Source organism: Myotis daubentonii, chromosome 9, assembly GCF_963259705.1.
Source record: "Myotis daubentonii chromosome 9, mMyoDau2.1, whole genome shotgun sequence".
In the NCBI taxonomy this organism is placed as follows: Eukaryota; Metazoa; Chordata; class Mammalia; order Chiroptera; family Vespertilionidae; genus Myotis; species Myotis daubentonii.
The window spans coordinates 79,069,745-79,191,640 of record NC_081848.1 but is presented as its reverse complement, the minus strand read 5'-3'; the positions used below and the strand labels follow the sequence as shown (position 1 = coordinate 79,191,640).

Genomic DNA, 121,896 nt, shown 5'->3' with positions numbered 1-121,896 from the left:
CCTGCACTGCTAGGGCTACACCCCAGAGACCTGACAAGGGTGTTCAAACAAAATGTGCACCCGGACCTTCACGGCGGCATCATCACAACCGCCAAAAGGTGGGAACGCCCCAAGTGCCCTCCCAGGTGGACGGACAAGCACACAGGGTCCTTCCGTCGAAGACAGCGCCCTTCGGCCGGAAGAGGGGGGGCAGCTCTCACACACGGGGGAGCCCCGACCGCACTCTCTGCTCCAAGAAGGGAGCCGGACACAGGAGGCCACGCGTGCGCGAGTCCAAGAAATGCCCAGGCTGGGCCAGCAGAACAGACGCCCCTCAGCCCTCAGAAGATTCCAGAATCGAGGCGATGCTTTCCTGCTGTTTAAGCCCCCTGGCTTGTGGTACTTTTTAACAGCAGCCCAGCAAACGCTTGAAGGTTTGCTGGCAGCGGCCAGGGTTTGGGGCTAAGGGCACGTGGGCTCTGCAGGGGCTGTGGTCGTTGGAAGGAGCTGGAACAGCCACACCTGGTTCCGCGGTCCTCACGGCTCACTCTCCATCTCACCTGCGCCCGGAAGGTGTCTGCGTGAGGAGGCCTTCCCACCCCAGGACGCTGGGAACCGGGCGCGTGTCCGGACGAGGGGAGGTCCGCTGGCCAGGCGCCGGCCGTGGAGCTGTGCTGGCCGTAGCGGAAGGAGCGCGGCGGCCCTCCGCTGGAAAGGCCGCTGAGACGCGCAGGTGGAAGCGACGAGTCAGACATCACATGGCAACATGCATTTTGCTTTTTTAAATTGCATGTATGACCACAGTGAACACGGAAATACCGGGAGGAGAACACACGTGCCCGGGGCAGAGGCTCCTCGAGAAGCAGGGGTACAGCGCTTGCATTTCTGATTTTAAAAACTTAAAAAGTGATATGATTATGGGTGAATTTTACTCTGTCTGACGCTGTTCTGGTTTGCTTTTACAAATATTACAGCTTTGACAATAAGCACTTAAGGTAACTCGATACCAAGACTGCAGTGGGCCTTCAAGAGACAGGGGTCTGGCAAGGCCCCCCTCCACCACCAGCCTCCCCCGCTCCCTGCAGGACGATCCCACCCTGGGAAGTTGGGGAGTCGGGAGTGCACGGGGGCGGGGGGGGGGGAGCACGGCGAGGGCAGGAGGCCCGGGGAGGGCTGCTGACAGATCCTGCCACCCGGGGATGCAGGGCCGGGTTGGAAGCCGCTGCCAGGCGCCTTTCCCAGCGACGCCAGGTTTCTTTTGTTCTCCCCAAACTACCTGCGACAGAGGAGTGGATGAAGCAGGTGGGGGCGTGAGCTCTTCCCGACAGGACAGCCGGCTCTCAGGGATGTGAACCAATAGCCATGGCTGTGCCCACTGCCTTCTAAGTGACTCAACTCCGTCCACACCGAGCTGGCCACACGCCAGACACCGTCCCCTCTGACAGGCTCTGGCCGGCTGACTCAGGCCGGCGCCCGGGGTCAGTGGTTCCAGAGCCCGAAGCCACATGGAGGCTCAGACACCTGGGAGGAGGAAGCAGACACTAAAGAGAAACGCAGGACCCGACATTCAGCCATGCAGCCGGGCCAGCACTCACGGTGCACCTTTCGTATGTGGGTTCTCCTACTAAAGGGCTGCGAATGCTCATTGTCTCCCAAGTCCTCTGAGGATCCGGCCCTGAGAGGCGGGCGCCTTTCTGCAGAGCCCAGGCCCCAGGCGCAACACCCCCTCGCTTCCGACAGCACCCCTCCCTTTTGCCCCCCTCCCCCCCCCAGCCACCTGCCCTCTCCCTCCGCATCCACATCCCGTTAGCCAGATGGGCTCCCACATGGTCCCGGGGGGGCTGCCGTGGGCCTGACTCAGGGCCAGGAAACAGGTGCAACTGCCCAGGGCCTGCAGCTGAGTCACCAGGTCCCAGCACCCCGGCCGCAGGGCATCGCTCTGCCCTCCTCCAGCCCCAGCCACCAGGAAAACCCCACCTGGTGAGTCACCCGGCACAGGTGGATTCCCGACTCCAGGCAGAGCCTGTGACCAGCAGCAATGCCCCCTGGGAAGCTGGTTTGAATGGACTCACCACTGGGGGGGTGCATGTTGGCACGGAGGTGGGAGGGGCAGGGCTAGAGGCCGGTGGGAGGGCAGGCTGGGAAGTTGGGACTTCCTGGTGGAGCCCAGGGCCAGGGAGGGAGGGGGCAGCAGGGGAGGAAGGGGCTCCACATGGGGAGGAAGGAGGGCTCAGCCAGAGCCCAGGACACGTTAGAGGACCATCCAGAGCCAGGTCCCCCCACCCCACTCACCGAGAACCTCCTGGGAGAGTTGAGTTTGCAGAGTGTGTGCTCGGGGCAGTTGGTGTGGGGCTGTGGGCTCAGGGAGAGGCCTGATGGCTCCAGGACAGCCAGCGACTCTCCTTCGGGGACCTGGGCTTCGTTCACCCACCTCCCTGTGAGGTGACAGCATTCAGGGCCGAGCCAGCAACTCTGCAGGGCACGTTCGGCCACCTGTCCTGAGGTGGGCACTGTGGGCGGGGGGGGGGGGGGGGGCGGGCAGCAGCACTTGGCCCTGAACCAGCCCACAAAGCACAGAGGCCAAGCATCCTCAACTCAGCTCCTCCCAGGAGAACCTGATGTGCTGGCAGCCTCCCCACCGGCAGCCCCCCCACCGTGGCGCGAGGGCGGCTGTGGCGCGAGGGCGGCCGTGGCACGAGGAAGAGATGGGGAAGCTCTGGGTCTGGACAAACTGTGCTCACGGCTTATCTCAAAGTTTACAAACTGCAACCATGAAAACAGCCTTGGGGCCCGGCCGGAGGCAGCCTGCGAAGGGCCTGCACCAGCCTCCAACCGAACTTCTTCTGGACCCAGACCCTGATGTTAGTGAGTGCTGCCAGGCCCGTCCATTAAAAAGACCCCATTTGCAGCTGGACGCGTCTCTGACCAGAAAGATGGTCAAAGAAGTGGGCGGAGGGGTCTCCCCAAAAGCTGCCTAACGGGAGGAGGGGATCCCTCACCAAACGACTAACCCCTCCTGTTCGCCTGCCTCCCCCTCCTCCTCAGCTGGCACCCCCAGTAACAGCCCCAGCTGCTTCTGTGGGCAAAGCAAGCAAGTCTTCATGCGCCTCCTGCACCCTGAGGAACGAATGCTCAAACCCACGCCAAGAGTTCAAGCAACACCAGCACATTTCCACGAGGACTGTGTTACTGGAGTGGGGTTGGGTAGGGGTGGGGTTAGCAGCTAGAAGTCATGGAAGGGGAGGTTCAAGGACACACACCTGTCAGCAGGGTCAAATAAAAGCCAGCATTAGCCCAGCTGGCATGGCTCAGTGGTTGAGCATTGACCTATGAACCCAGAGGTCACACATGGCTCAATTCCTGGTCAGGGCACATGCCCGGGTTGCAGGCTTGATCCCCATTGTGGGGCGTGCAGGAGGCAGCCTCCCCAGCCCGTGGCTGAGCTCCGGTGCGGGCACAGCCCGGGTTTCCCCGCACCCTTGCGCTTCCTGCTCGGCAGACCCGGTTGGTTTCTTGATGGTGGTGAACAGGACTTCTAAGGGAAGATGGGCCAGCTCACGACGCAAGGATGAAATTATGCTTTCTGCGTAGTTCCATTACTGTAATGGTGCCCCATTTTGTCCGCCACACGCTGGCCTGTCTGCAGGATGACAGGTTAACAGTGACACTCACTGGGTTGTCGCTGAGCACACGGACCCATTAGAGTGTGGCCGCGGTGCCAGCTCAGCCTGTGCCAGACGCAGACGCTGCCCCAACGTGACGTGCACTGCCCTCCTGGTCTGATGCATCCGTGGCGGAAATCACTGCGCCTCCGCTCCTGCCTGGCTCGGTCTGGGTCCTCCCGCACCCGCCTAACTCTTCCCGGCCCAGACCCAGGAGAAGCAGCACTGTGTGTCCCCACGTGGGGTCCTGGTGAGAGACCTAGGAACTTGGGGGCGGCTTGGTTTTTGTTAAATGGATTCATGATACCCGAGAAGATGGCTGATGATTTTCCATGAGACACGTGGGGAAAGTGGCCAGAGGGCACGTTCTTGTTCTCTAGTCTGCGTGCCAACGCCCCTCGGTCCATGCCAGCACCCTCGCCGGCTCCCGGGCCGCCCGGGGCCCTGCACTCAGGAGGGTCCTGCTTCCAGGAAGGGCTGGGCTTTTCGGACACAATGCTGACACCCACCTGCGTGCATCACTTGACCAGGTGGCCGGGCGGCCTCCCCATGTGAGACCTGAATGCTGGCTCCGGGGCCGGGCGTTCTGGGCCCAAGTTTTCAGCTGAGAATCTTTGCCTCTTCAGACCGAGAGGCTCCTTGACAAAGTGAGTCAAGAGCAGAGGGTCCTCAGGCTCTCGCCGGCGGCAAGAGGCACCTATCTAACCTGGGCCACAGGAGAGGGTGGCGCTGTCCCAGATGCACCGTGCACGGGGCACTTGTGTTCTCAGAAGAAGAGGGAGTACTCAGAGCGATGGCAGGACACCCCCTCCCCCCCCCCCACACACAGAAACCAGCAGTTCTCAGAGGCCGGGGGTACCACTCCCCAACACGGCCTACATACAAGGGCACAGGGCATGACAGGGCGTCACCATCACTCCTGTGATGAGTCACAGAAAACTCTGCTCTCCCGCTCTCAGCTGTCCCTGTCCCCAATCCCGCTGCCCTCCCAGGGGAAATGTGCCCTCGGAACCACCGTGGCTTCAGAAACCAGTTTGTGCGTCCTGGTCAGGCCCCCTGCCCCTTGCTGTCCTCCCACCCCAGCTGCCGGAAATAGGAGTAATGGGAGTCAGACCGTGACCTTGAGAACAACCCTGTCAGCCCGTCACAGCCGGGAGTCTGTTCCCAAGACCCCTCTCCACGCCTCGTCTCCCTGCCAGCACCCTCCTCGCCCTCTGGCAAACCAGGGCAGCGCTCGGCACCCAGGCGAGGACCCTGCTGCCTCCTGGCCACCCGCTGGCCTTGACCCAAGTCCTCAAGCGCCGGGGTCCTTTGTCATCCGAGCAGAGGCAAATGGCTCTCCCCTGGAGCTGTCTGCACAAAAGGCTCATAAAAGTGAGATGTAGGCTAGATGGAGGCCAGCATCACTGTTATTGCCCTTTGTCCTGAATCCTGCTCACTCCAGGCCCCTGGTGACATCGGTCCATCTGACCTTCAGCTGGGCGGGTGGGGCGAGGGCTGCGCCTCCCAGTGACGGGGTGGAGGCCGGCGGCGCCACCTGCCGGCAGGGGCTGCCTCTGTGCGCCATGCTGACTTCCGTGGCCAGGGAGGAGGGGCTCAGGCAAATTTTTGCCTGCCAGCCTCATCCCTCGTTAGAAGTCTGGAGGAGCCCGTGTGCCCGGTGTCTGTGAGCCAGGGAGGAACCCACTGGGCCTGGCCCGAGCTCAGGAGGTATTCCTGGAGCAAGTAGAGGAGGGCCCATTCCTGCCTGATTCCTGTGCCACCTGCCACAGCCTCTTGCTACTGCCCTGCCCACCTGCCATCTCTGGGAGCCTGGGCTGGTGTCCGCTCCAGACCCCCCAGGTCCCCGAGGGCTTGACCACTACCTGATCCCGCTCAAAGCAGCTGTGTCCTGAGCCCGGGAGTCAGCAGCAGAACATTGGCAGGGACCCGTCCTAAGCCAGCAGTGCGCATGGGAAGTGGGGGGCACCCACAGCTCCGGGTGGGAATGGACCCCTGGGGCCCACAGCCCAACAGCCCTGGCTGATGTGCCCCCTTTTAGCAAAGTATGGGCACCCAGAGGGGAAGAGCTGGGTGCCAGTCAGCAGACAGGGTGCCCCGGGCTGTCCAGCTGGGACTGAGGGGTGGTCCCAGGGTGTCTGGCGGAGTTTAGCGGCGTTCCCGCAGGGGGCGCTGTGCTGGGAGGGGGGCTTCGCTCTCCCCAGGACCAGGATCCCGGGTATGGGGGTGGGCTCTCCCCCACAGTAATGACCCGGGTGTTTGTGGGAGCTGCTCGGGCTCTTCATTCACGGTGATGGGGTCTCTCCGCGGCCTCACTCCTCCCTCATGCAGACCACTGCGCCCCCCCCCCCATGAAGACCACTGCGCGCCCTCCCTCATGCAGACCACTGCGCGCCTCCCCCATGCAGACCACTGCGCCCCCCCCCGCCCCCAATCAGACCACTGCGCGCCCCCCCATGAAGACCACTGCGCGCCTCCCCCAATCAGACCACTGCGCGCCCCCGCCCCCAATCAGACCACTGCGCACCCCCCGCCCCCAATCAGACCACTGCGCGCCCCCCATGAAGACCACTGCGCGCCTCCCCCAATCAGACCACTGCGCGCCCCCCGCCCCCAATCAGACCACTGCGCGCCTCCCCCAATCAGACCACTGCGCGCCCCCGCCCCATGCAGACCACTGCGCGCCCTCCCGCGAAGCGTGGAGCCCCCTAAGGAGCCGAGTTGCGGTCTCTTCCGCCCCCTCGGGATTCGGCGAGGGGGCGGGACCCGAGCTCCGTGACGTGGCGCGGGACCAGCCGCATAAATAGCGGGGCAGCGGCGGCTCTGGGCACGGACACGTCGGGGGAACCCAGCCGCGCACGCTCCTCCTTCGCATCCCGGGGCCGTGCCATGCGGTGAGCGCCCCGGCCCGACCCGACCCGACCCAACCCGACCCGACCCAACCGGGCGCCCGGACCCGCCGACACCCCGCCGGAAACTGACACCCCGGGACCCGCCGCTGCTCAAGGTACCGCGTGCATCGGAGGCCCGGGGGGAGGCGCCCCTTTCCCCGAGTTCCGGCTGCGAGCGCCGCCTGCCGGAGGGTCAGCGCGGCGCCTCTGCCCCGTCCTTTGTCCCTTGTCCGGGGGCGCAAACCACTGGGTCCTCGGTCCCCTTCACCCTCCGTCCGGCCGGGTAGGGGTCCGAGCTCCGCCCCGACGTGCGCGGCGCCCGCCGCCCCTTCCCTTGCAGATGCCCAGAGGCCGCGCCCTCCTGCTCGCCGCGCTGCTCCTCGCCGCCCTGTCGGCCACCCTCGGGTCCCCGGTAAGTGCGCGGTCATCCCTCCGGGCAGAGGGCGGAGTGTGGGCGCTGATGCCGGGAGCGGGGTGGGGGGTGGGGGGCGGGGGGCGGAGGGCTGGAGCGGGGGCCGGCGGGGGCGCTCCCCCCTCGGGCCCTCCCGCCATCGCTCCTCCCCGGTGTGCGCGGGTGCGAGGACAGCCTGCTGGGAGCCAGTGAGCGTGGACTGGACGCCCGAGCGCAGCTTCACCCGCAGAGGGTCGGTCACTGGAGCCGTCCCGGAGAAGCGAGCGGTGCGGGTGAGGCTGGTCTCTGGCTTGTCCCATGCGCGCACCGGCCCTGCCATATCTGGCCTTTCACCCCGGAAAGCGGGCCTCTTCCCTGAACGGTCTGCGCCGGCTCGTTATGTGACGGTGACCGGCGGCCTGTGTGACCGGGCTGTGGCGGTGAGTCCAACCGCCCGCCACGCGGCCCCACACAGGCCGCTGGGCCAGGCAGGTCCTGGCCATCTGACCCCCTTCTCCCGTCTCAGGTGAAGGAGAAGAGGGGCTGGACCCTGAACAGTGCTGGCTACCTTCTGGGTCCAAGTAAGTGACCAAGAACCCGAACCCGCAGGCGCTGCACCTGCCGCTGCGGCAGCCATTCGTGTTAATCCTGCCATTCTGAGCTGTTGGGCGTCACTCTGACCCGAGGCCGGTCCAGTGTTAAAGGGCAGGGGCGCTTCCTGAGGCTTGGAGGATGGGGTCCCCTCAGGTTAATGGCATTTGCCACGTCTCTAGGTGGCACATCGCCCTCCCTGAAGCCACACCCCCACCCCCCTCCTGTAGGGCCTAGAGGGACTCAGTCCCCCGCCCTGACCCCACCTGCCCTCTCCCCCAGCCTCAAGGTGCCTGACTCTGCCTTGAACCCTGACCGCCCTGCGGCCCTTGTCACCCTGTCTCCTGCCTTCTCGCTTTTTGCCCACATTCCTCAGGGCTGCCTCCACCCGTTTAAACTGCCCGGGAGCTGTCTTAGTCCTTAATCCTGGAGTTTAAGTACATACTTTCTCCTGCTCAGACGGGTTATCCATCGCCTGGGGGTCCTTCAGAGCCCAGCACTGATGGCAAACACTAGGGGGCCCAGGCAGGACCCACGGGCGCTTGGAAGGGGTGCACGCTCCCCTGCACCCTTTGTACCCCTGAGCTCTCTCCCTCAGAGAGCACCTCATCTCTGGGTGCTCCTGGCCCCCGAAACAGGAGGAACCGTCAGCAAAAATGTCACTTTGGAATGTTGACAGCATGTCAGGGAGACTTTTCACCCTGAGTTGGGAAACACCCTTTTCCACTGTGAAGTTTTAAGTCTCTGTTGAGTTGGAGCCCCGGGAGCTGGCATGCAGACAGCTCTTTGTGGGAAGTCCTTACAGCCTGATGGTTTGCCCTTGAACTCCACCACCCACATGACCTCCACCGCCCACGTGACCTCCACCGCCCGCGTCACCTCCACCGCCCGCGTCACCTCCACCGCCCGCGTCACCTCCACCGCCCGCGTGGAAACAGCGCTGGGAGAACGCGTTTGCAGGGAACACCCAGCCGCCCACTGGATCAGCCCACTTACCGCCTTTCTCAGTCTTGTGCCAGGGGCTCTGTCCTGGGAAAACGAGTTAATTTTCATTCATCCGGCTTGTGGATGACACAGCCCACCAGGCCCAGCGGCCAGAAACTCTGAGCCGTCCTCGCCCTCGTCCCCTCTCCTCCTTTATCTCCTAAGTGGCCCCAAATCCAGCCCCCTCTCCTCATCCCGGGCCACTTGGTATAGAGCCCTCATTCTTTCTTCCAATAGTTTCCTAAGGGAGCTCTCAAGAAGCACACCACCCAATGCACACATAGTCACCCAGCCTACCCCACCCCAAGCATGTCTGTCTGTCTGTCTGTCTCTCTCCCCGCCGCCCCACCCCCCTCTCTCCCTGGCTCCGGTCCATCTCCCACACAGTTGCCAGAGTGATCTTTGAAAAATGGAAATATTTCGGTACCTCCCTTGTTTTCAGAAACAAGGCCCCGAGCCCCGGTCGCCTGCCAGCACCCCTGGGAGCCTGTGCTCCCTCCTGCGCCAGGCCTGTGGGCTCTGGGCCCTGGTCCTGTGGAGTCCCGGCACCGGGTGACGAACTGGGCCCCGGGTCCACGCTGTCCTCCCTCTCCTGTGGTTCCCACACTGGGCTCAGTGGCAGTCGGGTCCTTTGGGCGGGGGAGGGTACAGTAACGACACTGAGGGGCTGTCTGCTCTGCTCTGCAAACAGATGCTGTTGACAACCACCGGTCATTCCATGACAAGCACGGCCTTGCTGGCAAGCGGGACCTGCAGCCTGAAGACGGCGCGAGGGCAGGTGAGGGGACGGGTCCCGGGGCTCCGAGGCCCTCCACTGTCCACCTCTGGGTGCACAGGGCAGTGGTCCGAGCCGGGCCCAGCCACATCGGTCCACTGCTAGCAACAGAAGCAACGACAGTGGGAGTAAGATGCTGGGCAGCGCAGGGACGGCAGAGAGCCCTCTAGACTTGGGGCCTCCAGGAGAGGGGTCCCCAAGATGGGTGACAGAGATGCTGGGGTTCATGACCTCGGGGTGCCCGGAGCACCTGTGTAAGTCGTAAATGTCAATCCTTTTGGTTTCTAGGCGACTCTGACCGGCTGCTGCCCTGGAACGATGATGTTGTGCGCAAGATAATGGAATTTCTGACTTTCTTGCATCTCAAAGGTTAGTGAAATGTGGCCGATTTACATTTCCACCTCCTAGAACCTGGCACTTAAAACGGAAAGGGTTCCCTAGACTTCTGCAGTGACTGATCTCCACGCCTGCTGGTTGGCGTTACAGCCCGGGAACTGGAACTAGCTAAAGCAGGGCTGGGCTTGCTGCCGGCCCCACACCGTCCCTGGAAAGGGTCATCTGACCTACTGTTCCGAGAGAGAGAGAGAGAGAGAGAGAGAGAGAGAGAGAGAGAGAGAGAGCGCCTCAGGGTTCCGTTCTCTCTGTGCACTACTGATGTGGCAACAACCGCTGTCCCTGTCCGGCCGCAGTGCCCCACCGCCCAGCTCCTCACAGGCGTCTGAGACCAGGTCTCGTCAGCACTGCAGCTGAACAGGAGCCCATCCGTCAGGTGCCGGCTTTCCTTGCGGGGGGGGGGGGGGGGGGGGGAGGCTGCGTTTAAAGGCACGGCCCTCGGCTCTGGGCCTCCTGCAGATGCTGCCCCTTTCAGCCCTGGCTTTGCCGTCTGTGCTTCGTGCTTGTCATTCATTCACCAGTGAGGGTCTGGCCTTTGCCAGATAAGCTCACAGGTCAAGCCGCCGTGGGAGGCCTGCGCTCTGAGAGTTAGCCGTGCAGGTGGGGGCGGGGGCCGGGGAGATGGACGCTGTGATGCTCACGAGACACAGCTGGTTGTCGTTTCACACGTCACGATTTCGTGTGAGTTTGAGAGTCCAGGCTGATTCTGTTCTGTCTGGACCCTGTGAGGTGAGCTGGGGCTGTGATGTCCTCCGTGCGGACAGCAGGGGCTCATCACCCAGAGTCCGTCTCTTTGCAGAGGCCGGGGCCCTGGTGCCCATGCTCCCCTCGGCGGCGTCCTGGGAAGACACAGAGCAGTCAGCCCTGAGGGAGCCGGGCAAGGCCCTCCCGTCCCAGGAAGTCAGATTCTGAGACGATGGGTCAGCTTGTGCCAACTCCCCGAGTCAGCCAGCCCCTCCTCTCCTTTGAAGCTGTGTGGTTATCATTTAAGATTTCCCCTTTGGTAATTATTCTCGTGGCAAAATAAAAACCAGCAAGTGTTTCCGTGTCTTCCTACCTTGTGCCTGTCTGTCACCACCACCGGAGTGCTTTACGACAAGCTGGAGCCCTGGCCAGGTGGCCCAGTGGTTGGAGTGTCCTCCTGTACACCAAAAGGTGGCGGGTTCAAATCCCAGTCAGGGCACATACCCAGGTTTCAGGTTCAGTCCCTGGTCAGGGTGCCTACGGGAGGCAACCAATCAATGTTTCTCTCTCTCCCTGTCTCTAAAAAAAAATCAATAAAAAACATATCCTCGGTGAGGATTTAAAAAGATAAAAATACGGCTGGATTGTAATCACGTGCATTAGATCAGTGCACATCGGGAACAAAGGCATGTGCACACTAAGCCGAGTCACACACAGTTATGAGGGTGAGTGTTACTGAGGCAGAAACAAAACAGACGCCCCTGCTGTCCTGGGGCCAGCAGGGGGTGGGGCCAGCAGGGGGTGGGGACCCACAGGGCAGGGAATTAAAATTTGTGTGGTCCAGGTAGAAAGGTGATTGTCCTGAAAACTTCAAGCGCTTCATAGCTGAGGAGATGTGTGCCCTGTCCGGGTGCGGGACCAGCGGTGATGGTGCATCCCGAGGGGGAGGCAGTCACACCTGAAGACCCAGAGGAATGCGGCGAGGGGGTGGGGATGGGGGAGAGCATTCTCTTAGGTCACGTGACGATGCGGGGCCTCTTGGCTTTGGGAGCAGGTCTTTGGCTGCATCACATGACTATATGCACCTGCACGTGGCTGTTACTTCTCACACTGGCTTTCCTAAAAGCTGTGCTGACTTGATAACCCTCCCCCTTGAGCAACCCACAGGGGTCACGCCTTCCAGTGGCCTGTCCCTGGCTTTTAGGCTTCAGCTCAGCACACCTGGCTGCAGCGCTGGGTCCCCACCCCAGGGTGCAGGTGGGCTCCCCTGCTGTGCTGGATCCTGGCTGCCTCTGGGCTCTGCAGGTCAGAATGGGCTGGGGGACCTGTTCCCTCCCCTCCACACCTGACCCTCAGACTCCCAGCACTTGCCCTGGGCCTGGTGTGGACTAAGATGGTGGTGAGTGCGAAACACTCACTGGATGTTAGGATTGGTGCACGAAGAACGTGAAACGGAGCAACCACTTTTATTTTGGTTTCATATAGGAATGATAGTGTTTTGGATATGTTGGTTAAATAAAATCATTAAATTGGCCTGGCTGGTGTGGCTCAGTGGTTGAGCATTGACCTATGAACCAGGAGGTCACTGTTCGATTCCCGGTCAGGTCACATGCCAGGGTTGCAGGCTCGATCCCCAGTGTGGGGCATGAAGGAGGCAGCGGATCTATGATTCTCTCTCATCATTTATGTTTCTATCTCTCCTCTCCCTTCCTCTTTGAAATCAATAAAAATATGTTTTTAAAAAAGAATTTCTCCTGTTCCTTTTCACTTTTTTAAAATGTGGTGACTAGAAATTTTAAAACTACCTGTGTGGCCGGCAGGTACTGCCATTTGCCCTGCTGAGAAGGAAGGCAGCCTCAGGAGGAGTCACAGAGCCCCATCGCGGCCCCCTTCCGCCCGAGGGTGCGGGGGGGGGGGGGTAGGTGACCCTTGGCCGCAGTGTCCCTGCTCTGCCCCAGCTCTGCTCCCGAGAACTCACAGCTCTGCCTCTAACTCGAGCTTTCACCTCAGAGACTGGATCCGGGTGGGAGACAAGGGGGTTTAAACAGAGAAATGAAGTGTCAGGAGGCTGTTCCAAATATCGCTGTGCTGGCCTGCTCCAGCTCCTGCTCCCCAGTGTGCCAGAGGCCCCAGCCCAGGGGTGGGCAAACTTTTTGACTGAGGGCCACAATGGGTTCTTAAACTGGACCGGAGGGCCGGAACAAAAGCATGGATGGAGTGTTTGTGTGAACTAATATAAATTCAAAGTAAACATCATTACATAAAAGGGTACGGTCTTTTTTTTTTAGTTTTATTCATTTCAAACGGGCCGGATCCGGCCCGCGGGCCGTAGTTTGCCCACGGCTGCCCCAGCCACACTGCCCGCTTCCGAAGGTTGGCTGGGGGGCCAGTACCATCCACACACAGAAACATGACGAAGTGTATTTTCAGTCACCAAGCTAATTACAGCCACAGGAAACAGCTGAAATTTTTATTCTTTGCTTTTACAATAGAACCAAAGGAGTCAACTTAACAGCTAATATTACCTGCTACTTTCTGCAAACTAGTCAGTTTAACCATACTCTACCAACAACAATAGCTTCACAGTAATCACGGAGAAGTTATTGGACACTAGAGCTTTTCCACAATCAAACAGAAACACCTAAGAAACTAGATACATTTCCGTCCCACAACTCAAGACGCTACGATGAAAGCGCGGCCTGTGCGCCCGTTGCCTCTCGGTGTCTGGGCGTCAGCCGGGCTGGTAAGCCCTGGGCCCTGGGACACGCCCGCCCTCGATTCCTGGGGTGTTCAGGTCTCTCTAGAGATCTCAGGTTGCATCTCAGCAGCCCAGCGGAGACGTTATTTCTAAGAATTGGGGAAATCCGAAGGCTGTTATGCAGAGCAGCCCCCAGAGGAGACTCCCCAAGGGGATGAGGTCAATAGGGTGACTCTTCCCTCTCCCACCCCGTGTCCACCCACCAGCACTGGGTGTGGGTGCAGAGGTCCCAGGCTCACGGGAGCCCACGCTCCCTCCTGGCCCCGCCATGTCGTCAGTCACGCCCTTCCTCAAACAGGGGCTGTGGATGCCAAACCCTCCCAGACTAAGCCCCCTGGGTCCCCTGGTGCAGAGGGAGCGCCCACCTCGATGGTGCAGCTGTGGACACAGACCGGCCTCGTGTTCCTTAAAGCAGCCTCTCCTCCATGGGCCCCCGGAACCCCGAGCGCAGACCCGCGGCTCCTCTCTCCTCCCACCTTCTCCTCTCCCACGGGGCGGGAGAGGGGAGAGTCACCCTATTGACCTCATCCCCTTGGGGAGTCTCCTCTGGGGGCTTCTCTGCATAACAGCCTTCAGATTTCTCCTCTACTCCATCTTCAACCCTTTGGACTTAAACTCCATGTAGAGAATCTGGGACAGGCACCTCCCGAACTCCTCCAGGACCATCTGCTGGGCCAGGCCCTCCGAGCAGCGCCCCTTCTCCGCCTCCTCGCCCTGAGCCAGCAGACAGGCGCACGCGGCTTCCACCACCTCCCAGGAGATGCACGAGGACCGCCTGCAGGGACACACCAGTCAAGGCCATGGTCAGAGTTCCGGCTGCTCTTAAAGGCAGGCGCGTTCAAGGGGGCGGGCTTGTCATGCATTTCAGGGACTCACTGGCAAAACCAAATGCTGTCTTCCTGATACTGAAAGCTGTTCACTAGAATAGCATCAAGGACTGCTTTTAGAAGGAAATATAGAGGAAGGTGAATCTGTCAGCTTCTTGACATCCCTCTCATGGTCGATTCTAAGTTTCTCAAAATTAGATCCTCACAAACCCAGAGGCCTGGGCTCCGGTCAAGCCCGCGGCTGGGCAGGAGCAGCAGCAGGAACCTTAGGCCAGACCAGTCCCTGCGGACAAGCAGCCTGGGTCCCAGCGTCATGCAGGGCTGTGCCGCCCTCCTGGGTGCCCGCTCCCCCACAGGTGTGCATGGGGCTGGGGAACCCCAGGGGCTCTGAGGACTCCCTCGTCTGTCACCCCTGGGGTGCGCTTGCTCTGACTGCCCAATGGGCCCTGAACAAGGACCTGCAAGACGCTGTGCTGAGTCCTGCAGGGGCAGCCAAGTCCCCAGGAGATCGGGACAGCGTGGCTCAGCTCAAGGCCGCTCACACTGAACACTTTAGGAAAACTCTATTAAAAAGTGTTGGGTTATGAAAATAGAGATAGGTGCTGGGACTGGTTAAAACCTCCCACAGCCCTGGCCGTTTGGCTCAGTGGATGAGCCTTGGCCTGCAGACTGAAGGGCCCCAGGCTCGATTCCGATCAAGGGCACATAGTCGGGTTGTAGGTTCAATCCCCAGTGGGGGCGTGCAGAAGGCAGCCAATCAATTATTCTCTCTCCCTCTCCCTTCCCCTCTCTGAAATCAATAAAAATATATTAATAAAGTAACACACTTAAAAAAACACCTCTCCACCAAGGTAACACGCAAGAACTGAGTTGAAGGTGAGAGGACAGGGCTGCCCGGGGCGGAGCTATCACATTGAGACCAGAGTCCACGGCTTGGAGCCCTCGTCACACTCCATTGACACGTGGTCCCGGGGGAGGCGGCCACACTGCCCCTGCAGTTTCCCAGAGGACTGGGCCACGCCTGGTCAGCGTCCACCACACAGCCCTCTGCAGGCCACAGTGAGGCCACCTCTGACGTCTCTAAGCAAAGGAGCATGAACGTGGCTGTTCAACAACATTAATGACGTGTGAACGCAAAGGCGGTTTTTAAAAGGATAAATCTAGTCCAATATAAAGTTATTACTCAATCTCTGAGCTCCGAGGACCACCACATGGCCGCAGGCTAATGAATGGGAAAATACCCAGCTGCAGGGGTTCACCGCGCTGGGGAGGACCAGCCTGTGTCCCGAGCATCTCTGCGCTACCACCACACGGTGCCGGTGCCGGTGACGGGCGGCTCAGAGGGTTGCTGTCTGGAAGCCACACCCCGCAGCCCGAGGCCAGTGGCCTGCTGGTGGCTCCTGCGCGGAGGACACCCAGGACAAAGCAGCGGGGCCTCTGGGGACAGTGTGGGTCCAGGGTGAGTCCGGAAGGGGGGACGGCACCTCGTCCGGTCGCTGGCGCCCGCCCTGCAGACAGGCCCGCCCCTTCCAGTGTGTGCATGAGCCCGTTCCCCATCAGGAGGTCAGTTCCGAGCACCTACCTCTCCTTCCTGAATTTGGGGAGTCCTGACACGTAATGGCTGCCTTCAAAACTGCCAGCTTCCATGTAGTTTGGCACGGCCATGAGTGTTTTTTGTTCGGGGCTTTCTTCATAATGTTTGCAGCCAATGCATTTGCAGATAGAGGAGCACATGATTTTGGCCTGGAGATAGAGAATTGTCCTACAATCACCCAGAAGAACAAATTCTGTTTGGACCTTCAATAGCTTTATGGTGTACACATAACCAGCAATTTTCAGACCAAAAGAGCAGGAGTGAGAGGAGCCCATGGCGGTGATGTGAGGAGCGCGAGGGGCACGTGCCCAGGTGCCGCTGTAGAGGGGACACAGTGGGGTGCTGACAAGGGGGTGGGGAGGGGCTTTGGGAGGCTGGGTGAGTGTGGGTGAGTCCCCAGGGGGCGCTAACTCTGATTTTGAATGCAGCTGCGTAGCTGGTTACACAATCCCAGCTTGGGTTCACCTTGGCCAGCAGTTGAGGGCACCTCGGGCTCCCACTGCGGCAGAAGATGAGGGGGTGGAGGAGTCTGAACCTGCCGGCTGGCCTGTGCTCGGTGTTCTGGGCAGGCCTACCTGCCTCCCAGTGGGTGGACTTTTTTCCTTGTTTCATGGCAGTGTTGCACCTAGGGGGCAGCGAGGGGGTACCGGCTGAGTCCAGCAAGCCTGGGTCCAAGCCCTCGCCTGTGCCGGCCCTGGGCACGGCCTGCAAGCTGGCCCTGGGACACTGGAGTTTCTAGCGTCCTCTCTGCCCAACCCCTGCCACTTCCCTCTGCTCCTTCCAGCTCAAAGGTGCCTGGCGTGCTTTATTCTGCACCTCTGGGTGTTTTGAACGGAGGTTTCTTGGGATTTCTAGTTCCTCTATAATGCCAGGGGCTACAGGTCCCCTGCACCTCACATGGCCGTGGCTGGGCAGAGGCACGTGGCTGACACGGCGTCACCCGGCAGCCAGCGGGCGCCGTGAGGAGCAGGGACGCCATAGCGCCTGGGGCTGCGCTCACTTTTAGGGTTCGCCATCTCTGCACCAGTTCTGACTGTATTTTCAGGATCTGCACGGGGGTAACGGAGGGGGGATAGATGGCTAGGTCTGCTTGCCCGACCTTTCAGCGCCCATCTGCAGAATCATGAGGCCTTTCTTACATCTGAGCCTCTATGACAACTTTTTAAAAATGAAGCTCGCAGCCCTGGCCGATGTGCTCAGTGGTTGGAGCGTCAGCCCATGCACCGAAGGGTCGAGGGTTCGATTCCCTGTCAAGGTCATGTATGTGGGTTGGGGGTTCCCTCCCAGCCCCAGGTCAGCTTTGCCTGTCACTTGCTCTCACTGTTCCCTGGAGGAGCCACAGTGACCGGCCCCGTCATCAGTGAGAAATGCACCGCCGGTCCGTTCACTCCGCTCACACGCTTGCCATTTCCTGCAGCCAGTCTCTCAGGCTCCCCGCCCCCCACCCCCTCCCCCCCAGCTTCAGCGTCATATATGTTTGCTGGGTTTTTGCTGTAGAAAACGAACGGTTGGCAAAGATGCCGAGGAAATGGCTGTGTCTGTGGACGCGTCTCCTCCAGGGTTTCTTGTTGCTTTTCCTAGGACAGCGGGACCCGGGGCTCTGCCGTTGGCTCACCACTGCCCACGCGCCGCGTTCCGGCATCTTCCCGCGGGACCGACGCAGCCAGGTGGGGCGTGTGAACGCCTGCTGCCCTGGTCTTACAGACGCAGAAACTGGGGTGCTGGAGGTTGCATAGCGACGGCAAGTGATGGAATCGACTCCAAGGCCCACCGAGCCTGGGTCTGGGCCGCTGAGCTTGCTGTTCTCATGCAACTCAGCTGCCTTTTATCCGGCTTGTTCACATGTCTTATCCATCTACCTACCTTCCCTGGACACACACGTGCACATGTTCTTAACAACAGTGTGACTCGGTGCTCTTCATAAACAGACACGCATCACCGCGCAGTCCCGTCCGCAGGCTGGCGGCTGGGACCTGGGCCACGTGCTGCGGGACGAGGTCAGGACTCTGAGCAGGCTGTGCCCCGTGTGCCCCAGTCAGTCAAGTTCGACGGCCCCGCCCCAGAGACTCCGGATGACACCTGCCCATCGGCACCCCCAGGGGAACCTGTTTGGACTTGGGGGCTTCGTTCCGCCTCTGCTGGAACCTCACGCAGGCGGCATCACGCAGCGTGTACCCTTTCCGCCTGGCTTCCTCCAGCAGCGCCCGCCCGGAGATCCTCCCGCAGCTGCACAGCTCTCCTCCTTCCTGCCCCTCTGACGGCCAGCCCGCACAGGCTCATCGCCCTACCTAGACGGCCACCCGGGTCGGGTCCGGTTTGCGGCCACTATGAGTAAAGCTGTTGAGAGCATTCTTGTAAAGGCTCTGGCGGACATGTCTACTGGCTGTGTGTTAGAAGTAAGATGAAACTGCGGGGTGATAGTACATGCAAGGGTTAGCTGTAGTAGTTGGTGCCAAACAACTCCCTAAAATGGTTGTACCAGTTTATATTCCTACCAGCAGTGCACGGGAATGCCACCACTTTTTAAATTAAGAGTTGTACACTGCAGACAGTACCGTTTGCCCTAAAGAAAGTGCTACTATACTGAAGTTATGTGTGTCATCAATTTCAACAAATTTATCTCTAATTCAAGAGGGGAGTTAGATTACTGTAGGAACAAGGAACTGACCAGCCATGGCGCATGGTGATCTCCGGTCCACGGTGATGGCCTCACTGTCCTGTGCAAACTAGGCCCCCGGCCCCAGCCTAACTGTCCTCCCTGCTCTGGGCACCTTGTGTGTCCACAGAAGAGGCGCTGCAAGCTCCCGCAGGTAGCCGTTAGCAAGCGGCCTGCAGGGCGGCAGCCTTGAAGGGAGCCCAGGTTCTCCCGTCACCCGGACGTCCTGGAGCACAATCGAGACATTCGTGATGGCTGAGAGCTTCCTCCCCATTTCCCCCGGACAGGGGGCCAGCCACACGTCTGCAGAGCACGCTGCTCCAACGTGGGCCTCTCTGCTGCGTGTGTGACCGTTTCTCAGGTCGAGACAACGTGGACATGTGCGAGTTCTTGAATCAGGAGCTTCCGAGTCCCGGGGCGTCCCAGGGGAGGGCAGAGCTCCCTCCCTGCCGCTTTCTGTGAACCTTCGTCAACACCCAGGCTTTCCCCAAACGGAAACGCAGGCTCTCTGGCGGTGCTTTTACGCCTGCGAGACATTTCAGTGCTTCCGAGATGCTTTCGTTTAATGGGAAGGCACTTACCTTAATGGCCTTGAAGCGCTCGAGTCCGTGGCGTAAGTGGCTGCAGCAGGCATCGCAGCTGCAGTTGTTGCAGAAGTCCCCGCTGGCAAAGCAGTCGCAGTACCTGTGGGGACAGTCGCACAGCCTGTCACAGGCCGTGGCCGAGTCAAAACCATTTCCTGGAAATGGCCACTGATGCCCACCATCCCCTGGCCCCACTGCTGTTGTCCCGGGAACACAGCAGGTTGGGGTGGACATGTCAGTTAATAAAGAGCCGTCTTCCCACCAGCTGTCCCCGCCCCTCCGCCAGGGCACTGGAGACCCTCCTGGGAGAGAAGACGCAGGGGACCCGAGGCCGCACTGCTCTAGGCTTGGTCTTGCTGTCTCTCCCATTGGGTGCTGTGTGGGGGAGATGAATGCTGGGGACACACGTGTGACAGGGTCCACACTCTGCCCCTGACTCGCAGTCACCATCTCCTCCTGGGAAAATGGGAAGACCCCGTCACTGCGCCAGCTCCCAGCTGCTGTGGCACTTCCAGCTCCAGAGCCCCTGCCCCGCTTCCCCCGGGACACCCCCTCACGTCTCTCATCACGGAGGTTCCTCTCTCTCTCCCCCTCCCTCTCCCTCTCCCTTCCTCTCTGAACCAATACAGACATATTTTTAAAGTTTCCAGAAAAGCAGAAACTTCATATTCCTTATTATAGTTGTCATTACGTTACCAAAAATAACAGCAGCAAGGATGCGTCAGAATTCACACCAATACTGGTGACCGGATTATTGGACCAACACCGGTGGCCGGACAGACTTTCATCCACGTGATCAGCTAGTTGGTAAGAGAGCACTTCACACCCAGCCTGAAGGGCGACTGGGAGTGAATTCACCCATTCGCTGGTGGGCCAGGCCCACGCTGACCCCCGCCCACATCCCTACTCGGACCCTGTCTGGCCTTGTCTTGGGGAAATCAACAAGGAAGCTAGTGGAGAGCCTAAGAGGTACGAGCTGGGGCCAGGCCGGGTGAGAACGGAGCAGCAGCCCCTGACCGCCCTCCCAGACCCCAGGCCCAGCACAGGGCGTTCAGATGCAGATCACCGGCTGGGTTCGTGCAGTGACAGCAAATCAAGTAATTATTCGCAGCAAAAAATGCGAACACAAAGCTCATACTGTTCCTGGCACGTCATTCATAACAGAAAATTGGGTATGACCTGTATAATGACCTCAAAAAAAGGACTGTGCTGAGTGAGAAAACCTGGTAGAGGCTGGAGACGGGGAGGGACCGGGAGAAATGGGCTGCAGGGAGGACACCTCACCAGGCTCTGCCCCCAGGTCCTCCAGCGGCGCCCAGTGGGGCCGGGGCTGTGGGAGCCCAGTCCCCTTGGGGTCCTGGCCGCGCCAAAGCACACAGCAAAGCTCCCGAGGGCAAGGAGGGGAAACCAGTGTCTTCCGGCCCATGCCCCCCTCATGGCTGCACAACCCGGCCTGCCACGCAACCAGCAGGGCCGCCTGGCTGTGCCGGCCACGACCAGGGGCCAGGACAGCAACCGCAGCGCACCCGGGGGAAGCCGGAGAACAGAAATCATCACGGCTGGTGCTCACTCCTCACGGCCACACAGCCTCCAGAACTAGGGGGTTCCCTCGGCCGCTCCCACTGCCAGCGCCTGGTGAGCCTGTGCCCTGGGAAGCCCCGCAGGAGCCCCTCCCCCACTGCCCCTCTCCCACTGCCCGGGCTGCCTCCCTCAGGCCCACGCCCGCTGCCTTAGGCTGCCTGCCCGCACTCCTGGGGGCAGGACAGAGGCTGCCTGCGCGGAAAGGGCTGCCCATCCCAGCTGGTCCGTGAATGTGAACAGAGCTTCAACCAGCTGGGCGAGTTTACTGAGTTACAATGACAGCCGCCACTTGAAAATGGCAATCGAGGTCCCAGGCAGGAAGTGCAGCCACGTCCCCTCGGAGACCGCCTGGCGCGCTGCCAGAGAGCGTGAGGGACCCGCGGGAAGGTGCGCCAAGACCACCATCCACAGTAAGTGACGGCCACGCCATTGCTCACGTGATGATAGCAAGAAAGAAAAAAGAAATACAACAGCTCACGTGAACCAATGTGAAGCAGACGGAGCCTCTGAGACACAGCCCAGCGGCAGCATGGGGCCGTCCCAGCGACACCAACCCCACGCACACGACACTGTCGCGCGCTGCTCCTCCCAAAAGCTCTTTTATTGCTGGGGAAGGCTGCAGCAAAGCTAATGCTTCCACTTAGAAGAAAATGACAGTGCACCCGAGAGAGCCTCTTAGGTTCTTGAAGGAGGGACTGTCGATGGCGATGGTCCTTACCCAGCCAGCGTTATCCGGGGCGGTGCGGGGAGGGCTGGTCCCGAGGGCAGAGCAGACCCCAAGGCCGCGGCCGGCTGGGCTCCGTGGTCCAGCTGCAGAGAGTCAAGGCCAGCATATTTTGGATTAGTGGATGTTTTAAACCAGGGGTCCTCAAACTACGGCCCGCGGGCCACATGCAAATACAAATATTGTATTTGTTCCCGTTTTGTTTTTTTTACTTCAAAATAAGATATGTGCAGTGTGCATAGGAATTTGTTCATAGTTTTTTAAACTATAGTCCGGCCTTCCAACGGTCTGAGGGACAGTGAACTGGCCCCCTGTTTAAAAAGTTTGAGGACCTGTTTTAAACGTTCCTTCCAGTCAGCCCCTAGCTACAGAGGAAAACAATCCTTCTCCTGGTTTTATCTTGAAATCCCTTCACAACAAGTCTGGGTCTGTTAGCAGGAGCGTGCCATCAGCCCCGAAGGCTCCAGCCCAGGTGGCGGCCACAGCCAGGAGCCTGGCCACAGGGCGCCGAGGCCAGGGGCCCTGACTGCGGACCGAGGGACGTCTGGGACCTAGGGCCAGGCCACAGACCAGCTGGCAGGCAGCACACACAGCGGTCAGCTGCTGGCTAGAACACTGTATTGGGCATCTTTTTCATTTTGTGAAATAAATTCAATTACCAATCTCTGTAAACTAAAAATGGCCATTATTATTATATCCTTAGTGTAACATGAGCGATCTTCACATTTGATGTCTCATTAGCAACCATTACTTTTTCATCTATTCAAAAGGAGCATTTCATAGTCAACATTAACGAATTCAAAAGCAATGTCGTAATCTCTGCTTTATCCACGGCCGTGGCTCTCCTGGTTCCAGCTTATTTTTCTTTGTTCCTCAGCAGCGTGGCTCACAGGGAAAGGAAAAGCTAGCAACATCGCTGACCTAATTTTCTCCCTCTCAGAGCTTGAAGAAATGAAAAGGGTTGGATACATTTAGGTTTTGAGATTGTCTATATCACAGCTAAACGCCCTATCCTGTCCCTCCACTGAAAACTTGAAATTTTAAAATAAGCTTTACTTACGCAGTACAGCCTGGGAAAAACACCGTTTTACCCATCCTCCTCCTCGCCCCCCTCTCGCCTCTTTTTAAATTGTGTGTCTCTGCTGCCTCTTGGGGCTCGAGGACACCAAGCAGCCACCCTGGTCCAACTCCTCTGGGCAAAGCCTCCCACTGGCACGGGGACTCCGTTCACAGGAGGGACGTGCTCGCGTGTCCCTCCGTCCCAGACACCCGTCCCCACAGCCGTCCAAAGAGCTGCGATTCTTTTGGAGAAAGGATCTCACGGGGCTGAGGCCATTCTTCGCATAAACCAGGGGCAGTTTCTTCCCTCTGCTTAGGCCCAAAGTAACGCAGAGAAAAAGGAATGCCTCCTAAGGGCCACGCAGGCAGCAAACCTAGGTCAACCTTTGCTGGAACCCACAGCCTTCTTCAGCGGCGTTTGGCACCCAGGAGTGGAGACAGGAACCCACCTCCCTGGCACCTCGCTGGGATGCGGGTTCTGGGCGGGGCTGAGAGCCAAGTTTCCAGCAGCTCCGGGGATGCCCGCGCGGGTCCTCGAAGCACACCTTGAGGAGCGAGGCTCTAACAGCACTCGGGACTGGGGGCTGGCAAGGAAGCAGGGGTTCCAGGGAGGCAGCAAATGCATTGCTAGGAGACTTGCCTGAGGTCCACAGGGTAAGAAGTCAGGGGAGCCAGAATGGGGACAAGAATCATCACAGCCAAGGAGAGCCAGGAGAGGTGTGGCCTAAAGGGCATTTCTCCTGCGAGAGCTCCGAGGAGGAAGAGCAGTGCCACGTGAGGCAGCGAGGGGGGAGGGGGGCGGCCAGGAGGGAGGGAGGAGGTGCACTGCGCTCACAGGACCACGGCTTCCAGCCGTGGGCAAACTATGGCCCGCCAGCCGTTTGAAATGAATAAAACTAAAAAAAAAAAAAAAAAAAAAGACCGTGCCCTTTTCTGTAATGATGTTTACTTTGAATTTATATTAGTTCACACAAACACTCCATCCATGCTTTTGTTCCGGCCCTCCGGTCCAGTTAAAGAACCCATTGTGGCCCTCGAGTCAAAAAGTTTGCCCACCTCTGGCTTAAACTCATAACATTTGATGTCTCATTAGCAACCCTTCCCTCCTGCCTATTGTATCATTTGAGAAATATTTACTCAACAAATATTAACTCTAAACCAGACTCAGAAATCTCTAGCTGGTGGCTGTCAATCCCAGGTGTGCCGACTCCGCCCTCTGAGCCGACTCCCAACAACTCCGAGACGCTGAACTCCACATTCCCAGGGGCACTCAGGCTGCCCCCACTCCCCTCTCAGCTCCGAGGACACCCCCCCTGGGCCATGTTCAGGCTGAAGACCCTGGCATCCTTGGCTCAACCGGTTCCGGTTCCCACATCCAGCCTCTCACAAACACTGGCGCAGCCTTCAAAGTACCCTGAGGAGCTGCTGCTTCTCGCCACCTCCATGCCCGCGGCCTGAGATTGTTAGGGCCGCGGTCTACCACTGGCCTTGCCCCCGCTCTGGGCCGGCCCCTTTAAGCCCAGTGAAGGCACAGCCCTTCCATCACCTGCCGCTTCCTCCCGCTCACGCTCACTCACCCCAGCCCCGCTGTCCTGCTCTCCGTGCTGGGCCCTGCCTGGAATCTGCCTCCGCGAGGCACCACCTGGCTGCCTCCCTCTGTCTCTCAAGACCTTCTCAGTGGAGCCAACCGGTCCGCCTTCCTCCCACGGACCCCCATGCCCTGTGCCCATCCTTTGCTGTCCCGGCGCAGTGTGACTCCCTTTTTAGGTCTGTCTGCTGTCTGTCTCCTGCAGGAGCTTAGAGTCATGTGTCTTATGTTGCTTTGTTCTGGGGGACAAAGAGCCGCATCTTGGTCGGATCCACCCCTCCCAGGCCTGTCACTGTGGGGACGGGGCTGAACACTTGGTAAATGGTTCACTGTGGATCTTTATATGGAGGATAATTGTATTTCCTGAGAAATTCCAACTTTGACAATCAAAATTTCAAGAGACAGTAGTTGTTTTTTTGTTAAAACATGACTCACTTGTTGTGTAATGAGATTTAATTTTGGTGGCACTGGCAAAAATCTTCCTACTAAAGTAGTCACTGGTTTAGGGACATCTGTAAGGAAGACAATTAAAATTAATTGATGCATATATTGTTTTCCTTCCACGTGCACACGGAAGAACGTTCAAACATGAAATGTATCATGGATTTATCATGTGCAAAGTCATTTAAATTTATCTTCATCCTCTTTGTTTTTTATCCTATAAAAACGTTCAAGTCAATGTAAGTTTTTACTAATTACACCCTTTTTCTTTGCCATGAAGCTACTTAGCTTGAGCTCCAGGGATAGTCTATCCTAAACAATGTTGCATACCCAGGTTCCCAAACTGCTGGCTGAGGTACCCTGGAGTAGGCAGCACACCCACCAGGAAGCCGCCAGAAAGTTTATTTTCAAAGAAAGCACAGCGACATCTGCTGGTCATCAGGTGAAGTACTTTCCATGTCTGTGTTTCTTTTCCAGCTGGTTACTTAGTGGTGAGGATGTAAATCCTGATCAGGTTATTTAGCCCAAACTACTTAAGGAGTAGAGCTGGTAGGTGCTTCTTGGGCCCAAGGGCACAGTGACAACCATTCCTGAGGCACCAAGGGCTGGGTGGGTCCCAGTGGAAGGAGACGTGCCTTCGTCTCCCGAATCACCCACCTGCAGCCTCTGAGTGATGCTACCTTAAGACTTAGGTCAGGATACAGTTATTTTACGCTGATACTTAGTATGTTTACAGCATCACAAAGGGGACTAGGCAAGGGAATGGGGATTACATGACAAGGAAGTCCTCCTGTGGATCTAAAGGCACGGTGGCTTGCCACGGCCAGAAAGGGGGGTGGGGTGGGAAAGAACGCCCCGCCTGTGTCTCTGAGGACCAGAGACAGCTCTGACCTCCAGGGAACGGAGCCCGGAAGCTCCGGCTGGGAGGACCATGCCCGCCCTGCTCTGCACAGTGAGACAAGGCAGAGTCCCGAAGGCCTTGCCTGTTCCTGGATGAAGGGACTGTCGGATGGAAGAGGGTCACACTCTCTCTCTCTCTCTGCCCAGACTCTGCAGGTCCAGGAGAGGACATCTGGGTTTAATGTGGACTTAAATTATGGGCAGTGAATCTGGTAAGGAAATATTCTGGTTAAATCAAGATTTGGAGAAACGCAATTACATATGCAGTCCACATAGAAATGCCCAGTTTTGAAGAATTCTTGTCTACCTTCTGCAAGCACAATCTGAAAGCTACACCATTCAGTCTCTTTAGTCATGCCTAAGGCGTTACAGGATAATCACGTACCTGCATGTCGCTATTACTATTGTGCCAGTTTGAAGAAGTTGCTGAGTAAACGAGTGTCAGATAATCAGCATTTTACGCAGTTATTTCAGAACTCCTGGGGCTTATATGGAGGCGTTTCCCTTACATGCAGTTTATACCACACGAGGGCCAACCCCCCACTCAAGCTGGGCGGGCTGATGCTTCAACCAGGCCCCCAGCACACCGGCTTGCTGGAAGGAGTTGTCACCTGTTAGGATGGCAAGCCGTCCACAGCTAGTGGAAGAAGGGCGCGGCTATCCCAAAGCTTGAGACAGTCAATGGAAGGCACACGCACTGGTCTATAAAGACATCTTTCCATTCTTAGCTCACTGCTATGGAACATGAAGTTTGCCAAATTGCCTCCTTAATACCCTCACTGCCTATCTCACTTTTTTTCAATATACACAGCCAAACATGGTCACTTACCAACTGACGATAGGACATGACTTTTGAATGAATTTACTTTGTACCTGACTGCAGGGCACTGTTTTGGTCTTGATACTGAGGAACCAGATGCAGTGCTTTCAGTTCTCGCGCACCCGGGTTGTCTATGCGCAGCATAGGTGTCCCGCCTTTCAACTGACACAGCACCTGGAATGAGACACAAGGGTCAGGTCTCACTTGTCAAAGCCGCCCGGGGGACTCTAACCCCTCCCCGTGGGAGTCGGTACTTCTCTTCAATGAATTTCCACCTTTGCTATAAAAAAACAAAACAAAAAACCGCCCCAGAATGAACCCGCACGAACTTCCACCAACAACATAGCTTTAATCTGGAATTTGTTTTCTTGGAAAATGGCAACCTGCCCATCTGTTCTCGATTCCTTGCTCCACCACACGCTCTCTGAGACGGTGGCTGGGCTCACAGAGGCCCCTGCCTCCTCCTCCAGGCCACGGGAGCGCAGAGCGCACCGAGCTGCCCTACCCCGGCCCACTCAGTCTTCTTTAATTTCATGACAAGTGCTCTTTCCTGCCATACTCATGTGTTTATTTAATATGTGGGATTTTTTTAAACGTCTATTAATGTTATTTCCTACAAGTGCAACTTAGAAAGGTTAATCCAAGAACTGGAAAATTCTAAGAAGCCACGTCAGTGTTCCTGGGCCTGGCCAGCACTCAGGCCACCGGGCTGGGCTCTGACCCTGAACACACCCTCCATGAGGCAAGGGCCCGCCAGCCAGGCACGTCGGTCGGGCAGAGCCGGGCTGGAGCCCTCGCTGGTGGCCCCGTCCCAGGAAGGGCAGCAGTGGTTTTGCCCACACAGCTTCCACTCAGCCGGCTGTGCTTCTGCCCTCGGTGGCCTCTGGGCTCCGAGACAGGACAACTCAGGCCTAAAGGACCAGTGTTACCAGTCTCAGGAGAGCCCATGCTAGTGAGGCGCTCCGGGCAGAGCTCTGGGCACCGACCCTGGACGAGGGCCAGCATTCGTGTTCAGGGGGAGTTTATTTGTATCTGGAGGGTTAAATTATAGCCGTGCACGCGCGAGAGAGGCGCAGGGTGGACCCCAGGCCTCTGTCCATCGAGCACCCGGGGGCCTGACTCAATGGTCTGGTGTAAATGGAGGAGGCCCCGCCCTGTTCACCTGGTCCATGTGTCCTGGAGAAGCTCTGCCCTCACTCCCCGGGGCCTGACAGAGAGGCGAGTGCCGTGCATGCCAGAGCTAAGCCGGGTTCATTCCCTGGCAAAGTGTGGGCTTAGGGCGAAGGCCTCCTCTTTCAGAGTCAAGAGCTGCGGGGGTGGGGGCAATCTTGGTTGTTGGGCTCTTTGCTCATGGAATGCTTGGGGCGGGCCCAAATCCCAGAGGCGCCGGATGGGCCGACTACGTAACATCTGTTTCTTAGCCATAAAATGAAGACAAAAATAATGCCCACCCTACAGACTGGATAAGAGAATTTCAGGAAAGTAGCACACAGACCACACGTGTCACTGACTGCCTTTCCGAGAGGAGTGCTGGTGGTATTAGGACTTGGAGGTGGGCAGGGAGGGCAGCAGCCTGGGCCCTGCAGCCGCAGCCCACCTCCCACCCACAGGCCACCACCCACGCACCACCCGCTCAGCCGGCTGCTGTCAGGCCGCCTGGGTCTGTGCTGACTGATGTGACGTGTGGTCACTGTCCTTAAAAGCACAGCCATGTCCTCATCCTTGTTTGACTTGCTGCACTGGCTGGAGTGAGGATCTTGGAGCGGGAGGGTTAGGCAGGCTCGAATGCCCTCTGGGGAGACAACCAAAATGCTGACTCAGCAGGCACACGCTGATTGACACCACCAGTGCAGTCGGCTCAGTCACAGCGATACAGGCCCCGCATCCACACAACAGCCGCTCTCCCAGCAGGGTTACCATGGTGTTCCCATCCTTCTGAGAGCCGCCCAGGGCGTCCTCGGCGTCCTGCGAGCACGGGAACTTGCAGGGCTCCTGGGACGGAGGGTTCTGCAGAGCGGCCTCCTCCATGCTCTCACTCGGCACAACGCCACCTTCTTCCTTCACTTCCACCTGGAAAAGCGGTTGCTGCTCAGAAACCATGTGGGGGACTTTGGGTGCAGCAGCTGCACAGCACAGAACATCTCTCTGGAAGTCACACTTGGCCTGCGCGCCTCCTTCCTCACCCTCCCTCCCTGGGGCACAGTCTCCCCACCTGCCCGTGGGGCCAGAGGTATGATCTCCACGTGGCCCCGTGTGACCGAGCAGACTCCCAGGTCAGTGGGCGCCCCTCGAGCTGCTCGCCAGCCCCCACTCCACTGGAGCTGCAGCCAGCGGGACCGTCCTGAGGTGCCCACCCTTCAGTGCCCCCTGAGAGCAGGCTCGTCGGCTCTGTGGAACCTTCTGGCCCATTGTTTTTGCTGTTTCCTTGCAAAGCCTGCAGTCCCTGCTGCTGTTTGGTGATATTTATAATGTAACTTACAACGCGCTGCTAGCGATAGTGTGGAGCTTCCCTAACTGAACAGTAGGACAACGTGAGTATGAAACTGAGGGTGGGCATGACCGCCACCTTTGTGTCTCAGCTGTGCTCTACGCAACTGTCACCTCAGTGACACCAGCCAATTACCAAGAACAGGGAGAAATACCATATTACTGAAAATCAATGGAGTAAGAAAGACACTAAAAAGTTTCAGTTAAAAAAATTACCATCAGAATTGAGGGTTTTAAAATTGAGATACTTTTTAAATGATAAGAATGTAAGGAGGGCTGCCCTCGGTTTTTCTCAGTGGTTAGAGCATTGGCCTGCGGACCCAAGGGTCTCGGGCTCGATTCCCGGTCAAGGGCATGTACTTTGGTTGCAAGTTCAATCCCCAGCCCCGGTCAGGGCACATATGGGAGGCAACCACTTGATGTCTCTCTCTCTCTTTTTTTTAATATATATTTTATTGATTTTTTACAGAGAGGAAGGGAGAGAGATAGAGTTAGAAACATCGATGAGAGAGAAACATCGATCAGCTGCCTCCTGCACATCTTCCACTGGGGATGTGCCCGCAACCCAGGTACATGCCCTTGATCGGAATCGAACCTGGGACCTTTCAGTCCGCAGGCCGATGCTCTATCCACTGAGCCAAACCGGTTTCGGCGTCTCTCTCTCTTATCGATGTTTATCCTCTCTCTCTCTCTCTAAATCAATGGAGGGGGGGGAGATAAAAGAAAAATAAATAAAAATCAATGGGAAAATATCCTTGAGGATTAAAAAACAAAGAATGTAAGGAGGGCGGAAAACACAGTTAACCTAACTGTGCACCCTCCGCCCCCACCCTTAGGCTCTGCCTGCCCAGCTGTCTGTGAGACAGGGCAGGTAATCCTTCAAAAAAGATGGTGTTTGTATGGGAGCCGTGCCAGGACCAAGAGGCAGAAGCTATCAGGGCAAGTTTGGCAAATGAACATTCACGCTGGCTGAGAGGTTCTGTGGGAAACCTCTCTGTGAGGAGGGCTTGGGGCTGCCTGCTCTGTGGTCCCTCCCAGTCAGATGGGACCTCTACACCAGGGGTCCTCAAACTTTTTAAACAGGGGCCAGTTCACTGTCCCTCAGACCGTTGGAGGGCCAGACTATAGTTTACAAAAAAAAACTATGAACAAATTCCTATGCACACTGCACATATCTTATTTTGAAGTAAAAAACCAAATGTTTTCGGCGGGCCGCATGTGACCCGCGGGCCGTAGTTTGAGGACCCCTGCTCTACACCAAGGAACAGTGCTTGCGCTAAAATAACCAAAACACCAGAAAACAGAAATCCAAGGTGCTGCTGCTGGCGTAGGGGATGTGGAGTCCGGCTCCAGCCATCTCAACAGCAGTGCAAAGGCTTAGCCCAGGGGTGGGCAAACTTTCTGACTGAGGGCCACAATGGGTTCTTAAACTGGACCGGAGGGCCGGAACAAAAGCATGGATGGAGTGTTTGTGTGAACTAATATAAATTCAAAGTAAATATCATTACATAAAAGGGTACGGTCTTTTTTTTTTTTTTTTTTTTTTTCAGTTTTATTCATTTCAAACGGCTGGATTCGGCCTGCAGGCCGTAGTTTGCCCACGGCTGGCTTAGCCTATGACCTACTCAAAGGATTAATGGTTGAGTAACCTAGCTTCCAAACTAGATCCTTCAGGGATGAGGGGTGGGGAGTAGGCGGTGGCATACATTTCCTTGGGATCCTTTGCTTCCTTTAAAAATAAATTTGTTGCCTTGGCCGGTTTGGTTCAGTGGATAGAGCGTTGGCCTGTGGACTGAAGGGTCCTGGGTTCGATGCTGGTCAAGGGCACATGCCTGGGCTGAGGGCTCGAACCCCAGTAGTGGGTGTGCAGGAGGCAGCCGATCCATGATTCTCTCTCATCATTGATGTTTCTCTCTCTCTGTCCATTCCTCTCTGTGTGAAATCAATAAAAAATATACTTTAAAAAAATGAATTTGTTTAGCAAGGACAGAGCAGAAAATTATCGATGATTTTCTTCAGCAAAGGAGGGTAGTTATCTGAGAGCTGGCAGGAGTTCGCTGTGCTCTGTATGACACAGGCGTTCTCAATGTAAAGGGGGGAGAAACTAAAGGCAAGAACATGAAAAGCCAACCACGCCGCGTTTGTTTTCACAGACACAGTTACTCTGACCATCAGGGCTCCTCTCCCCGTGTGACCCACTTTCCAGGCCTTTTCCTCTGTGGTCGGGCGCCCCCTGCGGGGCTAGGCCAGGTGTGAACCAGGGACCCAGGACGTGATTCACCTGCAGGCTGAACGGGTTACAAAGGGCTGCACCCTGTGTGGCCGGACACCAACCAGGGATGGGGCTGACACAGGGACATGCCGGGGGCAGCCAGCAGCCTCCCCGCCCGGCCCCCGGAGGGCTGAGGGGGTACCGTGCCCATCCTCCCCCACCCCCCCCATCTTACTGGGATCACCCGGACGCCGGCGTGGGCGGCTCCGTCCAGGGCCCAGGCGCCCAGGGGCACGAGGGCAGGACTCCGGTGCGGGGTCAGCAGGGAGGACAGCAGGTGCACGTTGTAAGTCGGCGGGGGCGGCGGGGCCGCGGAGAGCACCGCGTCCTCCAGGGGGTCGAGCTCGGCGAGACTCGGGAACTGGCCCAGGATCTCCTCCTCGTGGTCATCCACCAGCAGCTCCACCTTGACCTTGCTGCCGAAGTCCGCGCCCAGCGGCGGGTTGAAGGCGTGCAGCAGGGGCTCCTTGGGGCCCGCGGGGCTCAGGTAGGGGTCCTTAAACACGTGGAACTCCTCCTCCTCGGCCTTCACCACCGCCGGCGCCTTCAGGCCTGTGTTTTCCGAAACAAACCGACCCTCTGCGCCGAACAGGTCGGGCCCCATCTCCTCTTCGGGACTGGACATCCCGCCCAGCAGGGGCGCCTCGTCCATGTTCCCGACGGGACCCCGCACCCGGCGCCAGGCGGGATCGGCAGAGCCGCGCACCTGCAAAGACGCGGCCAGGTAAGAGGGCGCCTGGCCTACCCGCCCCCACCACCGCGACCCCCGGGCTGATGGGGGGAGAGGGGTCCCACCGTCCCGACCAGGGAGTCTAGCCGCCCCGAGGGGTTGACCAGGGGCCCACCGTCCCCTCCGCCCCCGCCTGCAGACCCGAGGCCGGGCCAGGGCCCTGGAGACAGGCCTCCTCGGAGGGGCTCACCTGGCCTTGGGGTTGCTGGAGCACAGGTGTGGCGGTTAACTGTTGTGGAAGGGGGCGGAGTTGGGGGCGGGTGGGCGCGGAGTGGGCGTGGCCTGTAGAGGGCGTGGCGGGCGCGGAGCCGTGGGCGGGGCTTGGAGGCAGGGCCGCCGGTGGGTGGGGCGTGAGCGGGGCGGGCCCTGTGACAGTGGGCGGGATCTGCAGGGCGGGGCGCGCAGGGGGGAGTGGATTGGGCCTCAGGGGAGGGGGCGGGGACTGTGACAGAGGGCGGGATCTGCAGGGCGGGGCGCGCAGGGGGGAGTGGATTGGGCCTCAGGGGAGGGGGCGGGGACTGTGACAGTGGGCGGGATCTGCAGGGCGGGGCGCGCAGGGGGGAGTGGATTGGGTCTCAGGGGAGGGGGCGGGGCCTGTGGCAGTGGGCGGGGTGCGCGGAGAGCAGGCCGGGACCAGCGAGCAGCCATTGCGTGGAGGTGGGCAGGGAGGGACGCTCTGGAGCTCAGCAGCTCCAGGCTCAGGTGGGGAAACTGAGGCCCCCAGACCCATCTGATGCAGGGCTGATGGGACTCCCTCGCTTGACTTATGACTTTAGTCTTTAAAATATACTTTTTCTGCTCCCCCCTCCCCCACCTCCCCATCGCTGCGGGTGGACAGAGGGCCAGGCCGAGCGCACACGTCACATCCTTGGTGCTGCAGCTTGGGACGTGAGACAGAACTGGGCATCCCTAGTCAAAGATAAGCACCCGACGTTGGTGACTGATGCTGGGGAGGAGGCGGAGTCCCGCAAACCTAGACACAGCTCACACTAATGTGCCGCCCCGCTTCGGGTGGGGAGTGAGCTAGAGCCACCTTCCATAGAAGTGAACGCCCATTTAGCGGGGTGGCCTGACCTGCCAACCCTAAGGGTAGAGCTGAAAGGGATTCTGGGGATGCGAGGGGGCGGGCCGGGGCGAAGATTCACCATAACGCTCAGGTTCTGTTTCACGTGCAAGTATTATTTGGGTAAAATTAAAATGTAAACACATCAACTTCCTAATCTCATTTTTAAAAATTTAAGCTTTTCAAACAGTAACCAAGACAGCAGCACTGTGTACTGCCATTTAGCTCTACACTTTACCATTCAAGAAATGCCAAGAAAATGTCATGCAGTTGAGAATTCCCAAATTCAAGGCACAGCCTTAAGTGTGCTAGGGCTTACCTGAAATTTTTTTCTGGGACATTGAAGTTTAGTTCAAAAGAAGACAATGAAATTAAGATACCCCTGTTGGAATTTTCCTGCCATGTGAATGACCTAAAACATATTCCCAGCAAGTAGTTTATGACAAACTTGCTTGACTTGAAAGGAAGCTCTCGCCCACTTTTTGGACATTCACTTCCTGTTCCTGTGATCCACAGGGCAGGACTCCCTAGAAGGCTCTAGCGGCTTCTTCAGATTAAAACTAGGATGGCTTTATACAAATTATATAAACAAACCCTCCACCTGAAATATTTACATATCAGATAAAGCTGACAGTCCCTTGAGCACCATGGTGTCCCTAATCACGCTGCCTTGCAAAGGAGGGTCGCGGTGAAGGAAGTCCTTTCAGCCCTTTCTGGGAGATTTGCATACATGTGTGGAGATGGCTTTACGCTAATAATTTTATGGTTGAAATAATCATGTTGAACTCAGCTGAGTTCAGGGGGTGGGGGTGTGAGGGGCAGAGTACAACTGTAGGGATAGAGGGCAGCTAATGTAAATCCAAGAGCCCAAGTAAAAAAGTGAGTGGCTTGAATAGCTCAGGCAAGCCCACCGCCCCATCCACTCATTCACACATCAGGCATCTTTACTGAGCATGTTCCCAGGTGTCAGGTGTCACCTCTGATGTGCACAGCCACCCAGACTGCTGGCCACAAGCTGCTCTTCGAGCCCTGCTGGGTGTCTCCCCTCAAACCCGTTTCTAAGTGAGCCCCCTTCCTGGGCCTGCTACTCTCCCCTCCTTCTGCTAGACTTGCCTGCCATGGTCCCCTCACCTGCCTTGGACACTTACAACCCTTTTGACTGGTTCTCTTGGTTAACTCCTCCCACTGGAATCTGATCTCCATCTACAGCAGTGGTTCTCAACCTTGGCTGCACATTAGAATCACCTGGGAATCTTTTTAAAACCCTGATTTCTGGGCCTCATCCTTTGGAAATTCTGTTTTTTTTTGTTACTAATGTTGTGGCCCCACCCCATAACAAAGAAACAGAATTTCCGGAGGACGAGGCCCAGAAATCAGGATTTTAAAGATTCCCAGGTGATTCTAATGTGCAGCCAAGGTTGAGAACCAATGATCTACAGTCAGAACCTCGTGGAGTCCCCACTGTATTCCCAGTGCGTAAAACAGTGCTTAGCACAGTGGGCACTCGATAAGAACTGTGGGGAAACGGAACCCATGCGTTCATTGCATCGGTAGTTACTGAGCGGCTACTATATGTCAGGCACTGCTCTAGGCACAGGACAAGGGAGTGGATGAATGAGTGGATGTAGAGTGAAAATCCACAGCCCCACTTACCAGCCTCCCTTCTCAGCCAGAGCATGAAGCCAGTGCCGTCCACTCTGCCTGACCCCAGGCCTTTTTCTGCAAACCTTGGTTTCTCATCTTGGTCCCAAGTGCCCCAGCTTGGTATCTGACTTATAACCTCCTTGTTAACAGAACAAAAGAGTCAGAAACAAAGGCTGTAGTAGACTGGATTAATGCTTTTATTAATGATAACATTCATACTACATTTCTAAGATTTACAACCCAAAGATCATATTGTATTTACATGCAATGGACAGTCCAAGCTAACAAATTCAAACCACAGTTCTGGTTAAGACCATGGTTTGTTCCAAATTAAATTAAATACATAATACTCTTACCTCTTCCTTTCAACATGTACAGTAAAAACCCACTCTTCCATCTTTTAAGGAATATAAAAATTGCATTGACAACTGCACTGATTAGCAAAAATATTTAAAACCTGAGAGATAAGCCCAAATATATTTGAGTGCTAACACGTGTACATTTGAATGCTTGGTAACACAGGCTGGTCAGTGGTCAGGAATGCGTGATGCAGGCGGCGCGGCCTGGGGCCCACACCGCTGGAGCTGTGTACCACAGGTGGACTGGGGTTTTTCTCACTATGGTTGTGTGTTTTTCTTTCTGTTTTCATTTCTTCTTGCTTTAAGAGGGGAAAAAAAAAACCTCTCTGGCCCACTCAGATGGGGTTTTTACAGGACAACCTCGACATAGGAAACCGTGCCCGAGCCAGCTCCGTGGCCGGCGCCTTCTCCTCCAGTCATCCCGCCCTCACAGAGACAAGCCCAGCGGGGACAAAGTGGTCAGAAAACAAACACAGTTCCTTACGTGGACGCCACACTCGCCAGGAAGCCGAGACAGTGGTGTTTCAAGTTCCGGGATCCTTTCTTTTTACATTAAATACTGAGGACGATTCAGTGCGTACGTGTTTTTTGGTCACTCACCCTCTTTTGGTAAGGCACGCCCATCTGAAGGGTAGGCTGTGTGAAACCAGCACCCATCACGCGCAACATTTTTTTAAAATACATTTTTGCTGATTTCAGGGAGAGGAAGAGAGAGAAACATCAATGAAGAGAGAGAATCATCGATCAGTTGCCTCCTGTACATCCCCACTAGGGATCGAGCCCACAACTGGGGCATGTGCCTGACCGGGAATCAGACCTCAACCTCTGGTTCATGTGTCGACACTCAGCCACATGGTCGGGCTTGCTGGCGACACATCGCTGGTCCCCAGCGCCTCAGGACCCACAGTGGGTGCTCTCTCGCCAGGCTCCCCGCCCGGCGCCTCGGCACTGCCCTCTCCGGACACTTTGCTCAAGTTTTGTTCCTTTCCCGGGGGCAGAAGTCTCGCCGGCTTGCCGAGAGTTTGGTGAGCAGGACGAGGCACACAGTATGCTTTATTGTTCAGGGGAGACTCCAGACACGCAATACCGAACCATCCAATGTCCCCATTTCTGACGCACGCCCACTCGCTCTCAAGGCAGGCAGTGGGGTGGGGGAGCCCACAGAGCTGCCCTCAGAAGGGCGCCGGTCTTTCTCGGGGTACGGGAACCACAGGAAAATGCCTGTTTAGGGTTATCCACTCAGTAAACGGAGGAGTCAGACACCCACAATTCCACCAAAAGACTACAAAATAAACCCCTTGTCCGGTCTCCCTTACATTTAGGGCCTTCCGTGGTTAAGGCACTGGGATCTGAATACTCACAAGGCTGGGAAAACGAAAGATGCGCGAACTACATGCTTGCAACGCGGACAGGCGAACACACACGCGAGACTAAACTGGACGAGGACGGTTACCACAGGGACAACGGTGTTGGGCAGCACGGCGTTCCCGTTAGTGCGTTACGTGTGCGTCAGCTGTTAGCTGCCAACACCTCCAGCCCGCAGCGCGTTCTTCCCGGACGGACGGAACACACTATAGTTTTACTCGGAAAAAATTAAATGCCCCTAAAGTACCAGGTCCCGGGTCGCCACCGAGGAGTGTGACCATCCCATTTTCAACACGTGTGAGGTCACAACCCCCGCGGCATTTCCACCCCCCAGTAAGCGCGAGCTGATGCGAAGAGTTTCGGGGCGCTTCCTCAAGTGCCCCCCACGTTGGGAACCTGCCTGAAAGGAGTAGGGCTACACTTCACGGGGTGGAGCCCGCTGTCCTGGGAAAACAAGAAACACCAAACCCTCGACGGCAAGAACAGTTGTGAGTCTTTTAGAGCAATTTTCCATCCTGAACGAGGATCAGGAGTCACAGCTATTTTTCATTTGGTTTTTGTCGGAAGAGCTCCGTTGTCCTTCCCGCAGCCGTCCTGGGAGTTACTTCCTGGAGTTGGAGCTGAACCCAAAGAGAGCGATGATGTCGGTCATGGCCTGTCTCAGGTGCTTCCCGAAGCGATGAGAATCCTTTCGTTTGGAAACAAACAAACAAAATACACCACATAAACACACGTGACCACGCGGCCATTCCCCCTTTTCCAGCCTCTCCCTACGTAGCCCGTAACCTGACTCCGGGAAGAGCCACTGTTTCTTTTCTGCCGGGCCCCTAAGCCTGGACATCACCCGTAATCCCCCAGGGACACGCCTGGAGGCAGGTGAGGGTCCCAGCGGTCACAGGCTGTACGTGCTGTGTGGGTGTGTGGGACCTGAAGTGGTCTCTGTCAGGGCATTAAATTCCACTAAAGCACCAGAGCACATGAGTTCCAGTCTCCTCTGGGCCTTGCTTGCCAGGTGACGTAATGCGGACAGGAGAGGGTATAAATAAGGATTAATGTGCCACCTAGAACGGGAGTGGGGGGGGCGTGTTCCATTCACGCAACCGCAAAGACCCCTGCCTTGTCACGTGTGTGTCTGTGTGTCTCTGTGTGCGCACGTTAACCCTCCAGTGTGGCAGGGTCTGAACATTATACAAGCTTTCCAACACTAACATTTAAAACCATTGCTACAAACATAAACATTTAATCAAAAAGATCATTTCTTTAAAAACAAAGGTAAGAGAAGTTCAAAATTCACTAATTTGAAAAGCTCCAAACCAAGTAAAAGTACATAATTGAGAATTTCTGTCAAATTAAGGACATGATTTGAGCCCAGCTGGCGTGGCTCAGTGGTTGAGCACCGACCTATGAGCCAGGAGGCCACGGTTTGATTCCTGGTCTGGGCACATGCCCAGGTTGTGGGCTTGATCCCCAGGAAGGGCCGTGCAAGAGGCCACCGATCAATGATTCTCTCTCGTCATTGATGTTTCTATCTCTTTCTCCTTCTCCCTTCCTCTTGGGAATCAATTAAAAAAAAATATTTTAAAAAACAGCCCTAGCTGGTTTGACTCAGTGGATAGCGTGTTGGCCTGCAGACTGAAGGGTTCCAGGTTCAATTCTGGTCAAGAGCACATGCCTGGGTTGCAGGCTTGATCCCCAGTGGGGGGCGTGCAGGAGACAGTCGATCAATGATTCTCTTGCATTATTGATGTTTCTATCTCTCTCTCCCTCTCCCTTCTTCTCTGAAATCAATTTATAAAATATGTATGTATATATAAAAATAAAACAACAACAACCACAAAAATACCCCATCTTTCGGGGGGGGGGGCGGGGCTTGGGTCTGTACCGTGTCAGGGCAGGAGAACTTGGAGGATATGTGGAAATTGATGAGGTTCTCTCCCACCAGAATGTAGGACACGCCGTAACCATCGTCAGCGACCTGCAGGACAAAGGAAGTGAGATTTAAGCTCAGGCTTTTAACGGTGACAAATAACAAATCCTATTTGTGAACAAAAAACCATAAAAACGAAACCCATCTGTACGAATAACCAGCAGGAATTCCTTTGTGGCGCTCTGAACCCAGACAGGTGTGACGGGCACGTGCTGGCCCGGGGCTTGCCGCTCTGTACGCACCGAGGCCCGTCCACTTACCGGCCCGAAGCCCCCGCCGCTGGACACGTACTCCGTGTTTTTCTCCAAGTCGAACAGCTCCGCCTGCTGCAGAGGGGTCTGGCTGGTGGACAGCCTCCAGGGCTCGGACAGGACCTGGGAGGGAGCAAGTGCGTGTTCCCATGACCCTCTTCCCAGCCCTGCCCTCTCGGTCCCCAGGGGCCCGGGAGAGACAAGGACCGGCCTGCTCGCTTTTGGACTGTTTCGGGCGGTACACCTGCAGCAGGGGCGGAGCAGGTGAGGACGCCTGGGCTGGAGGGGCCAACACCAGCGAACGCGTCTTTGGCACAAAAGGTGGCAGAGACATGGAGATTTGTAACTGGGGCCCTGGGCTGCGGGGGCCGACTGGCACCAGCTCCGGTGAGCCAACTGCTGCCTTTCAGAAATCTCTCAAGCTGCTTGTGAAACAGCCATTCCTAGAAATTACATTTTATCGACTTAAAATGCAGTAAACTCTATTAATGACACAGGCGAGGCATACTCAGGGCTCGGCACTTCTGAATGGTCTCAGTGCATTTTACTAGTATCTGTGCTCTGGGGGCTGGTCACGCCCGTAAGTCAGGAGGGGAGAGCAGAGCGGTCTGGGGCCGAGACCACAGCTCCCACTTCCCACCCTGGGCTCTGCCCGGCCCGGTCCATGGAGCGGTCCCACTAAATCAGTGGCCGCCAACCTTTCGGACGTCCCGGACCACCGGTTGGCGACCGCTGCCCGAACTCACTACGCTCTGGGTCAGCCCTGAGCCGCCACGGGAAGAGGGACTTACTTCCTTCAGGAACGGAGACTCGACGGCCAGATACTTGGACACCACGTACAGGCAGAAGAGGTGGCGGTCGATCCCCGCGCCGGTCATCGCCAGGCGGTACATGTGCTGGTGCTTCTCCGACGCCATCTTGAACAATCGCAGTCTCTGCTCCATCTGAGTGGCCAAGGACGGGGCGCGTCAGGTTGTGGGGCGCAGCCCAAGCTCCAAAGGGAAGGTCCCAGCCCTTCTTGGCAGGGGTCTCACAGGACGCTGACCGTCAGGCCACCGGGTGTCCGGGAGGCATGGCCAAGGCGACCTGCTCAGCGCCCCCCACTGCCCCCCATGGGCTGCCCCTCCCCCAGGCTGTGGAGGAGGCCTGGGGTGGCATTACTCCACTCAAACAGCCCTTCTGGACGTTCACGTCTGACCCGAGAGGCGGCCCCAGGCTCCTCTGGGCTCTGCTAGGCCAGTCACAGAATGAGGGAGGCCCGTCCAGGTGTGACCCCCCTCGCAGACCTGGCCATCAGGGGATCCGCCTCCACACCGGCTGCTCCCTCCTCAGAACAGAAGGCTTTCCGGAAACAAGTGCCTGCCCCACAGAGCAGAGCCCAGGGTGTGTGTGTGTGTGTGTGCACGCGTGTGCGTGTGCTCTGGGTCAGGCAGACCCGGGCTGAGCTCACCTGCGTCTGGGTTCCTCTATCTACAAAAATGAACTGGTAACACTTCCCGGGCCACCGCTGGGATGTCCAAAGGCCATGCACAGGGCGCTGGGGTCCCCGCCTGCTGGGGCCCAGTCACCCAGCTCAAGGTCCCCGGGGCGGGGGGGGTGGGGGGGCTCACCCTTTTCTCACTGCACACCGACTGCTCCTGCCTCGTGCCTCTGCCGAGCACCCTTCTAACTGAAAAGCCCTTGGAGTAGGAGTTGCAGGATGACAGAGGACGGGCTCAGCCGGTCCGCCCCGTGTGTCCCGACCTAACGCTTTAACTTCCTGCTCCCGTGAGAGGGTGGAGGGAAGGAGGCGGCGAACAGGGAGTCTCGATGAGCAGGTTTGCACAGGATTTCATCAGAGACCCCGGGCGGGCGTTCTTCTAGGACAGTGGTTCTCAACCTTCCTAATGCCGCGACCCTTTAATACAGTTCCTCATGTTGTGGGGACCCCCAACCATAAAATTATTTTCGTTGCTACTTCATAACTGTAATTTTGCTACTGTTATGAATCATAATGTAAATGTCTGATATGCAGGATGTATTTTCATTGTTACAAATTGAACATAATGAAAGCATAGTGATTAATCACAAAAACAATATGTAATTATATATGTGTTTTCCAATGGTCTTAGGCGACCCCTGTGAAAGGGTCGTTCGACCCCCAAAGGGGTCGCGACCCACAGGTTGAGAACCGCTGCTCTAGGAGAAGCGTGAGAAGGGCGTCTCATTACCGTTTGGGAGGGGTCCGCCATGGCGAGCACGAAGTCGCAGGACTCCACGGTGCAGGAGCGCACGGTCTCCGTCCTCCCCTCTCGGAAGAGCCGGGTCATAGACGCCTCGTACGTGAGGCAAAACTTGCCCATGTCCTGGGAAAGGAAAGGCATTTCCATACAAGGCACACGGAGGACGCAGACACATGAGCCGGGGCCGGTTGGGGTCCGCAAGGGAACTGGACGTGGTGGTCAGCTTCAGGTTTTAGCCACCGTCAGTTTTCACACGGGTTATGCAGCAGGCAGACGGGACGCCGGTAGCTTTAGAAAGGCTGGGAGTCCGTTCCCGATGCACCTGACGCCATGGCACACGCCTCCCCGAGCGCCCACACGCCTCCCTGAGCGCTCACACGCCTCCCCACGCGCCCACACGCCTGCCCGAGCGCCCACACGCCTCCCTGAGCGCCCACACGCCCCCCCGAGCGCTCACACGCCCCCCCCCCCCCCCCCGCCGCGCACTCACACGCCTCCCCGAGCGCTCACATGCCTCCCCGAGCGCTCACACGCCTACAGCATGAACACGACAAGCAGGCCTGCATGCACCTGTTCTCGATTATCGGTGGGGGTGGACAGGGTGGACAGGGTGGACGGGGTCTCTATGAAACACTCCCGTTTCCTCGGCAACACAGGTCACCCGCTGAGCGTAAGGACGGGAGGAGGTGCTGACGTCTGAGGGGTGAACCAGGCCTTTAGGGCCACAGAAAGCAGGGTGCCCGGCGGCCGCCAGGGTCACTGCTGGTCATCAAGTGAGACAAGCGGGGACCGGGGTTTCCTCTGGCCACGCCGGCTCCCGGGAGCCGGATGACGAGGGCAGAGAGCGGGACTGAACCAGGCTGTGCTTGGGGTCACAGGTCAGGGAGGTGGCATCAAGCCGGAAATTGACGGCTGAGGAGAGGGGGAGGCAAGGTGGGTCCCGGACTAGAACGGGGTGGGGGGGGCAGGCAGAGGGCCGGGTGCTGTGATGGCAGCCCAGCGAGGGCTCGGAGGGAGGCCGCAGGGAGAGGACAGAGACGGGTCCCCCGGCTGTGACACCCGAACACGTGCGCCGCGTGAGGAGACGACTCGCAATCCGCACTTTCCCGTGGCCACCAGCAGCTCCTGGATGAGCGGGGTCCCCACGTGGGGTGGACACTGTAGTGGCTGTTTGTGGACCCAAATGACTCCTGACCAGACAACGCCCAGGCTCTCGGGTGTGCCCTGGCGCCGGCCCTGGGGACCCCAGGGTGACAGAGGGTGCCCTGCGACACCCAGGAGAGGGTGCCAACACCAGGGCCGCCCTTCCCGTGTGCGGTCCAGCCCTGGGAGCTCTCCCTCTCCCCGCGGCTGCTGGGTGGCCGGACACTCCCCTCCCCTCCGGTCCTGAACTCCTGCGCGCGAAGCCGGCAGGCCTGGGCGAGGGCGGGAGCCCTGCGGTGACCTCCCCTCGCCAAGGTGACGGTGCCCAGCCTGCTGGGGTCCACACTGAAGGCTTCCACGGTGCCCCCAACAAAGACCGCCGACTCACCGCACCGGGCACCAAGGCACCGTCACCGGCTTCCCTCGGACAGGGTCTGAGAGGCTCTCGTCCTCACCCGTCCTCGGGGAGCAGGGACCCCAGGTGGTTTATCACAGCCCTTCAGAGCGCCCCACAGGCCCCCGTATCACAGTCTTCTCGAGGGGCTCATTATGAAGGAGGGGGGAAGGGGGAGGGAAGGAGGGGGAGGAGAAAGTATCAGTGAGGCATTTTAGTCACAAACAGGTTAATGGGGACACAGGATGCAACGATTCATCCGAAGTCAGCTTTTCCCCACGTCAAACTGGAACATGTAGCACCGCCATGCACAAGAGCCACCCCTGCAAAAACGGCCCTCAGACACCTCCTGGCAAACGCAGGCTATAGAGCGCTCAGCCCCTCACAGAGCCAGGCCCCGGCGCTGGCCACCCACCTAACCTGCCACGACCAGCCGCCGCCAAAGTGCCTCCGGTGTCTAGCGTGCAGGATGGAGAGGCAACGTCTACAAAGACAGTAACACGCGCGGCGTGAGAACAGACAGACCTGTGACACAGCAACTGCTGCCTGGCGCCCAACCGTGCAGCGGGGGGCATGTTCAGCCCGGTTCCCCAGTGAGAAATAAAATGCCTACAAGCAGGAGGCAAATGACTACAGACGAAAGTGATGGCCACTGTCCAGGGTCGCATCGGCCAGTCATTCAATATGTATTTGCTGACATCTCCACCGACGTGGTGTGGCCGGCACGTTCCCGGCTCTGCGGATACGGTGGCAAACAAGACTGACCACGCGCTTGCCCTCGAGGAGCAAACAGTCCAGCAGGAGAGAGGACGTGAGGTCACATGGTGAGTGACAGGTGCACTGAGCAGAAATGACGCTGCTGGGATAGTGGAGAGCGATGGGGTGCTGGCTATTTCCAACAGGAGATGGGGGCACCGTGAGAGAGACCTAAGCAACCATGCCTCACCCTGGGAGAGAGCACCTGCTGGCAGAGAGCAGGTGCAAAGGCCCTGTGGTAGGAATGAACTTCACATACTCAAGAGCAGCAAGAAGGGCAGTGTGACAAACACAGTGAATGAGGCTCAAAGTGGTATTAGAGAAGGCTGGGAGGGTAGCCAGGGACAAGATCACTGGTTACTACCCTTGGGGCTGCGTGAACTTGGAAGGGAAAATACAAATATTTGAATCTCCACTAACCTCAAGCTGGACCATCAGCTTTAGAAGCACAGGCAATAAACCACAGTAATCACGAGCAGTGCCTGTGACTCTAAATAGAAAATCGTAGCTATTTTCACATCAAGGTACGTTCGCTGCACATATTCCAAAATACCATCCACGCTTATCACTGCCTCGAAGTTACAGCCGTGCTTAGACCTGCTGCTCGAACTTTAGTGCACAGAGAATGAGATTTCCTGCACCACAAATTCATGTTGAGTATCCTGACACCTGCATTGTAATTGCCTGGTTCGCCTTTGTAACCCGGGTATTTCCCGTTATGCTTTACAAGCATTCTTCTGGGAAGGGTCCCCATGGCGTTGCCAAACTGCCCAAGGGGTCCCGGTGCAGAGAAGGTTCAGAAGCCTGGAGTGGACCCAGGACCAGGCAGGACGCCTGGACTGAGGCCGCACCACGGGGCGTCCCATCGCTCCGAGCTGGGCAGAGATGGGTCTGACCCTCAGCTCCACGGAGAGCCCCCTCCCTAACAGAGCTGGTGCTCAACTGAGCACGCATTAAAAAGTTCCTGGCCAACGCAGCATGCCTGGGTTGCAGGTTCGATCCCCACCCCGGTCAGGGTGCTGCAGGAAGCAACCAATAGATGTCTCTCTCTCATCACTGATGTTTCTATCTCTCTCTCCCTCTCCCTCCCTCTCTGAAATAAATAAAAATATATTTAAAAAAAATACAGCCGTGGACCATCGTGGAGAGTCTATGGCATCTATAATCATGAGTAAACTTAGTCCATGTCCAAGGTCAGAGACATCAGTCACCTGCCCCAAGTGTGTCCGCGTCACCAAACCCTCGGGGTCGGAGCTGCGTTTAAGGGCTAAGTTTCCACTTCGTAGGCCAGTGAGATCTGGCTGTGCTCCGCTCCCCGTCCTGTGGGCCGGGGGACACTGCCGCGCCCCACCCAGCCGTCAGGGGAAGCCACACCCTGGCCGCACCCCGGGCCTCTCCCTGGACAGGCCTCACCCCCCCACCCCCCACCCCCAACCCTGCCGCGCTGGGGCGCCTCACCTTGTAGTGCGCCAGCTGCAGGGCCAGCTGCACGAAGGCGTCCGGGCTCGTGCGGGACTTCTTGATCAGCCCCTTCCCGAAGGCGTGGAAGGGGAAGGAATGGAAGTCCACGTCGTTGGCCAGGAGGCTGGCGCTGCTCAGGGACGTCTGGATCACCTCCTGACACTGGGGAAGGAGGAGCGAGAGGTTTCCCTTGTGGGGTAAGGGCTGACACACGCGCAGAGGAGCATCCCAGCGCAGCCAACAGAGCTGTCGCTTGGCGGCACAGACGCCGCCGTGTTTTCTCGCCGGCTCTTTCCATGTGTCTGCCACATGCACCCCCCTCCTCGAGGCGCCCTGGGGCGCCCGCAGGCAGAGCACAGCTGGGACACGGGCCTCCTGGTTCCCGGTCGGACCCCAAAGGGCACTCCCAGCAGCCGCGGGTGTGCCCTGTAAAACCCATTATTCTACAGGGGCGATCGAGGACCCCTTTAAAAAATGAATGGACTGCGGTCCAACCACACAATGGAAATGAGCTTTCCAGCCGCGAAGTAACGTGGAGGAGCCTTCACTGCAGCCACGAGGCGGGAAAGGCCGCCCAGGACGCCGGACGCAGCGCTCCCAGCGGAGACGGTGGAAAGGGCAGCAAGGGGGGCCGCGGGGCGGGAAGGCGGGGCTGGGACAGTCCGCGCTGGGCCTCTCATTTTCTACATCGGAGACGACCTCCAGCCCCCAGTGAGTTCAAATCTTACAGCGAAATAGAAAACGTGGCGCAGCCCTGGCCGGGGGGCTGGCAGTTGGAGCATCGTCCCCTACACGGGAAGGTCTCGGGTTCGACTCCCGGTCGGGGCACCTGCCTCGGTTTCCGGTTCAGACTCCGGTCGGGGCCTATGGGAGTCACCTGATCGCTGTTTCTCTCTCACATCCATGTTTCCCTCTCTCTCTGTCTGTCTACCTTCCTCTCTCTGAAATCGATGAGCATGTCCTCAGGTGAGGATTGGAATAAAATTTTAAACCCGGCGATGCCGAGGTCTGCAAGGGCACCTTCTGGTATTTCTAAAAACAGTTTACAGCCAGGGGATTTTAAAGGTGCATTGCTGAACATGGTTCCTTTCATTAAATGAGAAATAAATATTTTTTTCAAAGAAAAAAAAATTACTTCTTGGGCCCCAGGAATTCCTGCTTGGATTAGACGAGCCAGGATTGGGCATTCCCAGCCCTAAAAACCTGGGCTGAATGGAAGACATCTGAGACTCTTTAGGAGAAACAAACATGATACGTGAGTGGCTCAGAGTATTTCAGCTGTAAGAGGAGGCTTGTCATGTTTTCACGGCGCAGGGTAGCGGCGTCTGAGCTGGAACTCTCCCTGACAATCTTAGCTGAAAGCTCCAAACGGAAGAAGAAGTATTCACTGGGGTTTCTCAGGCAACAGGAGCTGGAGCCGCTCCACGGCCTCAGCAAAAATTTGTGAGGCGGACGAATTTCGGCCTCCGTGGTCTCCCTGTGAGCTGCGAGCACAGGTCCCGCCACGGGGACTAGCACCTGTGACAGGCCCACTCACCTCCTCCGGGATGTCCCACTGCAGCCGGGTGGGGGGTGGGATACTCGGGTTGGTGTCCCCCTTACAGTGTCCATCCTCCAAGTAGCCCAGCTGGAAGCTGTCAGTGGCCAAGACGTACTGTCGGGGAAAAGACACACGTGGGAGTCAGAGAAGATGATACAGTTCACAGTGTTAGGGAAAACGTATTTGTCCCACCTGGCCAGGGGGCTCAGTGGTTAGAGTGCCCACCAGAACACGAAAGGGTAGAGGGCTTGATTCCTGGTCAAGGGCACATGCAGGAGGCAATTGGTCGGTGTGTCTCTCTCACATCGATGTTTCTCTCTCCCTCTCCCCGCTTCCTTACACTCTCTCTGAAGAGCAATGGAAAAAATATCCCCAGGTGAGGATTAACAAAACAAACGAAAAGAAAAAACAAAAACAAAAACGTGTTTGTCCCCCAAAGTAGACAAATCCTTGTTCTTTATAGAGACACTAGAGGCCCGGTGCATGAAATTGCTGCACAGGTAGGGTCCCTAGGCCTGGCCAGTGATCAGGGTCGATTGGGGCCTTCTGGCTGCTGGCCGGGGCCTTCCTTGGTTCCGCACCGCCCCCTGGTGGTCAGTGCCTGTCATAACGAGTGATTGAACTCCCGGTCTCCCAGTCGAACTCCCGAGGGGACACTTTGCATATTAGCCTTTTATATATATAGGAGATTGCTAAGACTTCCCAGCAGCTACTGAGGGAGGGCACATGCTTACAGCGTGCTGAGTCCTCCGTGCGGCCAGGAGAGAATATGCACAGGCAAGATGGTGTTCATCTCCACTTCAGAGCCAAGAAGAGAGCCCCCGAGAGGCCCACCCACCCAGGACTGGACGCAGGAGACAAGCGAGGTCGCCACTCACGGGGGGCGGGGCACTCAGAGCCATCACTGCGTCCGGCTGCGGGCTAGTGTTTTCTAGAGTCACTCCACTGAGCATTTATGTCTGGACCGAAAGGTCTTTTGTGTAAGTGAGGAAAAGGCTCAGAGAGCAGGGGAAGCCACTTTTCAGAGCTGACCCTCTTCAGGGGCGGACCTGAGGGCAGCGGCGAATTTCCCCTTTTCACAATCTCTTCCACGGTGCCTGCTGCGCACCTACTGGTGTTATGGGGCACTCATGACAGAACAGTCAACAAAACAGACAGGAATGGCTGCCCTCCCTCCACCAGTGGATACGGCCACAGGACCCACCAAGTCCAACCCTAGGTTCACACTCAAGAGAAATGAAAACAGATGTTCACATAACACCTGTGCACACATGTTCATGGGAGCACTGCTCACAGCAGTCAGAATGTGGAAGCAACCCAAACGCCCATCAAGCGATAAACTGGATAAAGTGTGGCCTGCCCACACGAAGGAATACTATACAGCCATGAAAAGGGACGAGGCACTGACGCATGCTAGAGCACAGGCAGACCTTGTAAGCACACCAAGTGAAGAAGCCAGACACAAAGCCCACACTGTGTGACCTCATTTCTATGGAACGGCCAGAGCTGGCGAATCCAGAGGCAGAAAGCAGGTTAATAGGTCGCCAGGGGCGGGGGCAGATGGGGAGTTCCTTTGGGGGGTGATGAAAATGTCCTGGAATTAGATAGTGCTGATGGTTTGCACAACCACCTTGTGTATATACAACACCCACTGAATTGGACATTTTAAGAGGGGGAATTTTACGGTCCGTGAATTTTCTCTCACTAAAAAAGCAATAATTTAAAAGAATGGAACCCCTATGCTCAGGGCTTACATGCCAGTGGGGAGGCAGATGGTGAGGGGAAAGAGGGCTCTGGGATAGGGGAGCGCGTGGGGGCCACGTACACGTGTGGCGAGTGCCACGCAGACTGAGCAGCACAGGCGGCAGGGTCCTGGCATCTGAGCTGCTGGGCATCAGAGCCGAAAGCCCAGCACATTTAAACATCAAAAACCCACTGAGAGCAAACGGGGTGCAGCTCTGACCTTCGCCTAGATCTGTTTTTAACTGGCACACAGCGCTGACGGACCTCCACCGGACGGTCAGCTCCCGCCGGTCCCCGTGGGGAGCACTGGGCCCCCGGCCAGTTCCTGGACTCACAGACCATTCTGTCCGCTGAGCAGGGACAGTTAAATATACTACCTGGTCCAAGCTCAAACCCCTGTACCTTCTCTTATCCGGATATTTAGAAAATAAAATAAACCTCGCCCGCCGGCCAGTGTGGCTGAGCGTCTACTTATGAACCAGGAGGGCACATGCCTGGGTTGTGGGCTGGATCCCAAGTAGGGGGCGTGCAGGAGGCAGCTAATCTCTGATTCTCTCCCGTTGATGTTTCCATCTCTCTCCCTCTCCCTTCCTCTCTGTGAAATCCATAGAAACATATTAAAAAGCCAGTCAGACAAACATCACATGAAATCCATTGCCAGGGCGTGGGTTCCCAACAGCAACCTCCTCACTCAGGTCGCGCCTGTGAGAACTCACCTCCCAGAGGTGCCCCATGATGGGCGCGTCGGCCCAGGAGTGCTCGGCGTTCATGCCAATTTTCCCGTTTTTGAAGACGATAAACGTGAAGGACTTGTCAAACCACCTGCGGGAAACAAAAGTGTTGGTGGACCGTCAACGTCGAAAGGAAGGGCGATACACAGGCACTGCAACTGTTTCCCTCTGGACGGGGTCCCTGCCTTGGCACCCAGCCCGCGACAGTTCCCCGCGGCCCGCAAACCTCTGTGCCGTGAAATACAGGCTCACACGGGACGCGCAGTCCTGCACGCCTCCCTGGTCCAGACGCACAGATAAGACTCGGGAACAGGCTGTTATTACAACGAGCAAGGACACGGCGGCAACTCTGGAGAGCTGGGCGGCTCCCCGTGCCTGCTTCCCACCTGCGGGCAGGCGGGCCTCCCTCTACAGGTAAGGAAAGGCGGTCTGGGAGGCGGAATTGCCTCCTAACCGGCACAGGACCAGAGCCGACAGCCAGGTCAGGCCCCGTCCGCCCCTTCCCCGCCGGGGAACCGGCCGTCATGCCTCACTAGCAGCCCCAAAGGGGGGCGGGCGTGCACAGAGGGGAAGACTCAAATTCGCGGCTTCAGCTGTGAGTGGGTGCCTGTGTGTGTGTGTGAAAGACAGACGGACAACAGACAGACAAGCTTCTTCTGTCCCGCGCCCACCCCTCCTTCAGGTGAAGACGGGAAAATCAGAAGCTCTATGTTTGACCGAGCCTTATTCCTTAAGGGTCCAGATGCTGGAGGCGGGGTTGGCCACACCCCTTCCCTCCACGGTCACGGGCAGACGCCACTGTCCCAGGCCGTGAGGGGAATGCACCGAGCCTCTAGTATCACTACCTGTCGAAGCAGCGGCCGTGGAGCAGGGACTTGGCGTAGTTGTCCAGGGACGCGTCGGGGTCCTCCTTCCGGTAGCCCTGCTCGGTCTCGTCCAGGGTCACGAAGAAGGCGGCCTTCTCCACGGCGTCCAGCGCCTGCTTGTTCTTCCCACGCGCAAAGTGGGCCTGGCGGCACCGGGCCCAGGGCACCCTGCGGGGAGGGCGCGTTAGGCCGGCGGCTGGGTGACCCGCCTCCCCCGGGGGGTTTGTCGCGACATCGTTTTCCACAGTTTCCGCGGGTTTTCAGGAACTTAAGGAAAAGCACACGTTCTCTAACCATCCCAGGTTCTGGCAGCGGGGGCCACGGCCGGAGCGGGTGAGCAATCCCCCTGCCAGGCTCCCGGGGCCGGCTCCCCATCGACACGGCCCACCCCTCCTTCAGATGCGGAGGCCAAGGCACAGAGGGAAGCCACGGCTACTGTGTGGCAGGGAGGGTTCAAACCCGCCAGCCTGCCTGAGCCCACGCTTCTGTGGCATCCGGTGATGAGGGGCACCTGGGAGCCACACCTGAGGGATTTTTTTAAAAGTACATATTTTAGTGATTTTTTTAGAGAGAGGAAGGGAGAGGGATAGAGAGTTAGAAACATCGATGAGAAACGTCGATCAGCTGCCTCCTGCACACTCCCCACTGGGGATGTGCCCGCAACCAAGGTACATGCCCTTGACCGGAATCGAACCTGGGACCCTTCAGTCCACAGGCCGACGCTCTATCCACTGAGCAAAACCGGTTAGGGCCTGAGGGATTCTTTTCTGTCCCACCTCACGTGGGACCGGATGGGACACCTGGCGTGGGTGGCTTCCTCTGACAGCTCCTGGCCCCTCACTGTGCCTCCCCAGGCCTTGGGCCCCTGCCCACTGCCAGGCCATGGTCATCTGGCCCATCTCCCACCTTCTTCTCTGCCCGAGTGCTTGGCCGAGGTGCCCGTGGTGCCAAAAGACCCATAATCACGACCAGGTCCTGACACCCACCCAGCCCCAACCGCTGTCCCCTGAACCAGGAGACCAGAGGTGACAAGCACTAGGATGCACTGGGTGTCTGGGCACAGGGCTGGGGCGGGGAGAGGGACAGTGCCCGTGCAGGAAGCTCAGGCTGGGGGCTTGCTCACCGAATCCCGAGGGGCGAGTGGTCCCTCCCGGGTGCCACTCCTCCACAGCACCTGCACCCACACCACCTGCACCCAGCCCCCGGGCCCCCACATTCAATCAGCACTCAGGCCGTGGGGCTCGGTCCCCCAGACCCTCCCCCTACTGGTCCTTCCGCCCAGTCCATGCCCCCAGGATAGCGGAACTCTCCCAGCTTCTCGGACAAGCCCCCCCTCCCGCCCACACTGCCGTGCCCCAGCCTCACCCAGGAGGACCCCCGGCCCCCTTCCAGGCCCCAGGACCGAACATAAATCGGCTCGGCCACTCCAGCCGAAAGTGGTCCCTGTCATGGCGCCCGGGCACAGGCTCAAGCCCAATGCGGTGGGGCACACGGGACCATCCCGCCTCAACTCCAGCACCCGGAGGCGCCCGCAGTCCCAGGGTGCTCCTGGCCGTCCCACCCCCGCGTGCCCTCGTCCAAGGCCGCCAGGTGACCTGTGGACAAGGCAGGAAAGTCACCCTGACACAGGCCTGGGTTTAAACTCTTCTGTTTCCTAAATTAAATACGGGGCAGCCCGTGGAAAAGCCTAACTCCCGACCTCTCTCTGTCGCGTGCCCTGGCGCCTGTGCGCACACCTGCCGGTCACACAGGAGGCGGCCAAGGTGACGCAGGCGGGGGCGGGACCTGCTGCCCCAGTGAGGGCTCTAGTCCCGCTGGTGCCCCCGCAGGCCGCGGGCACACACTCCCTGCCAGGGGGCCCGGGCGGGAGAGCCCAGCGAGCGGCGTCCTCACACCCCGGAGGCGGCCGCTGTCCCACGGGCACACACCTGTCTCCCGCTGTGAGGGCCGCCAGCTTGGCCTCCCCGGCCTGAGGCTCCGACGGGTCGTCCAGGATCCGCTGTATCTGCTGCTCCAGCTCGCGGGGCCGCAGCAGCCGGCCGTCATGGTACAGCCAGACCTTGAAGTAGCGGCCCTTGTGGAACACGACGATGTGCCGGCTGTCCCTGACGTGCTGGATGGTGTCTGCGGGGCACGGGCAAGACAAAACCCCCACAGGTTAGAGGAGGGGGACGGCGCCGAGGCCGCACCCGCAGCTCCACGCGGCCCCCCGTCCGCTCCTCCTGTCTGGGGGGTGGATCGGGGTTAAGTACAGGGTCAGAGCCGAGGGCTCTGGAGTCAGACAGGCCTGGCTCGAGGCTCCGCTCGGCCATCGTGAGACGCATCAGCTCGGGCCACTGACGGAACCCTCCCGGAGCCTGGTAGGGTCCCTCACACAGACGTGCAGGAATTGAGAGAGGACCTAGTGCCTGGTCTTAGAGAGAGCACTCTCAGCTCAGTATGTCCACTGGGGGCTTGTCTAACTTGGAAAGGAAGAAAGAAAACTGTCACTATTTACAGATGACTTGATACTGAATGTAGAAATCCCTGACGATTGCACCAAAAAACTGTTGGAACTAATACATTCAGCAGAGCCCTGGCTGGGTGGCTTAGTGGGTTAGAGCACCGTCCCACTACACCAAGGTTGCAGGGTCAATCCTTGGTCAGGGCACATACACGAATCAACCCATGAATGAATGCGTAAATAAGTGGAAAAACAAAAAATGATGTTTCGCTCTCTTTTTCTCCCTTCTAAAAATTTTATTTAAAAAATTCAGTGTAAAATTGCAGGATACAAAAATCAGCTGCATTTCTATCTATGTTATAAAAGGCCTGTGGCCGTAACGACCAAAGACCTGCGCAGGTGGGCGGGGCGTGCATGGGTGGGCAGGGCCGCATGATTTTGCGCTGGGCTTCTAATAATGAACTACCAGAAAAAGAAATTCAGAAAAAAATCCCGCCCTAGCCAGTCTGGCTCAGTGGATAGAGAGTCAGCCTGTGGACTGAAGGGTCCTGAGTTCAATTCTGGCCAAGGGCACATGCCCAGGTTGTGGGCTCCATCCCCAGTAGGGGATGTGCTGGAGGCAGCCGATCAATGATTCTCTCTCACTGATACTTCTATCTCTCCCTCTCCCTCTCCCTCTCCTTCTCTCTCTGAAATCAATTAAAAAATATATTAAAAAAAGAAAAAGATTCCATTTATAACTGCATCAAAAAGAACAAAATACTGAGGAAGAACTTTCACCAGGAGGTAAAAGGTCTGGGACGCTGGCGAGAAGGGGGCGGCGGCGCACTCACCCGTCTCCTCTCCCGGGATCCGGGACGTGTTGAACATCCGCTCCCACTGCGCCGAGCAGAGCGGGACCGTGGAGCCCATGAGGAGGATCTGCAACAGAAACACGCGCCAAACGGGAAACTGAGCGGAGGACGAAGGAGCAAATGAACAGCACACGTGCGATGCCGGCTCTGTGCTCTGCGCGTGGGGCCTGGTCTGGCTTGACCTCTCCCTAACTCCGTAAGGATCAGCGTTCCCCGGGGGCCCCGGCTCCCCTGGGGACTTGCAGGGCCTCGCCAGGGCACAGCTTCCCACGCCACCAGCCCTGAAATACACACTGACCAGTCCTGTGTGTGCAAACCGACACTTCAACCAAAGGGCCTTTACGAAAGGCCTGTCTGATCCTGAGCGGTTCACCAGCTAAATGATTTCCCTTCAGAAGCAAACAAGAGGGAGGGGCTGGGGGAAGGCAGGATTGAGCAAAAAAAGAAAAAAAAGAGAGAGAGACTCACGGTCAAGAGTGTGGTGATTTCGGGCGTGGAAAGGGAGGGGTGGAGGTGGAAGAAGGCAGAGAGGGGATACATGGTGATAGAAGAAATAAAATAAAATTTAAATAAATAAAATATTTCCTTTGCATTAAAAAAAAAGTGAACAAAAGTTTCTTCAAGGGGCAAATTATAGAAGAGCATCGGACACAGCCATCCCCCAGAGTGCACCCTGTGTGCTCCCGTTCACATAAAGCGTTGGGAAACGCAAAGCAGCCGAGAGCAGCGGTCGCCAACCTTTCGGACCTCACGGACCACCGGCTGGTGACCGCCGGCCTAGAGTGACGGAAGGCAGACCAGGAGTGACCTGGCGGGTGATGGGAGGGGAGGGGGCGCAGGAGGGGACAGGGGGCGGGAGGCAGGTCACAGGGCGCCCAGGGAACTCTGGAAGGTTGGCTGTGCTCGCCGCCATGGCTGTGGGTGTGCAGGGTGTGCACGCGTGTGTCAGAACTCGCACACTGTGCAACAAGTCGAGCATGCCTCAGCAGAGCTGTGAGAGTGTTTTCAGAAAAAGCGGTCTGTGGGCTCACCGGTTTGAGCTCCTCCCGGTCCAGCTGGCGCCTGTACAGCAGGATCGCGTGGATGGTGTTGCCCGCCCTGGCGGCCTGGATGTGCGTGGGCAACACGTACAGAAAATCCTGAAACGGAACGCGTGTCAGCGGGGAGCGTGCTCGCAGGGGCAGACCGGCGGAGGCGGGCACGTGGCGCAGCCGTCGACGCTGCAGTCACGCCCCACGTGAGGGAAATCACGCCTGCTCTGCTAGAAAATAAACTCATTTCCTTTCCTACACTTTGCCAACTTTATTATTATTTATTTTTAATCCTCACCTGAGAAGGTTTTCATTGATTTTGAGAGAGAGAGAGAGAGAGAGAGAGAGAGAGAGAGAGAGAGAACAGAGAAACGTCGATGTGAGAGAGAGACGTCGATCGGTTGCCTCCCAAGCGTGCCCTGACCGGGTATTGAACCTGCAACCTTTTGATGTACGAGCAACACTCCAACCAACGGAGCCACCCAGCCAGGCTTCTTCATGTTTTATACCAGTGATGGCGAACCCTTTGAGCTCGGCGTGTCAGCATTCTGAAAAACCCTAGCTTGACTCTGGTGCCGTGTCACATATAGAAATTTTTTGATGTTTGCAACCATAGTAAAAGAAAGATTTATATTTTTGATATTTATATATATTTAAATGCCATTTAACAAAGAACAATCAACCAAAAAAATGAGTTTGCGTGCCACCTCTGACACGCGTGTCATAGGTTCGCCATCACTGTTTTATAAGAACACAAGCCCCCAAATAATCCTAGGGCTGGGAAAGGTAAGAGTATATTTTAAAATTAGATTTTAAATGGCTTCCATTCGAATTGAAAGGAGGTAACAGTGCTTTGTCCCAAATGCCCGCATCTAATGCATCGGGAGGAACAGCCAGCAGAGCCAGCGGACGGGCGGCCCTCAGGACGGGAGTGACGGGTTAAAGGAACCTTCCCCAGCAGGCAGCCCCGCGCCCACAGCTTCTAAGTCTCGAGACCCGTTTCTAAGGGCCATTTTCCGTGACGGGAAGAGAGGGCCGGGGACACGGGTCCGACTACACGTGAGAGAGCGTGACCCCGACACTTTGGAAGGAAGGGCAGCCGGCGGGCCGCGTCCTCTTGGGGTCCCAGGAGCAGGCCGGCAGCTTCCGTCAGTCTGAGAGTGTTCTGATGGGAGAAGAGTGAAAGGAAAAAGAAGAGAAGAATCTAACAAGGAAAAAAGTAGAAGGAAAGATCCCTAGCTGGTTTGGCTCCGTGGATAGAGTGTCAGTCTGTGGACGGAAGGGTCCCAGGTTCGATTCCGGCCGAGGGGGTTGCGGGCTGCAGGAGGCAGCCAGCCAATCATTCTCTCTCATCATTGGTGTTTCTCTCTCTATCCCTCTGCCATCCTCTCTGAAATCAATAAGAATATATTTTAGGAAAAAAAGTAGAAAGGACAAATGATAAAGAGAAATAGGGGAGAAAATAAAAGGAGGTAAAGAACAGAATGCGAAAGAGAAAGAATTGGATTCGCCACTTACTACACGATGCCCTGGACCCCCAACCAAGGGCTTCTAACCAAACAAAGGCATGCGGCATGTGCCTCCCAGACCAGACACGTGACCCCGACATGTGACCAGCCAGTGCCTCCACAGTGTCTCGGGGAGCAGGACCGAGCTCAGTGGGCAGGCCGGGGGGCGCCCCTGCCGCCTAAGCCCTTCACGCCTCGCTGGGCCTGCCGTCCGTGCAGTGCCCGAGGAAACGGGCGGGCAGGCGCTCTGCTGGGAGCACGTTTGGCTGCACAAGGGCATTCCGCGACCCACGTTTCTCTGCAGGCGCCTTGGGGGACCCTGAGGGCACCTGGTTCTCTGGTGTGGGAAGTGGGTCCTGGGCGCCCTGGTGGGTGTGAAGCCGGGGGCAGAGGTGGCAGAGCAGGAGGGGCCCGGTCAAGCCCTCCAGCCTCCCCAGCAGCCGCAGGGCCAGCAGCCACCGCCGCACAGAGGACTCACCATGGCGTAGTAGTTGCTGTTCACCATCAGCGGCCCCCGTCCGCGCAGGTAGATGTATTCCTCCCACCAGTCGCTCACCTGTTGGTGCCAACACACAAGCTCAACCAGAGGGGCACTGGCCCCGTGGGGCTGGGGGTGTTTCGTGCAAGAAGAGGGGGATGGAAAGTGGGTTTTTTAAGGTCATGACGTGGCCAGAAGGTAGGTCACCTTCACGTTACAGGTGGTTGCAACACACGGCCCAGTGGGAAAGGGTGGTCAGTGTGCGCCTGCTGGCATTTCTCAACAATGAAAGCGATCCCAACGGCGACGACCCGTCTCCTCCCCCGGCTTCTGGGCTCTCCGGAGCAGCCACCTCTCAGTCCTGGTCCGTCCCTTTCGGAGCCTCGAGTGCTGTTCTCACTCCCCGCAGGACGTCCCAATCCCCCCCCCACCCCCCCAAGCAGCAACCTCTTCCTGACCACACCTACGGGCTTCGGGACCAGGGGACCAAGCCTCCTGGACCAAGGGACCACTTTTCTGTACGTCGTGTTGAAGTGCTATTCACGCAGACTGGTGTGCAGGCAAGAGTCTAACTGAATTCAACACACCTGTGCCCCAGCACCTGCTCCAAAGGGGAACGTGCCCCCACCCCTGCCCTGTCTCTCACCCCCTGCACCACGCCCACTCCTAGCCCCGACGCTGGGTGTGCCTGGGTCACAGCCAACACCTCTTCCACGTCAGCTGTTCCTCAAAACCTAGGCCCCCACCCCCACCCCACCCGCCAAATGTCCCCTCTGGCCACCACGCATGGGGGTGCCTAGATGTTCCCGGAACTGACTAGTATTTCTCACACAAGGAATCTACTTTCTTGAGTAGAAATCCATCGAGAAAAAGCGCGGGCACACACTTACGTAGTTGGTAGCCCACCAGGATTTTAACTTCAGATACCACTGCAACTTTGGCCCGAGGCTGACGGCAAAATCTTCGGCGAGAGCCGTCATCCGCTTAAAGTCGGCTTCCTTCATGAGGGGCTTCACCGAGTCCAGATACTGGGGTTAACGGGGAAAACACAAGCCCGGTTAGCACACAGCTTCCTCCGAGAAAACGCAAACATGCTGAAAAGGGGTGAAGTCTTCCCCCAAGTTGCCGGTCCTCGCGCCGGCTGGCTAACTCCAACGCTAAACGGTGACTTGGGTTCCCGATGCTTAAACGACGACTCCTGTTCGTCCTCTGTTGGCCTGCAAGCTCCCCAGATCCCGCGTCACCAGAAAATCACCAACGTGACTTCCCGACGGACCAGATCGATGTTGTAGATGTTAACAAGGACATTTCCGGGGGGTCTTTTCCGCAGTCCCCGGCCCTTACAGCAGCTCCGTTCTCACTGGGCTGCAGCGTGATGGCACGGGGGGCGCCAAGCAAGGGCAGCGCTGCCCAGTGCCCCGGACGCCAGGACAGAAGGAGCCGGAACAATGACAGGGCACAACTTAAAATAATGAGTAATGCCCCGCTGGGCGGCTCAGCTGGTTGGAGTGCCATCCATACCCCAAAAGGTCTTGGGTTTGATTCCCAGTCAGGGCACACACGTAGGCTGCGGGTTCAGTCTCCAGTCCAGGGCGTCCGGGAGACAACAGATCAATGTTTCTCTCTCACATCACTCTCTCTCTCTCTCTCTCTCTCTCTCTCTCTCTCTCCCCACCCTCCCCCCCATTCTGTTTAAAATAAAAATGTGTCCTCGGGTGAGGATTTAAAAACCAAAACAGTTAGTAATGGAATCTAACAAAATCACTGGAGTGGACACTTGGAGTGAGTTATATGGTATGTGAATTATATCTCAACAAAGTTGTTTTTAAAATTTGCCAAGTTGCCCTGACTGGTTTGGCTCAGTGGATAGAGCGTCAGCCTGCGGACTCAAGGGTCCCAGGTTCGATTCCGGTCAAGGGCATGTACCTTGGTTGCGGGCACATCCCCAGTAAGAGGTGTGCAGGAGGCAGCTGATCAATGTTTCTCTCTCATCGATGTTTCTAACTCTCTATCCCTCTCCTTTCCTCTCTATAAAAAATCAATAAAATATATTTTAAAAAAATAAAAATTTGCCAAGTGGTTTCACTACCACATATAATGCCTTTTATTAAAAAACATCTGAGCAGAGGGGGTGGCGGGGAGCGGATAAAAACACCTAAGATGTGCTGAGAGGAAAATATATTTCCTGCAACGGCCTCAACCACTGCTGGGCACTAACACACCCAAATGACGAATATCGCTTTTAAGACATAAACCTCAATCCCTCGACAACGGGCATTTCCGAGCGGATTTTCTGTGACCCCGAAGCGACACCCACCCTGCTCACGGTGTCCCTCACGGCGGGCACGGGCAGGCGCGGCAGGGACGTCTGGAAGCTGTACAGCATGGGTTTCCGGCCTGAGAAGAGCTTGACCATCCCCTTAAAGAAAAAGTTCATTTTTAAAGTTGAGACAACCTGACACCAGTTTTCCAGGGTCTACAACTTACAATTTTCTGTGGTTTATTTTCCCCAATTCCATTTTCTGCCCCAACCCTCGCAGGCTCCACAAAGACACAGGTGACCCCAAAAAACCAGACTGAACGAAGGCCCGGGGCCGCCGGGCGCCGTGAAATGGCCCACACCGTCCGGCGTTGTCCGCCCTCGGGCCCTGGTGGTGGCGTCGGACCGCCTCTGCCCGTGGGGAAACCACCCTCCCGGTCCTGGTCTCGGAATCGGCGCAAGGCTCTGTCGGCAGCGAGAAGGGCCGACCGAGGTGCCTGGGCCTCACGGCGCGCCCAGCAGGAGCAGTGTGGCCCTTCCGGTCACAGTCAAGGCCAGTGGACAGCACGCTTGCCTGCCATCGGCCTTGTTTAGGCTGCAATGATCTAAACCTGGTGCAACAACTGGTCATGTCATGCCGACCAGACCTCAAAGGAATGCCCAGGGCTCACGGGGGACAAAGGGGTGAGGGGCATGATCCTGACCCAACTGGGCACCAGCCATCCAGGGCGCCTCATGGAACTTGTTCTGTAAAGTGTGGGAACCCATCTCGGCGTCCCCTCTGGGTGTTAGATCCGGCTTCTCTGAGAATCAGAAAACGTAACGAAGCAGCAGCAGAAGTCGGTTCGGGAAAGAGTGGTGGGTGGAGGGTGGGGTGGGGGGTGCAGTGGGCTCACACCCGAGGTGGCGGCAAACCTCTCTCACTAGCAGCCCCTGGGGCGGCGGCCATCAGCCGGCAGACAGCCAGCAGCGCTGACAGCGGCACAGACGGCCACGCACATGGCACAGGGCACAGGCCCCACTCGCGGGCCAAGGGTGAGAGAGCAGGTGGAAATTACTAGGAGCTCAGCGGGAGTCAGGGAGGCCTGGTCCGCCGGGGAAGCCACTTAACCGTGACCTCAAGTGAGAAAAGCTACAAAAAAGTGACACTTTTATTTCATGGACGACCTGGAGGACCCACCCAGTGGACAAACATAAAATGCTCAGAACTCACATCATTTAGAAAATGGCCTTCGTCCCAAACTTATGAGTCACAGCGAGTCCATCCTCCCCGGCAATTAGAGCGACTCCCGGGACACCAAGGGTCAAAGGGAGAGAAGGCTCTGTGGGGATCTTTCTTTAAAAAGTAAAAGCTGCCCTGGCCAGTTTGGCTCAGTGGATAGAGCGTTGGCCCGTGGACTGAAGGGTTCCGGGTTCAATTCTGGTCAAGGGCACATACCCAGGTTGGGGGCTCGATCCCCAGTGGGGGCCGTGCAGGAGGCAGCCAATCGATGATTCTCTCTCAACATTGATTCTCTCTCTCTCTCCCCCTCTCCCTTCCTCTCTGAAATCAATAAGAATATTCTTAACAGAAAAAGTAAAAGCTCCGTGAGATGAGCCAAGCACAGAAGGACAAATGCCGGCACCTCCCTGTCCAAGTGACAGAGCAGCACGGACGGGCCTGCCCGGGTGGGGAGCGAAGGCGCGATGGGTAAAGGGTACAAAGTTTCAGCTCCGTGAAATAAATAAGTTCCGAGAGTTACTGCGCAACACAGCGCCTAAGACTAAAGGAGAAAGGGGGGGACCGGAGGAAACGTTGGGGGGGTGTTAAGTTTGTGTCCCCGACAGCGGTGACGGCAGCGCGGGCGTCCACTTCTCTCCAAGCCCCGCCTTTCGCCCGTCAATCACGCCTGGGAAACGCGGCTAGAAAAACCCACAGCAGCTCTGGGCCCAGGGAGCGGCCGCTTACCATCCAGACTTTGGTGGCGCGGCTCATCTTGCCGTGCTCGGCGAACATCCAGCCGTGGTAGGACAGCAGCACCTTGAGGGAGTACCGCATGGTGAAGATCAGGGCCACCCACAGGCCCGTGCCGAACAGCACGCCGCTGACCACATGCTTCGTCTGGCTGGACATGCTGCCCCTGCCGGGACAAGACGCGACAAGCCGGGGCCACGTGAGCCGGCAAAGGAGGCTGAGATGCGACCCCGGGCGCGAGGAGACGTGCAGCCACGCACACGTCTTTGCAGCTTTGCTTTCAGCTCCCGCGGCTTGGGGGAACTGCAGAACGTTTACAAAGTAAAAGCTCGGTGTTTTTATCACAAAAATGTCTAAAACAAGCCAGCGTGCAGCCGGAAGGAGTCTCCGATATTTGGAAACCAGCACCTGGACACCCCGTGATGCCTCAGTGGCACCAAACCCCTCAAACGCCTTTGCTACAAAACTTGCGTCTTTCCGAGCCTGCCGAGCCTTGAGTTCAGGCTGAACTGCCGCCTCCGTGGAAAACCTGCGCATTCTTTTCCGACAGCGGGTCCCCAGGCAGACCTGGACGCGGGGACGTGAGAACCCGCCCCTGAGACGGCCTGCGCTTTCGACGGCTACGCGTTACATCACGCGGGAAGCAGACACACACACTTCCTCGAGGCACAAAATCCACACAGCGTTTCACGTTAGCAAAGAAACGGCAAGCCCGGGACTGCGTCCACATAAACCGCAGGCACGGCCATAAAAGGCCTGAGCAGACAAGCTCCTGTAAGAGACGTGCTCCACGCGAGCACCGCGCCTGCCCCACGGAGACAAGAAACAAGTCTCGTAAAGATCCAGACTGAAGGGCTCTACACAGCCGGCACTTCCAAGTATAACCCCGCGTTAAGAGCCAGCCACAGGGGAGAGCAAATTAAGCGTCGGTGGCAAACCCACGCCAGTGAGAGGAGCAGGTAAGACTGGCACGACGGCCTGCGGGTGGGAACTGAAGGATGAAAGGAGAGAGGCCGGGACCGGGGTGGCGAGGTCCCTGCTCGCAGGCAGCCGGGGCACCTGGCAGGCGTCCTGGGCAGGGAGCTCCCATCAGGGCCTGGCAGATGCTTATAAAGGCAGGGCCAGCGTTCCTGAGGCACGTGAGGCTGCGGGCCACTCAGCTGGAGTTGAGTCCAAGGGCTTCTGAAGGAACAGAATTTAAATCCGAACAACCAGCAAGGGGCTGGCTTATGCTCAGGCCAGACCCCAACAGCAGCCCGGGAGCCAGGCGGGCACACGCACCCGCGAGCTGCTTCTCGTTCCTAAAGGACCCAATTCCACAGCAAGTCCCGGCCGGAAAAACAAAGCCCGCTCGTGGCCCGAGGACGCGGGGCCTGTCATTTCCTAGTGACGGACTGGAACCGCTCAGGGGCCGTGGGAGCCTTAGCCAGAGACACAGGAGGAGAGCCGGCCCGAGAACACGGAGGGCCACTCACGTCGTGTCCAGGGTCCGGTTGATCTTCGCAATGATCCCCAGCGAGGGGTCGATCTTGGCGTACATGGTGGACATCACGCCCACCACGACGATGAGCCAACTGGAGGGACTCGCCGGGTACACGCCGGTGATGATGCCATTCTGAAAAGACAGGCGCCGCGAGCACGTCAGGCAGTGGGAGGGGGTGTCTGCAGCAGGCGGCCACGCTGTCGCCACGGACCATCTCCCCCAGAGCCTCCAGCTGCAGGAGCCTCCAGCCATCCCTTCCTCGACTTCTGAGCCAAAGTGACCCCAGAGGGACCCTAGGGCATTAGAATCACCCGAGTTTAGCAAAGAGATTCCCGAGCTCCACACAGACTGATGAATGACACCCGTGGATTAAGGATGTCGCTGAGCCAACCATGAAGGCCCCTCCCCAACCTGCTACACCCCAGATGCTTGGGACCACTCTCTCCAAATCCACTCCTCCCTCCCCCACCCCTCACTCCCCTACCCCTGCCCCAAATCGAGATGCCATGGCATCCTGAGGTGTTTGCAGGAGACCTCACTCCATGTAGAGAAGGTGCCGTAAGATACTTCAGACAAACCCTCCCTCCCCCCCCTCAAAAAACCCCAAAGAGTAGCAGGAAGGGGGGTGAAGGAAAATGAATCAAAACTGGCAAAATGTTAGCAGTGGACACTGGGAGGTGAGCAGTGTGGCTCCTTCTTCTCTTGACTTCTGTGTATGTTTCCAAATTCCAAGTAAAAAAATCCTCACTGAGGCCACAAATAAAGAGATTGATTTCAGGACGATGGATTAAAAACTCTCAACGCTTTATCTGCATTTTTTAGAAGATGCTTGCATCCCTACAAGCTATTTCCGTTGGCTTTCCCATCCTCGGGAGGAAAGAGATATTTTTAAAGGGGTGGGGGGTGGAATGAAGCCCATCGAACGTGGAGGGAAGGGGGTTCTAGGTAAAGTGTCTCCCGCTCACCCCGCCCTCTGCCTGCAGCTGCTGAGAGCCCTGCCCACCCCTCCCTCCTCCGCTGGGAGATTACGTGCTCATCTAATAAACCCTTTGGCTACAGGCGGCCAGGCACTGTTTAGGTCATTTGTTTTTGTATCTATTGTTCTCGCTTTCTCGGCTGCACAACAAGGTCTTTAAAATCAGGAACAGCCCTAACCAGTTTGGCTCAGTGGATAGAGCATCGGTCTGCAGACTAAAGGGTCCCAGGTTCGATTCTGGTCAAGGGCATGTACCTTGGTTTCGGGCACATCTCCAGTAGGGGGTGTGCAAGAGGCAGCTGATCGATGTTTCTCTCTCATCGATGTTTCTAACTCCCTATCCCTCTCCCTTCCTCTCTGTAAAAAATCAATAAAATACATTTTAAAAAAACAAAATAAAATCAGGAACAGTATTTCCACTGGGTTGAAATGACGGCCACCCCTCTGCCCCCCACTTTCTATTTTCCATTTGTAAGTAATGAGGAGCTCTCGGCGTCCTCCTCCACTTCCGGTGCCCACTGGGGGACAGGATGTGATCCCTCTGGTACCTGGGCCCCAGAACCCACAAGCTAAGCCCAGGCGCACCTGCCCAGCCAGGGCCGCCTCCCATGTCACTGCTCTCACCTACTCTCGCTCCCGGCCTTTTGCCACCCTCTAAAAAGGAAAATGAGGATACAGGCACCAACTGGCCCTGGCCGGTTTGGCTCAGCGGTTGGAGTATCAGCCCACGGACTAAAGGGTCCCAGGTTCAATTCCGGTCAAGGGCGCATACTGGTTGCAGGGTCAATCCCCGGCCCTGGCCAGGGGTACACGTGGGAGGCAACCAATCTATGTGTCTCTCTCACATCGATGTTTCTCTATCTCTCCCCGTCCCTTCCTCTCTCTCTCTCTCTCTCTCTCAAAAAAAAAAAAAAAAAAATCAACAACATACAGAAAACACCGACTGTGCAATCTACCCTGAGGGGGCGGGAGAGGGGGGACACTCACTTTTCACTTGATGCCCTTTCATTTGCTTGAATTTGTTAAACATGGCATTGTTTATTCCTTCTGTGATTTTTACTTTGTTTTCCTCTCTTATTTTTCCTCCATCATCATTTACCCTCCTCCACCTCCTCCATGCCCTCCTCCACCTCCACCCCTCCTTCTGTGATTTTTAAAATAAACTAAATTAAAAACGAGACACGTGCTTAAAATAGGGATTAACTGTCCTCTTCCGAGGAAACAGAACTGAGAACGTGGGAAGGCAGCTGCCCTTGGATGGGCGTGCATATCTGTCAATGTTTGACTATTTTATCAACGAGACACCTGTTCCACAGACTCCCTGCAGCTTCGCCGGAAACACCACGATTCCAGAAGGTGAGCAGGAGGCACGGGAGCTCGTCCTCCCTCTGCTCCCACCAAGTGGGCCACTCGCCCTCTCTGAGCCCTGACCCCCTCACCTGCCTGACGGGGCCCCACCTGCCTCCAGCACGGAAGAATTCAGCGAGTCAATATATGTCAACGTGTCTCATGAGCCTGACGTGCCACGAAGACACGAATTACGTGCCAGTTACCCCTCAGAAATGTGGACACTGCAAAAGCACCCAGGGGAGACGGCCCCCATTTAAACAGGTGGCTGCAAACCTTGAACCTAATGAACTTCTTCTTCCAGGAATGAAGTCCGGACAGATAGATCTGCTTAAGCGCCTCATGACTCAGCCGCAGGTCGATGCCGTCGGGAGTGACCGTGAACTGGAAGGCCACAGCCTGGTGAGCCTCTGCCATCTCTAGGGTCTCCTGGGAAGAGACGGAGAGGATTATATAGGAGCGTAACTTGTCCTTACCCCCGGAAACCCTTACCCTCCGACCCTTGGCCCTGGCCCTCCCACCAGCTCCCCCTCCTGGCCAGCAGCCCGGGCCCCACCCAGCTGACACAGGAAGGTGGTGGCTGTGCAGCAGAGCAAATTCAATCCCTGCCCTCCAGCCACCTGGAGGCCGCACATGAGTCACTGAGGCCCTGAACCCTTATCTTCAGGTAGGGCGGCGGACCGACACCTTGGCCTCCGGTGTGCCAGTGCTCGGTGCCTTGAGAAACGACTTCGGGCACCATGAGAGCCAGACCCGGAAGCCTGGGACGGAGCTGGCCTTCCTCCTCGGAGGCTGGGACCACAATCAAGCCCCAAGGGGTCGAACATTCCGGGAGCACTTACCCGACCGGGCACAGACCCGGGGCAGGCTCCCCCGCCCCCCCCCCCCGCCCCCGCCCCCGCCCACGCCCACGAAAGCACATTTCATTTGAGCTTTTTCAGAGTCTACAGTATGTCCTTTGTCTCCCATCACCCAGGCTCCCATCTTCCAGGGACACGAGGCCCCTAGAAGCTGCTACTGCCCTCACAGCCTCCCCCACCTGCCGGGCCCTCTGCCGCCTTCTGAGGGTGAGCGAGCCCACCATCTCCTGAACCGTCTGCACAGAGCAGCACGTGGATAAGGTGGATACAAAGGCAGCTAAGAGCCCCAGCTGGTTTGGCTCGGTGGACAGGGTGTTGGCCTGTGGACTGAAGGGTCCTGGGTTCGATTCCAGTCAAGGGCACATGCCTGGGTTGTGGACTCGATCCCCAGTGGGGGGAGGTGGGGGCATACAGGATGCAGCCGATCAATGACTCCCTTTCATCATTGACGTTTCTATCTCTCACTTCCCCTCCCTACCTCTCTGGAATAAAATATATATATGTGTGTATTTTAAAGGCAGCTAAGAGAGGAAAAAATCATCCCGCACCATAATAAGAACCTAAAATTGCATGGTGTCTTTTCTCATTATGTGCAATTTCCCCCGTTTTTTTACCCATTTAAGCCTATTACGTGCAGAGGTGGGACGGTTATAAAGATGCCCAGTTACAAAAGTCAAATCAGCCTGATCTTCAGCTGACCAGACCAAACGATGCCTTGAGCAGGTCCGGGAAAGGCACGGGACTGTCATTCATTTGTTCGTTCAACAGGGCGTGGGCCTCGGGGGTGGGCCAGGGAGGCAAGACCAGGAAGAGGCTGGGGGTGTTCCAGGCAAGTGGCCCCGAGTGGGAACGGAGGGGACAGGAGGCTGCCCGCTCCTAACAGGCGTCAGGATGAGCCATCTGCCCAGCGGAGCCCTTCCCAGCCAGGGAGAGGCCCAGGGCGGGAGGACAGGCGGGGGCGGGAGTGCAGGACTGGGCGTGCCCGGCCACATCCCTGCACGGTCTGCCTTTGGGACGCAAAGGCCTGCGCTGTGGCTGCTTCTTCCTTCACGTCTGATGTCGCCGGGGGCAGAGGGACAGGCCGGGGTGGGCACACCTGGGAATGTCTGTTATAAAGATTTTGGAAAAACAAACCAAAAAAACCCTATAAACAAATAAACAAAAAAACCCCCAAAACACAACAACCACGGTATAACCTTAGCTTACTGTAATCTGCAAGCACTCCAGAATATTCACATACTATTTGGCAGACACGGAGCAAGCTGCCGGAGCCTGTCCAATTTCGGAGAGAGAGGCATTGACTGGTTGCCTCCCATATAGCTCAAACCCGAAACCGAGGTATGTGCCCTGACTGAGAATCGAACCCACAGCCTTTTGGTGTATGGGACGACGTTCCAACCAGCCGACCTACCCGGCCAGGGCTAGACCCGGCTTCTGAAAGCAGCAAGCTCTCTAGGCAAAGGCTTGGCACAGGTGATTGTGAATATTGAAGACGGCACCCAAACCAACAGCTCTGCACCCATGTCTCAAAAAACATCCACGGGAGTTAGTGAACGGCTGTAAGATTCCCCCAGGGCCTCCCGGCCACTCAGCCCCGCACCCCACCCAAGCCAGGATTCTGCGCAGCGGGCATCACGGCGGATAAAATGATGTGACCGGCCACCCTACGAGGATGCGCACGATCTCTCAAGGGCTTGGCACAGGACGCGAGGGGATCCCCAGTGGCAGCCGATTCAATAGAAACCTGGTGTTTGTGGGCAACTCTGTGTGAAGGCGCTCGCGGGCTTTTACTCAGGAGCCCGGCCGCCGCTGGGAGAGGCGGACTGAGCGCGCCTACAGCTCCCTACGGCCTTGTCAGAACTGCCTTTAACTCAGGATTTGCTTGTTTTGACTGGTTCAGCCTAATGACCAATATGAGAGTCCTACATGCCCCTGAAACACACAACTTGTTTCTCGTTGTGCAGTAGCCACGATGGCTGTCCTGAGCCGGCCTGTCCCTCCTCCAGCCCTAAGCGGGGGGAATTAGTGAACGGTCGTCCAGAGGCCTGAAAAGCTCCCTGTGCCACTCTAATGAGCTAAAATGCCACCTCAGTCCGTGGGTGCTTAACAGTATTTATATCTGGAATACGGCCTCCTGTCGCCGTCAGAGACACGCAGGCCAAAACCACAGCAAGCCCTCGCCAGGTGGCTCCGCAGGCTGGAGTGACGTCTCTCCAAAATCCTTCAAAAATTTTGAAAATAAAATCCATAGAAAACATCCTCAGGGGAGGATAACATAAAAAATAAGTAAAATCTATGTAAGAAAAAACAAAGGCCATGTCACACCCACCAGCATGGCTACAACCGACAGGACTGTGAGGAGGGCTGGCGAGGGGGAGGGGGAAGCAGGTCCCACCAGCGCTGGTGGATGCACAACGTGCAGCCCCTTTGGAAAACAGCCGGCCGTTTTCTGGAACCCCCGGGTCAGAGTTAGAATGTTCCTGCTCCGATGGAGGCTCCCAGGCCTGCTGAAAGCCATCCTGCCCGTCTAGATGGACAGCTGCTGAGGCCAATCAGGTCGGCAGCCTCCCAGCATGGGGCGGGAGTGCCAGCAGCGAAACCAGGACCGGGCCACCTGGAGTGCCCTCCCTGCAGCTAATCCACCTGCCTGGCGAAGCTCCCGGGGGAGGAGGCAAGCGGTTAATAAACTCACGGGCAATTAGGAGGACGGTCCTCTGTCTTTACATTTTAAGTCTCGACGCACGGCAAACACGGAGGAACCCCTAACACCGCCTCCCCTCCCGGAGTGGGCAGCTGTTAGCATTTGGTGCACTGACCCGAGACTGCCGTCTGCAGCTCCCCCTGGCGTCCCAGACACACACACCCCGGCAGGGGCTGAGCCCAGCTGGGAACCCGCACCCACTGTGAGAGGAAGGCCCTGGGGCCAGCTGGCAGGCCAGGCCTGGGTCTGCATCCGGGCCACCTACCCTGGACAGCCTCTCCTCGGTATCCCTCCAGCCCTCCAGGGGAGCGGCAAAGGTCAGGTGAGCAGCGGCCCCACCGCCTCTGGGGCTGGGGTCTCACAGGCAGGGCACAACTAAACCAGCCGTCTCGGGCACCAGCCACTTCCTCCTGGATCAGGTCTCCAGGTGCTCGATGGTCTGACTCCTTACCTGCTGCTGCTGCCACCACTGCCCTGTCTCTGGAGCTGGGGCCCCTCTGCACCGCAGGCCCTGCCGGGGGCTTTAACTTCTGCCTGCGCACAAGGCTGGCTGTCTCAGCACGTCTCCACAGCACGTCCACTGAGGATGAATCTGGCCATCTTTCCCCACCGTCCCCACCACTGCTGACCGCCACACCATTGCCCACGGAGCCCGGGCCTCACTCGACACCTGCTGGTTTGGAGAGGTATGCACCCCCCACCACCATCCCCAGCTGGGCACCCATCTACCTGGGTGGAGAGAGGTGGCTTCCCTGGGGGCAAAGCCACGCGGCATGGCCGCGGGGACACGCCTGCACAGAACGTGCACCTGCGCCCGAGTTACAGGTGGCTCCAGGGAGAACGCATGGACTGGCAAGAAAAGCAAGGAGAAGGGGAAAGAAAGGTCACAGAGAAGAGATGAGAAGAGAACATGGAAGAAAAGAGAGCTTCGCCTCTTGCCCGTCAGTCACTGTCCCCTCCCATCAGCGTGAGCAGCTCCTGCAGGGAACAGGGTGACGGGGGAAGCACCTCCAGGGGAAGCAGTTGGCTGCTCCCCCCCAGGGCTGGCTGGGTGACAGGAGGAGGCCCTGGGGGCTGCGCACCTTCACTTTCCAGAAACCACTTCCGGGGCGGCAGGTGGAGCGCACCCACCTGGAGCCCCACCCCCAGGGGGGCTGGCACGGACCTCCTTCCTGGAACACACCTGGGCCAAAGCCCCCAGCAGAGCCTGGGAACCGGGAGACCATCCCGAGGGCCACTGAGGGAGAGGGATTCTGCGAGGTCCGCACAGAGCACCAAGCATCCCTCGCTAACCGGCTCTCAGGAAAACACCCAGGCCCAGAAGAAGAGGCTCCGAGTGAGAACAAGGACCCGTTTATCACCATTTTAAAAATCCACATCTCTGTCCTGTTGGGTAGCTCAGTGGGTGGAGCACCGTTCCCATACCCCAAGGTTGCAGGGCTGAGCCCCTGTCAGGGCACATACTGGTACAAGAACCAACCAATGCATTTGTAAATAAGTGGAACAAAACGGATGTTTCTCATTTCTCTCTCTCCTCTCTCTCTAAAAATCCATTTTTAAAAATATCCTGCCTGGCCCTAGCTGGTTTGGCTCAGTGGATAGAGCATCGGTCTGCAGACTGATAGGTCCTGGGTTCGATTCCCAGTCAAGGGCACATGCCCGGGTTGTGGGCTCGATCCTCAGCAGGGGGGCGTGCAGGAGGCAGCCGATGATTCTCTCTCATCATTGATGTTTCTATCTCTCATTCCCTCTCTGAAATTAAAAAAAAAAATTTTTTTTTTTAAAATAATCTCCTACTGCCTGGCTGGTGTTGCTTAATGGTTGAGCATTGACCTATGAACCAGGAAGTCATGGTTCAATTCCCAGTCAGGGTACAGGCCCGGTTTTCGGCCTGATCCCCAATGTGGGACGTGCAGGAGGTAGCTGATCAATGATTCTCTCTCATCATTGATGTTTCTATCGCTCTCTCCCTCTCTCTTGCTCTCTGAAATCAATGAAAACATATTTAAATATATATATACTAGAGGCCCAGTGCACAAGATTTGTGCACTGGGGAAGGGGGGCGTCCCTCAGCCCAGCCTGCACCCTCTTGCAGTCCAGGACCCCTTGGGGAAAATGTCCTCCTGCTGGCTTAGTACTGATCCCTTAAGCTAGCAGTCAGACATCCCTCTTGCAGTCCGGAACCCCTCGCTTCTTACCACCCACCTGCAGCGGAGGCCACTGCCACTGCGCTCATCAACCATCAGCCTGGCTTCTGGCTGAGCGGTGCTCCCCCTGTGGGAGCGCACTGACCACCAGGGGGCAGCTCCTGCATTGAGTGCCTGCCCCCTGGTGGTCAGTGTGTGTCATAGCAACCGGTCATTCTGCCATTCAGTTGATTTGCATGTTAGGCTTTTATTATATAGGATATATATATATATATATATATATATATATATATATATATATATCATCCAAATATCATGCTGCTCTTAGCTGTTCCCTACACCTTCCCAAGCTCATTCTCCCGGTCGCCTGGGCCAGGCCTGGGAACTCACAGCTGAGAGGCCTGCTTCTCCATCCGTTTTTACTTTCCTGCTTCACACCTGCCTCACACCTGACTTGGAGCTTCCCTCTCCCAGGGCCTGCTCTGGTCAGCCTTTGAATTGTGTAACCTCACAGGGTGAGCTGATCACCCATTCCTAACTGGGCAGGTCCTGGTGGGGAGTCACGCCCCAGACCTATAACTTTTCAGTTTATCTTTGCCTTAAGCAGGCCTTGTCCATTGTTTCTGTGCATCTAGGTCAGCGGTTCTCAACCTGTGGGTCGCGACCCCTTTGGGGGTCGAACGACCCTTTCACAGGGGTGGCCTAAGACCACTGGAAAACACATATATAATTACATACTGTTTTGTGATTAATCACTATGCTTTAATTATGTTCAATTTGTAACAATGAAAATACATCCTGCATATCAGATATTTACATGACGATTCATAACAGTAGCAAAATTACAGTTATGGAGTAGCAACGAAAATAATTTTATGGTTGGGGGTCACCACAACATGAGGAACTGTATTAAAGGGTCATGGCATCAGGAAGGTTGAGAACCACTGATCTAGGTTAACAGGCCTTTCTACCTAACCAGCCTGCAGTGTTTTCTGTGCTTCGGGAAGTAGCAGTCCACAGCCCCAAGGCACCAAACCTGTCCTCCGATCCCCACCTTGGCTTTGTCCCACCTCCAAGGTGATCTTCCTTGTCCCCTCCTTAATCTCAAGGCGTGAGAAAAGCCTGAGCCTTTGAGATCTTGCTCCCAGGCATATGTCATCTGTTGTCAGATTGGCTCAAATAAACTCTCATAAAAATTCTCTACAGGTTTAGCTGCTTCTTGTGTGGACAGAATCCACATTCCCAAGATAGAAGAATTCTACCGGAAACATCCAACAGTGCCACCTGCCCTGCCGGCGACTGCCACTTGTAAAGTATTGGTTTAATCTCCCAACATCAGTTAGAAGCTGCTCCAGGCCCTACCCGGTTTGGCTCGGTGGACAGAGCGTCTGCCTTTAGACCGAAGGGTCCCGGGTTTGATTCCGGTCAAGGGCACCTGCTCGGGTTGCAGGCTCAGTCCCCAGTAGGGGGTGTGCAGGAGGCAGCCGATCAAAGATTCTCTCTCATCATCGATGTTTCTATCTCTCTCTCTCTCCCTCTCCCTTCCTCTCTGAAATCAATAAAAATATATTAAAAAAAAAAAAGCAAGCTGCTCCAGGACACACACGCATCCCTGTTTAATTCTCTGAATCAAATCACGGGCCGAAGACAGTTAGTTCTCTAACACTGAATGCCAAACGGATGATTTGGGGAGGGGGGGCGCTCATTCAGCTTTGGTAAGATGACCTTCAATTTAAACATTTTGCCCAACGCCTCCCCCCCCAAAACCCTGGGCCAATCATTTGGTCGGTACTGTGCTTTTCAAATGCATTCACTTTGTCCTGCTGTCCACAAGCAATTCCTTCTCACCTAAAGCCTTTCCCCTCAGCGGCCTACACATCCTGATAGAAGCCACCCAGAAGCCAGGTCTGTCTCCCTGGAGGAGAAGACCGGGCCCACGGGCAGACAGGGGCCTCCGCCCTCCCAAATACCCTCCACCCCCCACCCCAGGTCCCGAACAGGGAGCCCGAACAGGGAGCCCGTTATGGAAAGGAAGTGAAAGGTCATCATAGTGAAAAGTTTGGTGCCAGACTACAAAGCTTGCCCAGGGGGAGATGTGGAAATCTCCGTAACATAAAACAAACAGGAAACTTGCCCTGTGACGACACTGGGATTCCAAGAATACAGTCATTATAGTAACCGAAATATGCGACGGAATGGGTGTCGTCAGAAGACTTTCAACATCGCCTTGAAAATGAACAGAGAGGGAGAGAGGCCGGGTCCGGTGGAAAGGTACATACATGTAGGCGGGTAGATAGAGAAGGCACACAGATTTTGTGCTATTAACAACGAAGACACAAAATATTCTTTCCACCAAACTCTGGCATACGGCGGACAATGGGATCACATTCACCTGCATTGGCCCATTTAATTCCCACTAGACCCCTGGGAAGTAGGTACCATTGTTACCCTCATTTACGGATGAGAAGACCGAGGCTTGGGGGTCAAGAAACTTGCCCGACATCACAGTGGGCAAAGAGCAGAGCTGGGCATCAGACTCAGGTCCAGCTCAAAAGGCACACTCTTACCTCCCAAGTGAAGTGGTAAATCCACCATATGAAAATTCCAGCCCTGGCTCCTGTGGCTCAGTTGGCTGAGCATCATCCCATGCGCTGAGAGGTCGCTGGTTCGATGCCTGGTAGGGCACATTCCTAGATTTCTTGGGTTCAACCCCCGCTTGGGGTGCAGGCGGGAGGCAACTGATCAATGTTTTTCTCTCACATGGATGTTTCTCTATCTTAAAAAAAAAAAAAAAGTCCCACTTAAGGTTCCTAAAGTTACAACACAGATATGAAATTAGGTCACCCTATTGGAACCAAAATGATATGACTGCAGCCAGCAACAAAACTACAGTAACTGCAAACGCGACAGTGCCAACTCTAAAACTATTCACATGCTCGCCTTTCCGCTAGAATTGCGCAATTCCTCGCCCGCCACGCAGGAGCTGGCCCTGCCTCTATTAAAATCCAGCGGACGGCCTCGCCGGGTGGCTCAGTTGGTTGGAGCATTGTCCCGTATTCCAAAAGGTCGCGGGTTTGATCCCTGCTGGGGCACATGTGGAGAGGCAACTGATCGATGTTCCTCTCTCTCCAAAATCAATAAAAAGATATCCTCAGGTGAGGATTAAAAAAAATAAAAGGAATCCAGCTGCCAGCGGGCCCATCTCACGTCGAGGTAAATTACTGAGCTGGGAGTGCTCTAAGAAAAGGTTACCCACAGGGAGCGACAGCTTAGCACAGCACGCGCGCCAGGCAGGGTCTCCAGAAGCACAGCCCTGGCCCTCACCAGGCTGAGTGTGTGCGACACGCGGGCCACCATGGCTGGGAACACCCCTGAGAGAAGAAGCCGAGGAGGAGGAGGAGGAGGAGGAGGAGGAGGAGGAGGAGGAGGAGGAGGAGAATGAGCAGTGTCATCTTTAGCGAGCGGCAGCGCAGTTATTACTGACAGCACATACGGTCTGGTGAGCGACGCCCAGGAGGGTTCTGTTTGCACCTGGAAGTACCAGCTCCCACGTGGGAAAGCCACACCCCTGCCATGCATGCCTACCGAGGTGGCACCAGGCCCGCCCGGGCACTGCTACCCAAAGCACGTCAAGGCCAGTACCAGGAAGGACCTGGAAGGGCATCTCCAGCCCGGGGGTGTCCCTGAGCCCCGCCTGTGCAGGACTCTTCCCCGGCCCCTTCTTCCTGCTTGGCATTTGGTATTCCTGCTGCTGTGCTGCTGACGAGGGCGAGAAGTCAGGTGCAGCAACAATTAGCAGTAACAGGGAGAAGAAACAAACGGCCCTGTCCACTCCTTTGTGGGCGGGAACCCTCCGTGCACCCCGCGGGCCACGTCCCCCCCCCCCCCCCATGCAGAAGTGCCGGTCTGTACTGTGCTCTAGTGTGTTTGCTTTTTCAGAAAGTGTGAACACAAACACCTACAAACTGCTATTCCCCCAACCTGATGGCACCACAGACAGACTGTGGGGCGGCTCAAAGCTCACCTTCTGTGCCTGGGCGGGCGGGAACTTTCACTTACGAAACATTTTATCTTCAATTCATGACTGGGCATTCAACAGTTGCATTTTTTAAAGGGCTAATTTCTTGCAATGAAGTATCTTATGATTAAACCATTTACAGTTACTGAGTAAATGTGCAGAGTCAAGCCAGGTCACAAAGGGAATTCTGAATCATATTTTTCTACGGCTCTCGGAAAGCAATGAGTCTATAGAATCAAAAGCAAATTCAAGGTTAAGCCTATATTGCCCCACATCAGCAAGAACTAGGTAATCAAACAGAGAAACTAGATCTTCACAAGAATTGGGGAAAGCTCACTGCGGGTCACATTTTTGTAAAGAACCCCGTCAGCATGATTGCAGGGAGAGGCGTGCACCTGCCCCGAGATTCCCCAATCTCTCCCCCTACCAGGATGCCAGTGTTACAAATGCTTCTAAAACCATTGGGGAGTGCCCCAATTTCCCACGCATACTTCACCTTTGCACCCGGAAGTACAACCGGACTTGGGGAGGCACTGCAGGACACCGTCTACCCACCTGCAGCCCCGCACTGCGTGCGAGGACCTGTATTCATCCCCGACCCCGAAAACTCCTCTCAGGCCTGGCCTCTTACTGGGCCCTCATAAAACCGTGTATTAGGACGTCAGGTGTCAGGGCACCACTGCCCAAATGAGGAAATGGAAACCCAGAAACCTCCAGGGCTGATTCAGCATCACGTCCAATGGGCACGGGAGGGGGGGGGGTGAGGGGTGGGGTGGGGTGGCGGTCTGCAAAGCAGCGGAAAAAGGGAGGGCGACAGGCTTTGGAGAACACAGATCTGGGTTCCTCTTCCAACTCAGCCACTTACTCAGTCACACGTGCACACATGTGCGTGCGTCCCCTTTGAGAAAAGGTCACATCGCCTTTTGTAAGATCCGTTTATTGGCACATAAAGTACAGATGCTCCTTGACTTCATATCCCCATAAACGCATTGTAACTTGAACATGCACTTAATGACATCCGAGCTGAGCCCTGCCTACTTTCAGAGCGCTCAGAACACAACATCCAATCCTAAGGCAAACCATCAGGACCGTCTGCACGCGTGACACCCACGACCTCACACCAACGGAAGAGCGAGTGACGGGACCAAGTCCACGTCAGGTGTTCCCACAGGAACAGCCTTTCTCCCCTCCCACTGTAGCGGGTGCTGAGAATGTGGGCGTCCATGTGGATTCGCCTTCTTCCTCTTTCAATGCCCACACCCAGGGTCTGGGACCTCGGCCGATGTCCTGGACATTTACCTTTCTGCAGTGTCACCGATTTATTTTACACGTACCTTACTGCACCTCACATTACTCAAGGTGTGCTGGAGAAGGTAGAAAGAGACCCACACTATGCACATTAAATCTTTCTAAGGGCAGCAGAGGAGCTAACACCTGGGGAATTCAGTGGCAAGCGCCTAACTTTAGAAATGAGAATTCTCCCATAAAAAGCAACATCTGAGTTAGAGCACATGCCCATTTCTTAAAAGCAAGGTTATTTTGTGTTTGCGTTTAACACAAACATGCATTACCTTTTTTAAAAATATTTTTTTATTGATTTCAGAGGGGAAGGGAGAGACAGAAACATCACTTCGGAGAGAGAATCATTGGTCAGCTGCCTCCTACACACCCCACACTGGGGATTGAGCCCGCAACCTGGGCACGTGCCCCCGACCGGAATCGAACCTGGGACCCTTCAGTCCACAGGCCAATGCTCTGTCCACTGAGCCAAATCAGCCAGGGCAACATGCATTACTTTTTTTTAACTAGGTGCGAAGGGTTCTAAAGAGAGCCAATCAACCCCTAACTTGAAACCTCAGAAATGTGCGGAATGCTGTGCATGTGCTGAGGACCAAGAGCCACAGGACCCCTCGGGAAGCCAGGACTGGTGAGAGCCAGAGGGGAGTCCTTCCCTTTGATGTGGGGAATGAATGAGCTCACTGGTATCCAGGCCAGACGTCCTTGATCACAGTGATAGGGAAAAGCAAGGTGCATGGTGAGGAAGGAGCCAACAGCTTCCGCCTCTTCTGGCTGACCTGGCACCAGCTTCCTGCGCCCAACGGATCCCCATCACCTTAGGGGGTTGCAGCAATCCGGGACAGAGAGGCTCTCAAACATTCTCTAGTTTGTTCGACAAATATCCGAATGCTGCTCTGGCTCAGGGAAATGGGGATGAAGGCCAGCTTAGGGGCCATTTAGGAAGCAGAAGTAGCAGGTGGGCTTGGGAGACAGTCGGAGGGAACCAGGATGCCCCTCAGGTTCCTGGGGTGGGTGCGTGGGTGAATGACCACATGAAGAGCATGGGACATTCTTTTCCTTATTACCTAAAGAACTCCGTGTCCAACAATTAGTCGATAATCCTTGGGAAGGAGGGCAGTAGCCGGCCTATTTCCCAACCCTCCAGGTGTCTGTGACCCTGCCATACAACTGGGAGGGGCAGGCCTCACTCAGCAGCACCACTTCTTTCAATGATCAACTTCAGGAAACAACCCTGCAGGACATAAAAATAACACACACAAGCAAAAGTGGACATTCCGTAACCCTGAGGCCCCCAGTCACCCAAACAGGTCACGTTGGCCGGCGCCCAGGGCTTGCTGGGAACCCAGGATCCACCTGATATTTGCTTGGGGTGGAAGGTGAAGTTCACAAAATGTTACAAATCAACAGCAGAAAACGTTCCTTACTGGTGTTAAGTAACAGTTGTTTTTTTAAGCACTCCCTGTACGGCCTCGATTATTTCTGGAATCATCAGAGAAACTGCGAACAGAACAGCGGTGTGTTCTGCAGGGGGAACCCCGAGTGAGAAGGCCGACTCCTGCACCCCACCCCCCATACACCGTGTCCTTGGTCGGACTTATCTTTAAAACAGAAAAGACCTGGCCCAGGCCACTCAAAAGGAGCAGAAGCCTCAGTCAAGTGTGAGGGTTATTTCTGAAACACACTTCAAACATACTAGTTTGAATAACAATGTTATTCTTAAAACCGCACTTCTTCCGGAATTCAAGTCCAGGCTCCCATCGGCAACAAAATGCTGGCCTGCCAATAACAACCATGCAGAGTGACTAAACATTTTTTCCAACAAAGGGTAAAAAAAAAAAAAAAATGCTCCCGATCAAAGTGCAGAACCAGCTCCGGGCCGGAGCGGGCGCGCGTTTCCGCCTCCCACCTTCCCACCGCCTTTGGAGCTCCGGCTGCGCCTAATTGCTCCGTTGGAACGCGTTCTCTAAGGCTCTGCCAGCAACAGCGCCCCAAACACCCCGCCCCCTCCCCCGCCCGCCGCGGGGGTCACGTGACGGCGGAGAAAAAGTAGGGGAAAGGTTAGCGGGAGCCCCGCCCCCGGCCTGGCGTGCCCCGGGCGCTCAGATCCTGTTCCACCCGCCGCGCCTCCGGAGAGACCTGCCGCTGCTTTCGGGCGCGCGCGGCCAGCGCTGCCACCCAGGCGACCGCGAGCGGAACGCGGTGCCTCCTCGGAAGGCCGAGGCCTGCGTGCTCAGCCTTCGGGGCAGCTGAGAACTTAGTGTGCCCGGCGACATCCCACACCCGAAACGCAGCCCCGCGCCCCCGCCAGCCGGGAGCGCGTCCGGAAGGGGCTCGCCGGGACGCACCAGGAAAACTTAATTAACGGCGTTTCTATGAATGGGCAACACGGGGCCAGGGTTGCGTAAGCGCGGGCCTTCGCCCCAGGACTCCCGGGAGGCCCAGGCTTGACGGCTCGGTGAGCACTGGGCCGAGCCGAGGCCAAGGGCGCAGCGGCACCAGGTTTCTCCTCGTCACCTCCGGGCTAGGCCGTTTGTTTTCAGTACAAAGTCGCAAGGTTATTTTGACCTGTGCATGATGCCAGTTTCTGCTACTCTGATACAAAGTATGCGCGCTCCTAACGATGGCCCTGTTTCTGATTCAAACAGCTGCTCAGATGGCGACCCATGTGCAAGGTCCAGTGGAACCTCGCTGCACGGGGAGGACGAAACCGGACGTTTGCTCGCAAACAGAGCCGCAGGGCACACAGACCCTCGTCCAAGTGCGGCCTTCCGTCCCAATCAGACGCGTCGGTCCCAGACACTCCCTCGCCTCCACCACGAGCGTTATCAGCCTCCTGGCCTCGTATCTACACCACACTCACCCACTGCAAGTCACCTAAAGTAACTCGGCGAGGGGTGGGCGACGCTTGTTGGCATAAATAAAAGACCAGCGAGTTCGGCCATATTTTTTATTCATTCGGTGTGTGGTTTATAAGGAAATAAACATGCTTGAATATCTGGAATGACCAGAAATCGGACGCCTGTGCAAGAAAATGGTGTAACAAAGACAAGTTTCAGAAGGTGAAACTGCCATTTTCTTCGGTAACTTACAAAGTTACCGGTTTTCTACTGACATCTGCCCTTGGATGTTTTAATACACGGAGCCCAGAGGGACTGGGAGCCTGTCCCGAGTTGGGAATATTAAATCTGTCCAGTATTCAACCTGGTGAATTACTTGGCATTGTTTACTGACGGTGTTAAAAAAAAATGAAAGTAAAATCAGTCGTCATCTTTGTTCTCTACAAGGAAAGCCAACCACAATTTACATTATAAAGACGCTGACCCACACACAGCGCGGCGAACAAAACGAAACAAACCAGCAGTGGGAGTTGGGGTTAGGGACTCGCAGGCCGGGTGGGTCCTGGTCACGTGACGCCGCCCCCACCCGCCGGCACCGCAGCTCCCGGGCCCTGCGCGACCTCGGGCAGGTTCTTCGCTCCCACCTGCCCTGAAACCCGCGTGGCACGGGAGAGATGGGGTATTCGCAAGCGGAGACGCCGGCCCAGCGCCTCTACCCCGTGCACCGCGGACGCTCAGACCGCATCTGCAGTACCCATGCGTGGAGCACCCGCGCCAAGGGCGTGTCCTGAAGGCTGCACTGCCGGGGAGGGCCCGGAGAGGGGGGAGGGGGCGGGGGTGCCCCTCGGAGTTCCGAGGACCTGGCGTCCCCTGACTCCTGCATGGGACTGTCGTACCCCAGACCTAATCCACTCCGTACGGTGGGTTTGGATGACGGTGAAGAAAGCCGCGGCCCAAATGGCTCCAGGCCGGACTCGTCCTGCCCACGTCCGGAAAACCAAGCATCCCTCCATCTCTGTCTCCTGCACTGTACCTGCCTGCGGGTCGACGACCCTCGGGCGGACCCCCAGACCCTCTCCTAGGGAGTGGGTGGAGGTGGGGCGGGGGAGGACGCTGGTGGCCTGCTGGCCCCGGGCCGGTGGCGTCTTGCCAAGTCCGGAGGGTTGAGCATCATCCCTCCCGCCGCAGCATGGAACCTGCCCGCGTGCAGACAGACCCCTGGGAAGACCCCCAGACCAATACACTGCGGGGGTTGGGGGGGTCCCTGCCCCGCTCCGGTTTCGGGTTCTCTACTGACCCGGCTGTCCAAGAGAGATACCCGGGGTTCCCCTCCGCGCCCCGGCTCAGAAGGGGGCCCCCCCTCTGCCTGGGTTCGGGCCACGGCAGTCCCCGCGCGCTCCCCGCCCTGGAGCCCGCCGCCGCCCGCCGGCAGCGCTCCCCAGCCCTCCTCATGGCGCGCGGCTTCGGTCGGGCCTTACCGAGTCCGGGACGGAGGCGCGGCGGGGGGTGCGGCGGCAGCAGCAGCGGCGGCGAAGTGAGCGAGCAGCGATCCGGCGCCGGGAGCTGGAGGGCCGCGGGCCAGGCTGAATGCAGCCGCCGCCGGCCGCCGCGGATTGGCTGTGGAGAGTGAGGGCGGCGACTCCGGACGCGCGGCGGGCCGGGGCGGGACCTGGACGGGGCGGGACATCAGGAGGGGCGGGGCCCCGGCGGGGCGTCCCCGGGAGTGAGTCAGGTGAGGAAACTGAGGCTCTCACTGGCGCTCACCGCTAGGTTTCACCAGCATGGAGCCTAGAGCAAGATTCCTCCCTCTACGAGCCTCAGTTGGCTCATCTGAAAAGTGGGCCAACTCTTTAAGGCCATACCCATCAGAGCGCTCAGCACGGTGCCCAGCTCCTGCTCGCCCCGTTAGAGGCATTGCCCTGTGTAATCCTCATGGCAACCCTATAAATAGCCGATCCCAGCCCGCGGAGGAGGCGGGGGAATCACTAAGGTGCCCACGATCACGATCACACAACTAAGAAGATGGATGCGACCGACATTGGCCCCAGGGCTGACTCCAGGGCCCACGCCCGAAATGGAACCTTATCTCCCCTCCTCCCTCCCCTCCAGGGACAGCTGATCAGCTGATACAGGGTGGCTCGCGGGGCTCACACGCTAACGGGAATTTCGGTGACCTTTCTGAGGGCCCTGCTCAGCTAACTGGGATAAAAACACTTTTTTTGAGGGGCTTTGGTAAGATTTCATCAAGTAACTAAACAGGCGCCTAAAGCATAGTAGATGCCGGGAAAGAAATGGCTGGAGGTGGTGACAGAGTGGCCGAGACTCCCGTGCCGGCTCCAGAGAGGGGCTGGGGGTGGAAACTGCGCCCCGGCCCAGCTCGGGGCGGGGGGGGGGGGCGGGGGGAGGCGTCCAGGAAGAGCGCGCGCAGCGCAGCGAGGGCTCCGCGCTTCCCGCCCGGGAGCCCCGCCCCTCTCTCGGCCAGCCCCGTTCCCAGGCCCGCGCTGGTGGTCTGCAGCCAGCAGGTGCGCCGTCGATGCACCTGTTTACGAACAAGGTCAGGCTCTCCCTTTGGTTATGAGCAGTCCACGCTTGCCTCCGTCTTTCTGTCGGAATTGTTTGGTGGTTACCGCACGAGGATTTGGGGAGAAAGTGGAAGTCCCTGCGGTTCCCGCTCACTGTTGGCGCACACTTCCAGGCTGTTCTCAGCCCGGTCACAGGGTACGAGCTGTTTGTTAAAACTTTGGTTTTCATTTGGCTTCTGTCGTGGACAGCGTTCCCGTCGGGGCTCGGGGAAGACCGCGTTTTTTCATCGTATTTATCCCGCCGCGTGGACATTGAGCCCCTCCCGCCCCTCCTCACCAATGCGGGTATAAATAGAGCCGCACTGGCCCCGGATGTGGTAGTGAGCTGCCGGTTTCTCCCTCTAAATCCCTAGAAGGGAAGCAGCCGGGTCCACGGGCAGGCACGAGAGACGTTCTGGTGACATGCTGGTGCCCGGCAGCCCTCTAGGAAAGCTATCTACCGCCCACGCCTGGGAGCGCGCCCTGGTCTCCCGGAGCTCACAGCTCAGGCTGTCTTATCCCTTTTAACAATCTTTGCCAAAACCAAAGGTGGCGATAGATATCCCTCCTTATTTTAAATTGCATTTCTTTGCAGTTAAAAGTTGGCCCCGACCCTCACATTCCTCCCCCCCCCCCCGCCCCGCCCCCGCCCCAGGTTTTGCGGCAGAAGAAGGCAGGTGATCTGGGCCAGAGCGCACCAGCTACACGCAGCTGCACGGCATCTGCCTCTCCAGGGTCACCTGCCTGCTTCTCCCTGCACTTGGCCTTCCAGGTTTGTGCCTGGGAAGCTGGACTGTCACCCTCTTTTCAAATGCCCTTCCTTCCTCTCCCTGGAAACCCGGCTGCCTGCAGGTCCCGGCCCAAGGTCATTTTCTCCCTCCCTCCACACTCTATCAGGGGCCCCACTGGGATTGGCCTGGTGCCCGGTCTGTTCCCAGGGCTCTTCCGCCTTGATCGCACCCCTCCCTGAGCGTTGCCTCGTTGCCACCTGCAGGCCCAGTGGTGGGTCAGAGCTGGGCCGCACCCACAGGGCGCCATGCTCACCTGTGCCCCAGTGGCCCAGCTTGGGGCGGCGGCAATTCCAGCCGCACCCTGGAGGCACCATTGCAGGCCCTCCCCCCTCCCGCCCCCCTGCCTGGCTGAGCAGTGGAACTGGGCCCCTGGGGAGCTGTGAGCCTGGTCCCATCTGAGGTCCCTCTCCCCACACCAAAACGTCCCAGTCAGCCTCAGAAACTAAAGATGTCTTTCCTAAACTTTTTTCTCTCTCTCTCAAATTCTTCCCCAGTGTGAAACAGACTTGAGCAGCTGCTTCTTGTGGCTATAAGGAAACCGTAAAAAATTTTTAATGCCTATATTAATATTTTTATTATCACTAAGAGATTTCCTCTAAAAATATCTTCGTGTGGAAAAAGTTAAACATTAATGAGAATAGTATATTAATAGTTATATATATAACCATAACTTAGGTTCAACAGCTATGGAGCTAGGGCCAAGGTGTTTGTCTGTGCCCCTGCCCCCCTAATGCCTTTAAAGCAAACCCAGAAATCCTACCGTTTTTGTCCACAAGCTCTTGAGTACAAATCTCTAAACGATAAGAATTCTTTATTAAAAACATGACCGCAATACCATTGTCCGACCTCAAGAGGAGGAACAATGTCACACAGAACTTGTAAAGCCCTCTTCGCCTGCCATGCGCCCAGCTGAGCCCTCCCCCTCTTGCCAGCCTCTTTCTTGCTGGCAGCTCCCAGCAGGTTCTGATCCAAAAGTGTGTGAGACTTTTTTGGAACTCGGCTGCCATTTCCCATAGGAAACAATTTTGTAATCTCAGCGTTCTGCGCTTCCCTCTCCTCTCCAGTGCTTTGAGCCCCTCTGAACTTGAACCTTGAACCCCTGCAGGTGGCAGTTCCACGTCAGGGTGGTAATAATATTTGCTAAGAATATTTGCTCGGCCAGCATCCCCGGGGTTTGGTGAGGACAAAATGAGGCAATACAGATGCAAGCAGCCCAAAGGCAGCCAGAGGAAGTGGCAGTGAAAGGAGCTCTCGGCCACAATGAAAATGTATTCTTCAGTGAATAGGCTTGCCCTCTGACCCAGTAACCCTACCCCTGGGGACACACCAGAGAGCTCATGTTCACGAAAAGACTGGTATAGGGATGTTGACAAAAGATTCATTCAAATTGACAAAAATCCAGAGAACAACCCAGTGTCCGCCAACAGGAGAACGGGTGGATCAACGGTGGTTTCTCCGTACAGGGTAATAACCATAAGCAGCAAGACACACACAACATGGATGGAGCCTGCAGAGCTAGGAAGAAGACAGCTAGCCAGCACACAGAAAACAAGCACACTGTGTGTTCAGCACGGCCCGTGGTGCGCCTTCACCGCAGTGGCGGGACCGGCTGAGCAGCCCGTGAAGGAGCCCGTCAGGGTGCCCAGGGGCGACCGTGCATGGAGCTCTTTGCTTAAGATTACACACATGGTGCTCTTTACTACCACCGTGTGTTAGGCCTCGATTTTTAAAATTAAAAATGATTGAGCCCTGGCCGGTGTGTCTCGGTTGAGCGTTGTTTCATGCACCAAAGGGTCGCTGCTTTGATTCTCCGTCAGGGCATATGCCCAGGTTGTGGGCTTGATCCCCAATACAGGGCGTGCAGTAGCCAACCTATCAATGTTTCTCCCTCTCTCTTCCTCTCTCTCTCTCTCTCTCTCAACAAAAACATATTTTAAAAAGTGACTGGGAGTTGATTGGGCATTGCCTGTTAGTGGGAAGGGTGAGGCCATGACCTGAAGAGGAGGTGATGAAGCTGAGACCCTGGGGTCACCTGGGGAGACAGTGGAGTTGTGCCGGGAGCCAGTCCATCCTTGCTGCTTGACACAGTCGCTGCAGGAAAGAAACATCTGCACAGCATATGTTTCAAGGGACCTGGCGTATATAGCATACTGTTCTTAATATGTTTGCTCCCCTTAGCGCTGTGTGTTTTAACGAAGGTCACCTCTCCGAGAAAGGTTGTTTCCCCAGGTAGGGATTTTTCCCTGAAGTTAAGGAGGGGATAAAACCCCTCAACTAAGTGCCAGGCGGGTAGTTAATCACTTTAACTATGAACAATCACGCTTAAATCTTTACTCCCTGGAATGGAGATAAGAAACGCCCTAACCTTTGGAATAGAGATTGATAGGATTGGAATCAACTGGTATCAATACAGATGTAACAAGACATCGGGACACAGAACCTAGACACAGAACCTACACAGAACCTAGAGACAGAAGAACTTCGCTGGAGAGAACATGGCAAAAGATCCTGGACAGAAACTGGAGACAGAACCTAGAGACAGAACCTAGCGAGAGAACATGGCAAAAGATCCTGGACAGAAACTGGCTACAGAAGAACCTACAGAACATGGCAATAGAACCAGGCAAGAGAACCCAACCATGCTGATCAACTGAACGCTGCCTCTGTGTCATTCCTTCTTCGCCGACTCCGTACACACCTTTGGGGACCCCTGGACCTGCTGGGGTTGGACCCCAGCAGAGTTGGGAGGAGGGGAGAGGCAGGGAGAGTGTCCCAAGCCTGGGAGGTGCCAATGCCTTGGGCAAGAGTGGGAGAAGAGGCCTGTGCACCCCATCTTCTCTCCCTCCTCCTCTCTGCTCCTCCCCTCCAGGGCAAGGATTCCACCTGGTTTCCTCTGCACGTTGAAGTATCCAGCACCCTGATGGGCCGTCTTAGAGGCAAGGAGGGTGGGCAGATGCTTGCTTCCTGAGGAGGCACCCCAGCACAGCAGCAAGATCAGCACCCAGGAGTGTGCACGCCTGGCCACCTGCCGGGTCTGCCTCTGGCTGGCTGCGTGGACGCCTCGCAGCCCCACCTTGGCCTGTTTCCTCACTTAAATAAATGAGGATTCAGCTGGCCACTGGGGGCCACAGAGTTTCCATCCTAGAACCATCACCCAATTTGTCTGTAACCTAGTGGAGAAGGCCCTGTGCTGGTAGACACCACTGTGACTTACTTGAAGCCTCAACCAGCCATGTTTTGGCACTTACCATGGTTGGGCTGGCTCCCCCAATCCTGCTGACATCCCTACAGCTATTCAGAGCTTGAAAAAACTAGTCAGTGGTGCTCAGACCGATCGCTTCAAACAGTTAAAGACCCTCTGCTGAAAGGTCTGGTGGCCACGCAGGGGTGGTGTCATTGGCTACAATGTGTGAAGACCAGTCTTTAACATCTGATTCTATTTGCTTTATTATTTGAATGTCTTTGGACCGTGAGTGATCAGAATGTTACTTGAATAAAAAAAGATATGTCCCCCCAAATGAGGTTGTTGATCTAAGAGATTAATGAGCAAACATTCACCACCATTTTTTATTTATTTGGAGAAGCAGTAATCCTAATTGCTTGGTTATGTGAACTCCAGAGCCAGATGGCCTGGGTTCAAATCCTGACCTTGCCACTTACCAGCTGAGTGATCTTAACCGACCTGTGCCTCAGTTTCCTCACCTGTAAAATGGGAGAGTGCTAGAAGCTGCCTTGGGGAGTCTTAAGGAAGATTATATGAGTAGCCAAGGGGAAGTACTCAGCACATCCCCAGTGCACAGTAGGTCCACATAAGCATTAGCCAGGATTACTTTTTCTCTATGAAGCTCATTCTTAAAAGCGCTTGCCTGTAACCAGTAAAATTCAATGAAATAAAAACTTATTTCCTTGTTTGTTAACCAGAAATGGGGTACACCTGCCAGCCAGAGCGCATTCCTGGAACACACTCCTCCCTGGGGACCGGGACCCACAGAAGCCAGCCAAGAGGCGAACAGTTCGACGTGTCGGATAAATGTGGAACCCCTTTCAGAGAGGAAGGGAGAGGGAAGAGAAAGATAGAAACATCAATGATGAGACTCATGGATCGGCTGCCTCCTGCACGCCCCACACTGGGCATGTGCCCCGACCAGGAATCAAACTGCTTCACAGGTTGATGCTCAACCACTGAGCCACATAGGCTGGGCCCTTTCAGCCTTTTTGAAAAGGCCAGAGTAGTTCAAAGGTCAGCGTTGTGACCTCTGCAGATCCTGGTCACCTCTGAGGCCCCCTAGTGCAGCCCACTTGAGCTAGTTGGAGTGACCACAGCAACATGCTGGGCATAGAGCTGGCAACATCTTAGTGGGCGTGCCTTGAGTCGGTGTCTTGACTGGTCTATAGCCAGGGCCTCGCCAGCCTGGACACCAGGGTCTCGGGGTGGAGAAAGGTGACATTCTTGCAGCTCATTGTAGCAGATGCCTGAATATCCATCCGCATGAGAATACTGACAGAAGGCTTCGGTGTCAAGATGCTGATTCTTCTGCTTTGGAGGGGGAAGGAGCCAGGCAGCTGATACTGAGTCAATAGGTTTTTAAATTTGGGGGTGGGGGTGGGGTGGGCGTGCAGTCACTGATCCTGTGAAAACCTGGAGCCAGCTACAAACGCTTTCTCCCCAGAAAAAATGCGCACGCACACAAACAGAGAGAGATAACCTCAGTCTCGGACCTTCCTTACCACAGGCTAAGGGGAATTCTTAGAAGTTTGTAAATAAGGCGAAAGGATTTCTGAATGTCCTTCCCCCGGCCCTGGTCCAGCAGGCCTGCCCGGGGCCCGGCTCATTCTCCAGGGAATGTGTGAGACTGGGCCCACGCTGGGTGAAGTCTACCATGGTAACTGGTAGGCTTTGTCCAACAGCAACGCAAAGGATTTCTGTCGTTCAACAGTGTGTCCCCCAGCCCCACGGGTATGGCTCAGCGGTTGAGCGTCGGCCTATGAACCAGGAGGTCATAGTTTGATTCCGGGTCAGGCCACATGCCTGGCTTGCGGGCTCAATCCCCAGTGGGGGGTGTACAGGAAGCAGCGGATCAAGGATTTTCATCATTGATGTTTCTATCTCTCTCCCTCGCCCTTCCTCTCTGAAATCAATAAAAATAAATTTAAAAAGAAAAAGAAAAAAGTATTCCCTGGAGTTATGGTTTATTGACCTGTAGGATATTAACCAGTTTTGTACCTTTTTAGGAAAAACTCAGATTTTGCCTACCTTTCTGGGTTGGGAAAAAACCTACTGTGTTTCTTCCCTACTGTGTCTTTCTCCCCCAAGAGTCTCTTTTATGACTAACACACAACACTTCATTTCTGACACCTCTGCTCACAAGCGTGGAGGTTTTCCCCACACCAACAAGCAATTCCGCTCGATTCTGACACTATCTTCCCCAAGACGGCGTCAGTTCCCACAGGTCAAGGGCTGAGTCCCACAACACTGCCCCCTGCGAGGCCTCTGGGAACCCCTGCACAATGCGCACACCCAGGAAGCTGGCCCTGTCTTCAAGGCAAGCTCACAAGACTCAGGATCGCCCTAACTGGTTTGGCTCCGTGGATAGAGCATCGGCCTGCGGACTGCAGGGTCCCAGGTTCGATTCTGGTCAAGGGCATGTACCTTGGTTGTGGGCACATCCCCAGTAGGACAGCTGATAGATGTTTCTCTCTCATTGATGTTTCTAACTCTCTATCCCTCTCCCTTCCTCTCTGTAAAAAAAAAAAAAAAAAAAAAAAAAAAAAAAAAAAAAAAAAAAAAAATCAATAAAATATATTTTTAAAAAAAGACACAGGACCTGCACCCAAAGGACCACCCCCACTGTGCTTACCAGCTCGATGACCTCTGTGCTGCTTCCACTCCAGCTCTCCCCCCACTTCCTGCCTCCGGGCACCTGTTCTTGCTGTTCCCGCCGAGTGCAATGCCCTCCCACTCACCTCTTGCCTGCGTGCCTAGCTGTGGGCTAAATGCTAGGAAGGGAGACAGGGTAAAGCAGGAACCTTTCCACATGCTCCGAGGGCACCTGACTTCTGGCTCAGCGGCCGCCCTGCCCAGCGGTGAGGCCCAGCGCAGACAAACTTTCCTCTGTTGCAGATAAACTTTCCTCTATTGCAAAATGGGGTAACGATCAGGTGGTGCCAGACCCGTCTGGGGCTCTGCCCACCGCCCTCCTCCCTTTAAAAAAAATCTGCTAGGATATGACTCATGTATACTGTGAAACCCATCCTTTCAAAGTGTACCGTTCAGTGGTTTTTAGTATATACACAAGATTGTGTAACCATCATCGCAATCTCATCCCAGAACATGCTCTCCTAAAAGAAACCCCATTAGCAGTCACTGCCCACACCCCTCCCATCCCAGCCCCTGGCGACCACCAATCTATGGCTTCCCCTATTCCGGCAGCTCCTGTAAACGGAATCACACAATATGCGTCCTGATCTGGATCTTCCACTGAGCACCATGCTTTTGAGGCCGGTCCAAGTTGTAGCCTGTGTCAGCGCTTCCTTCCTTTTGGCTGAATAACACCCCATTGTGTGGTGGACCTCGCTGGCTCGCCTGCCCCAGTCCACCTGTGGGGGGTGAAAAGGGGGTGGTGCTCCCACACTGATCTTGACCCCATGGCTGTCCCCCCCACCCAAACGCTTACTTAGCCTTCAAGCTCCGGCTCAGACGCCGCCAGCTCCAAGAAGCTGATCACCCCTTCCCAGGAGCCCTCCTCCAGGCACCCGCCTTTTCTGAGGTCCGCGCGGCCTCCCCGCCCCGCTCCGGATCCGGAACTGATGACCCAGACGCGGCCCGCTCGCCCAGCCTTTTGTGGGAAGTTGAAGAGGGGAGTCGGCTGGGCGCGAACTGGCCGCCAGATAAGCTGATGGCTTCCTTGCGGTCGCTCGCTTTCGACGCGAGAAGAGGGGAGCCGGGGAATTCGGGGATGGGGTTCCGGGAGAGGAAGTGAGCGGCCCCCGCGGCGGGGGCGGGGGAGGTGGGCCGGGATGGGCAGACCAGAGGATTTGGGCAGACCAGAGGGTTTGGGCAGCTGCCTGAGTGGCTGCAGTTTACAAAAATAAAAAATAAAAAAAGCCCAATGGCCCTGCTCTCTGGCATTTGCGTTTCTCCTGCAGGAAGTTCGGCGAACGATCCAGACGCTCCGCCCCACCCCTGCCCGCTGGGTGCCCGGCTGAGGCCCGGGAGGGGTGATGCCCAGGGCGCGACCCAGGTCCCGGCACCGTGCGCAGGCGCGGGTGCTGCCGCTGGGGTAGTTGGAGGCGCCCCTCCTTCCCCGCCCCGCCGGCTCCCCCCCGCTCCCCCTCCCCGCTAGTCCTGGCTCCCCTGGGCGCCCACCCACAGCCCCAGGTGCGTCCCGAGCTCCCCGAGAGCCCCTCGTTTGCGCACGAGGCGGAGCTGGGGCGGGAGGGGGAAGCGGACTCCGCGGCGCGCTAGCCCCGTCCCGCGGCGGGCGGGAGAGGGTGCCCGGGGAGGTCGCCTCGGGTCAAGGTCGACCGGGCCGTTCGCCGGGCCGAGTTAGACTGCGGGAGGGACCGGCGCGCGCCAGTGTGACTTGGACCCTGGCGGACGCCGGGCAGCAAGTGGGGAGGCCGGGGGGAGGGCGCGCGTGGGCTCCGGCGGGGAGACCGCACCCGGCCCTGCGCCCGGGGACTCGGAGCGCGCCCGTCCCGCGCCCCTCCACGCGCGGAGCCAGGACTCCTTCCTGGGCCGGCTGCCCTCGGGCCGCCCCGCTGCCAAGCCCCGGATCCGCCTGCGCCGCCAGCGCCCCCAGGGGCCGGCGCGGGAGTCGGCCTCCGGAGCTGGCTGCCGGGCCCTCCTTGGGAAGTTCTGAAATGACGCAGGGAAGGTGCAGTCACTGGGGAAAGAGGAAACACCGATGCCAAAGCGAAAGGGTTTTACAAATTGCCGGAAACCTCACCACCTGTAACCCTGGGCTGCATTTCCTGTGCGTCTTCTGTGCCACATTCTGTACCTTCACACTCCCACGTCCTGCGCTTTTACAAAATGGAAGCCATGTAGACACGCAACTTTAGGGGTTGCTCAGTTACAGGAACCCACGGGTTGTGTGTGTAGTTCTGGAACTCGTCCCCCGACTCCCCAGCAGTACGATCTGGAAATCACTTGCTCTAGACCAGTGGTTCTCAACCTTCCTAATGCCGCGGCCCTTTAATACAGTTCCTCATGCTGTGGTGACCCCCAACCATAAAATTATTTTCGTTGCTACTTCATCACTGTAATTTTGCTACTGTAAACAGAATGTAACTATATGTGTTTTCCGATGGTCTTAGGCGACCCCTGTGAAAGGGTCGTTCGACCCCCAAAGGGTCTCGACCCACAGGTTGAGAACCGCTGCTCTAGACCAACTCCTCAGCTGCTGTATGAGGTTCCAGTTGGAATGCACCATCACCCATGTCAGGCATTCTCCTCGCTCCTTGTTTGTGGTTCATTCCAGTTTCTCCAGGCAACCATTCCCCCGCGAATGTGTTTTTCAGCACCCGCTGTGCCCGGGAGGTTGGCCAAGTACAAGAATGACCAGAGAGATGCCACCTCGTGAGGCCCGTTTCTACGGAGGAGTGGACAGGTACACTGCAGGTGGTTATCCTGGTTTTGAATAGGGAATATGTTTGACTCCTTGATATGGTTCAAATATCAAATCAATCTAAAAGGTATCTAGGGCAGTGGGCAAGGAGATGCCAGATGGGTGGTGGTGCTCTTATATCCGACAGGAGCAAAGCAGACCGAGTCTTAGTTCATCCTAGCTTGACACCCGTGTTGGTGGCCGGAGCTGTTGCATGCCTGGGGCACGTTAAAAAAATATCTAGGGAAAAGTTTTACTCTCACCCCGGTCCCAACTAACACACAGGTAACCACTCTTACTAGTTTCTTGGGTTGTCCTTCCAGAATTTCCTTATGAACAAACAAGCAAAAATGAGTCTGTTTGTATATTTCCTTCTTATTCATGTAAAAGTGTTGTAGGTGGCGGGGAAGGGCACCAGGTGTCTGACGGGTGGGGTCGGTTGGTGCCGGGGTCCAACCCCAGCAGGTCCAGGGGTCCCCAAAGGTGTGGACAGAGTCGGCGAAGAAGGAATGACACGGAGACAGTGTTCAGTTGATCAGCAGCCTTGCCAGGATCTCTAGCCACAATCTCCAGCCAAGTTCTGTGTCCATGTTCTCTTGCTAGGTTCTCCAGCCAGGTTCTCCAGGTTCTCCAGCCAGGTTCTGTAGCCATGTTCCCTCGCTAGGTTCCCCAGCCAGGTTCTGTCTGAGATCTCTATCCAGGTTCGGTCACCAGGTTCTAGTCAGGTTCTCTTGCCATATTTCTGTAGTCAGGTTCAGTCCAAGATCTTTTGCCATGTTCTCTCCAGCTAAGTTCTTCTGTCTGTAGGTTCTGTGTAGGTTCTGTCTTCTGAGTTCTGACTTCTAAGTTCTGTGTCTTGCTGTCTTGTTACATCTGTATTTATACCAGTTGATTCAATCCTATCAATCTCTATTACAAAGGTTAGGGCGTTTCTTATCTCCATTCCAGGGAGTAAAGATTATGTAGTTTAAGCATGATTGTTCGTAGTTAAAGTGTTTAATTACCCGCCTGGCACTTAGTTGAGGGGTTTTATTCCCTCCCTAACTTCAGGGGAAAATCCCTACCTGGGGATTCAACCTTTCTCGGAGAGGTGACCTTGGTTAAAACACAGCGCCAAGAAGGTGAGCAAACATATTAAGAACCGTATGCCATATATGCCAGGTCCCTTGAAACAGCAAGGATGGACCAGCTCCCGGCAGGTTGGGGTCTGAGTTCAGCAGCCTCGGTTCTTGGGTTCTGGAGGGATAAGAATTCAGAGCCAAGACCCAAACTGTAGGAGAACATTTATTTGGTAAATCACGGAGGCAGAAGTAATTCCTGGAAGAAATGGAAACAAGTTCTAGAGGTAAAGGAGGGGCCTTGGACTGGGAGTGAGGAAGCCGAGGGCACTGGGCCTGGGGCAGGGGGCAAAGAGCGTGAAGGGAGGGGAAAGTCCAGGCAGGCTGGGCGGGCGTGTTTCTGGGAGAGCGCTCTGGGTCCGCTGCCCTCAGGGTTTTAAGGGTGGAGATTCTTGCTCTAGTTCAGCGGTCGGCAACTGGTGGCCCGTGAGGCCTAGTTGATTTGGCTCAGTGGATAGAGCTTCGGCCTGTGGACCAAGGGTCCCGGGTTTGATTCCAGTTAAGGGCATGTACCTCATTGCAGGCTCCTCCTAGGCCCTGGCCCTGGCCCTGGCCGGGGCTCGTGCAGGAGGCAACCAATGGATGTGTTACTCTGCTCATGTCTGTCTAAGTGCCTACACAAAAGGAAGCTTGCTATAGCCCCCTCCTGTTTGCCTTTTTAAAAATGTGCTTATATGTCTTGGTGCTATTTTGTTTTAAGGCACCAAATTTGTGATTTTATTGATTTTTTTTTTTTTTTTTTTGAGAGAGAAAGGTTTATGTGAGATAGAAACATGGATGGGTTGCCTCCTGCAGACCAGGGATCAAACCCACAATCTAGGTATGGCCCTGACTGGGACTTGAACCTGCAACCTTTTGGTGTACAGGATGATACTCTAACGGTGAGAGTCTAACCAACTGACCACCCACCAGGGCTAGGTTGTGGATCCTTTCATAAACTGAGCTGAAAAAAAAAATTTTTTTTAAAAATATATTTTATTGATTTTTTACAGAGAGGAAGGGAGAGAGATAGAGAGTCAGAAACATCGATGAGAGAGAAACATCGATCAGCTGCCTCCTGCACATCCCCCACTGGGGAAGTGCCTGCAACCCAGGTACATGCCCTTGACCAGAATCGAACCTGGGACCTTTCAGTCCGCAGGCCGACGCTCTATCCGCTGAGCCAAACCGGCTTCGGCTGAAAAAATTTTTTACCAAGTGTGTCTTTTTATTTTTATTATTTTTTTTAAATATATTTTTATTGATTTCAGAGAGGAAGGGAGCAGGAGAGAGAGATAGAAACCCTGGCATGTGCTCTGACCGGGAATTGAACCGGGGCCTCCTGGTTCATAGGTCAACACTCAACCACTGAGCCACCTTGGCCGGGCTGGCCCTCATATTCGCATGCGGCCTTCGTACGTACGTGATTAAATTGTGTGTTTTCCTGTCAATCGGTCTCATGTCAATTTAATTATTAGACCACCTAGAAGAACCTGGGAGGGTGGAGGACAATTGTTTTCTCCTGACACCTGGGCCAGTTTTCTCTGTGCTTGAGCTGGGATCCCTCTGCTCCTGCCCTCATGCGCTGCCAGAGGTGACTTCCTGGAAGCCTGGCCTGGTCGCCAGCACCCAAGTCAGGGCTGTGGGGTTGGCTCGTCCATGACCCCGGCCAGCTTGCGCTGGGCAGTCCCCGGAGGTGCAATCTCCAGGGCAGGGGGAACCGGCTGTCTAGGAGCCTGCTTGGTGCTGGAAGGAACGTGAGGCACAGCCACAGCCGGACACTGAGGCGTCGGCGTGCAGGGGCACCCCACGTCTTCACCCCCGCCTCTTCCCGGGGCACAGCCTAGGCAGTGGTTCTCAACCTTCCTAATGCCGCGACCCTTTCATACAGTCCCTCATGTTGTGGTGACCCCCAACCATAAAATTATTTTCGTTGCTACTTCATCACTGTAATTTTGCTACTGTTACGAATCGTCATGTAAATATCTGATAGGCAGGATGTATTTTCTGGGGTCCTGACCCACAGGTTGGGAACCGCTGGAGGCTTCAACAACAGGAAAGTCCTCTCTCCCAGTTCCGGAGGCTGCAGGTCTGAGATCGAGGTGTTGGCAGGGCCATGCCGACTCCGGACGCTCCTTGGCTGCGGCTGCATCGCTCCGATCTCCAAGGGGCGTTCTCCCTGTGTGCCTGTCTTCTGTGTCCAAATTTCCCATTTGAAAGGACACCAGTCATGTTGCATGAGGGGCCATCTTTCTCCAGTGTGACCTCATCTTAATTAACATCCGCAACGACCCTCGCTCCAAATATGGCCACATTCTGAGGTGCTGGGGCTAGGACTTCCACACAGGAATTTCCGGGGACACAGTTCAACCCCTAACGACCAGAGCAGCTGTTCTTCCAGCCCAGCTGTCCTGTTGGGTCCCTCCCTTCTCCGTGTCAGCCTGGTGACAAGCAGACGTGCTCTGGGGGGTGGGCTGTGAAGCGCCCTGTTCCCCAGGACGCCTGATGTTGGGAATCAGTGTCCCCGTGAGCAGCCAGAGGCCTTGGACCTGCTGCCTGGGCTCTGACCCCCTCACTGGGCACAGAACACGCCCACGGGGCTGCCATCAGAGGAGAGGCCAACACACCTGCCCACAGCCGCCTCCTTTTAAAATGCAGAGTGAGAGGCAGATGCTCTCCGGCCCCTGGGACGTGGGTATCCAACGGGTGGTAGGGAGGGCCCACGCTAGCCCAGGCGGAGCTCCGCAGGACTGCAGCCTGGACGCCACCTGGACGCTTCCCTCGCTGGGCTCTGGCGGGAAGCTGGCCCCGCCGCCTTGTTTCACGCGGGGCTCAGAATTTCATCAGGCGCCTCCCCAGACAGAAGTCCCCCTAGAGCACACGCGCACCCAAGCCCACATTTAGTGTTGCCACCAAGAGCGATTTTACTCTATTAAGTCGTCTCTCTGGCCATCTCCTCCTCAGGGACCGCCCGAGGGACTGCTCCCAGAACATTCCAGCTCTTTCCGCCTCTGGGGCGCTGGGAACTTCACACCTTTTACATCCCGTCTTCTACCCGAGTGGCTCACTGTCACCTGGCCCTCCCTCTGGGGTCCCTTCCTGGTTATCCTCTGCCACACCCTCTGATGCTTAGTAACCTGCCCGCTGGTTGTCCATTCATTGCAGTGGCTGCAGCACAGGCCTCGAGGCACCACGAGGGGTCCCAGCGAGACGGTGAGCCTCACAGGGTGCTGTGTGTGTGTGTGGGCGGGGGTGGAGGGGTGGGGGCAGCTGGGGGCTGCCCTCAGGAGAAAGGCCAGGACAGGGCTTCCCCACATGGGAGGCACCTATATGCACACGGTTACACTTGCTTCAAACAAGTCTGCGTGGGAGCAGTTTACTCCGCTGGGCGTGTGGGGAGATGGAGGCGCCGAAGGTTCCGCTTTGTTGTGCAACCAGCACTGGTCAGGCCGGGAGGGAATCTGGGTTCGGACACAAACGCAGTGTCTCTCCCCACTGCCCAGCTGCCCGAGGGCACCTCCCTCTTCGTACTTTCTGTCTTCTGAGTCTCTGGCATCCGGGGCCTTGCTGACGTGGAGGGACAGCCCTGCCCACATTAGCTAATTTCTATAGACGGTAAACAGCCTGCTGAGCCTGCGTTCAAACGCAGACCAAGCCTCCGGCACTAAACCCGACCACCTCCCATGCCACACCCTCAGGACACTGTCCCCTGCCCTAAGCACCCCGGCAGGGTAGCCACAACCAGGGACATCCCTTATGCCCCAGGGCCCCCTGGAATCATCCAAACAAGCCACGCCTAAACCTGCTCACCCTGCCTCACCGGCTCCTTCCCCCGGAAACCACAGCCCAGGCCGCTGCCCACAGGTCCTGGCCTCCCTCTGCCCTGGTGTGCCCCTGCCCCACGCTGGGAACTGAGTAACAAACCATCATTTCAGTGGCAGCTGTCTGCTGACCTGTAGGCCTCACGACACCTGCATGGCAAGAAAACCTACACTTTAAAACAGGACGGCACGTGTCGAGGTGCTGCTGGGGTCCAGCCCCAGCGGGTCCAGGGGTTCCCCAAGGTGTGGACGGAGTCGGCGAAGAATGAAGGACACGGAGCCAGTGTTTAGGTGATCATCATAGCCAGATTCTTCTTTTTATTGTCATCTAACATCTGTATTTATACTATTTGGTCCTCACCTGGGGAAACAACCTCTCTTCTCCTAGCCGGGTTCCTCCCCCTATTGTCCTCCTACATCTGCATTTATTCTATTTGATCTTAACCCCATCCGTTCCATTCCAAAGGCTAGGGCGTTTCTCATCTCTATTTCAAGGTTCCTTGAAACATTCCTGCAGGGACTGCCTCAAGCAGCCAGGGCGGATCGGCTTCCAACAAGGGGCCCTGGGGAGGATGGCCGAGCCCTCCCTCAGGCGGAGGCTGCTGCCCGAGGCTGTGCCCGAGGCTGTGCCCCAGGCCGTGCCCCAGGCAGCAATAGTGCTTTTGCCCCGTTTGGCTGAGGAGGAAGCCAGAGCTCAGGAGGCAGACCTGCCTATCAGAGCTGGGGCTCCGGACCAGGGCACCTGTCCTGGGACCCCGCACAGCCCGGCAGAGCGAGCATGGTGAGCTCGTTCACGCTGGGTCACTGAAATAGCCCCACTGCCCAGGGTGTCCTCTGAGCCTCCTGGGACCTTCGGGTGCAATTCAGACACACACGGGGGTGGTGGTGGGGGGAGTTTCAGGCCTCAGCGGCTCCGTTCCTGCAGTGAGCTCAGCGAGGCCTGGCAGGGTGTATGCACACAGGCCAGGCGGGCACAGGCCAGGCGGGCGTGGGCAGGAGGGACTGGCAAAGCAGCCAGGCCTCCAGATCCAGCCTCAGACCAGCCTTCAGGAGACGTTCTCTTTTTGGGGATTTGGCAAGTTTTCTCAAGGGTGACATTCCTTCTCAGATGAGACGTCCACTTTAATGCCAAGGTTTAGGTTTGACAGTTAAGTAGCGTCTTCCCTTAAATGGAAGGAAGTCATGAGTTTCTGTTTCTATGCATCAGAGCATCCTGGGAGAAAAGACGTTTTTGTTGTTGTTAATCCTCACCTGAGGATTTTTTTTCCCATTGATTTTTTTTTTAAAGAGAGAGTGGAAGGGAGGGGAGGGACACACAGAGAGAAACATTGATGTGCTGCCTCCTTTATGCACCCCGACCAGGGCCGAGGGATCGAGCCTACAACTGAGGTATGTGCCCTTGACCAGAATCAAACCCACGACCCTTCAATCCGTGGGCGGACACTCTAACCACTGCAAAGCCAGCTAGGGCAAGGAGAATGTTCTGGAAGGCAAGAGATGTCAGTGAGCATTACCCTGTGGGTAGAGCATTGGCCTGTGGACTCAAGGGTCCCGGGTTCGATTCTGGTCAAGGGCACATGCCTGAGTTGCAGGCTCGATCCCCAGCAGAGGGTGTGCAGGAGGCAGCCAATCAATGATTCTCTCTCATCATTGGTGTTTCTATCTCTCCCTCTTCCTTCCTCTCTGAAATATAAAAAAAAAAAAAAAATCTAAAAGAGAAAAAAAAGAGATGTCAGTGTGCTGTTAACAATGAGCAGCCACCATGATGATGACAACGATGGCAACATGGACCCCGCCACCAGGGCAGGAAAAAGTGGCACATGAGTCCCCACTTCACAGATAAGGAAACTGAGGCACGTGGCACGCACTTCCTCAGGGCCCCAGAGGGAGGAAAGCGGGAGGAGGGGGTTCGGCCTCACCGGCAGGGACAGGCTCTGCTGGGGACGATGCAGGGGTCTGGAGAGTCCCCCTGGTTCCTTATCTGTCCAAACCTTCAGCCTGGAGAAGCCCCCTGGCCCTGGGTTAGGAGGAGACTGCACCTGAACTTGTCAACCCCGGGCCACCCGTATTAGAATCACCCGGGGAACCACCCAGGCCCAGTGAGTCAGAATTTGGGGTCTGGCCTTGGTACTTTCAAAAGCTCCCGTGCACACACTGGCTCCTCTGCCCGGCACCCCACCTGTTCTGGGATTGAAAGTCCAGTCTGCACAGGTTTCTCGTGAGCAAGAAATAGAACCTTCTGTGTGAAGCCCCCGAGAAGCAGGGGTTTATTTGTTACGGCAGCATCGTGAGGTCTGTCCTGGATATTCCGGACGATTCTGAGGTGCAGCCGGGGCTGAGACTGGCCATAGGCCCCCTGTGGTTTCGTCTCGTGTGAAAGGTGTGAAAAGCCAAGTACCTGCTGATGTAAGAGACGTCGGGCCAATCTGATGGCATCTGGGCGCAGGTCTCCGTGCTCTGGAGAGGACAGTGTTGCCTGTGAGATCAGGGAGGGGCGGAAGGAAGACTGGAGAAGGCGAGCTGGGATTGGACCCCAAGGGTGGCCCTGCCGACTGGGGTGTTCCTTCCGGCTCTCAGAGGTGTGCTACCCGGGTGCACAGGAGCAATGGGCAGGGCTGGCTCACAACCTTTCACGGGAGCAGCGCAGGCCCGGGCGTGGCTGCCCACCATGCCCTGCCCAGGAATCTGCAATCAGCTCACCCTGAGGTTACTCTCCAGAGAACCCTTTCCCCCCCACATACCTATGTCTCAGGGCTGGTTTAGACCAGTCAACACGTGTGACATGCCTGGCCCAGCCCTGCACACGGGACACGCTCAGCGTCACCCTGGTCACTGTCCTGGCCCATGAGTGTACCTGGGCCTTCCCAGGCCTGAGGTCCCCTGGACGGGGAGCGTCAGGCACGAACCCAGCAGGTCTCCCTTTCACTGTTTCCTCTCTGATGCGCTGGCTCCAAGGCAGCCCCACGCACTGATTGTACTTTAAAACCACCCCTCCACGAAGTGACCTTTGTCCCTCAGAGGCCATTCCTGGAGACGCCTGATGGCTGGATTCTGCCAGCCCTGGACATTCAGTAGGAGCCTGGGTGTAGGGCACGCCCCTCCCCTTGCAATTCCGCTCGCACATGCAGGCTCAGAATGGCTGGCCGGGTCCGGAGGGGGACATGTGTGTTGCCTGGTGGCCCTCAACAGGAGGCCAGGCAGCCAGGCTCTGCAGGTCCTCCCGGCTGCCAGGCACCTGCACAGAATGTGGGTCAAAGGGCATGCAGCCTCCAGGTGCGCAGGCTCATCTCCAGCCACTGAGACTGAGCCCCCCAGCCCCCCAAGCTGAGGTGGCCCCAGGTCTGCAGCCCCGGGTGTGAAGATGCAGGGAAGTGCCCTCCCTCGGTGACCTGCACTGTCCACTTTCAGAGCCACTTTTCCTGTGGTTCCGGGAGACACCAGTGACTCCATGTCTCTCACAAACCCCTGGGCCATCAGCCTCCATGACACCACTGGGCAGGCTGCCTGCCCCTCCTCCGGGGACCCCCAGAGGTCTGCACCGCACGGGAAGAGCCACTCCAGCTCTTCTGGGGACTCGTGCCGTCACTGGCAGCGTGGAATTAGGGGTTCGGAGGGAGGCATTCATCTAGAGCTGGGGCTCAGACTCCCTCCTGGCAGCACCAGCGGGCGCTCCACCTTCTGAGGTCAGGCCCACCACCCTCCCAGCCCAGCATCTGCAGCCAGGAAACAGCATGGCTGCCGCCCCCTGCTGTCCACGGAGGGTACTGCTGGGGAGGGAGTGTCCCAAGGCCTGCCTGGGCCAGCATCTCGCAGGGTGACTGGTACCTGAAGAGGGTGCGGGAGAGGGAGAGAAGGAGAGGGGAGAGGCCTCCTGGGTCGGTGCTGTCTTCCTTTTCTGATTTCCACGTCACAGAGGGGCTCTGGAAGGGATCTTGCCAAGAAAGGATTTACTCTGGTTTGTGCCACTTGAAAGCCCCAACTATTGTCTTGAAGGAAGCAGAGCCAGGCCTGGGCGTCTGAGAGCCCCCTCCTCCCCACACTCACTCCCCAAAGTCCTCCGCTCCATTCCCTGGGCCTCTCCGGTTCAGGGTTCAAGACCCGTCCCTTCTTTCCTGTTGGCTGCCTGCCTGACCGCCCAGCCCTCCTGGACAGGCGGCTGCTTTCAGGACCAAGTTCAAGCCTTGCCTGGCCCTGCTGTCTCTGCTGCTCCTCAGAACTGGCCCTCAAGCCCCGGCCCCACGGGGCTGTCCTTCCTCCCGCCTCCCTCCTCCCGTGATTCTGAGACAGAATCTGCTCATGTTTTTGTCCGTCTCCGCGGAAGTGGGATCTGGGTTGTGTCTCTTGGTGTCAGCTCCGGGGTCCCAGTGGCGCCTCCCCAAGGGTCCCCAGGCCTGCGCCTGTGGTGGAGGGTGGCGGGGCCAATCATGCCAGCTTGTTTTACCAGCACCAGGCTGCCCGGGGAGGCCATGCCAGCGATTCTCCCCCAGTTCCCGGCCTCTGACACAGGGAGGCTGTGCTCAGACCTGGTGCGCAAGCCAGACGGTGACGGGCACAGAGCTTCGGCATCAAACATGAAACAGACTCCCTGGAAAACGGGTTTATTTTTTTTCTGCAAATGCTGGCTCGACGATCAGCACAGACCCGGAGCAATCTCAATGGTGTTTATCCGGAGGACAGTCTGCGAGCTCACAATAACTGGGAGAGAGAGAGCTCGGTCAGAGCCTGACCACAACGCGGACCTTGTTCACCAGCCACCGGAGACCGGCCGACACCCCCCCTCCTTTCCACGAGGCAGGGATTCCCGCTGTGACCAAGGGCCGTGTGCGACACACATGTCCTGAGACAGGACGGCTCAGCCTGCAGGATCCCCGCTGGGGGAGCTCTGCTTCATGGGGTCTGTGACGTCCAGGGAGGTCCCCGCCTGTGTCTCAGTCCCCCTCCCTGTCAGGCCCACAGGGGTGATGCCCAGAGCAGGTGGGACCGCAGGGCGCCAGCTCTGCTTTCTGTAACTTACTTCTCTTCTTCCTGTAGTTTTTCCTTTTCCTAAACTTCATGTTGATCTTGGGCCATGATTCTGTCTTTTCAATGACGGTGGCTTCTACGCGAACAAGATCCTTCCTGGAAATAAACAACGACAGCCCTTCCCAGTGAGCTGGCAACGTTGCCGATGCTTTATGTAAGGTTTTCGAAAATGAAGTTTACTTTCCTTTTTTGCTGATCATAAAAGTGATGTGACCCCGGTAGACATTTTGAAAGCTATAAAGAAGCGTAATAGACAATGCAGTCTGTCCACAGGTCTTACGGGCCATGTGGGAACGAGTTAGTAACAGCCCAGTGACCTGGTCTGGGAGCTTGCCCCCGGAACACCTCGCATCTGCCGTCATGAAGTATAAGCCTCTTGTGTTTGGCGATGGTTCGAGTGATGGACACCCCCGCCCGGCCTCACCGCCCGGCCCCGGGCAGGGCCCCACATCTGAGAGCACGTTACCCCAAGAGCGGCTTGCCCAGCAACGTGAAGTCGTCAGCGCCGACCAGCAGGACCTGCGACGTGAAACAGGGCGTTACCCGTGAGTAAGAAGCGTGGCCAGAACAGGGAGGGCCCGGCTCGCACTGGGACCTGGAAAGGTGTGGTTGGAGACTGTGCTGCGGGCGGGACGTGCAGCTCACTGTCGCTTTAGTGTAAACAAACTGTAAACAGAGGGGACGCAGATGCAGGACAGGGAAACTGATGATCTGATGTGGCGATCGCTTACCAAGTTGTGTCAACCTCTGTGAAAACGACGGTGTTTTAGTTTAACAACAACAACAACAAACCTTAGTGAAGTCTAACACGCACCTCAGACAACGTGTCTTTGAGGCTGGCCACAGGGCTGCGAAGACGTGAAGGCTCAGGCTCGGGTGTACCTGCTGCGGCAGAGCCCCGTGCCGCCGCCGCCCTCTTGGGTCGGGAACAGTGGCGCCGTTTTTATGGGACGTTGGGAGACTGTCTTAAACTTTACTTGTGAGAAAAAAATCCAACTGTACTGAAATTAACTGTCTAAAGACAGAGCGCATCTCTAACACCGGTGGCCAACGTACATCAGTGACAATTAGCGAACTGTTTTAGAGTCACTTTCAGCACATGTGCTCGACTCCTGGATTGCCTACACGATAAAAAGCAACCGGCATTAATAGGGCTTTCCAGCATGTTTTGTTAATGTGAAATGTTCCCAAATAACACCTTCTCAGAGGCCTTCACACCACTCCCCGAGTCACTACTCTAGACCGGGGTGGGGAACCCTGCCCAGGCAGGAGGGCTGAGTCATTAACCCTTGGCGGTCGTATTAAATTTGGACATGGGTGTCGTACTGGTCGGAATTAATTTCCACTGAAAGAGCAGTGATACTTAACATGCAAGATGATGAAGGAAAAACAAGATTTATTAATTCTTTTCTGGAACTACGTCACTGCTAGTAGAATCACTACAAACATTATCACTTTCTACGTCAGAGTCAGTATTCAAGGTGCCAAAATAAAACTCTTCATCGTTACTTTCAGATTCGCAGTACACTTCTCTCGGTAACTTTCTTTTTGCCATTTTGGAGGATTATTTTGAAATATCTTAACAAGCGAGAATGCCTAATTACAGTTAAACGTAATTTGTAAAGCTTTATTTGAAATTCTGTGAAGTATCTCCGAAGCTTGTCGATTTCTTCACTCTCAAAAGGCGACTGACTCGCCACGGTGTTTTGCATGGCGAGTGTGGAACGACCGCGTTTGTTTATATTGAGTTTCGATATCTCCGATTTGTCGGGGCAATGTTTTGGTTCGTGACAAGGTCGCTTAGACACTTAAGAGCTTTCAGAGAAATTAGGAACTGATACATGAATGAACAGAATTAAGATTCGTACGGCTCCTTGCTGTGGTGGCTGAGAGCAGACATACGACCGGAACGGTAAAAAGGCTTTGGTGGCTGAGAGTAGACAAACGACTGCAAAGGGTTAAATGTTTGACCAAGTAGAGTGGCTAATTTTTTTAACGTTGATAATGTTGTATGGCCCTCGAATGATGCTATAAATATGCAAATGGCCCCGGGCAGAGAAAAGGTTCCCACCCCTGCTCGAGACACACAGTCAATGTGCTCCTGCCCACGAGCTCAGGGCGGAGCCGCCAGGCCGTGCGGAGGAGCGCTCGCCGGTGGCTGCCGTCCCGCTCAAGCTAAGCAGGCGCTCAGATCGTAGGCTGCGGGACCGCCTCAGCAAGAGTTAATACGCAAAGACCTGACAACCCCAAAGGACGGAGGAGTTTTCATCAATACAGGAAATCCTACGTGTCCCACTCCATCATGTTGGCGTAACGTACACACCCTGGGAAGCTGATCTAGTACAGAGCGCTCATGTTTTATATGTAGTTTTATAAGCAGGAACAGAGCAGGCAAAAATCAAATACCTTTTGGCCACAGCAAAGAGAATCGTAACGAAGGGCAGGAACGCGTGGCTAAGTACACAGACGGAGCAGGCAGTTCCCAGAGGTCAGGGAGAGCCAGCACCCAGGAAGGGCCTCCGAACAGGCCTCGCTGTTTCAGAGCAGAGAGGCCGCAAATCGAACGGCAGAGGATGTTCTAGCCGACACTTAACTATAAACATGGCTGGAACGCTCTACATGCGCAACTGGGACTGTCATTGTATCTGCGGTGGAGTGTTTTTCCGTGGGACGTTAGTCAGCCAGACAATCCATGGGCGCCGCTGACCGTCGCCACTAAGGAGTGGCCCCGAGCCGGCCGTCACAGCTCGGCCACCTCCCGAGGCCCGCCTGCGCTGCCCGGCCGGCCGCCGCCTCACTCTCTCACTCTCCCGCCCCCTGGTTTTGCTCGTGGTCACCCCGATCTGAGGAACCCTCTCCAGGACCCGGTCCCCGAATGCACGAAGAAACCGAATCTCACCTTCTCCAACCGAATCCTCTCTCCACACGCAAGGTCTAGCTCATTTTCGATCAGAATCAGGTCCTCGGCCGTCACCTTCCACTGGTGGCTGGCGAAGTGCACCACGGCAAAGAGCCGGCCGTACTGGCCCGTGGCGATCAGGTCGTTCACCTTCCGCACGACCTCTGCGGGGAGGAGGCCACGGGCATCACCACAGGGGAAAGGCAGCAGCGACGCCTCCACACGGGCCCCAGGGACTTCATTATATACCCGCCCCTGCGCTCCTGCAGCGGTGCGATGGGGTAGAGGAGGGGGCGCCCGGTGGTGTGGTCGCAAGGCGGGTGACAGCTGGTGGCCGAGCCTCGCGCTCCCCACTGCAGGCACAGGCGCCTGGGCACGGGGTCCCCTGCTATCCCAGGAGCACAGCAGCTTGGCATGCAGGGCACACGGGCTCTGATAGAGGAAGCTCCCCATGCTCGCTTCCCAGGACGCCCTGCCTCCCGCCATTCTCTGGCCTGAGCGCACAGCGTCCCTGCCTCGGTTCTCAGACTCTGGGTGGAAACTTACACCCTGTTTGGTTCCCGATTGTTATTAATAAAGAGCTGGGGCCGGGAAGGGTGCCAACCCTGAACGGAGAGCAGGCCTTTCTGCAAACAAGGGAAACCCGGAACGACACCCTGCACGGCTGCCTGCTTCCCGCTTCTGTGGTCACCGCCTCTGCTCAGGTCACGACCCTCTGTCCTCTGACCGTTTACTGTCTGAGCAGCGGCTGTGAGCCCTGACCCGCCGGCCTCGCCTCGGGCTGGTGCAGGCGCGGAACCCGCACAGTTCCCGCCCCGGAGACAGTCCCAGCAGGGGCTGAATGAGGCCAAGGGGCCGGGACCCAGGCTGCGCCTTACTTTTCTCTAAGTCTCCAAAACAGTGTTTAGAACTAGAGGATTCCAGCCCTGGCTGGTTTGGCCCAGTGAATTGAGCATCGGTCTTTGGACTGAAGGGTCCCAGGTTTGATTCCGGTCAAGGGCACATGCCTGGGTTGCGGGCTGGATCCTCAGTGAGGGGGTAGGAAGGAGGCAGCTGATCAATGATTCTCTCTCATCATTGATGTTTCTGTCTCTCTCTCCCTCTCGCTTCCTCTCTGAAATCAATAAAAATATGTTTAAAAAAACAACTAAATGACTCCATGCATTAAGGTGGACTCCAGCTTTTTTTGAAAACTGAGGATCCCACACCCCCTCCCGGCAGCGGTGGCTGCAGTGACAGGTGCTCCAGGTTGGCATGCCCCTGACACCCTGGCGGCTTCTCCAACAGCCAGGCCGGGGCCGGCGGCCACTGGCTGTCACGCAGCTTCTCTTCCATGTGGGGAGAAGCCTGTCCCAAACTCACGTTTCTCCCAACAGTGGGAAGAAGATGGGCAAGCGCCTTCCCTCCCCACCGCCACCGCTTCGAACACGGCAGGTGCGCAGGGGTCTCTGATGAGTGAGCGGCTCTCGAGTCCGCTGCTCGGTGGCCAGTGAGGCAGAGGCTCCCTGTGCGGGTCCGGCTCCACGGCCAGGTGACCGCCTGAGGGAGGGTGCTGCCCGCCTCTGCCCCTTCCTTACCTGCGTGGTGTCTGGTCTCCTCGGCGGGGTCTGGCAGAACGACTTCAGGCCAAGGGGGTGAACTCAGGGATGTCTTAGGAACGTATCTGTGAAAAAGATTTTATACACACGTCACATGTGTGAAAAGGCAGGTCAAAATCATAAGACGTGGTTGTGTGCATCTGCCGGTCACGCCTGCACGCCCTCTCCACCGGGATGCCAGCTAGCTCCTCGTAAGCAGGGGTATACACTGTTGTCCGTTCATTATGGGTGTGTCCCCACCCTGGACCAGTGTTTGACCCGTAACAGGCACTCGTGAATGATGAATGAAACCTTCTCTGCTCGGTGAAATGAAGGCCCCGGCTCGGCCTCAAACCCCAGCACCAAGTGCCGGTAGGTTCAGCTCCTGCTCTGTGCCCAGTGCCGGCGCCTCCAAGACGGCCCGCTCAGCCTCCCCTGCGAGACTGGTGCGGCGGCGGCCACGATGTGTGAGTGCCCTACTGTCCACCAGGCACTGTCCACTCCCTTTAAATGTAGGATTTACTGAGTCTCATAAAACTCCACTGAGCTACACACGCACAATCCACTCTGCGGACCAGGAGGCACAGCTCAGATGGACGGCCTCGCTCCGGACGCAGGGCCGGGCAGGCTGGGGGCTTCCCACGCGTACCCGCCACCCTGTCCTGCTCTTGTCTGTGCACACCCACCAGCCAGGGGACTTTGCCAAATCTACCTTCTGTAGTTCAGTGCAGTTTCTTCCCTAAGTATGACATTTAACACGGAATTTGCTGTTTCAAATTCCACAGGTTCCTCCCAGAGGTTCTGACCCAACATGCCTGGGTGCAACCTTCCGGTTAGAAACCTCCCAGCGGGAGCTACAGCTTCCCCTTGGTAACTAGCGCGATGGAAGGCCTAGGACACCTTGCTCTGTGGACTCTTGACGTCCTGTCTATATTTATTTATGTCAAGGGTCTGAGAAAATACTGTCAACAAAATTAGAAAACAGAAATATTCCTAAAAACCCAAACGTCTGAAGTTTTGTGTCAGAAAGATGGTGAAAGGAAGAGTCACCCAAACCCTTGTCGACATTACCCTTGTGGACGCGAGGTGCCCTGCGACTGGAACCTTCGAGAAGCGGACCACAGGGAGGCTGGGGAGTAAGCGAAACAGGGGCAGTTACTCCCGTGAAATGCAAACCTCCCTTGAAGACACTAAGCGCATCTGTCGCTGTCGCTGGTGTCGCCTTAAACCGCATCCAACCTGTCTACAGAAAACCGAGGTCGGCAAAGCTCAGAGGACATCACGGGCATCACTAGTTCTTACCATAAGCATCGCGATCCATTCATCACGCCACCCAGCCATTACCCACTCCTGACCCCCAGGTGCCCGGCAGGTTCAGACCCTGTTCTGTGCCAGGTGCGGGAGCCTCAGGACGGCCCTGCTGAGCCGGCTCCAGGTATGCTCACCCCAGTGTCCCCCCATATGGAGCTGGTGCCCGTGACCTATGGCATGAGACTGAGGTGCTGGAACAGCTGAGCCCCCGGCCAGGGCATCCCAGTGTTTTGCGGAGACTCTCCAAGAGCTTCCGTTCCATTCAGAGAAAAGGCAAAAGCCCTTACTGGGGCCCGCAGTGCCATCCCATCTCAACACGCTTCCCGTGTTCCCTGGCACCTGCCTCCCTGGCTTCCCTGCTCTTCCCGGACCACGCCAGGCACGCACCCGCCTGGAGGCCTGCGTGTTGACTGCTTTTTCCCTGAACCCCTCCCGCCTCAGGGACCTACCAGGCCAATTCCCTCATTCTTCTGGGTCTCCACTGAAACACCACCTCCGGGGAGAGGCCTTTCCCAACCGTCCTGTTCAAACGGAACCCCTCCCTCCCAAGACTCACCAGCTTGTGACACACTCTGCCATTTGCTTATTTAAAGAGCCATCTGCACACCCCTCTCACAGAATGCTGCCAGCCCCCGTAGAAGCAGGGCTGTCGTCTGTTTATTATGGGTGTATTCCCACCCGGGACCAGTGTTTGACACGTAACAGTTTCTCAAGGATGAATGAAATCTGCTCTGTCCAGTCATCAAATGAAGCTCTTGGCCCGGCCGGTGTGGCTCAGTGGTTGAGTGTCGACCTATGAACCAGGAGGTCATGGTTCCATTCCCAGTCAGGGCACATGCCCTGGTTGTGGGCTCGATCCCCAGCGTGGGGCGTGCAGGAGGCGCCCGACTGATGAATCTCTCTCATCATTGATGTTTCTATTCCTTTCTCCCTCTCCCTTCCTCTCTGAAATCACTCAATCAGTAAAATAAAGCCCCTGTTGTAACTCTCTGTGACTGGAAATTCAGCACCTCTCTTTCGAGCCACCCCACCGTTCTCAGCTCAGTTAGAAGGTTTCTGTACCTCTTGCCTATGGTCTTAGCTTAGCCTTGGACACCCCCGCCCCTCCCCCCGGGAAAAAGTGGTCCCTTGTCTTCCACAGAACCGCCCTTTATGGCTCTGAGGACTGAGCCTGGTCCTTCCTTTCTTAGCTCCCATCTGCTCACCGTTTCGGTCACTTTCTCTGTACTCACTTCGTGATTCTCCCTTAAAAAGCTGAGTCTGGAATGAACACAGCATTCTAGCGGTGGTTTTACGTCAGCAGAATAGAGGAAGTCCCACTGCTTGTGTAAACACTTCCCTGCCTACTTCAACCCACGTTTTATTATGGAAAATGTTGTGCACAACACTGAGCCCTCAGCTACCCCTCCCCAGAGTCAACAGATACCAACTCATGACTACTCTTGGTTGATGTACATGGCCTCTTGCCAATTCTGCAATTAGTTTAAAGCAAGTCAGACATCGTTTTATCTGTGAAGATGTCACGTTTCTATGTGTGCTATAGAAAAAGGGGTGCTATAGTAAATCATGAATTCCTGACTGGCCAGGTTATGGTGGGTAGCACACCATGGCAGCCAAGGCCTATCACTTCCTTAGGGAAAGGTTTTAAGCAAGGCCTGCCCATTGTTTCTGTTCTTCTAGGTTACACACTTTGAAAGCCAGAAGTAATACTCCTCGAAGGCATAGCCACCCTCAAAAAAAAGCACACAGCCTCATGACCCAATTCCTGCCTTGCCTTCTCCCACCTTTATGTTCCTTTCCTCCTTAAGTCCAAATGCATAAAAGAAACTGCAAAACTGTTATTCTCCAGAGTACTTGAGATCTTGCTGCCTGGCAATTGCCGTTTTGGCTCAAATCCTATATAATCCTATATAACAAAACCCTAATATGCAAATCGAGCCAATGGCGGAACAACGGGTCGCTATGACCCGCACTGACCACCAGGGGGCAGATGCTCAGAGCAGGGCTGCCCCCTGGTGGTCAGTGCACTCCCTCCCACAGGGGAGTTTCCCTCAGCCAGAAGCTGGGCTCACGGCTGGCGAGCACAGCAGCTGCAGGCAGGCGGTAAGGAGCAGGGGTCCGGGCTGCGAGAGGGCGCAGGCTGGGCTGAGGGACCCTCCCCCCCACCCCCTTCCCCACCCCCACCTCCAGTGCACGAATCTCATGCACTGGGCCTCTAGTAAACTTATAATGAAAATTCTCTACAGGTTTGGACATTTCTTATGTCGACACACCAAAGACAAGTCGACATGCAAAAGATGATTATTTAAAAAACAAAACAACGTAAGTATGGCATCTAAAAAAGGCGAAATTCTTTAAAATTGTCATATATACATCTAGGTCAATTTAGAAACATACATAAGCACTCCTGCATGCAAACACACACTCCAACCATTTTCAGGCCGAAAAGAACCTTTTTGGAGCTTCATAACCCAGTGACTAACACACCGCTACGTTTTTGCTGAATGGGTTAAGATTAGGCAAGGGCATTCATCACCGTTTTTCCAGATGAGGTCGATGACGCTCAGAGTGGCTCACAGCCCAAGGTAATAATGGCAAAGCACGGGTTTTGCAGCGGGAGCGCGCCTCCCGAATCGCTCCTCTCCCCTTCCCTGCCGAGTGACCTTGGGCAGCTGCCTAACCTCTCTGCCCCTCACTGTGCTCCCCACGAACATAGGCCCATACAGGAGTGGAAGAGCGATCCTCAATGGTTAAGCTACTAACTAAAGAACCAGGATCTGAACCTCGGTTTCCCCAACTCCAAAGCCGGTGTTATCCAAAAAAGGCGCTCAGCACCGAAGGCATCAGGTCGGACACACACACACACACACACACACACACACACACACGGCGGGGTGGCGGGAAGCACCGTTGCCCCACTTCCTCCCTTCACCCGCGGCCCTGGCCTCACCCGCTCCGGGCCCCGAAGGTCTGAGGATGCTACGGCCGCACGTGGACACCAGCCGCCCGAAGGCGACCGGCAGGGCCGAGGCCGCCACGGCCGCCGCCATTTTCGACCGGAAGCGGAAGTGGAGGCGCCGCGAACCTGGTGCGTCAACGCACCGGGCCCGGCGGGGAACATCTTCCCGCGCGGCGACGGGACCTCGGCGGCTCCGGCACGGGTCGCGCGGCGGCGGCGATGGCCTCGGCGGCCGTGGAAACCTTCGTGGCCAAGCAGTTGGACCTGCTGGAGCTGGAGAGGGACGCGGAGGTGGAGGAGCGCAGGTACGGCCGCCGGCCCTCCTCTCGGGGCCGCCCGGCAGCTCCCCAGCCTTGACCTGCTCAGACCCAGGCGGACCCTCCGGGGCCCGGTCTCCCCCAGAGGTGGAAACCTCGTCGCCTCCCTGGGCGGCCCGTTCTGGTTATGGACCCTTTCGTTTTTCGGTCCGAAGTCCCCCTCCCCGAACGCTCATTCCGAGATCCTGCCTCTGCCCAGTTCCACCCCCAGCGCCTGCCCAGCCCTCTCGCCGATCCGTCCGCGCTGTCAGGGTTGGCACCTGTGTGTGCCCGGCCCGTCAGGAGAGCGGTTGGCCCTGGGCGCCTGGGTGTGAGCGCCGGAGGTGGGCAGAAGCCTAAGCAGCGCCCTTCCAGCGTGACGAATGCCGATGCGGCCGCCGGTGCGCGGAGCTGGGCGAGAAACCCCGACCCGGGGGCGGGCGCGAGGGGTGCCTCGGGAGGAGGCGGGGCCTGAGCACAGCGTCAGGGAAATGGGGGCGCAGGTGACCCGCAGCGGGAGCGGGACCGGGACCGGGAGAGCCGCCTGAGTCTGCACAGGAATAGGCGCGCACTGATGGAGGCTGTAAACCCCTCCCCCCGCCGCCAGCTCCTCCACCCCTCAGACCCAGCCTGTTACTCTCAGGTCGGAGGAGCTGAGGGGGCGGTTAAGGAACGTGCCCACCGTCACGCAGGCGGAGTGCGGACCTGATCCCAGAGCTTACACCCCACGCTGCAGTATATACCGGGATGGGGTTTGCTTGAGCGGTTTGGACCGTAACAGTTAAGAGCTTTTGGAGAATCCCAGCTCCTTCGTGTGTGGCTGTGTCGCTTTGCAGGTTGTCTCTCCGAGCCTTCGTTAGCTTATCTGTAAAATGGGATCATTCCCACCTCTCAGGTTTGCCGAGAGAATGAAATGATTTGATTAAAAGTCAAGTGCTCAGCATGGTCCCAAGTGCAGAGTAAGCACCTGTGGGAAGGTAAATGAGAAGGGCCTTGCCGAGGAGCTTGTATGATATCCTGGTGCAGAGGATGGCTTCCATTGAAGTTCAGCGGGTTGGGAGGGGCGGTGAATAGATTTGCATTTTAGGAGGATCACTTGGGTGCTGAGAGCTTTTTTGTTTTGTTTTTTTGTTGTTTTTTAGAGAGAGTGGAAGGAGGGGGAGAGACAGAGAGAAGCATCGATGTGAGAGACACATTGATTGGTTGTCTCCTGCTTGCACTTGACCGGATCTGGGGTGGAGCCTGCAACCCAGGTACCTGCCCTTGACCGAATCGAACCCGGAACTCTTCAGTCAGGGCTGACCTCTCCCCACTGAGCCAAACCGGCAAGGGCCAGGAAGCTCTGTTTAATCCAGGCTGCCAGGGATGTGGGCTTGAATCTGAGTCAGGGCTCTGGAGGGGAGAGGGAGCGGGAGACGTGGGTCCAGGCTGTAAACAGGACTCAGTGACTTGAACCAGGATGGGGGAGAGAGTCGAGAAGGGGAAGGTGGCCAGAGGTTCTGACCCGGGTGACCAGGAGAAAGGCCGCATCATGACCTGCCCGCGGGGCGCCAGGAGGGGCAGGCTGAGAGGGGCAGAGCCAGAATTTCGCTGGCTCGTGTTCAGCACCTGTGTCAGCTCTTTACGCTCCCCCCCCCCCCCCCCGCCTTTCCGGTTCTCCTGCATGGCGGGGGGGAGGGGGGGTGGAAATGAAGATCGGTGAGCGCAAAGATTAACGTTTACCCTGGTGTCTTCCAGGTCCTGGCAGGAAAACGTCTCTCTGAAGGAACTCCAGCGCCGCGGCGTCTGTCTGCTGAGGCTGCAGGCCTCCAGCCAGCGGACCGGGCTGTACGGGCAGCTGCTGGTCACCTTCGAGCCCCCGAGATGCGCGTCTGCGGGAGTGCTTCCCAGCAACAGCTTTTCCTCCGGTCTGTGCGTTTCTGACGTAGGCGCATACCTGAGTGTGACCAGCCTCACACTGGGCGTTTTGTCTAAGGAGGCCGAGGGGGAGAGGTTCAGTGACCTGCCCCGCGTCACACAGGGAGAGTCAGGCCCTGAGGCCAGCGTTTGTTTTCATGTGGCCAGTTGCCATGGGCTGCCATGACCAGGGCGAAGGGGATTGCTAAGTGTCTTTCAGGAGTCATTGAGCAGGACCTGTCTGTGCAGGTGGCTTGGAAACTCTGGAAACGCAAAGGTAAAAAAGTGTGTTCAGCTAATGAGCGCTCTGGAGTTACGGCCTCGGAGACCGATGGCCCCTCGACTGACAGGAAGCCAGAGGAGGCGGCGTTTATGTTGAAAAATAGCCGCTGAGAATTTGGCGTGTTGCCGCAGCCGTGGACAGAGTCAGGTGGAGCTGTGTGTCTGAGGAGCGGTTCTGAGGCTCAGTAGCTTAGAGATGCATTCGGAGACATGGGCTCCTATCGGGGCACTCGTGGGGCAGTCCCCGGGGAGCTCCCCATGGTGAGCCCCAGTACAGAACCTGACCTCTGCCCCAGGGGTACTGTTGCCACCTGATGTTTCTCTTTAAACGTTGGGGAAGGAGGCGGAGAAAAGATTCAAGGTGCAGACGAAACTCTTCGCTTACGAGACGAACCCCTAGGACCGAGAACAGGCCTGGCTCATGCCTGGCACGCTCTTGCAGATGTGGATAAGTAGGGTGTAAATGTGCGGGTGGCCCTGGCTTTATCTCAGAGTGGATTCTGTTTCGGTCAGAGCTGTGGTCAAGTGACAGAACCCAAGCCGGACGGGCTTGGGCAAGAAGGCCTGCGCTGAAGGACCCCGGCAGGGTGGGCGTCAGGGCTCCCAGGAGGTCGCCTGGCCGAGCCTCCCTCCATTTCTTGGCTTTGCCCTCTTCTGGGTCGGCTTCCTTCTCAGGCGCCATGCGGGGGCCGTGCTGGCCCTCCGCCCTCTGAGGGTCCTGGTCTAGCTGGAGAGAGGGAGGACCTCTGCCCGGTGCCCAAGCAGAGGCTCGCTGTGTCTCGGGCTCTGATTGGGTCCCATGCCCATCCCTGAGCAGTCAGATGGCCGGGGCGTGTGAAGCCCTGATTGGCTCAGGCCCGGGTCACACACTCTGCATCCCCGAGGTGCTGAATCACCGAACAGGTTTCACAGGATGTGGGGCGATCCCTGCGGAGTGGGCAGGAGATACACACTGTCCCTCTTTCATTGGTCTTCTCCCCCAGAGGTGCTCGTGGCGCCCACTTCATCCAGGGCCCCCACCTGTCACCACTCACCGCTCAGGGAGGCCCTTACCTCACAGTCTTTCCAGGACGGTGCCCTCGTCCTGCCCTGTGTCCTCCCTGAGCTTCATGTTTCCTTAGGCCCCTGGCACTGGCCGACAAGAGGCTGTATTGGTCCCTCCCCCGTGAGGCCGCCCAGGGACGGGCCTGACTCCTGACCAGAGCAGCGCCCAGAGCAGCGCCTGGCGCAGCACGGGCCCTTGACATGTTTTATCGACGGTCGGTCCTGTCTGTTTTAAACAGTTCATTGACCTCACGTGTGTGATTTAGATGTTAACCGTTTATTTTCTAAAGAAAGTAACAGGATGTTTGAAAGATACTGGGACTTATGGAATAAAATAATCCACATTTAACTTTGCTCGATGTTTACATCACTGAGTCTTTGTTTCGCAGGTGATATTGTGGGTCTGAATGATGAAGGAGGTCAGCTGGCCACTGGGGTGCTGACCCGGATCACCCAGAGATCGGTCACAGTGGCCTTTGACCAGTCCTGTGATTCCCAGTTGAGCTTCGACCAACAGAATTCCTACCGACTGTTAAAACTTGCCAATGACGTCACTTACAAGCGCCTGAAGAAGTAAGCATGTGCCTGGACCACGCATGTAACGTTTCCTTAAACACGGCTCGCTCAGCCGACCACGCTTGGGCTGGGCGGAGAGCAGCGGGCTCGGGCTGGGCTTGTCCGTGCGCCGTCGGGAGCTGGGGCTGCAGGTGGAGGGGCCGGGGCTCCCCCCTGACTTCACGCTGGTTCTCCCTGAGCCCTCTCCTGGGTTTTCTCCCGGGCAGAGCCCTGATCGCCCTGAAGAAGTACCACGCCGGCCCCGCGTTCTCGCTCATAGAGGTCCTCTTCGGGGACGCAGCCCCCAGTCCTGCCGGCGACACAGGTAAGAACTTGCGCTTTTTCTCTTCTGGTGGAAACTGGCGGGTGACGTGGCCGTGGGGCTATTTTGTCAACAGTTTGAGGAGGTACAGGTAGAAGAAATCACCTTAATTTCTTCAGATAAGTTCCTGGGATTGACTTGAGCTGGGCTCAGCGTCGGCGAAAGCTCCTTCCTTCGCGTTTCTAGGTTCCCTCTGGCCCCGGCTGCATTTCGCGCTGGTGGTGTTCCTTCCGGCCCGGTGCCCTGAAGTCGGTGGCAGCCAGTCACGCTGGAGGTTCCCCCACCCCTGCTTGAGAGCAGTGCTTTTGGGGCGAAAGGCTCACGGGGCTGTTTCCTCAGCAGGCTGTAGACACTGTAGGAGTGACCATGTGAGTCATGGAAAACTAGGGTATTCAGAAGCAGAAAGACGCAGTCAGTCACTCAGAAACCTGCCCCTCGGATCGCCTCACAGCGCCTGTGTCTCATCTTCCCACATCCACATCCGACTGTGTTTTACGTGCACACACATGCACGTGCGCGCACGCGCACACACACACGCACACACGTGCGCGTGCACATGCACGTGCACACACGCACACACATGCACGTGCCCGCGCGCACACGCACACATGCATTATTTGTTTACCCCCTCTGAGGGAGCGTGACACGTCTTGATCATGGCTGACAGCTAAGGAGAAGGGCACAGTGTGGGGCGGTGGGACGTGCTTGGGCACTGAGGCTCCCCTGGCGTCACTAACCCATTCAGATCAGCACCTGGGCCCGTGAGTTCACACATCTCGGCGTCGCCACACCGTGGGGCGGGTGCCGTGGGAGCAGAGCCGGATACAGTGCTACCCGCTCCCGGAGCACAGGGCACACAGAGCAAGTACTCAGTGCGGCCATGAAAGAGCTGGCGTAGGAACTCGATGCTGGAATTTGCTAGTACTCTTTCCTTTTCCTTTTTTTGTTTTTGCTTTTTGCTAGTACTCTTTTTCCTTTTTTCTTTTTTTTAAAAAAAATATCTTTATTGATTTCAGAGAGGGAGAGGGAGAGGGAGAGAAACATGATGAGAGAGAGAATCATTGATTGCTGCCTCCTGCACGCCCCCTACTGGGGTTCGAGCCCACAACCCAGGCATGTGCCCTTGGCCGGAATCGAACCTGGGACCTTCTGTCTGCAGGCCGACGCTCTATCCACTGAGCCAAACAGGCTAAGGCTGTTTTATCCTTTATTTTTGTCATTTTCTGGGCACGGATAAAGGGACAATATGTTCCAAGAAACATTTACCTAGAAGCCTGTTATCCTGGAGCATGAGTGGTGAGGCTTTTCAGGAAAAGGATGGATGATCAACGCTGGGCTTTGCGGGCGGGCGGGGGCAGGAGCGAGCAGGCGTGGCGGCGTGGCTGGGTCCCAGGAGAGCCCGGCTCAGGGAGGCGGGCGGCAGGCTGGGTTTGGCCTGGTCTGCCGTCTGCTGCTCCCTGTCCCAGGGAAATCTTTTGAAAACAAAGCAGGTTGATTTTGTGTTGATCGGGTGCCTCCTGGGAAGTCCGGCTTCCTCCTGTGCTCGTCAGCGCCCGCAGAGCGGGCCTACCCTGTCGCCTCTCCCACAGGGGCGCCAACCTTCTACAACGCCGCCCTGGACGCCTCCCAGCAGGAAGCGGTTTCGTTTGCGCTGGCCCAGAAAGAACTGGCCATCATCCACGGGCCTCCTGGCACCGGGAAGACCACCACTGTGGTGGAGTTCATCCTCCAGGCTGTGAAGCAGGGCTGCAAGGTGGGCCGGGCGCTCCCCGCAGCACTGCCCCGCCCAGGAGGGAGGGACAGGTCAGGACGTCCCTGACCTTAGCCGAGCACTGGTGGGCCCTTTCTGGTTCCTGACAGCGAGTGGGACACGGGATGTGCCCTGGGCCACCTCGATGGGGTGGCGGTGCCAGGACATGGGGGGAGGCCTGGGCCCCTGTTCTTGGCGCTGACGGAAGAGGGACTCTCCTCTCCGCCGCCGCCTGTAACGGTGGGACTGCTGTTCTGGAAGCAAGGCTGAGCCATTCAGAGCTCCCCCGTCCACCCGTCGGGTGATAGCATGACGTGATTGGTGATGAGACGGCGCCCCAGCTGGGTTATGTCAGGGCCTATGAGCCCGTTCTTTTTTTTTAATATATATATTTTATTGATTTTTTACAGAGAGGAAGGGAGAGGGATAGAGAGTTAGAAACATCGATGAGAGAGAAACATCGATCAGCTCCTCCAGCACACCCCCTACTGGGGATGTGCCCACAACCAAGGTACATGCCCTTGACTGGAATCGAACCTGGGACCCTTGAGTCCGCAGGCCGACGCTCTATCCACTGAGCCAAACCGGTCAGGGCTATGAGCCCGTTCTTTCCAGTTACCAGTCCCCGCACAGCTGGTGCTCTGGGGACCAGTGCGTTCTCGTTATCCAGACACTGACAGTTTGCAGTGACGTGTCACCGTCCCCGCAGCTGCAGTTCACACCTTAGCATCATGGCGCCCACACTGCACCCTCTCTCCTCTCCGTAAGGCTTTCTGTTTGCTTCAGTGTAAACTGAGGTGGTTTCCTTAAACACGGAATCCCCAAACCCGACCTTGAGCTTTGCGCCCCAGGTTCTGTGCTGCGCGCCCTCCAACATCGCCGTGGACAACCTGGTGGAGCGCCTGGCGCGAAGCGGGCGGCGGGCGCTGCGCCTCGGGCACCCTGCCCGGCTCCTGGAGTCCGTCCAGCAGCACTCGCTGGACGCGGTGTTGGCGCGCAGCGACGGCGCCCAGATCGTGGCCGACATCCGGAGGGACATCGACCAGGTCTCCGTACGTATGTCTCAGCCGGGCCTCACTCACGGCGGTTTTCAGTCAGAGATGGCATTTCCTCATGGCCTCGGTGCTGCAGCTTTCTGGGTCTCCAGCTCCCGCGTGTGCCCTGGTTTCCTGAAATGTCCCGCCCTGTGTGTGCTCCCCATGCTCGGGGCTCCCCGGATCGGTGCTTGGAGTCAGCCTTTCCCGCGGGGCAGCGGATGGCGCAGGGCCCAGTGCGGGGACAGCAGGGCGGGGACAGGACCTGCGGTCCCTCCGCACGGGAGGCGTGCAGGGGTCTGCCGTGCTGGCGCTCCGTCACAAGCGCGCAGGAGGGCCTGGCCCTACTCCTGCCTAAATCATGCTGTCTGCTCGGAGCTGGGCACCGAGGCCCTCCTGTCACTGCCGCTGGACCCTGTCCTCCAGAGCGGACATCACAGGGCAGGAAGGGTGACGTCTCTTTTTCATCCTCACCTGAGGATGTTTTTCCACTGGGAAGGCGGGAGAGAAACATCAACGTGAGAGAGACACATGGATTGGTTGCCTCCCAAACGCACCCCATCCGGAGCCTGGGGTTGAGCCTGCAACTGAGGCATGTGCCATTGGCCGGGAATCGAACCCTTGACCCTTTGTGCTGCAGGCCGGTGCCCTAACCATTGAGCAACCGGCCAGGGCAGGGGTTACAGCTCTTTTCTAGTATTAAAGTAATTTGGGGTTTATGTGGCCATTTTATGGGCTAATCAAGAAAATTTTAAATCTCTTGACAAATGTGGAATAAAAACTGAAGCTCAGCCCCTCTGTCTGTGTGCTGCTAAAGCCCGGCCCTGAGTGGCAGGTGCCTGTCAGTGACTGGGGGCGGGGCTGGGCTCACCGTTACAGCGCCGCCTGCTTCGAGGACCCGGCCGGCCTGTCTGCCTCTCCCTGTGCAGCGACACTGGCTCTGAGGCCAGGCAGGGGTCAGGTGCTTGGTCACCTGCATGTGTCTGTTGCTTCTTCAAGAAAGAGTTTGACTTCATTGCCTTTTAAGGAACTTAGTGAGGTGGACAAGTGATTATAAATAAAAGCAGTTTGTGAACTAAAAAGAGCTAAATAAGTGCAAAGTTGTGTCCGAGTGGTTATATTTTCTGCCTGGCTGGTGTAGTGCTTGGCACATGAACCGGGAGTCCACAGTTGGGTTGCCAGTCAGGGCACATGCCCGGGTTGTGGGCTCGGTCCCCAGTAGGGGGCGTGCAGGAGGCAGCCGACCCATGATTCTCTCTCATCATTGATGTTTCTAAGTCCCCCTGTTCCTTCCTCTCTCTGAAATCAATTAAAAAGAAGGGATTATGCTTTCTTTGCCTTCATTTGTAGGTGAAAATTAGAAAGACCCAGGATAAGAGAGAGAAAAGTACTTTTCAAAATGAAATCAGGCTGCTAAGGAAGGAGCTGAAGGCGAGGGAAGAGGCCGCGATGCTGGAAAGCCTCCGGGCGGCCGACGTGGTCCTGGCCACGAACACAGGTGAGGCGGGCGTGTCTCCGCCCGGCCCCTGGGTCTCAGGGGTCCCCCTCTGAGCTTCCTGGAGCCGTTTGTGCAGGGCGGTCCCCCTGCCGGCTAGAATTCACCAGGAAGCCTTCTGGGCTTGGAGTTTTCGCTGCGGGGAGGTTTTTAACTGCACACGGGATTTCTTTAACTGACACGGGACTATATTCAGGTTAGCTCTTAAGTGAACTGGTATCTTTGAAGGAGTTGATCCATTTAACCTAAGTTGTTGAGTTTATTGGCGTGATGTTCATAATATCATCTTATTATCTTAAAGGTGAGGAGCCGGCTCGGGGGGGGGGGGGGGCGTGGGGGGGGGGGCTTGCCCAGGCCCCTCGCGGTCGGGAGCGTCTCTCGGGCCGGGGATGCGGGCGGGTGAGCTGGCGCGCTGTTCTGTGTGGTCGGACTCGTGGAGGTTTCGTCCCTGGGTGTCGGCTCAGCAGCTAATTGTTCTGAAAAGACTTTAGAGGAGGATTAGTTACATTTTAAATTCAGAAAATGATGCAGGAACGTTTATAAATAAGACGGCCGTCTGAGGACTTGGGTCGCAGCCCGAAGGGGTGATGGGTTTTGGTGATTGAGGCGTCGGAGTGGCCCATGGCTGGGGACACGCCGCCTCACGGGTGAACGCAGGGCAGGCACGACAGGCCTTTGACGTCCTCACCAAGTCGTTATCCTGGGCTGCACATTTGTTAGTCTTAACGTGAGGCTGGATTGTGGAGCCGCGGGCCTGTCGGCGCCCTGGCAGCTGCTCTCACACGGCCTGTGCCCCTGTAAAGCCCGTGTCTCCGGTCCCCACCAGGCGCTTCTCCCGACGGGCCCCTGAAGCTGCTGCCCGACGGCTACTTCGACGTGGTGGTCATCGACGAGTGCGCCCAGGCCCTGGAAGCCAGCTGCTGGGTCCCCCTGCTGAAGGCCAGGAAGTGCGTCCTGGCCGGGGACCACAAGCAGCTGCCCCCCACCATCGTCTCTCCCAAGTAAGCCCTCTGCCGAGCGCCTCGGCCCCTCCCGGTCACCCTTTGCTCTGTCCCCCGAGGGCCGGCCCAGAAGTCCCGGCTCACAGGAGGCCCGGGGTGAGCCGCCCCCACACTTGCTCATTTAGACGTCGCGCCTCAGCCTGTGCTCCTGGAGGCCGGGGCTTGTGTCAGTGGTCCCTGTGGCCTTGGAACCTGGCCCTGTGCTTGGATTGAACACCCCGACGGGCCACGGGGTGGTGTCCATGCTCACCCGCTTCTGTGGGCTGTGCTGACTGCCCTCGGGGTGGGTTAGCACCCGGCCCAGCGTGGATCCCGAGGCCTGGTCTGTAGGCACCTGCTTCCACGGGGACACCTTCCAGGCCTGACCGCTGTGGGCACAGTGTCGTCCCCCCCACCCCCGAGCACCAGCTCCCGTGGCCCTCCCACAGTGGAGTGGCCTCTGTGGGCTGACTGACTCTGAGGACACTGGGCCCGCAGGCTGGTCCACGGTCAGCTCCCGCCTCGGACCCCTAGCTTCACCGCATCTGCACGGTGCCCTGCCGCCTTTTCGCAGGGCCCAGGGTTAGGAGGTGGCGTCTTCGGAGGCTGTTATTCAGCCGACCACACCTTAGTTCTTGGTCAGAACTGGGGAGCGAGTCGGGTTCGAGGTTGGAGGGCAGCTTCCTCGCAGGGCCCTGGTCTCACGCTGGACTCCGGGTTTGGCCTCTCTCCCGCTTCCTCTCTCGGGTGCAGAGCTGCGCTGGCGGGACTGTCGCTGAGCCTGATGGAGCGCCTGGCCCAGGGGTGCTGCGCGGGGGCAGTGCGGACGCTGACGGTGCAGTACCGCATGCACCGGGCCATCATGCAGTGGGCCTCGGAGGCCCTGTACCGCGGGCAGCTCACAGCACACCCTTCCGTGGCAGAGCACCTCCTGCGGTGAGTGGTGTGGCCACGTCCGTGTCCTGACGGAGCCCCGAGCCACCGAGGGGTCCGCAGGTTTTAGAGGAAGCGTCTCCTCCAAGACCAGTTTCTGGGAAGGGGAGTGGACTTGGAGGTCCCAGTCTGACTTGTTTCCGTCCATCGTGGTGCCCGTGGGTGGTACCGTCTTCCTGAGGGCGGGGCAGCGCTGAGGGCAGGAGGGACAGGCGGTTCTGCTTGTAGGGCCTCCGCGTCGGGGCCTTACGTTCAGTCTCCCCCTGTGCAGGGACCTCCCGGGAGTGGCTGCCACAGAGGAGACAGGCCTCCCCCTGCTGCTCGTGGACACGGCCGGCTGCGGGCTGTCCGAGCTGGAGGAGGAGGAGGACCAGTCCAAAGGGAACCCCGGTGAGCTCGCTCGGGAGGGTCAGCTTTTCAGTCTAAACCAGGGGTGGGCAAACTTTTTGACTCGAGGGCCACAATGGGTTCTTAAACTGGACTGGAGGGCCGGAACAAAAGCATGGATGGAGTGTTTGTGTGAACTAATATAAATTCAAAGTAAACATCATTACATAAAAGGGTACGGTCTTTTTTTTTTTTTTAGTTTTATTCATTTCAGACGGGCCGGATCCGGCCCGCGGGCCGTAGTTTGCCCACGGCTGGCAGACCCCGGGCTCCTCCAAACACACACGTCCCTCTAGTTGCCAACTTGGGAGCGGAGGGGATGGCAGCACCGAGGAGCCGTGGGCAGTCAGGAGCCCGAGGCTAAGCCTGAGTGTGTTTGATGCTCTTCTCCGTGAGCAAGAGATGCTCGCGGCAGCCGGGTCCGGGCGGATTCGAGGCCGCCGCGGCCTGGGCAGCGTTTTTTCTTCTTGTTCCAAGCAGAGTGGCCAGCGCTGCCTGGCTGGTCTTGGGATGAGGTCCTTGCTCAGCCCGCAGGACGTCCACTCGGTTCCACTCCAGGGCTGCCACTAACAGGCCATGTGGCCCTGCTTACACTGAGAGGGTGCTTATTGTTTCTGGAATTCAGGTTGGCTGGGGGTCCTGCATTTTTTTTCATTTTTAAAATTTATTTTAGAGAGAAAGGAAAGGAAAGGAGGGAGAGAGAGACATTAATGTGAGAGAGAAACATCAATGGGTTGCCCCTTATACACATCCCAGCTGGGGATCCAACCCGCAACCCGGGCATGTGCCCTGACCGGGAATAGAACTGGTGACCTTTTGGTGCACAGATGACGCTCAATCCACTGGCCACCCAGTGGGCGCAGGGGGCCCTGCATTTTTGTTTCTGAGTCTGGGGACACTCCGACTCGGGTGTGGGGTCCCAGGGTGACCCAGATCAGCTGGCATAATAGAGGGAGAGCTGCTGGGAGAAGCAGCGCCAGCCTCGGTGTCAGCGTGCCGTGCCCTGGAAGCCCGCTCTCTGTGTCTACAGGGGAGGTGCGTCTCGTCAGCTTGCACGTCCAGGCTCTGGTGGACGCCGGCGTCCCGGCGAGCGACATCGCCGTCATCACGCCATACAACCTCCAGGTGCGAGCGCCCCTTTCTCTCCGTGTGTCAGTGGGATCCAACTACCCCTCTGTGCTGGAAGGAAAAGGGCAGTTTATTGGTTCTTATGACCGAAAACTCCGGGCTGGAGTTGGCCACGTCAATTCTGGATTGAGGCTCAGATGACATCAGCAAGAGCCTCCATCCGTCTGTTTGTCCATCTCACTCACTCTGCCACCTCCCGCCTCATCCTGTCCTGACCCGTGTTGGCTTCTGTTTCCCGCCAGCTTTCCCAGTGTCCCGGCAACCTCGGGGGATGTTGTCCTTACACAGCGGTCCTTTTGTGGCCTTTGCCACGAGAATCTCAGCTTCCCATCTCAATCTGGCTGTCCCCCTGCCGAGCCAGTGCTGTGACCTGGAGCTGGGTCCTCGCCCGTCTCTGGGACCGGCCGGCCGGGCTTTCTGGGGGACGGGTGGGAGTGGGTGGTTTCTGAAGGGAAGGCAGGTGGTGAGTCAGCAGAAGCGACGGCGGTTCCCTTCCCTTCGGATGTCGGTGTTGGTGGGGGTGGGGGTCCTATCTGATGGGGGGGTGATTTTGTTGGCTCTTTTGCATGCCTGTGAGGGGGCCGTTGTGGAAACCAGGTCCCCGAGGTCGGGGCGGTTCTGCAGGCGAGGCCCTCTGCTGAGGGAAGGGCAGCGTGTCTGAGCCGCCTGGGCCCGGGCTGTGCTGGGGCCTGGTCTGAGGCACGGTCTGCTCTGTGCTTCAGGTGGACCTGCTCCGACAGAGCCTTGCTCACAGGCACCCTGAGCTTGAAATCAAGTCGGTCGACGGCTTCCAAGGCCGAGAGAAGGAGGCGGTGGTGCTGTCCTTCGTCAGATCCAACAGGAAAGGTACGGTGCGCTCGCCAGTCCCAGAAGTGAGTCACGCACGCGGAGCGCTGGGTTTCCCGGCCGTGCTGGTCCCCGGACAGTGAGCATGGAGTGCAGACTGTCCTGCGTGAGCTCAGTGTGAGGAGAGACTGAGCTGGCGGGGGGGTGGGGACGGGGGGGGGGGTGGCGGGGTGGCGGGGGTGGGGGTGGCGAGGTGTGACGAGGCCTCTAACGGACCCGCCGGGGCCCAGCGTGCACAGCAGGGAGAACGGCGCCAGGGGTGGGAAAGGTGTTCCTGGCACAGAGAGCAGTATGGAGGCTTAGGGCCCGAGGATGCAGTTGGGGTGGGGGGCTGGGAGCCAGGCAGACTGGGGGGCTGGACACTGCCCAGGAGGTGGAGCCCCCCCCCGGCTCAGAGCTCGTCTTATGTCCTTGAGGCTGATTCAGCCTCAGGGCACAGCATTGATGCCCATAGAGCTTATGGAATTCCGTTTGGTAAGAAAGTTGTATCCAGAAACAGTGTTTTGGCTCATGGGCTTGGAAAAGAGTTTTCAGTGGAAGGTTGAAAACAGGTGGGAGGTGGGACAGCTGTGCTGGGAGAGAGAAGGCACTGGAATGGCCCTGCACTTCTCTCATGTGTCAGCTGCAGCCTCTTCCACGCCCCCGGCTGTCACCTAGCTCTGGCTCGGGGAGGAGGAGTTGCACTTACTGAGAAATGAGTGACAGTCTGAGAGCCGCCGCAATATCAGTCGGGTGCCGTCTGCCGTCCTGATGAGCTGTGGTGAGCAGCAGGGTCAGCAGTCGTGGAGTCACGGTGGGGCCTGCGGGCCTCAAGTCCGTGGGAGGCGGAGCTGGGAGGCCGCTGGTGTGAGCCTGGAGCTGGTCCTCCGTCGGGGTGCCTGCTGCTGAGAGGGCAGGAGAGCCTGCTTCCTGTTCCTTAGGCTCAGATCTCGCTCACTCACCCCGCCTCCTTGTCAGGTGAAGTGGGTTTCCTTGCCGAGGACCGGCGGATCAACGTGGCCATCACCCGCGCTCGGCGCCACGTGGCCATCGTCTGCGACTCGCGCACTGTCAGCAGCCACGCCTTCCTGAAGACGCTGGTGGATTACTTCACGGAGCACGGGGAGGTGCGCACGGCCTTTGAGTATCTTGATGACATTGTCCCTGAAAACTATTCCTACGAGAGTTCCCAGGGCCACGGCCAGGCCGGCGCGAAGCCCCAAGGCTCAGCCGGGTCCGCCAGGAAGCCTGGAAGCCGGCGGCCCGAGGGAGCTCGGGAGGCCAGAGCGA

General features: G+C 57.0%; 5 protein-coding genes across 8 annotated transcripts in view; 2 read left to right on the top strand and 3 right to left on the bottom strand.

Annotated features, from left to right (window-relative positions):
* The first annotated feature begins 6,464 nt into the window (after positions 1-6,464).
* GAL (galanin and GMAP prepropeptide) lies at positions 6,465-10,708 on the top strand. Of its 2 annotated transcripts, XM_059709847.1 has the most exons (6): positions 6,468-6,648; positions 6,873-6,944; positions 7,450-7,504; positions 9,190-9,276; positions 9,562-9,642; positions 10,466-10,708. In XM_059709847.1, exons 2-6 carry the CDS (start codon positions 6,873-6,875, stop codon positions 10,576-10,578), a joined length of 408 nt encoding a protein of 135 aa, XP_059565830.1. In that variant the 5' UTR covers positions 6,468-6,648; the 3' UTR covers positions 10,579-10,708. The 2 variants fall into 2 exon arrangements, with proteins under 2 accessions (XP_059565831.1, XP_059565830.1); XM_059709848.1 differs by lacking the exon at positions 9,562-9,642 and having other exon boundaries at positions 6,465-6,648.
* Positions 10,709-13,692: 2,984 nt separating this feature from the next.
* On the bottom strand, positions 13,693-31,618 carry TESMIN (testis expressed metallothionein like protein). Its single transcript, XM_059709846.1, has 9 exons — positions 31,562-31,618; positions 30,817-31,347; positions 27,800-27,952; positions 25,936-26,056; positions 24,157-24,233; positions 21,069-21,160; positions 18,767-18,869; positions 15,518-15,678; positions 13,693-13,883 (listed from the first exon to the last, which is right to left on the bottom strand). Exons 2-9 carry the CDS (start codon positions 31,291-31,293, stop codon positions 13,694-13,696), a joined length of 1,374 nt encoding a protein of 457 aa, XP_059565829.1. The 5' UTR covers positions 31,294-31,347; positions 31,562-31,618; the 3' UTR covers position 13,693.
* Positions 31,619-34,254: 2,636 nt separating this feature from the next.
* Positions 34,255-73,112, bottom strand: CPT1A (carnitine palmitoyltransferase 1A). 2 transcript variants are annotated; one of them, XM_059709843.1, is made up of 19 exons: positions 73,037-73,110; positions 63,447-63,599; positions 60,840-60,979; positions 59,359-59,530; positions 57,468-57,569; positions 56,041-56,178; positions 55,151-55,228; positions 53,165-53,272; positions 52,113-52,200; positions 50,765-50,960; positions 48,816-49,004; positions 47,956-48,061; positions 45,494-45,610; positions 43,954-44,118; positions 40,191-40,325; positions 38,772-38,924; positions 37,990-38,103; positions 37,685-37,777; positions 34,255-36,490 (listed from the first exon to the last, which is right to left on the bottom strand). In XM_059709843.1, the coding sequence occupies exons 2-19, from the start codon at positions 63,585-63,587 to the stop codon at positions 36,404-36,406; spliced, it is 2,322 nt and encodes a 773-aa protein (XP_059565826.1). In that variant the 5' UTR covers positions 63,588-63,599; positions 73,037-73,110; the 3' UTR covers positions 34,255-36,403. The 2 variants fall into 2 exon arrangements, with proteins under 2 accessions (XP_059565826.1, XP_059565827.1); XM_059709844.1 differs by lacking the exon at positions 37,990-38,103 and having other exon boundaries at positions 73,037-73,112.
* Positions 73,113-98,493: 25,381 nt separating this feature from the next.
* On the bottom strand, positions 98,494-107,799 carry MRPL21 (mitochondrial ribosomal protein L21). The gene is made up of 7 exons (XM_059709822.1): positions 107,671-107,799; positions 104,481-104,538; positions 103,410-103,495; positions 101,833-101,996; positions 99,400-99,452; positions 98,926-99,029; positions 98,494-98,606 (listed from the first exon to the last, which is right to left on the bottom strand). Exons 1-7 carry the CDS (start codon positions 107,768-107,770, stop codon positions 98,542-98,544), a joined length of 630 nt encoding a protein of 209 aa, XP_059565805.1. The 5' UTR covers positions 107,771-107,799; the 3' UTR covers positions 98,494-98,541.
* A 53-nt stretch (positions 107,800-107,852) lies between these two features.
* IGHMBP2 (immunoglobulin mu DNA binding protein 2) overlaps positions 107,853-121,896 on the top strand; it is a 16,364-nt gene continuing 2,320 nt past the window's right edge. For both annotated transcript variants that reach the window (XM_059709821.1, XM_059709820.1), the window contains exons 1-13: positions 107,853-107,984; positions 109,713-109,882; positions 111,587-111,770; positions 111,980-112,077; positions 113,664-113,827; positions 114,676-114,876; positions 116,209-116,356; positions 117,180-117,354; positions 118,087-118,269; positions 118,538-118,656; positions 119,684-119,778; positions 120,504-120,627; positions 121,585-121,896. The exon at positions 121,585-121,896 is cut by the window's right edge and continues 582 nt beyond it. In XM_059709821.1, coding sequence (XP_059565804.1) covers positions 107,899-107,984; positions 109,713-109,882; positions 111,587-111,770; positions 111,980-112,077; positions 113,664-113,827; positions 114,676-114,876; positions 116,209-116,356; positions 117,180-117,354; positions 118,087-118,269; positions 118,538-118,656; positions 119,684-119,778; positions 120,504-120,627; positions 121,585-121,896 — 2,059 coding nt within the window. In that variant the 5' untranslated portion in view covers positions 107,853-107,898. The remainder of the gene's footprint in view (positions 107,985-109,712; positions 109,883-111,586; positions 111,771-111,979; positions 112,078-113,663; positions 113,828-114,675; positions 114,877-116,208; positions 116,357-117,179; positions 117,355-118,086; positions 118,270-118,537; positions 118,657-119,683; positions 119,779-120,503; positions 120,628-121,584) is intronic.

Bases quoted from the DNA above. Each gene is read 5' to 3' on its own strand.
- TESMIN (XM_059709846.1), bottom strand. From the start codon at position 31,293: ATGGACGAGGCGCCCCTGCTGGGCGGGATGTCCAGTCCCGAAGAGGAG. The intron at 26,057-27,799 runs GTAACCCTGCTG...GTCTCATTCCAG, and splicing joins AGAAGGATGGGAACACCATG to GTGCTGTGTCAGTTGAAAGG. The intron at 24,234-25,935 runs GTACAAAGTAAA...TCTTCCTTACAG, and splicing joins AAACAGTGCCCTGCAGTCAG to ATGTCCCTAAACCAGTGACT.
- GAL (XM_059709847.1), top strand. From the start codon at position 6,873: ATGCCCAGAGGCCGCGCCCTCCTGCTCGCCGCGCTGCTCCTCGCCGCC. The intron at 6,945-7,449 runs GTAAGTGCGCGG...CTCCCGTCTCAG, and splicing joins CGGCCACCCTCGGGTCCCCG to GTGAAGGAGAAGAGGGGCTG. The intron at 9,643-10,465 runs GTTAGTGAAATG...GTCTCTTTGCAG, and splicing joins GACTTTCTTGCATCTCAAAG to AGGCCGGGGCCCTGGTGCCC.
- MRPL21 (XM_059709822.1), bottom strand. From the start codon at position 107,770: ATGGCGGCGGCCGTGGCGGCCTCGGCCCTGCCGGTCGCCTTCGGGCGG. The intron at 101,997-103,409 runs GTAAGGAAGGGG...TCCTCCCCGCAG, and splicing joins GGAGACCAGACACCACGCAG to AGGTCGTGCGGAAGGTGAAC. The intron at 99,453-101,832 runs GTGAGATTCGGT...TTCACGTCGCAG, and splicing joins AGAGGATTCGGTTGGAGAAG to GTCCTGCTGGTCGGCGCTGA.
- CPT1A (XM_059709843.1), bottom strand. From the start codon at position 63,587: ATGGCAGAGGCTCACCAGGCTGTGGCCTTCCAGTTCACGGTCACTCCC. The intron at 44,119-45,493 runs GTGAGTGGGCCT...CTCCTTCCCCAG, and splicing joins AGTGGGACATCCCGGAGGAG to TGTCAGGAGGTGATCCAGAC. The intron at 37,778-37,989 runs GTAAGTGGACGG...TTTGTCCTGCAG, and splicing joins GCGGCGGGGGCTTCGGGCCG to GTCGCTGACGATGGTTACGG.